The following is a 134,889-nucleotide window of genomic DNA, read 5'->3' on the forward strand; positions in this document are numbered from 1 at the left end:
CCTTATTAATAAGCCTCGCCGCTACATATCCCCCCTTTTTGAAGGTCATGAGGTCCTGAGGCGTTGTTGCCTTCAAAACAAAACAGAGTTAAGTGATGTCCCTTGCCATTAGAACATTAATCTTAAATGTCCACATTACTCCTCGAGAATTCATACCGGAACCAGCGTTGGATACAAACAGGATGAATAACATCTGGAGTATGTATAAACACGGTAGGAGACATTATCTAAGTCTAGGAATTACACATCAGGAAGTTCACTGTCAATATCTGATACCTCTGTAGTACATATTTGGGGAGAAATCACTTCCTTTCTTTTGACATGCTACCTTTGACTCATTCATGCTACCCAGATTACATTTTGATGCAAGAGTACAGCATTCAGAGTACACTGTCAGTCATGATCCAGCTTCCCAGCAGCAGTGTTACAATAACAACAGTTCCTGTTCCCAGCCCCGCGATAAACCACAACACCTGTGTTGGGTATCTGCTTGGGTGGTTTGGAGGTTTGTTCCATTAAAGCAAACTAACTACCTGTACCTCTTCAGGGCTTACTGTTTCTTGGATTTCTATCCAATTCAATAGTGTGGCACCTGAAGGCATCCATGACCTCAAGTTTGGTCTTATGTTGTCTGGTTCCAGACCGTACAGTGTTAAGTTACCATGCTGTACTATGGCCTCCTCGGGAACTTGCAGGAAAACTGTTTGATTAGGTAGCTGCATTGTGGTAGCTGTATCATGCCTGTCACAAGTCATAGTGTCAGTTAAATGTGGTGTGCTGACCAGCCATTTACTTCCTACCTGCTCTTCATGGGGTTCATTAACCTCCCTCTGCTCGTTAGTAGCTTTACACCCTTCATTGGTGAATCGTTTAGACACAGCCAATGGATAGCTTTGGTGGCCATACCCATCTCAAGATTTGGAACCAAATTCAATCTTGGATTGCCTTCTGGGTGAGCTATGAGCGATGGGGTTAATGTCACATACTCCTCTACTGAGAAGAGTGGAATCAAGTGGGTTGGGAATCGTGCCGTGGTTAGACTAGCTACAGTGGCACTAAGCTCCCTTAATAGGTCTTGTGTCAACATTCTGGCCTGTTGCACACAAGCATAAACCCACTGTATAACACCAACAATCATGTCCACTGGTTGGGGAATAAGGTTTAACCCTGTTGCATAGGAAATTGCCTGTAGGGTTTTCCCTAAGCTTTCCAACTTTTGCTGCTGTCGATACAGTCTGTCACTACCCTCCGGCATCTCTGACCCCTGCCTTCTTGGGGCAGTCAGGGTGAGAGTGCCAGTAGCACACAAACCTACCAGAAAAAAGCAAACGTGCAACAGTGGCGGCAGCAATCAGTCCTCCCAAAAGTCTTTTCGGGTGGCTGATCCCAGTCATCTCCTTCTGAGTGACTGTCGCCTTTCTAAGCTGGCGCAGCGTGTACATGGTGTCTTTCTCAGTATGCCCTGTGGCATCTTGGGCACCAACATCCTGGAAATATGGGGAGATCTGACGCAGCTGCTGATGCTGCTCCTCCTTTTCCAGGGCATCTGCTTTTTCGATTTGTTCATGCCTGTGCTCTAGGAACCCTGCAGGGGGTGGTGCAGCGGTAGAGCATGCCTGACCCTCGGCTGAGTGGTCATCTGGAGCACCTGAGTGATCTGGGATTGTTACCCCATTCTCACTGTTCAGGTCCACCCTGCACACTTCCTGATTGAGGAATCCCTCTATCGGCATGTTTACAATCGTTCGCTGGGCGTGGGTGTAGGACACCTGCTCGCTCCCCCCTTCCCTTGCTAGGGGTTCAGGGAGCTGCCCCAGCACTGGGATAGCTAGTTCACTGTCTTTGAACTTACTATCACTCACCAGGCCCATGTCAGTGCAGGCGGGGATTCTGACACCCCTCTTTGCGATGTCCTGCACTGGCAGGCGGGTGACTTGACCATCCAGCTCCAGTCTGGCTGAACCACTGTTGGTCAGACTCAGACTGACAGACTGAGCTGGTGGCTGTAAGAAAACCGGCTCGGCTTTCATTCCCTGTCCCTTCTGGGGGACTGGGTGTGTTGGCAACCCTGCCGTTGAGGCAGGAACAATCAGGTCAGTCTCACTCACTACCTGGTAGTTGTGAGAAATAATGTTACCTGACTGCAGGTTCCCTGGGTCACAGCAGAGGGAATCGGCATCTGGGATCAGGTGTGTCCACAGCGCAGTAGTCTCAGCGTCCAGCTGGACCTCCTGTCTAACCTGTGAATGTTGCACCAGGGGCACCTGGCGGTGGCCCTGTGACAGCTGCTCAAGCAGATCCTTACTAATAGAGGACCTCTCAGGGCTAAGGGTGAGGGCTACATCACCAACCTGCTCTCCTGCCATCTGGATCCCTTCCACCACTGCAGGGTGGTGTTCCTGACCCCTCTTGGGTGCCAGGGTGCACAGGGAAAGCTCCTTTTCATCGCCAGGTGGGGAGATCTGCTCCTCTTTAGGGATGTAAAAGGTGTGTGCTTTACCTGGTGGATCAGGCGGCTGCTTGGAGCACCGCTCCTGTGGCATGGAGGCTGTTGGGACCTTGGCCGGGACACGACTTCCCTGTACAGTGCCTTGCGAAAGTATTCGGCCCCCTTGAACTTTTCAACCTTTTGCCACATTTCAGGCTTCAAACATAAAGATATAAATTTTTTATTTTATGTGAAGAATCACCAACAAGTGGGACACAATTGTGAAGTGGAACGAAATCTATTGGATTTTTGAAACTTTTTTAACTAATAAAAAAATGAAAAGTGGGGCGTGCAAAATTATTCGGCCCCCTTGCGTTAATACTTTGTAGAGCCACCTTTTGCTGCGATTACAGCTGCAAGTCGCTTGGGGTATGTCTCTATCAGTTTTGCACATCGAGAGACTGAAATTCTTGCCCATTCTTCCTTGCAAAACAGCTCGAGCTCAGTGAGGTTGGATGGAGAGCGTTTGTGAACAGCAGTTTTCAGCTCTTTCCACAGATTCTCGATTGGATTCAGGTCTGGACTTTGACTTGGCCATTCAAACACCTGGATACGTTTATTTGTGAACCATTCCTTTGTAGATTTTGCTGTATGTTTGGGATCATTGTCTTGTTGGAAGATAAATCTCCGTCCCAGTTTCAGGTCTTTTGCAGACTCCAACAGGTTTTCATCCAGAATGGTCCTGTATTTGGCTGCATCCATCTTCCCCTCAATTTTAACCATCTTCCCTGTCCCTGCTGAAGAAAAGCAGGCCCAAACCATGATGCTGCCACCACCATGTTTGACAGTGGGGATGGTGTGTTGAGGGTGATGAGCTGTGTTGCTTTTACGCCAAACATATCGTTTTGCATTGTGGGCAAAAAGTTCGATTTTGGTTTCATCTGACCAGAGCACCTTCTTCCACATGTTTGGGGTGTCTCCCAGGTGGCTTGTGGCAAACTTTAGACGAGACTTTTTATGGATATCTTTGAGAAATGGCTTTCTTCTTGCCACTCTTCCATAAAGGCCAGATTTGTGCAGTGTAAGACTGATTGTTGTCCTATGGACAGACTCTCCCACCTCAGCTGTAGTTCTCTGCAGTTCATCCAGAGTGATCATGGGCCTCTTGGCTGCATCTCTGATCAGTCTTCTCCTTGTCTGAGCTGAAAGTTTAGAGGGACGGCCAGGTCTTGGTAGATTTGCAGTGGTCTGATACTCCTTCCATTTCAAGATGATCGCTTGCACAGTGCTCCTTGGGATGTTTGAAGCTTGGGAAATCTTTTTGTATCCAAATCCGGCTTTAAACTTCTCCACAACAGTATTACGGACCTGCCTGGTGTGTTCCTTGGTCTTCATGATGCTCTCTGCGCTTTCAACAGAACCTTGAGACTATCACAGAGCAGGTGCATTTATACAGAGACTTGATTACACACAGGTGGATTCTATTTATCACCATCAGTCATTTAGGACAACATTGGATCATTCAGAGATCCTCGCTGAACTTCTGGAGTGAGTTTGCTGCACTGAAAGTAAAGGGGCCGAATAATTTTGCACGCCCCACTTTTCATTTTTTTATTAGTTAAAAAAGTTTCAAAAATCCAATAGATTTTGTTCCACTTCACAATTGTGTCCCACTTGTTGGTGATTCTTCACATAAAATAAAAAAATTATATCTTTATGTTTGAAGCCTGAAATGTGGCAAAAGGTTGAAAAGTTCAAGGGGGCCGAATACCTTCGCAAGGCACTGTATATCCGGGGAACAAGGAAATATTTTTATTTCTTGTCCAGAGGGAACAGAAGGAATCTCCACATAGGCTTCTGTGTTCGGTGGGCACTGTGTGAGCACAGTCTGCCTCTTGGCCCCCCTTTCCTTCTGTACAGAAGGCTTAGGAGCCTTGACCTGTTTCCACACTTTGCCTTTCTGGTGATCCACCAAAGGTTCCTCTCTGAGTCGCATGCCCTTTTCTTTTTCAACCCGTTTGAGCTTGCCGTGTGACATCAAACACCTTTCAACCTCAGTGTCAATCAGTGTCTCACAGTGTAAGACATCTCCCATGGCAGCCTTGAGGTAAAAGCTTCTTGCTTTTCCTCTGTGTTTTACTGCCTGCTCTGTGACTTCAGGGGTGGAGTCAGCACTCACTTGGGAGTGGCTGAATTCATCCAGGCAGGAACCCTTCTGCTCAATCAGATAGACTGAGGGAGGGAGAGGGGGCGGGTCTCCGCCTCCTCATGGAGAGTATCAGCTCATTCACGCTTCCGGCAGCCTTGGGGAGCGGTTGTCCCTGTCCTAATAAAGCTTGTTCAAGCCTGGCCAGGCGGGTGGCTACTGAATCCTTTTGTTCAGCTTTATCTAGCCCTTTCCCTCCCCCGGTGTTCTCATGGCACTTAGGACGCTGGGTGTGGTCCTGTGTGCATGCTTTGGAACGGGGCTTAGCCAGCTCAGGAGCCTGTGCTCCTTCGAGCAGGGGGGAATTAACCCTGCTGGCTCTGACGGCAAACACAGTCACTTTAACAGCTTTTTGCTCAGAGCGACTTTGGACATCATACTCCCAGGCTTTCTGCACGAATCTCTTAATATCAGTCATTTTCATGGTCTGTGCATCTGTATGCATTAAGATCATCTTTCTGACTGACGGGTGGAGATTCGCAATGAATAAACCCTTGAAATGTGTGTTCTCTTCGCAACCCTCATCATTTCGCCCTGCAAAATAAGTTCGTCTAAGTCTCTCGTAATATTCGCGAGGGGACTCTGCTCTCTTGTGCTTAATGTTAAGAGCGGCGGCTATCGCAGCAGTCGGGTCAATAAACGCACTGTTTTCTTCGATAAGTGCTTGACAAAGCTGCTCAAAATCATTACAGACTTCTTTCATCTGCCTAGCCATCCACTCATGTACAGCTCTGCTGGTAGTTTTCCTGACCAGAAACACTTTCTCCTGTTCTGTGGCGTTTGGCAGATACTGCAGGGTATACCTGAGGTCCTGAATATAACTCTCGATATTATTCTTTGACACTGCGGGGTCAAATCTCTCTATGTCCTTCGCTAGCTCTCTCAGAGAATGGAGATTTATCCTTCTAGCTTCTCCGCTGACGGAGATATGGAAGAGATCGTGGTCAGACCTGTCGCTGCTAGAGAGAGTGCTTAATAGCGACTCGAATTCAGACCTTTTAGCAACCATCGTTAAACTTAAAGAGTATTACTTTTAAGTACGAAATCACAGTTTTACCACAGAAAACCACAAGATCAAGTATGCAATCAACCCGGTAGATCGCAAAAGATCACAAAACAATCAAGCACTGCTTAAAGAGCAAGGGGAACTTTTTTTTCTTTCGGCTTTCAGCACACCGTATTGTTGTGTATGAAACCCGCGGCGTTTTATATTGAATTATTCCGCTTGGTTGACTCATTTCAGTCTTGCCACGCCCACCCAGGGACGCCAAATAATGTAAGAAAACCGGTTCAGGGACGCCAAATATGTAATGTTGCCATAGCAAAATTAAATGTAGGGGGTCTCTGAAGGCACCAGTTCTGTAGGGTTTGGGCATTTACTGAGACAATTATTAATTGTAGCAGTAAATCACAAAGTTGATTCTTTTGATAGCTTTAGAATCCAACCATGTGACATAACTCAAACAACGCGCACACACAGGTACTAATACACGAGGATACATTTATTAATACATAAAATATGCATGTAAACCTAACAGATCTTATCAAGAGGGTTATCAGAATACAAAAGATATATATTCAGTCAGTTACGAAGTGTTACACATATCAAGAGGACATACGTTCAGTATATCATTCATTAAGACCGTTTCGTTAATGAACTTGGTTATAACTTCTACATTAGATACTCAAACAAGTACATAACTCTTAGGAATTAAATTGATATCAACTGGTTGGGATAACAATTGAATTCTCGAGCTGTAATGCATTGAAGTTGAATACTCATCCAATCTTTGGGGATTCAGATCTTCCTGCGGGTACAAAGAAACAGTTGCAGGCTGTTGCTGTCCAATCCGCGCTCTCTGGCTCCGTGCCAGGCTGTGCTGTGCGGCTTGCGACGCTGCACTGCTGATGCTCACTGTGGGCTTTAACTAGCAAAGTTTGTGCACAGGAGAAAAGATGACTGTGGGTCCCAGCAAGTCAGGAAGAGGACCGGTTCGTTTCTGATGAAGAGCTAGTTCTGAATAGTGATTCAGCTGTCCACAGTTCCGACCTGTTCACAAGGCCTGCTGCTGGTGCTAACCTCGGGTGGATCCTCTGGTTATTCTCTGGCAACCTCCGCTCTAGACTCTTAGAACAAAGGAAAGTTCTGGCACTCGTACACACTGGCCGTTCCGTGGTTGTCCGGGCTGAGTCTCAGGATGGTCAGGAGGCGCGCTGCGAGAATGTCCTGCCCTTGGGAGCCTTCTGCTCCTGGGCCGTCCTGCCCTGGAATTCTCCTTTGAATTCCCTTTAGAATTGTCCACAGAATCCTCTGAATCCTCCCTTCTGAATCTTACTGAATCTCACAGGCTCTCTGTGTTGCCTGTTTTTACCTGGAGGAACTTCAGCTCATTGATTGGCTGAAAGTTCCATGGGCATCAGAGTCCCACGTGGGTTACTCGGCCCTACCAGTCCCTGATTGATTGATCAAGGTGAGATATGAGTCACTTAGTCCTGACACTTAGTAATGCAGTCCAGATGTCCAACTGGCACTCCCTAGACAGATAGGCGCCAATGGATGACCATTGATCATGATAGCCAGGCTTAGCTAAGTGCATCCCCCTTTGGGAGCTGTCCTAGGACCTTAAATCACCCTGCAGAACAGTTTCTCTGTGGCTGCACCACAGAGATGAACAGAGAAATGGGGCCTCATTTGGGAAGGCTCAGAACACTTAATTCTGCCTTATTAATAAGCCTCGCCGCTACACACATATATTAATGTAATAAATGATTGCTTATGCTTTATAAATAAATCTAATTAAAATAAAAGCTTAAGTTTTGTATTTATCTTGTACCGTAGAACATGATTTTCTTTGTATTTCAAGCCCACAAAGTGTCCAAATGTTCTATGATCATTTCTTTCATCATTAGGGACTAAATATACCAAACGTATGATGCTAAAATCCTGAAAAAAGGATAGGCTCCATTTCGTCAGTAGATTGGAGTCCAAAACTGATTTGGGTCAATATACATTACCTTTGAAGATAAGGTACAGTCTACTGTAGGGAACCATCAACTTAGAAAGCATTGGCCTTCCCTGGGGGTCAGGTAGGTGCAAAAGATAAACCTTTATCCTATCTTTATCTTAAGATAAGTGTCCAAGCAGTATTTTTCCAAGTTTCACCAAGCTCATCATGTTGCCATAGTAGACAAAGTTCTATAAAATGTTAAATAACTTTAGAAAAAAGCATCTTGGTCTTTCAGTACTGTACAAGGTGAATTAAACTGTCCCTGGTAATAAAAAGTAATTAGAAGCATCCCAGAAACATCCCAGCATCCCAGAAACATTCTAGAAACATTCTATCTCTAGAAACATTAGCTGTTTTATATCATGTAATTTAGTGTGATGTTGTCAGAATTCAAGGACATTATCACACACAGAAATTGGTTCAGTTAAATCTAAAAAACACAGCTAAACATGGGTTTAAATGTAAAATAGAAGTCTTACCTCTTGTCAAAAGATTTAATTCAAGAAGCGATGTAATAAATGATTGCTTATGCTTTATAAACAAATCTAATTAAAATAAAAGATTAAGTTTTGTATTTATCTTGTACCATATAACATGGTTTTCTTTGTATTTCAATCCCACAAAGTGTCCAAATGACGCACTACATGATATAAGGAAGATTATCACATGCATATCGGTATTATCTTTCTTATGAAAATGCATTCCTTTCATTACATTTTACTTTTTAAAATGAACTCAAATTGTGTATAATGTAATAATGTAAGTAGAATAGATTCTAATAATATAATGATCCAGTGTGTTGCACTACTTCACTGCTTCACCGCTCTATGCCGTCTGGAAATAAATCCTCAGACTGCTCACTGCCCTGGGCTTGTACCAATAAATTACAGGAGCACATCTATATATCACTGCGTTGAAGCAGGAGACACACAATCACTTCAAACACATCCTAAATACAGTGTTCCAGCACCTTTGACCTCATCCAGAGCGTATCATTTCTTGAAAGGGATTCCTGTCCGAATGCACATCTGAATCCCAAACAGAATCTCTAGTAAAATACGATCATTTGTGAAACAGGCAAATGACTGTCTCAGGGGCCCATTCCTCATTGTCAGACACATGTATGCAATGCTTTCACCGTGCATTGAGCAATAGGGATTAAAAACACCGCAGGTAAAGTTAGATGTCATGTTCTATGATCATTTCTTTCAGCATTAGGGACTAAATATACTAAACGTATGATGCTAAAATGTTATTTTCACATATATTAATGTAATAAATGATTGCTTATGCTTTATAAACAAATCTAATTAAAATAAAAGCTTAAGTTTTGTATTTATCTTGTACCATAGAACATGATTTTCTTTGTATTTCAAGCCCACAAAGTGTCCAAATGTTCTATGATCATTTCTTTCCAGCATTAGGGACTAAATATACCAAACGTATGATGCTAAAATCCTGAAAAAAGGATGTGCTCCATCTCGTCAGTAGACTGGATTCCAAAACTGATTTGGGTCAATATACATTACCTTTGAAATTAAAGTACAGTCTACTGTAGGGAACCATCAACTTAGAAAGCATTGGCCTTCCCTGGGGGTCAGGTAGGTGCAAAAGATAAACCTTTATCCTATCTTTATCTTAAGATAAGTGGCCAAGCAGTATTTTTCCAAGTTTCACCAAGCTCATCATGTTGCCATAGTAGACAAAGTTCTATAAAATGTTAAATAACTTTAAAAAAAAGCATCTTGGTCTTACAGTACTGTACAAGGTGAATTAAACTGTCCCTGGTAATAAAAAGTAATTAGAAGCATCTCAGAAACTTTATCTCTAGAAACATTAGTTGTTTTATATCATGTAATTTAGTGTGATGTTGTCAGAATTCAAGGACATTATCACACACAGAAATTGGTTCAGTTAAATCTAAAAAACACAGCTAAACATGGGTTTAAATGTAACAGAAGTCTTACCTCTTGTCAAAAGATTTAATTCAAGAAGCGATGTAATAAATGATTGCTTATGCTTTATAAAGAAATCGAATTAAAATAAAAGCTTAAGTTTTGTATTTATCTTGTACCATAGAACATGATTTTCTTTGTATTTCAAGCCCACAAAGTGTCCAAATGTTCTATGATCATTTCTTTCATCATTAGGGACTAAATATACCAAACGTATGATGCTAAAATCCTGAAAAAAGGATAGGCTCCATTTCGTCAGTAGATTGGAGTCCAAAACTGATTTGGGTCAATATACATTACCTTTGAAATTAAAGTACAGTCTACTGTAGGGAACCATCAACTTAGAAAGCATTGGCCTTCCCTGGGGGTCAGGTAGGTGCAAAAGATAAACCTTTATCCTATCTTTATCTTAAGATAAGTGGCCAAGCAGTATTTTTCCAAGTTTCACCAAGCTCATCATGTTGCCATAGTAGACAAAGTTCTATAAAATGTTAAATAACTTTAAAAAAAAGCATCTTGGTCTTACAGTACTGTACAAGGTGAATTAAACTGTCCCTGGTAATAAAAAGTAATTAGAAGCATCTCAGAAACTTTATCTCTAGAAACATTAGTTGTTTTATATCATGTAATTTAGTGTGATGTTGTCAGAATTCAAGGACATTATCACACACAGAAATTGGTTCAGTTAAATCTAAAAAACACAGCTAAACATGGGTTTAAATGTAACAGAAGTCTTACCTCTTGTCAAAAGATTTAATTCAAGAAGCGATGTAATAAATGATTGCTTATGCTTTATAAAGAAATCGAATTAAAATAAAAGCTTAAGTTTTGTATTTATCTTGTACCATAGAACATGATTTTCTTTGTATTTCAAGCCCACAAAGTGTCCAAATGTTCTATGATCATTTCTTTCATCATTAGGGACTAAATATACCAAACGTATGATGCTAAAATCCTGAAAAAAGGATAGGCTCCATTTCGTCAGTAGATTGGAGTCCAAAACTGATTTGGGTCAATATACATTACCTTTGAAATTAAAGTACAGTCTACTGTAGGGAACCATCAACTTAGAAAGCATTGGCCTTCCCTGGGGGTCAGGTAGGTGCAAAAGATAAACCTTTATCCTATCTTTATCTTAAGATAAGTGTCCAAGCAGTATTTTTCCAAGTTTCACCAAGCTCATCATGTTGCCATAGTAGACAAAGTTCTATAAAATGTTAAATAACTTTAGAAAAAAGCATCTTGGTCTTTCAGTACTGTACAAGGTGAATTAAACTGTCCCTGGTAATAAAAAGTAATTAGAAGCATCCCAGAAACATCCCAGCATCCCAGAAACATTCTAGAAACATTCTATCTCTAGAAACATTAGCTGTTTTATATCATGTAATTTAGTGTGATGTTGTCAGAATTCAAGGACATTATCACACACAGAAATTGGTTCAGTTAAATCTAAAAAACACAGCTAAACATGGGTTTAAATGTAAAATAGAAGTCTTACCTCTTGTCAAAAGATTTAATTCAAGAAGCGATGTAATAAATGATTGCTTATGCTTTATAAACAAATCTAATTAAAATAAAAGCTTAAGTTTTGTATTTATCTTGTACCATATAACATGGTTTTCTTTGTATTTCAATCCCACAAAGTGTCCAAATGACACACTACATGATATAAGGAAGATTATCACATGCATATCGGTATTATCTTTCTTATGAAAATGCATTCCTTTCATTACATTTTACTTTTTAAAATGAACTCAAATTGTGTATAATGTAATAATGTAAGTAGAATAGATTCTAACAATATAATGATCCAGTGTGTTGCACTACTTCACTGCTTCACTGCTCTATGCCGTCTGGAAATAAATCCTCAGACTGCTCACTGCCCTGGGCTTGTACCAATAAATTACAGGAGCACGTCTATATATCACTGCGTTGAAGCAGAAGACACACAATCACTGCAAACACATCCTAAATACAGTGTTCCAACACCTTTGACCTCATCCAGAACGTATCATTTATTGAAAGGGATTGCTGTCAGAATGCACATCTGAATCCCAAACAGAATCTCTAGTAAAATACGATCATTTGTGAAACAGGCAAATGACTGTCTCAGGGGCCCATTCCTCATTGTCAGACATATGTATGCAATGCTTTCACCGTGCATTGAGCAATAGGGATTAAAAACACCGCAGGTAAGGTTAGATGTCATGTTCTATGATCATTTCTTTCAGCATTAGGAACTAAATATACTAAATGTATGATACTAAAATGTTATTTTCACATATATTAATGTAATAAATGATTGCTTATGCTTTATAAATAAATCTAATTAAAATAAAAGCTTAAGTTTTGTATTTATCTTGTACCATAGAACAAGATTTTCTTTGTATTTCAAGCCCACAAAGTGTCCTTTGATCTCTTATCTGTGGTAATCCACAATGACCCCGTTCTTCAGGTGATTCATCATGTCCTCCCTCGTCTGTTGAGAGGCCATCCCGATCTCTTCTGCCGTGGCATGCTTCATACACGCTCTCTTGAAGTGAGCAGGAAGCTGATCAAAAGTATTCAGGCACATCTTGCACACCAGGGGAATCCTCGCGGGTTTCCTTTGAAAATAAATAATACCATCTGTGTATAGAAACAAGCTAAGACTGATTTCTTAAATTATCCTTAAAATTCTCTCTCATAGTTTGAGCATAATGATTTTATTGCATTTATATAAGAATTGCTCATTGCTCCAAAATAAATAATGGTTTCATAAAAAAGTGAACACTTACTTGGTCTCAGTCACAGACTTTCCAATAGAAGCCATTGTGGAGTTCAGCAACTGCAGGTCCTAGAAGTGGGGAAGGAATTTTAAAAGAGAAATTGAATTACAATACAGAAGGAATGGCTGAGGGTTCACTGAAATATATAAATATACAAATTCCAAAGACTGAGTCCATATAGAAACAACTACTTTTCATTTTCAGTATAAGAAAAAAAAAACATTATCTTCCAAAGCATCATAAAATTGTCCCTTCTTCCAGACTCTACTTCTCTCTTGTAGTAGTACAGCAGACCTTTCCAGGTGAGCAGATCACAGAGTCCGAAATAAGCTTCCTCCATCAAACAAAGTACCTGAACATGACTCTGTCTTCATAAAAGCGCCCCTGTAATAAAGAGATTAAATCCAAAATCAAGAGGGCAGTTGCCTACTGAAATACAAGAAGTCATCAATTTTAACCTAGCAACACATTAAAGGCTGCATCTATACAAGTGCGATTCTAGAAATGCTCACCAGATTACGTTTTAAGAAGGAACTGCACCTCAGGTTCCGCTGAGATCTTAACTCGGATGGCAGGATTCAGAGTCCGGAGTGCGGACTGATGGCGAACGGAGGGTCCACATACTGTGGATCCCTCAGTGATCTTCCGCGTATTCAAACCGCCAGCGTGTGACTCCCCTGTCCCTGTGACCTCATTGGTCTGCTCTCTCCTCTGTGCAGCCGAGCCCGACTCACGGTAAAGTGAAAAAAAAGATGCCCTCAACGTGAGATTTACTCTGGAGCGAGGATAGATGTTACCTTTTTATCATTGAACAGGATGTATGTGATGTGGCGACTAGGTTCAATTTTGTATCCTCTTTAAAAGATTAAGGACTGGGGTGAGTGTGATTTACCACCCTTTCAGCTAAGAACCCGACTTGCGCATCGTTTAAGCTGCATTGACTCGGTCATTTAACTCTTCTCCATTAGCAGGGTTAAGGTTAAAGAAAAAAACATTGCTGACTTCTTTTTTTTTTGCCAGCCGCTAGCGCTGATTAGCAAGGCTTGTATTTCATGTTTTGCAAGTTGCATCCATTTTAAGAAAAACAAGTCGCGTTAAAGACAGGAAATGAATACTTGCATTTAATTAAGTCTAGCCGTAGGCGGTTGTCTGTAATGACCAGTTCTGTTCGAGAAGACACAACAAAGAAGGCACCGGTGGGATTCGAACCCAGGATATTCTGTTTACTAGGCAGGCGCTTTAACCAACTAAGCCACGGCGCCCCAGGAGTGCTGTTCTTTTGCAGCCACTTGGACACACCACTCAGACACATCTGCATTCGGTGTGTGCTCCGCCTGCTTGCTGAGCAAGTTGCCACCTTTACATACAATAGCAACATCGACACCAAGAGAAAGGATGACAAATGGCTCTTATCTGGAACTTTTCATGTCCAAGGAGCTCAATATGCTTTCTGTGTACAACAGGGCCACTGAACTCCACACTGGCCACTGAACCACAGCAGTGGCTTGCTGGCTTGACATCTCCCAAGGAAAATGTTGAAATCACATGTGGAACAGGAAAATGACCCTCGAGTACGAGGGAAAAAAAAGAAAAAGATCATCTGGAGCGCGCCAACCCATGTCCGGACAGCCCAGTTTCGTCGACAAGGTGGCTGAGTGGTTAAGGTGATGGACTGCTAATTCATTGTGCTCTGCAGTCATGGGTTCAAATCTCATTCTCGTCGCTCTCCATGTCTGACACATGTGCCTGTTTGACGTCGGCCCTCCTGTTGCTTGCTCCGGTGCTAGAGCCGTACATTTTCTAGCGGTGGCTGAACATGGTATAGTAGGCCAACGTCGGTATCGAGCAGTGACAGTAACAGTACTTACTGCGCCCCATAAGAAATCGTTTGTCCCTGTTCAAAAGAGATTGTGCGATGTCCTGCGGCGTTCGTAAAGCAAACCTTTGACAGTTTGAAAAGAGGAATTTATTCTGCTTCCTGTGCGTGCAGTAGTTACAAAGTTGAACGTCTTTACACGATCTGCTGCAGTTTTCAGTGGGCGGGCTTTGTCAGATGGCTTGAAAAAACGCACTGTGTTTCGGCTGAACTCCACACGCATGAGCAGTGTCCTGCATGTTTTCTGTGTATAGCTGTCTTTTAACGCATACAGAATTCATTTGAAATCATTGATTTCTCCAATTAACAAGGGTCCCTTTTTGAACCTGCGAGAAGCATTCTTTCAATGTAACAGATTTACTCCGGGGAAAGCCAGCATGACATTGAGAGTAGCTCAAGCTTTCAGCACCCATATTGGACTGCGTGTATGCAGACACCACTCAGAATCCCCTGTAAGATTCTCCCTCAATTCCGTTTTTCAGTGCTTTAGCTCTTTCAAAAGGCTTCGCTTTGCTAGTCACAATCCAAGGCTCATGATAGCATTTGAAAACATTCACCACTGCGTTGGCCGGGAATCGAACCCGGGTCAACTGCTTGGAAGGCAGCTATGCTCACCACTATACCACCAACGCATGCCCACAGGAAGTCTGCAGGACACCACCAGAGAATGCTTTTTTTAAAAAATTTTTTATTAAACATAGAATTTACAAATACAAATACAACAAGAGGATCAGAGTCATGTACAAGAGAAAAAAAATGCAGCAGAAAAAAGCATTTAACTACCAGAGGTAATTAAGTAATTATGTGATCAAATTGTATATTTTACATGTATCATATTTTCCTTGCTTTAATATTTCTCAATTATTTATAAACTTTAGTTTCAACATGCATGCGTTTCCTGTAAAAAATAAAACTCAGCACACAGTTTTTCTTTTAACAACATTTCGAGTACCTCTGGCATTCATGAAAAAGACATACACAAAAGCAAATAACTAACTCTAAGACTGTCTAAACTATTGAGTTTTTCAAAGAACCAGAACTATAACAGTCCTTAACACTTAACTACACCATTCCAAACTAACACTAAAGAAACACTAGTATATACTGGTATAACAAATAAAACCAAACATAATCATTAACTGAGCAGTCACTGGGAGCAAATCTCCTTCCCGTCCACAAAGGCCCTCGCTCCCACAAAGTAGGCTCTCCTCCCCTCTCTTCTGGCAGCTTCAACCTGGGGCCACAGCTGGTTCCTGGTACTCCTGTCCGCAGCAGACAGGTCCTCTGCAAACCTCAGTTTGTTCCCATTCAAATACTCATTCCCCCTCGCCGCTTGCCACAGCATGTCCCTCGCCGTCCTCTTGGTGAACTGTATTATAATCGATCTGGGGAGCACTTGCCCAGACATGTTCGCTCTCCCGAGCTTGTGAACAAAGTCAATGGCCGATATTACGTCCTCCTGGTCCGGCAGGGTCCTTTTACAGATACCCTTCACTGTTGCAACAAGGTCCTTATCACGTTCCTCTTTAACTCCAAATAATTTTAAATTCCATCATCGACGGTATCTATCTACATCGTTCACTTTCAATTCAAGTTCTTTAATATGCTTTTCTTGTTTGGTATTTACTTGTTTAAGAACTTTTACTTCACTCTTTAAGTCTTCAACCTCTTTAAACACACAGTCCATGGACTTTTTAAGACTTTCGATTGCGACTGTATTAGATCAAGTCATTTCCTTCAGCTCACCCATGCTCTGTGCCATCATGTTGAAGATGTTGGTCTGGAGCTCCTCCAGCGTCAGGTTGCCCCTTCCTCTCTTGGCTGCCGGGGTTTTCACAGGTGTGCTGGGCAGGGACTCCGGCTCTTCCTCTGGCAGCTGAGTCTCACTTGGGCTGCGAGCGCTCGCGTACGAGCGCATCTCCAGCACTCTTTCCACGTCCCCTCCAGCTGCTTCACTTTTCCCTTTAGTTGCCATCAATTTTCTTGTAGTGCTATACATATACGATTGAGGTATCTTAGAGTTCTCCTTCGAAGACCCAGCACTCTCTTTTCTTTTCCCAGTGTTACTCATATCGAAATTCTTAAACCTAAAAAAAATAGTTTTTTTTTCTTTCAATTATAACTGAAGTTTAAACAAGTAGTGTTAAGTCCTTATTTTTCTGTAGTCAAAAAAAGCAAAAATTAACATTCAGGTCATGAAAAACTCAAAAAAAATCCTCAACCACTAAACTTTACCTCCCACCTGAGCGCCATCTTGAATGCCCCTACCACCAGAGAATGCTCAAGATTTCGGAAGCTGTCTCCGGGACGTGCTGATTCCACACATCCTGAATAAATCATGATATTGTTAGTTGCTGTAGCTAGACGTTCAAATGAGTTTCATGGCCAGATGGACTGTTTCCTCCAGCGGTATAGTATTGCAGTGAGACAGCACGATGCCTGCAAGACTATGTCACGCTAAACGCCACAGATTGTGTTTGTCCGTTCGTGTCAGTCATCCTGCAGCCACGGGAAGTGGGACACAAACATGCCTCAATGCTTTCAAGACGTTAGGATTTGTTTGTGCAACATCCGAGAAGAGTACTTGTGGCTTGAATGTGAACTGTACGTGCCCACCCCCTTTCCTCTGTAGTGCATGAGTTCCTCCCGGCATGCCCTTCGTCATTGTTCTGTCATCTTGTATTTAAAGGGTTGTATTTCTGCTGCTGAAAAGAATCAACGGGTTTCTTTGTTCCCAACGGAGCCCTTGTCTGTCATGAAATTCTTCAAAACCTCAAGCTAGAAGAAGACGACAAATATGAAGCGTTACAGCAACGACATGCCATGAGACGATTGATAACGATTTCCATAGGATCCCCGCGGTTGCCTGGCAACCGTCAGCTTTGCGCAGTGGCAGTATCGTAGCCTGTGAGGTTTAGCCGAGGCGGGATTATTGCTAGTTGAAAACTTTTCCCAATACCCCGCTTCCGCCGGTTTGCAATACAATCAGCGAAAGCTATTTTTGACAGTCTCGTTAGAGACTGAGCAAGGTGTTTAAAGACAGATTTGGTCATGGTGACATCATGGTAGAAAGAAGCGAGCTTGTTCCCAGTGGGCATTGATTCGTCGAATATACGTATATTTACGGCGAAATTACGGCTATACGTATATATACGTCGCCTCGACGTATAATCAACGTCGAATTGCAACCGTAAAATTGACGACATTAACAAACGCATATATAACGTCGAAAACACATCTAACACAGTGCATGAGGCTTTTTACTGTATGTATCGTGTGTGCCGCAACTAGGAGTATACGGCACTCTGCACAGTGTACGAAGTAAATTATTTTCGCAGCAATTAATTTACATGTGTATAATAAATATAGTAAATATAATAAATTAATTACTGCGAAAATAATTTACTTCGTACACTGTGCAGAGTGCCGTATACTCCTAGTTGCGGCACACACGATACATACAGTAAAAAGCCTCAGGCACTGTGTTAGATGTGTTTTCGACGTTATATATGCGTTTATTCATGTCGTCGATTTTACGGTTGCAATTCGACGTTGATTATACGTCGAGGCGACGTATATATACGTATAGCCGTAATTTCGCCGTAAATATACGTATATTCGACGAATCAATGCCCACAGCTTAGCATACAAGGGTTTTGCTGAGGGGTCTTGCCACCTGCCTGAAAAAAAACAGTAAAATGTTTGAGTGCCTATAGAGTTTCTATTTTTATTTTCTTGACAAAAGTTGATACCATTTCCTGGACACCCCGTCCCCCATCAGTGTGCGGTGCCCGAGGAAAAATCTGTAGGGGGGCGTCTGAAATTCTGAGGGGGGAGTGATATTTCGGTTGAAACGGAGCTGTTCGGTGCAGCTACCCAAATGAAATCTCGCAGCTATGCCATTGATTAGTGCTTCATGATAGAAGATAACGACTAGCAATCTGGTATTTGCGATGAAGTTCAGTTTCACATTTTTCGTCACTCTCACGGTTTGTATTGCCTGGAGCAAAAAGTACCATAAGCGTTCATTTTTGCAGCTACATGGACGTTCTGAATCGTTAAGAAAAAAATGTTGTAAAACCAACAGAAAGCACAGACTGCTATAACTAGTCCTAGTTATATAACAATTTTAAGTATTAAATCGTTACTGCAAGGAACTACTGCAAGGAATCGGTCCACCTGAGCAAACAGGATCGTAATGTTGACACTCAATAATATGTGCAGTTCCTGGACGGATAGCCCTCCTGCCCATCAAACAGACTGAGTGACTGTTCGTGTCATTTAGTGTTGTCTGACCATTGACAAAGTACAACTATTTTTTTAGGGCGCAAATTAAGTTAGGTAAAACTTTTTGCCCAAAACTGAAGGGGCGACATTCCCCCCTCCCCCCGTGATGCCAGGCCTGTCCCCATCCTATTCCATAATGTAATTATATATAATACCATACAACAGTGACCGATCCTTACTAACTGCATGCGTTAAAATTGCACATCAGCTCATAGCAGGGGGCACATAGCCGCGATGTATTATCAATGTTAAATTTCAACCATAATATCGACAACATTAATAAACGCATACGTTGAGAAAATATCGAACCCAGCATATTTTCCGGTTATATACCACAATGCATTGCTAGTATTCGTTGGTCACCATTTTGGACACGTTTTTCAAACGTAGAAGTATATCCGCAAATATCTCAGCAATCCTCTTTTGACGAGTAAGTATGAACAATAATAATACTATCTGAATACATACAGATCTTTCTTAATATTATTTTGATTAAAATAGTATGTGAATAAGCAAAAAAATGGCACATAAAATAGTGTGAATGGGGAAGATGACACAAAATCGTTTTGCCATTTCTCTTATTCTTATTCTATGTTGTACTTTCAAACTTTGGGTACTCTTTAATTAGGATAGACTTTATTGCTCAACTGCTATGATGCAAGCCAAATTTTATACATTGATTTCAGCTTTGAGCTTAGTAAACCGTTCATTTTTTAGATTATACTAAAGAAGATATTAATCATCATTTATTTGGGAAGTAATATTATATAATTTTCTCCTAGCTGCGGTGCTGAAGTCCCACCCTACATCAACAGAAAAAGAAATAAAGGAGCACACAATGTGTTACTTGAAGAATGCATATGCAAGGCAGGGGGCCAGGAGATCTGGACTCTGAAAATAATAGGTTTTTGGTTCTAACAGGACAATTAGACAGGGTTTGCAAATAGTGGACAAAAATCGTCTTAACTTCCATTGTAATATTTTTTTTTCTTGGAAATATAGAAGTTGTACATTTTAAAATGTATATTTGAATCAAAATGTGGTTTTGAGTTAGTGTGTTAATGTAATTAGTTTTGTGTTTGTCATTACTATACTGTATATTGCCATGTTACCAGAATTTGTAGGTGAAGTTTAAGACTAGTTGTGTTTTTTATGATTATTGCCCATATGTTGATTGTTGATTGATTGTATACAATGTATAATTTGAAATACATATGTTTCAGGTGTGAATGTGTATTTTCAGAATAAATTTCTAAACCTAATCATTGGCTTGGTTTACTTGTTTCTACACCTATAAAATCTATCTTTGATGTATAATAGACCTCTACCCATATACGTATAATAGACCTCTAAAATTATCCGTATAAAAGACCTCTAACCATATACGTATAATAGACCTCTAAAGTTATGCGTATAATAGACCTCTAACCATATACGTATAATAGACCTCTAAAGTTATCCGTATAATAGACCTCTAACCATATACGTATAATAGACCTCTAAAGTTATACGTATAATAGACCTCTAACCATATACGTATAATAGACCTCTAAAGTTATACGTATAATAGACCTCTAACCATATACGTATAATAGTCCTCTAAAGTTATCCGTATAATAGACCTCTAAAGTTATCCGGAACTCCAACCATATATGTATAATAGTCCTCTAAATTTATCCGTATAATAGAACTCCAACCATTTATGTATAATGAACGTCTAAACATAGACGTATAACTTTAGACGTACATTAGAATTTCATTCTAGACGAATTGTAGACCACATTTAGACGTCTAAGGTATGCGTTTAATAGACGTATATTATACGTCTTTTGCCCACTGGGTTACGTCTCAACAGAAACGCTCTTTAGCTCTTTCAGCGTTATGCAGAGAACAGCGTCTGTCGAGATCACTTTTGAGTCAGCGCGAAACGTCGTGTGCTGTCAGTTTGATTTCATATTGCTCGTAGCGGCGCCCGGCTTTTGTCTGTCAAACGTTAGGTTGCGCTTCTTCATGCTGCATCGTCGGCATGAGTGGAGCTTTATAAACGTCTGTACTTACTGCGCCCCATAAGAAATCGTTTGTCCCCGTTCAAAAGAGATTGTGCGATGTCCTGCAGCAAACCTTTGACAGTTTGAAAAGAGGAATTGATTCTGCTTCCTGTGCGTGCAGTAGTTACAAAGTTGAACGCCTTTACACGATCTGCTGCAGTTTTCAGTGGGCGGGCTTTGTCAAATGGCTTGGAAAAACGCACTGTGTTTCGGCTCGGGAAACATCATGAGCAGTGTCCTGCATGTTTTCTGTGTATAGCTGTCTTTTAACGCATACAGAATTCATTCGAAATCATTGATTTCTCCAATTAACAAGGGTCCCTTAAAGGATGAGTCAAAGTAACGTCTAATCGGATTAGTTTCCTTAGAGCTGGTTCAGAGTTTGCGCAAGAGTTTACCTTTCACAGATGCGCAAAGAAGAACGTTGGGGGTGCACGCTTCAAGGCGCCTTACAGCTGTAGGGAGTGATTCGAGGCGATTCATGGCGTGTGCTCGTTCCCTTATACCGTACGCCCCGGGGTGCAGTGCTACGATGACGTACAATACCGCTTGGGCACGTAACGGCGTTATATGCGAGTGCGGGACGTGAGGGTTTTCGTTTGTTCGTTTTGTTTTGCTCTGCTTTGCTTTGTTTTGCTTTCCATCGCGTTGGTAAGAGCGTAAATAAAAAGGCGATTCCTGCATCTACCACTAATGTAAGAGCTATTTCCAGTGCGACGTGGTGCGGCTTTCAAATGCTTGTGGGCATTTCTCTGTTGTTGATTCTTTTTTTGTGTGTAACAAAGTGGCATTTTCATGTCCGGACGGGGAGACTTTATCATTCCGACATGAAGCCACCCTTAAGTCCTCTGAGGCGTGTCTGTCTGCAAGGCTTGTATTGTGGAAATGTTTTTTTGAAACGGAGAACGACTTTGAAATAGGCTTCCGCCGGCGCCTCGCGATCCAGGTAAGATTGTAGCAAGAACGCAGCGGCAGCGGGGCTTGCTGTAGTCGTGGCCGAGTGGTTAAGGCGATGGACTAGAAATCCGTTGGGGTCTCCCCGCGCAAGCTCGAATCCTGCCGACTACGTTGTCCGCCTCCAGTTGGTGTGTTCCGGCGCAAGCAAAGAAGCGCGCCTCTTTGCTGTTTCTGGTGGTTTTAAAACACCCAATCGCTTGTACCCGCTGCCTTGGAAATAAATTCTTCAGCGTCCGTGAATGGCATTTTGCAGCTGGAAGCAGATGTCGACGCGTTTTGCACAGAGCACCAAAAAAGCGTCTTTTTTGAAGTCCCAGGCACTAAGCATTGGTGGTTCAGTGGTAGAATTCTCGCCTGCCATGCGGGAGGCTCGGGTTCGATTCCCGGCCAATGCAGTGGCTTTTGCAGCAAGCGGCTCCATCACTTGCATCCCCTTGCAACTCGCAACTCAAAAAACCCACTGAAGCTAAGCAGGTGTGAGCCAGGTCAGTACCCGGATGAGGGTGAGCTACAGGAAAAAACAAAGCTTTCAGCTGGAAGCGGTGTTAATGGTGCCGGCGGGGGGGGGCGCTCACCCTGAGGTCTGTGCGGGTCCCAATGCCCCAGTATAGTGACGGAGATGCTGTGTTGTAAGAGGGCGCTGTCTTTTGGATGAGATGTAAAACCGAGATCACAGCGCTCTGTGGTCATTAAAAATGACCACCAAAACCTTTGACAAAAGCTTTTGGTAATTGATGGTCTTCAATAATGCTTCTCCTTTAGGTACATTTTAAATCAGCTGAAAAATGCTGTGAAATGGGGGGGCAATTCAGGCCAGTGTAGGATTTGGGTTACAAGAACCATGAAAATGCACGAGAAAGCCCGTACACTGAATTACACGGCTTTCTATTCAAAGGAGGGCAAAAGAAATTCCCTGAGATCGATTTTTTGCAGCACAGAGAGGATTACTGTCGTGAGGCCGGTTAGCTCAGCTGGTTAGAGCGTGGTGCTAATAACGCCAAGGTCACGGGTTCGAGCCCCGTACGGGCCAGGTCCTTTTCTCCTCTCTTACCAAAGCTGTTAGGTTCCTTTCCGTGGTGAGATGGGTTGTCATGCAACGCTGCCACATAGTGCCGACAGACAAGAGTGTTGCGGGAGAAGAGAAAAGTGTTTGAAGATTTAAGAGTGTCTTAGGTGGAGCCAAAATCAAGTGTCACAAATGCAAGTGGTTGGATTTCCAATGTTTAATATGGTAAAAATAAGCAGAAGTTATCTGCCGGTCATGGCACAATCTGCCATGCTTTTGTCAGATACTGTAAAGTGGTGTCGAACTGGAGCCTCACCATTTGCATATGTGAGGCTCCAGTTATACATCGAGTGTCACATTAAATGACAAAAATGAAGAGAGTTAAAGCAGCTAGAGAGGTTTTCTTACAAATTTTGAGTTGACACAGTTTTGGAAAATGTTTCCTTCACGCTGCACTGTACAACATAGGCAGCCAAGAGTCTCCAAAACAAAACAGAATTGACAGATAGGAGAAAATTCCCACTCGTCCTGAAGTTCCCAAAATCCAGCAGGTGGATTTTGGGAATGGCATACAGACCCCTGGCACAAGTGGTCTGTGCCAGGGGTCTGTATGCCGTTAACCATGCCGCTTAACCCAGTAGCACCACCACAGTCTTAAAGGAAACCGGTGTAACAACATGTCCGGGTAACTTTTTCCATTCACCCGCAGCCCTTTGTGTAAGGATGTGCCACATATGTGGCGTTTTTATCATAGTTATCATAGTTTTCTGATTTTGACCATTTAGATTTAATTGATTGTTGTGTTGAAAAGTCTTTTATTTTTATCACAGTGTAGTTTTCTGATTTTGAGATATGGAGCATTGGCGTTATTCACACAGCAGCTGTATCGACGAGCGGTGAAAAAAGTGTGGTGGAAACGTCGGACCCTAAGGTGGTGACTGCATCGGAGACGGCTGTTAAGACGCTGATCAAAACCAAACGTGTCAAGCCTTCGGAGAGAAATAATAACACGCCTAAAGACTTGGTGTTTGGTGATGTGGGAGACTCAGTGCGGTATATTGCACAGTTAGTATCAAAGGTGGGCACTAATGAGGTGGATAAAAAGCGGGGTTTAGAGAATCTAAGAGCCGCTTTAGCAAGTGTACATTCAGTGTTTCCAAAACTGATCCAGGTTTACGCCGCTAGACTCTTAGACGTTTTTTTCTAAAGAAGATGCTGATCTAACCTCTGGATTTCGTTACCTGATAATGCTATTTCATGGTGCACTGGCGAAGACCCACCGGGATAAATGACTAAACATGTGCATGGTGCAGTCCAGAGAATATTGGATGAACTTTCTCCAAACATCGGGGCGAATGATTTTGTACAGCTGCGTTTGACTGCGGGTGGTTTTAACAAACCCTTGTTCTCACGCAGGAGACAACCCGGAGAATTAAATGCTGCTGATTTTTTAAGCCACATCTCAGACCTCTTACAGAGCCACACAGAAATTCTCACCGATGACAGCCTCCGATTAGTGGTGACGATAGTTAGGAATATGCAGGGGGGTGCCCGTCGAAGATTTAAATCCGTTCTGGGTAATTGCTCAGAAAAAAGCGCACCTTATCGACTTACATTACACGGGCGGTAATCTGTGTTTCACTGGGAGTGTGTACGGTTTGTTGAATGAAGGTTGTACCAATGGGGAAATGTTACAGGGCGCTAAACGAATGCACAAAGAGTTGGGTTTTTCAGAGAATCAGAAAATTAGTTTGTCAGACATTACTGCTTTTGAAAAACATTTAAAGGTGGTCATTAAAATTTTGTACCATGACCAGGGTGATTGGAAATATTTTACAACGGGGCCCACACCACCTAATTCTAAAATACTTTTTGTTCTACTGCATGAAGAGCATTTTTATGGGGTTTTAAATTTTAAAGCTTTTGTGGGGGCGGCATATTTTTGCACTAACTACCATGCGGCGTATAGCCACAAGAACGCACACGCCTGTGTTAAAACTTGTAAAACCTGTTTAGATCCCCAGTGTTGCGAAATTGATGCAGAAATTCAGAATTGTCCGGCCTGTAAGGTCTTTTGTCGTAGCTCTCAATGTTTGGCGAGACACTTTCGGAATGCAGCGACGGGTGTTAGTAAGTGTGAGCGCAGGGTCTTTTGTGAGAAATGTGAGGTTTATAACCTCTCTAGTCACAAATGTAAAGAGAAACTGTGCTCGCATTGTAACAACGTGATCGACACCCCTGACACACATTTGTGCTACATACTGCCTTTGGACAACCCCAAAATTTCAAACAAGTACATTTTTTTCGACTTTGAATGCATGCAAGAAACGGGGACACACATACCAAATTACATCCATGCCCTTCATATTAACAATAAACGAAGCTGGGAATTTTATGGTGAAACTTGTCTAAAGGATTTTGTGTGTAAATTTATCGATAGACGTTTCAAAAACCATACATTCATATCGCACAATGGCAAGGGATATGACAATTACCTAGTAATCAGACAGTTGTAAGATGAAAAGATGGACGTTGAACTAATTAATCAGGGTGGTAAGATAATGTGTATGACCGTAAAAGCTCTGAACATCAGATTTATCGATTCTTTAAACTTTCTACCTATGAAATTAAGCAAACTGTCGGCCGCCATGGGGTTCCCCGGGGGTAAGGGTCATTTTCCACACTTGATGAACACTTCAGAAAACCAAAATTATGTCAGCCCGATGCCGCCGCCAGAACTTTACGGCGTTAACTACATGCTGCAGAGGGAGAAAGCCGAGTTTTTGGTTTGGTATGAAGAATGCAAGGGAAGTGTGTTTAACTTACAGAGAGAGTTGAAACGTTACTGCCAGTTGGATGTGGCAATTCTAAGAGAAGGCTGTGTCAGGTTTTGGGACAAGGTCATGAATATGACCAGACAGACACGCGTGACTGAGTCAGGGGCCGCCTGCGTTGTGTGCATCGACCCCTTTCAGTTTGTGACCATCGCTAGTGTCTGCATGGCCATGTTCAGACTTATGTTTTTACAGGAAGAGACGATAGCGTTGCTACCCCATGACAATTACCACCACCAGCAAAAACGATTTTCTACACCCAGCATTCAGTGGCTTATGTACATCGAACACACAGAGCCCGTTAAAATCCAACACGTGTTAACCACGGCCGGTGAGTTCAAGGTTGGACAAAGCTGAAAGCTCAAAGCTGAAATAAATGTATAAAATTTGGCTTGCATCATAGCAGTTGAGCAATAAAGTCTGTCCTAATTAAAGAGTACCTAAAGTTTGAAAGTACAACATAGAATAAGAATAGAGAAATGGCAAAACGATTTTGTGCCATCTTCCCCATTCACACTATTTTTATGTACCATTTTTTGCTTATTCACGTACTATTTTAATCAAAATAATATTAAGAAAGATCTGTGTGTATTCAGATAGTATTATTATTGTTCATACTTACTCGTCAAAAGAGGATTGCTGAGATATTTGCGGATATACTTCTACGTTTGAAAAACGTGTCCAAAATGGTGACCAACGAATACTAGCAATGCATTGTGGTATATAACCGGAAAATATGCTGGGTTCGATATTTTCTCAACGTATGCGTTTATTAATGTTGTCGATATTATGGTTGAAATTTAACATTGATAATACATCGCGGCTATGTGCCCCCTGCTATGTGCTGATGTGCAATTTTAACGCATGCAGTTAGTAAGGATCGTACTGTTGTATGGTATTATATATAATGACATTATGGAATAGGATAAACGAAGTAATACTAAGACATGTTCTTATGGATTTGTCTTACCTTGAGATATGTTATTGGATTTCAGGATTAACTTCCTCATTCAATGTAGTGGTGATTCTTTGCCTGGTCAGTACCTGGGTGGGAGACCTCCAGCGAACAATTAAGCTTGCTGCTGGAAGTGGTGTTAAGAGACTCTTAGGATCTTCCAGAGGTCTCTATCCAATAGCACTAGTTGCCTTAGAGCTGGCTCAAACATTGCTCAAGAGTCTACCTTTCACAGATGCGCAAAGATGAATGATGGGGGTGCACGCTTCAAGGAGCCTTCCAACTGTAGGGACCGATTAGAGACGATCCGTAGCATGTGTTCGTTTCCATATACGCCCCGTGTCTCAACGGTAGGACAGAGTCAAATACTGCCTCGACACGTAACAGCGTTATATTAAACCGCAGGACTTGAGGGCTGTTTTGTTTGAATGTTCAAGGCATTGGTAAGAGCGTAGGTCAAGGGCCATTGGTGCATCTCCTGTAACTGGAGCAAAAATGCTATTCAAAGTGCAGTGACTAAAATCGTCGTCCACATGTCTCCGTTGTTGATTGCTTTCTGTCTAAGAACGTTCTGTTTTCATGTCCGAACGGGGAGACTTTATCATTCCAACTTGAAGCCACCCTTAAGTCCTCTGAGGTGTGTGTGTGTGTGCTTGCACGTATGGCGTAAAAGGTTTCTTAAACGGAGAGCGAACTTGAAAAAAGTTGCCTCCGCTGCCGCCGCCGCCTCGCACTCCCTGTTCGATTGTAGCAAGAAGGCAGCGGCCACGGCGCTCGCTGTAGTCGTGGCCGAGTGGTTAAGGTGACGGACTTGAAATCTGTTGGGGTCTCCCCGCGCAGGTTCAAATCCTGCCGACTACAGCGTCCTTTGCATTTGGTTGCGTGCGTGCGTGTAAAAGGACCAGCGCCGTTTCGTTTTCGCTGGGACCTTTAACACTCTAAATCGCCTGGACCCGCAGCCTGTGAAATCGATTCTTCAGCACCCACGAAGGACGCTTTGCCGCTGGACACAGATACCGATGCTTTTCTGCAACGAGCTTTCCAGCTGAATTTTCTCGGCAGCTCCGTACTGAACCTGTTCTCCATTGCAACATAGCGGAGGCTCGTCACGTCTATAGCAAGGCTGTGTAGGACCGCATACGCCACAGTGACTTGTACACAGACCACATGAAAGGCAAGCAAAATACACTTTTAAAATTCCAAAGACTCACAAGGTCAGAGGAACAGCGATGACCTGAACAGATCTGTTACAGAAGTCTAGGTTGACCTTTTTAGAGCTGTAATTGCATTTTTGTTTAATAGAAGATCAAATCTACTCGCATGTACCAGCACCTTACAGTTTATTGATGTTAATTCTGTTTAAGTAATAAGATTGCTAACGATGTTGGACTTTAGCCGGTGTTTTTTAGAACAAATTGCTTACACTTCTGTAAGGAATACGCAGTACGTGCCTTTGTCAGTCATTGCTCACCATACCTGTAACTTTCTTATCTAACTCACTTCCTCAAATAGTGAAGGTCCACAAACATAAATGAAAAAAAACCCTTGTTGTAGATGAGGTGCACAAAAAAGCAGCCCCTGATAGTGTATAACACATTTGTACTATTGCAGAGACACATGTAACATATATATATACTGTATATATTTATATATGAAACAGAAATAGAAACAGAAACAGGAATCGCGTACTCACCTGGAGAATCTCTGTAGGAATATCTAGCATTTATCAATGGAAATAAAAGCTGCTTTAATACAGTGCATGTTCAAACTCAAACCCTCAGCTGCTGTTCTTGTTTGTTTTGGGACAAATTGCAACTGAGCATCGCATGAGCCGTTACGTACCCTTATCTGTTAGGGAATTTCAAGGGAGGAGTTAGGTCAGAATGGGTAGGCTGCAAAACAACAAGTAAAGATTTATTCCAAGATGAAACGTTGTGGCGGTTTTCTTATCTTTTTAGCATGGACTAAACTTTTACGTGTTCCTTATATGCTATATATGTATATATTAGCACCAATGTCGTTCTTAAAAACTAACATGAAATTGTCAGGGACATTCAGCTATATACAAAGACGAGACAGACAAAGTAATAATTCTGTATTAACGTGCCCTACATATTGACGCAATGATCGAACTAACTGACATGTTCTGATTCAGATCCCCTGCAGTTCATGCCAATTAGAACAATAGCAATGCTGAGTCCTCCCCACCCTACCGAGCACAAATTCAGCTGCTCTGCATGTTTTTTCATTGCAATTGAGCTCGGAGCTGGAGATGATCTCCATACAGTTCTGTGTTCACTAGCCCGCACTTGCGTGCTAATTTACGGGTTGTGGCAAATGCTTTTCTATAGTTCATATACATGACGGCAACCTGTTACCGAGGAACCTGAGAGGTTTAAAAGCCTCACGAGCCAAGCAGGACTCGAACCTACAATCTTCTGATCCGAAGTCAGACGCGTTATCCATTACGCCACTGGCCCATAGAACATGCGCTTGCACTCCACCACAGAGAGCTCTACACTGCTACTAGTAGTACACTTCCCCATCTAAATTTTCACAGCAAGAAACTTGTGTTTCCTACTATTTTTATCAGGTTTAAAATATCATCTCCTTAAAACAGAAAAAGTGTTGATGTGTCGTGCTGAAATTCCGATTGATTTTGAATTCAAAGAAAAAAGGTTTTCTTCCAAAACACCATGAAATTGTCACATCTTGCAGACAATAGGTGTATTCCATGTTGAAAAGAGAAGAAAGAAAACCATGGAGCCTTTTACAGGTGTGAGAAGACCTCACAGTCGAAACGCTGTTTCCGTTCTTCTCTTTTCAGCATGCAATAAACCCATTGCTTGTTCCTTTGCAGCCGAGGCATGCTGACGTAGCTACCCAGCTGAACATCTTGCAGACTCTACAGTACTTCTCTCCTGTAGAAGTAAAGCAGGGCTTGCTGGGTGAGCTTTTGCTCCGGTAAATTAGGTCACGTGTCATGTTAAATCACTTCTTCTAAACACAACATTTGCTGGTGCTAGCTTTCCCCATTAAAAAAAAGAGACATTTCCCTTACAGTACATGACATATCGTTTTTATTCTATCAATAAGTATAGAAATTAAACAAAAGAAAAAATGGTGTTGCCAAAGAATGCACAGCTTGGACATGAAAAGTGCCCGATAAATGCCATTTCTCATCATTTCTCTTGGCGTCAGTTCTGCTATTAAATGGGACGGAGGCAACGGGCTCAGAGAGCATGTTAAGTGCACACCGAACGCAGATGTGTCCAAGTGTCTGTAAAAGTGCGGTGCTCCCTAGTGGCTTAAAGTGCCCGCCTAGTAAGCAGGCGATCGTGGGTCTGAATACCAGTGGTGCCTCTCTCCGTGTCTTGTTGTGCCGAATGTCTCATTTCAGACAAACATGTACAGCTTGGTTCAGTTTAATGCAAGAATTCATTTCCTTTCTGGAATAACTTGTTTTTGAAGAAATCCATACAGCTTGTGAAAGATGAAATCCATTTCTTGGTTGTCAGTGGAAAAAGATTGCCGGCTGCAAGAAGCGCAAGTGATTGTTTTCTTTGACCATAAACCTGCAAATGTAGGGAGCACAAACGGCCGTCAGTCTCTGTGGCGCAATCGGTTAGCGCGTTCGGCTGTTAACCGAAAGGTTGGTGGTTCAAGCCCACCCAGAGACGCATGTCTCAGTTTTTCCAATGTAAACATCATCACCGCTAAAGAAGATGGCGCAGAAGGCTCCACAGTCGAAACGTTGTGCTTCTTTTCTTCTCTTTTCAGCATGGAGTAAACCTTTGTTTGATCCTTTGCAGCCTAAGCATGCTGACGCAGCTACCTTTCTCTTAACGCGCCTCAATCATTATTCACCAAAACGATCAGCAGAATAAGTCACTTTGTGGTGATGTCACTCCTCTGCTTCACAAATGTCCTTAGTGACGGGCCATTTCTTTCTGCCATTTTTCCGGAGCGGTTATGGATTGCTCCATCATTTCCCTCTTACTTTCCATCACTAGATTGAAAAAAAAAACAGAAACAGGCTGACAGGACGACAATCAAATTGCAAAAACTCATCAAAGCACTCGATAAAGTATTTGAATCCACAAGTAGCTACAGATGTAGCCATTCAAAATGGGTGAGGTATTTCACGGCATACCGCGACACGCCCACCGGGGTATCACGCGGTATCACGTGTGTCACGTGACTAGCTATCCGGCGTCGCCTTGTAAAACCGCCAGGGGGAGCTTAACCTCTCATGTACAGCATTCGAGCCTTTAATTTTGAACTGTGTATCACAGCATGTTAATCATCAGTCATTCAAATGTTGGTATATTTTATGAAAGCAAGATTGCTCAGTTGGACAAAAGTACACAACCTACCTTTATCAGAAATATTTATGCATCAAAGCCTTTACTGAAGATATTACTAATAGTATTAATAATGGATGACTTTGGACAAGCTGTATACTCAAAGTATAATTTCTTTAGCACATTTGTACAAGCACTTGGAATCTGTCCAAGCCATACTTTGTCAGGCATTTTATTTTACTTCAACGGGGCATAAAAACTTCCTTGCTTTTAACAGGGCGTTTCATAATTTCTACTACGAGAATGATTTAAAATGCGACACCTATCATTCAACTAGAGCTTAAAATATCACAAGGAAAAATACACACCGGTATTCCATTTCTCCCTAAACATTGTAAGCTTCGAAGTCTTTAACTAACGTGATACCGGATACGTCAACAAGCATACTTTTAGAATTTGATTAAAAGGGAATATAATATGGAATCGCGTATCTCAAGAATTTAATAACGGTATGATTATATCCGTGTACTGCGGCAGAACTGTGTAGGGCTGTTTCGCCTGCCTGATCATGCGAGCTGTCTTGTAGCCTCCTGGTCTGGGTGCGTGACTACCAACTGGCAGGTTGTGTGTTCAAATCCAGCTGCTGCTGGACCTTCCAGTTTTATTTATTTATTTTTTAATCGCGTAACATAAACATATTACCGTATGCAAACTGTACTGTATACAATATGTATATGTATATTTAATGTCTTAACTGTGCCCGTTTAAGTATTGAATATTCATATCTAATTTTACCACTGAAGGGAAATCTTAACATAAACATACAGTATATGGCTGGTCTCGGTACTTTAAAGAAAAAAATACACACCAGTATTCCATTTCTCCCTAAACATTGTAAGCTTCGAATGAAACCACTAAATAAAGACATAAATATAGAAATCTTAAGATTTGTTTTATTTAATGTTGGTAGCAGGATGAACTGTCAGAGTGTATATTTTGTCGCAAAGTTGCTACAAGATGTTAACAGTGAAAAAGGTATTTAGAAATGAGTTATTTCAAGATGAAAAAGAAAACATACACGAAACATGGTTTCATTACGACCAGAATCGGTCTTGAGATATTTTTAACTTGATTTACAGTATTTGAGAGGTATGTCTTAACACCGATACTACAGTGCTTAAGTACTGCTCACGTATATGTTTCTAGGTTTATATTATGCATTTCATACGGTCAAATTACTTTTGAGCAACTAATAAGAAGCGCGAAACGGTATGCGTTTTAGTTTCGTTTTGTGCTGGAACCCGTGGATTGATTAGAGATATCAAGTACATACAAGTCATTTTTTAAATGTTGTAGTTCGTCTTGAAAAAATGTTATGAGTACATCATCTATCAACAATTACACAGGTTCTGTTTCCATATTGCGGATTTTGGTTAGGTACAGTATTATCAAATCCAGTGGCGCTGTGTGTTACTTTACTGAGTCCCAATCTGTGATTGAAACCTGTAAAACCGGTTTAATTCGTCACAGCCAGCACTCTTCAGGTGTGAGGGTCTTCTGCTCAGAATGAAACGCTAAAATGTTTGTGTATATTCTAATGGTAGTGGGGGCAGGGTGTGTGGGAACAGGTTTGTTCTTCACACCTGAAACATTTTCTCTGAAAGGATTTTCTTCGAAGTTTAACCGATCTTGTTACAGCATGTTACAGTTTACTATTATTAACCATATTAATTTTAAGTGCTTAATGTAAAATCTTGTAAAAATATATTTTCATTGTTCAAATATACATTAATATACATTAAGTCTGACTATCATATAATAAGTTAAATACAAAACTAAAGAAAAAATAGGGTTAAATATAATTCAAAATATTTTGCTAACAATGTTAACTGTTTATGAATAATAAAATGTATTAACTAAGGAGTAGGATGGCACAGTTGTTAGTATGTTTTTTGTTTTGTTTCTTTTTCATAAATACAACAGTAGTACCTGATGTCTCAGTGGCTTTCAAAATTAAATTATGCATGCAAACCTGTGAACTAGAAAGATAACTAAGATTTTAATACTAATTAAATGACCGCGGGCACTTCCCACCCCCTCTACATTCTCAGAGTAGAACAGACTAACCTTCTAATGAAAGACGGTCCACCCCCCACGGACAGGAAAAGTGCCCACAGGCACTTAAACTTAATATGGTCAGTAACGGTAAACAGTAACATGGTAAGAAGGAGCACGTACAAACGTTTTCGAAATAACCACATGTAAGACTCTGATCCTAAAAATGTTTAGGGAGAAAGTGGAATACTGGTGTGCTTCCAGAAGAATCAGTATGGCTCAGAGATTAAATAAAACTTCACAGACATTAACGAAGAGCATAACGCGTGTACTGTATACACTGCAAGTACTGTACAACCCAACTCTCTGCAGGAGTGCTGGCTGTGACGAATTGAACCGGTTTCACGGGTATTTTCAAAGTAAGAGGCGAGATTTCCAGCGAAAGACACCCCCTCAAAAACCCAGTAAATACAGTACTTACTAGTTAAAGGCTAGGCTCCCGACTACGGCGAAAGGAACCCTTCTTTCATTAGAAGACAATGAACATATTTTAGCCCTGAATGAATTAATAGCAAACATGGTTTACATAAAAGACATTTTTCCAAGAAAGTTTAGCCTTTGTCACTAATGAAACCACTAAATAAAGACATAAATAGAAAAATCTTAAGATTTTTAAAATACATGACTTTGCTAAAATTTATTTGAAAATAAAAACAATTACAACCGCCAGGGGAAAGAGAGAACAGGGGAGGGATGTTGGTTTTGCATAAGGGGCGGGGCTATGGAAAGTAGGTATGTTTGGGAATGTGTAGTTACATGTTCTGGCTGTTTGTGAATTATCGTTGTTGAGTATGGAGTGTTGAGGTATTGATTTTGTGTAATGTTTTATGTTGAAAATTGAGGTGGATTTTGTTTATGATAAACAGGATAAACTGGGATGGGAGGAAGGTTTGGTTTTGCATAAGGGGCGGGATTATGATAATTGGAGGACTTTGCGAGTGTAAAATGGTTTGATTATTTGATTTTGTATTGTGGTTGTTATCTATGTTTTTGGTTGGTATTATGTTTATATGGTTGTTTTTGTTGGTTGGTTGTTATTATGGTTATTAATAATACGATCTATAGTTGAAATCTGAGCCTAAATAAAAAGAAAAAGCAAGTGATTAGGTTTATGAGCAATCTAATTACTTATTCGTTTAAAAAGCTATATAAAATAAAGTTTATTATTAATTTGCTGGACAGAGCGGTGAACATTATTATGCATAAGACAAAGATAACGATCCTGATCAGTTTAGAAATCTGTGTACGCTGTAAGGTTTTTACTTCTTAAACTTTTAAAATACACGTTTTGAATAGAAAGAAATCCTCTTCCTGGTATAGCACACCAGCACGTCTTTTTTCTCCAATCAGAGGGGTCAGCCAATCACCATTCTGCGTTGGGTAGCAACGGGTGACTGTTCTCAGGCGGAAGATGTAAACAGCTTAATGTTCGTGTTAAATATATTTTTTTAATTCAATTAAACGGGCACAGTTAAGACATTAAATATACATATACATACTGTATACAGTACAGTTTGCATACGGTAATATGTTTATGTTACGCGATTAAAAAATAAATAAATAAAAATGAAAAGTCCAGCAGCAGCTGGATTCGAACACACAACCTGCCAGTTGGTAGTCACGCACCTAGACCAGTAGGCTACAAGACAGCTCGCATGATCAGGCAGGCGAAACAGCCCTACATAGCTCTGCCGCAGTACACGGATATAATCATACCGTTATTAAATTCTTTAGATACGCGATTCCATATTATATTCCCTTTTAATCAAATTCTAAAAGTATGCTTGTTGACTCCGGTATCACGTTAGTTAAAGACATCGAAGCTTACAATGTTTAGGGAGAAATGGAATACTGGTGTGTATTTTTTTCTTTAAAGTACCAAGACCAGCTATATACTGTATGTTTACGTTCCAAAATTAATATCGTTTATGGCCTTCACACGCGTTACAGTATGCTCCTATTCTTTTTATGCTCAGCTACTAAGATTTCCCTTCAGTGGTAAAATTCAATATCTACAACGGGAACAGTAAAGACGTTTACAGTAAGTCTTTCTACGACAGACCAACGGACCACGAGTGCCCCTGTCGGTCAACCAATCACGCACCCCGGTATCGCGTGTCATCTTACCTGCGGTACGTGTCTGTACCGCTTACTTTGAATGGCTGCATCTGTACGAGCAACTTTGTCCTGGCTTGCATGAAAGTTGGAAAATGTCAAAAAGAAAAAGATGGTGGCTTTTTCATATTCGTTCTTTTATTTTTAGTTCGTTGGCTCTTCTGTCCACTGTCCTCCTGCCTGGCTCTTGACCTGTGACTGTCTGAACGCACACAGTAAAATTTCATGTGGGGGATTTGTCCTGAGCCTCTGTGAAAGACCCACCCACCCCTATAAATAACTGCTCTAGAAACACATGAATGCAAAACTAAACCACAGCTTAAAGAGGAGCTTGTCATGACCGCCAGGCAGTTAAGACCAACTCATAAGCGATCTAATCAGCACCAGCAGTGGGTGATTATTAACAAACGCCGCCGCACGAGTTAACCCACCTGCACACACTCCACCGTGCGGTACGCAGTGCTATTTTTACCATCTTTACCTGCTTCCCGCTGCTCGGTATTGAGTCTACTCCTTGAGAGCTCTACCTGGCGTTTTTCCATTACCTCGTTTATTCTGGATATTGGACTCCCCTTCTGCCTTTTCGACTTTGGACCTCGCCTCTCACCTCGGACTGTTTGCCACCAGTGTTCTCCCTGGATTACGACTTACCTTACGCCTCTTGACCACGAAACAAAGCAAAGCAGAGCAAAACAAAACGAACAAACGAAAACCCTCACGTCCCGCACTTGCATATAACGCCGTTACGTGCCCAAGCGGTATTGTATGTCATCCTAGCACTGCACCCCGGGGCGTACGGTATATGGGAACGAGCACACGCCATGAATCGTCTCGAATCACTCCCTACAGCTGTAAGGCGCTTTGAAGCGTGCACCCCCAACATTCTTCTTTGCGCATCTGTGAAAGGTAAACTCTTGAGCAAACTCTGAACCAGCTCTAAGGAAACTAATCCGATTAGACGTTACTTTGACTCATCCTTTAAGGGACCCTTGTTAATTGGAGAAATCAATGATTTCGAATGAATTCTGTATGCGTTAAAAGACAGCTATACACAGAAAACATGCAGGACACTGCTCATGATGTTTCCCGAGCCGAAACACAGTGCGTTTTTCCAAGCCATTTGACAAAGCCCGCCCACTGAAAACTGCAGCAGATCGTGTAAAGGCGTTCAACTTTGTAACTACTGCACGCACAGGAAGCAGAATAAATTCCTCTTTTCAAACTGTCAAAGGTATGCTGCAGGACATCGCACAATCTCTTTTGAACGGGGACAAACGATTTCTTATGGGGCGCAGTAAGTACAGACGTTTATAAAGCTCCACTCATGCCGACGATGCAGCATGAAGAAGCGCAACCTAACGTTTGACAGACAAAAGCCGGGGGCCGCTACGAGCAATATGAAATCAAACTGACAGCACACGGCGTTTCGCGCTGACTCAAAAGTGATCTCGACAGATGCTGTTCTCTGCATAACGCTGAAAGAGCTAAAGAGCGTTTCTGTTGAAACGTAACAAGCTCGTTTCTTTCTATCATGATGTCACCATGACAAAATCTGTCTTTAAACACCTTGCTCAGTCTCTGACGAGACTGTCAAAAATTGCTTTCGCCGATTGTATTGCAAACCGGCGGAAGGGGGGTATTGGGAAAAGTTTTCAACTAGTAATAATCGCGCCTCGGCTAAACCTCACAGGCTACGATACTGCCACTGCGCAAAGCTGACGGTTGCCAGGAAACCGCGGGGATCCTACGGAAATCGTTATCAATCGTCTCATGGCATGTCGTTGCTGTAACGCTTCATATTTGTCGTCTTCTTCTTCTAGCTTGAGGTTTTGAAGAATTTCATGACAGACAAGGGCAACGTCGGAAACAAAGGCCGTTGTGAGAAAACCGTTGCTTATTTTCAGCAGCAGGAATACAACCCTTTAAATACAAGATGACAGAACAATGACGAAGGGCATGCCGGGAGGAACTCATGCACTACAGAGGAAAGGGGGCGGGCACGTACAGTTCACATTCAAGCCACAAGTACTCTTCTCGGATGTTGCATAAACAAATCCTAACGTCCTGAAAGCATTGCAGCATGTTTGTGTCCCACTTCCCGTGGTTGCACGACGACTGACACGAACGGACAAACACAATCTGTGGCGTTTAGAGTGACATAGTCTTGCAGGCATCGTGCTGTCTCACTGCAATACTATACCGCTGGAGGAAACAGCCCGGGTTCGATGAGCCTTGGAATGTGACTTGGAAAGTGAAGCCTTTTGAAAGAGGTAAAACACTGCTCAAAGGAACTGAGGGAGAATCTTACAGGGGATTCTGAGCAGTGTCTAAATAAATAAATTCTTCAGCGTCCGCGGATGGCATTTTGCAGCTGGAAACAGATGTCGACGCTTTTTGAACAGAGCACCAAAAAAGCGTCTTTTTTGAAGGTACAGGTATTGAGCATTGGTGGTTCAGTGGAAGAATTCTTGCCTGCCAAGTAAGAGGCTCGGGTTCGATTCCTGGCCAATGCAGTGGCTTTTGCATGCTCACCACTATACCACCAACACACGCCCACAGGATCCCAGCAGGACACCACCAGAGAATGATCACGATTTCGGAAGCTGTCTCCGGGACGTTCTGATTCCACACATCCTGAATAAATCATGATATTGTTAGTTGCTGTAGCTAGACGTTCAAATGAGTTTCATGGCCAGATGGACTGTTTCCTCCAGTGGTATAGTATTGCAGTGAGACAGCACGATGCCTGCAAGACTATGTCACGCTAAACGCCACAGATTGTGTTTGTCCGAATTTGAACTTTCACAAAATCATGCTAGCAGACAAATGCGCCTCAGAGGACTTAAGGCTGGCTTCAAGTTGGAATGATAAAGTCTCCCCGTCCGGTTAGGAAAAGGGAACTTTGTTAGACAGAAAGAAGGAAGTAACAATAACGGAGAATTGTGTGCAAGGATTTTAGAAGCTGCGCAGCCCTGCAGTTTCAATAGCCCTTTTATTCGTGTTAGATGCTGGAATTGCCTATTTTTGACGCTCTTACGAATGCGATGTCAACGAAAACAGAACAAAGCACAAAAAAACCCTCAAGCCCTGCAGTTGGATAGAATGCCGTTACACGTCCAAGCCGTATTTGACTTCATCCTACCATTGCAACACGGGGCGTATATGGAAACGAACACACGCTACGAATTGTCTCTAATCAGTCCCTACAGTTGTAAGGCGCCTGGAAGCATGCACCCCCATCATTAATCTTTGCGCATCTGTGCAAGGTAAACTCTGGAGCAGTCTTTGAAACGGCTCAAAGGAAACACGTGATTGATTCCATGTGCATCTGGTGTTCATTTCTTATTTACATTTAATTCAAGGGAAAGGCTTGGGTCAGTTTCAGACGGCCTCCAACAGCGAGATTCAAGCGCCCCACCTTCAGCCCAATCTGCGCCACCAGAACGCCAACGGCTCCTCTGCTCTCCGGGGTGCGGTTGTGACCCCGTAACCGAAAGTGTTGGTGGCAGACAAATGGAGACTAACAGGTGACGTCCTAGGACATGACTACATTGTGACACTCGGTGGGGATGGTGACCATTGCTTGGAAAAGAGTGCGAGGCCCCTTTAGAAAAACATTTTGTTAACAGGCATTCTGCCTCAGCCTAAACACCTATAGCTTGAAAAGCGCATGCTATTAGACAGGCACCTCTGCAAGACCTTAAGAGTCTCTTAAACTAGTGATAGTAAGGTGTTCCCAATGGGCGATGTTCGGCTTTCAAATCATCTCTCCTTGGAAGCGCCGAGATGCAGCTGTTTAAGGCTTAGAAGCAGCTGACTGTTTCACTACCTAGCTGATCACTGTCAGTCAGGGAGCTCAGAGGTGAAAAGCCTGTCTGAGAGACAATTCGCCGTCGATCAGTTCAATATGTTCCGTACCAGCTCGGCGCACCTGAGATCATCTTGGTAGCCGTGTAGCTCAGATGAGCGAGAGCGTGTGTGTGTGTACCACCGTGATTGGATGCCGGTCCTTCTCAGGTCACAGTAAACCTTCTGCTGCCTAACTTCCCTTATTTTTGGGGATCCCTTTGAAAAAGCAAAGGAAAAAAAAACTGGCTCTTCATCAGCGTGATCAACCTCACCCAGTGTGGCGCAGTGGCCTAATGGCTAAGGCACTGGCACTCTAAGCCAGGGATTGTGGGTTCGAGTCCCATCTGGGTTGCTCCTGTCCCCTTTTGAGAGTACAAATGTCCTTGCAATTTGCGAAGCTGCAACCCCACCTTACTCAGTGAGCGTCTCTGCTTTTCTCTCACATACAGTTGGGAGAAAAACTTTTGTAAACAGCCCTTCGGAATGATGTGGATTTCTGCATGAATGGCTCCTAACATGTGATCTTATCTTTATCTTAGTCATAATAATCAATAAAGAGAGTCTGATTTAACAAACAACACACGCCCAACATTTGACATTGCTGTTTTAACAAATGTTTTAAACAATCAAGGTCATTGATGGAAAAAGTACGTGAACCCTTATATTAAGGAGCTAGTGGAACCTCCTTTATTGACAAAAACCTCAACCCCCACTTTCTGTAGCGGCTGGTCAGACCTGAGCAGCGGTTAGGAGGTATTTTGGCCTATTCCTCTATGCAAAACTTTCAGTTCATGTATATTTTTGGGATGTCTTGCGCTGAACGGCCTGCTTCAGATCATGCCACAGCACTTCAATGGGATTGGGGTCAGGACTCTTACTTGGCCATCCCAAAATACGGAATTTCTTCTGTTTCAGCCACTCTGTTGTTGATGTACTCCTTTGTTTTTGTCATGCTGCATGACCCAGCGTCTTTCGAGTTTTAGATCACAGGCAGACACCCTGAAATTCTGCTGTAGAATTTCCTGATACATCTTGGAATTCATCGGTCCCTCGATGATTGCAAGCCCTACAGCCTCCGCCATGCTTCCCAGGTGGGATGAGGTTTTGGAGTTGGTATGCAGTGTTTTGTTATCTCCAAACATAACGCTGTGCACATTTACCAACAAGTTCAACTTTTGTCACGTCTGTCCACAGAACATTGTTCCAGGAGTTGCTGTGGAACATCCATGTGGTCTTTAGCAAACTTGAGAGGGGCAGTGGTGGTTTTTTTGTTGGGGAGATCAGTGGTTTCCTCCGTGGTGACCTCGGATGATCACCACTCCTGTTCAGATTTCTTCTTATGGTGGACTCATGAACACAGACGTAAGACAAAGTCAACCACCTGTTCGCTAGATCCCATCCCCACTCAGCTAGTCAAAGATTCCCTCGAAGGACTGGCAGGACCTATAATTAGTATGATGAATGCATCGCTTGCGTCAGGCGTTGTACCTGATCAATTTAAGGTAGCAGTTGTTAGACCGCTCCTTAAGAAGTCAAATTTGGATCCACAAGTTCTTAACAACTACAGGCCTGTCTCAAAGGTCCCATTTCAATCTAAAAGTCTTGAGAGAATAGTTGTTGCCCAACGTCAATCGTATCTGGATTCAAATAATATAATTGAGAAATTTCAGTCTGGTTTCTGAAACTGCATTAACGAGAGTCGTAAATGATATTCTCTTAGCTACTGATGCAGGGAATGCAACAGTGCTTGTGCTTCTAGATCTTAGAGCTGCCTTTGACACGGTTGACCTCTCTGTTTTGTTACACAGGCTTGAGTTTGAGGTTGGCTTATCTGGAACCGTCCTTCAGTGGTTTACTTCACATTTTACTCATCGTTTTCATTATGTTCAAATATCTAATAATTGTACTGCTTCATCAACGTCACCAGTTCAATTTGGGGTACCAGACGGATCAGTGCCGGGACCAATATTGCTCTCTCTCTCTACATGCTGCTGCTAGGTAGGATAATACGAAAAAATAATATGAACTTCCATTCATATGCTGATGACACTCAAATAAACATTTTGTTTACACCAAACGACAACTCTTCTATTATCACTTTAGTTAAATGCATTAATGAAGGAAAGACTTGGATGTGTGAAAACTTTTTGTTACTCAACTCTGAGAAAACTGAGGATCTGTTGATCGGAGGCAACAATACTGATAGGACTACTATAACTTCAGCACTTAACTCAGAGGATTTAAACATTTGCCTCAAAGAGACAGCACGTAACCTAGGCGGCATATTAGACACAAGGCTCTTAACAACTTGCATTGTTAAGTGCCTTGGGACAACCTTGTTGTGAAAGGCGCTATATAGAAATACATTGATTTGAACTGAATTGACAATGTAAAATGTTGTGTGTTGTTTGTTAAACAAGACTGTCTTTATTTATTATTATGCGTCAGATGAAGATCAGATCACATTTTAAGAGCCATTCATTTAGAAATCCAGATCATTCGTGTTTTAAAAGTCGCGGGAAAAGCGAAACGGGTGCTTTTCCTTTGTTGCGCAGACACACGACGACACCGTAGGCGGCAGGACTTGAAGCTTCGCGGGGAGACCCCGACGGCTTTCTAATCCATCGCCCTAACCACTCGGCCACGGCTGCAGCACGCGCTGCCTTCTTGATACAGTCTAACATAGAGTGCCGGGCGGCGGCGGAACCCTTTTTCAAAGTCGCTTTCGGTTTAACAACAACAAAAAAAAATTTCACAAAATGCATGCTAGCAGACAAATGCGCCTCGGAGAACTTAAGGCTGGCTTCAAGTTGGAATGATAGTCTCCCCGTCCGGTCAGGAAAAGGGAACTTTGTTAGACAGAAAGAAGGAAGTAACAATAACGGAGAATTGTGTGCAAGGATTTTAGAAGCTGCGCAGCCCTGCAGTTTCAATAGCCCTTTTATTCGTGTTAGATGCTGGAATTGCCTTTTTTTGACGCTCTTACGAATGCGATGTCAACGAAAACAGAACAAAGCACAAAAAACCCTCAAGTCCTGCAGTTGGATAGTTGGATAGAATGCCGTTACGCCTCCAAGCCGTATTTTCAAGACGTGATTCCCTGAGTCAAAAAAATTTGTAAGTTCTTTGGATGATCTGTGGACCGATCTTTCACGATGAAGAATTCCTTAAGAAGAATAGATCTCGGCCCACCATCCCAATGCCTCCATCTCAAAACAGCAACCTCCCACTGCCCTTAGTCTGCAAGGCAGTCCTTTCAAGTGCGATGATGACGCCGGGACCTTCGTTGCCTATTGTACGAGCTGAACTTTTGTGCTCATCAATTCAACGCTCTTTCCATCAACTCATCTTGTCTTTTGACGTTTCGTGTTTTGTGCTCCTTTGACTATCGGCATATCGGGTGACTGCAAACACTGAAGTTCTTGCTTACGGAGTGTGGAACAGTGTTTTCAAGTGATCGCTGTTCTGTCATGTTGACGCCGAGTGAATCTTTCTTTGGCAACATGGGCAGGCTGACAGCAAAAGTAATGGCAAATTTCTTGACTTATTTCTGAATGTGAATGTTCTTTAGAAAAGGGATGCGGCGTTGCTTCTCCCCCGTGTAAAGGTCACGCATTCCAGACGTGGTTATGAGCGAACAGTTGCCGCAAGTGTTTGAAAAGAGGAAGAGAGGAAGCAGCCCTGCCCCGTGTGAGGATCAAACTCAGGACCTTCAGATGAAGAGACTGACACGCTACCAACTACGCCAACGAGGCCAGCTGCAGTGCACAGCCGGAAAGTTTGCCTCATATGGATTTCAGTCGCCCGTTCCCTAATCTTTAGACGCCCTCTGCTGGATGTTGCATTTGCCTTTTGATCTCACCGATACTTTTTTGGTCTGTTTCTGTTGCGAGTCCGTTTTTCAGATCTCACCTAGCACAAGTCTCTCTGGCTGAAGTGGCCTCTCTGCTTCAGCATCGTGCCCTCACTCAGCCATTAAAAACGTCACTCGGACTTCTGACATGCTGACATGAAATGTCAAGAGAGAGTGGCGGAGACGCTTAAGGCAGAGAGAAGATGAAGAGGGGGCGTGGCTGCGAAATGATTGACAGCTGCATGACGCTCTCCATGCAAGGTGTGACCACAGGCTAAAGGACACCTTTCGGCACATCAAGCTCTAAGCACACACCTGGAGGACGTGGGAAACGATCCCGCTACCTCTCGCATGCAAAGCGAGCGCTGTACCATGCAAGCTAACCCCCCTTGCTGGGGCTCATGCCTCAGTGTCGCCTAGTGCCGCTTGTTCCCCTCTTACCGGGTGCAGTTCACTGCCCTTCGTCTGCAAGGCAGTCGTGTAATTGCGGCTTTCTTGACTTATTGATGAAGGTCTGACTGGACGAGCGAATGACGCCTCTCCCCCATCCTCAAGCTCGCTGACAGGATAAAATAGAAAGTGCTGCTGTGGCTCATTGGTTTAGGGGTATGATTCTCGCTTAGGGTGTGGGAGGTCCCGGGTTCAACTCCCGGCTGAGCCCTTGTGTGCTCTTTCTGTCCTCGTCCACAAGACTGGGAACTGATATCCACATCACCTTGCAGCATCTGCTTATGGCAAACAATGGAATGTGACTAATGACTGAACGAGCCTGGTGAATACTCATCACGTGGCACAATGAGAGCGTGCAGTCAGCTGTCCAAGGCAGCAACCTCATTGCTCGTTCAAAAGAACACGTACTGAAAACTCATCACCACTATGTCGTAAATGAGCACCGCGATCGCTTGTTGTCATGCGTCCTTACTTGGGAAATGCAGAAGCAAAAACTGCCCTCTCTCAGCCACCGAAACGTGTGCGGCTCGCCTTGCACTCTCTGCGCCTCGCATATTTATGGAGCTGTCTGCTCTTCTTTCTGTTGAAGTACGCAAGTTACGGGGCGTACTGCAGACTATGATGTGCTCAATGACAGCTTTCAAGATTTGAAAACTATGAGCTTGATGGCTCAAGTCGAACGAATGTGGTTGTTACGCAATTGATGATCAAACGCACATATTCTAACGATTCGTGAGAGTATGTTCTAAAGGTCCTTGGCTCGATCCCGGGTTTCGGCATTTTGTTTCATCGCTCCCTTTGTTCCTCTCTCCAGCGCCCCCTGCCTAAAATGACGCGTCCCTTTCTCAGCCCGAAACGCAAGCGATACACCAGCAACAAACCCTACAGGTTTCCGTAGTGTAGTGGTTATCACGTTTGCCTAACATGTGAAAGGTCCCAGGTTCGAGACCGGGTGCAAACAGCCTCTTCTTGCACGCTCCTGCACTTCACAGAGGTCTTGAACCACCAGTCATTTGTTCCCAATGTATTTCCGGTGCCTTCATGCACTCTTGTACCAAACGCACGTTTTTTCTGTACCTGGAGCCGATCATTTGCAATTGGGCTGTCCCGACAGACCAAGACGAGCTCTGTCGGCTCAAAAGCAGCGCAACACCTGCGAGAACAACAGAAAGATTAGTACCCAGCAACAGGGCTGGGCGCATTGTTCCATACTCCGACCACTCTTGGTGTAAACAGGTCCCTCCTGGTCTCTGCATGAAATGCACTTTCCTGCGTTTGCTATGGTGTAACTGGCTTCCCCTGCATGGGCGAATGTGAAGAAGATCCTTAGTAAGTCATTGAAGAAACCCCGAGAAGAGGTCGGAGTGGCCTCTGTCGTTCATCAACGATCCAGTCAGGCAGTACTCCTCTGTAAAGCGCCGTTCGTTCACATCGATTGGCTTTTTTTTGCCTTCATTCATGCAAGTAGTAAAAGCAAACACCCCTATTCTGCCGTGACCCAGATTTGAACCAGGGTTGTTGCGGCCACAACGCAAAGTACTGACCACTATACGATCACGTCGAGTTACCGATACACACGTGGCAGGGCGGAAAAGGCTGTGCTCTCTTCGTGTGACATAAACGGAAAAGTCCTGACGTTGCATTTCAACTGAGTCCCAGTATACATCGACCCTTCGACACTCTGAGTGACAACTCTCTTGCGTGTTTTCTCATATTTATGTAGTTTGCTTGCATGATGCCGGGAACAGCAGGGTTGTTCGCTGCCATATGGTCTAGTGGTTAGGATTCCTGGTTTTCACCCAGGCGGCCCTGGTTCGACTCCTGGTATGGGAACGTGTCAGTTTTGCCTCCTGCTTTCCAAAAGATCAGCACCGTGTACGAAGGAGCCGCATTAAAACTACTCGAACGTGCAAAACGTGCGAGAAGAGGGGGCGCTTGTTTCCAGCCGAAACTTCTCGCGTGTGAGACCAGCTGACCATCGCTGCAGGAGGTGGGAGGGTTACTCTGGTAGACAGGGCTGACCTTCGGCAATAGGATTTATACTCTCCAAGATGATATTTGCACTTTCTGGAGAGGCGATTTTCTCCACGTCAGTAGCCCGATTTCGTCGATTGCGTGGAGAGGGCTGTAGAATGTGACACCGCCTTTCCTGCTCCGTCCATGAGAGGCGTGCTGGTCTCTGGAGAGAGAGCACGGTCCATCAGCGCACTCCAATAAAGGCACTGGAAGCAGCTGAATCGCATTGGCGAAGCTCAGCACTGGGCCGCTGGGCATGTCTTACCACAGTTTCCGTAGTGTAGTGGTTATCACGTTCGCCTCACACGCGAAAGGTCCCCAGTTCGAAACCGGGCGAAAAACAAACAGATTTCTTTTGTCGCCACGCACAAAAGGGGATTGGGGATTCGCCTAGCGCTGTGATCGAACAGACCCACTCACCTCTTAGTGTGGCAGGATCTGCACAGTGCATGTCGCAGCGCATCCTGCTTTCACTTCAATGCGCGTCCTGATGTACCCCTTGCTCCCGCGTGACAGGTGGGGACAGGTGACAGGTCCTATACTAACGAGGAAGACATCGCTCTCTCCGACCCCCCGGCATCGTGTCCTGACCCACCGTGCTGGAAGCCGACGCGTGCTGTGATTCCTTTACGGAGCAGAAATGACAACCGAGGAGCCGAGAGATCATTTCAGCATTTCGCGTCTGAACGGAAAACACAAACGACCAACTCAGAATGACTTGCCTTTGACGCTTTTCAAAGCGTTCTTTGTGCACGACGACTGCGCCGCCTAGCAGATACAAATGGGTTGTACAACTTTGAAGTAGCAAATGGAAGAGGGCTAAGCCCCCTCTCTTTTAGCCCAGGTTCGATCTGTCTCCCAGAATCACCAGGGCGCACACACACACACCCGTGCCGTTGAAGTGCTTTGCTTCATTTCTAAGGGCAACTCAACATTCACTCCTACCCCGAGTGCAGAAAAGACAGCGTCCGCAGCAACAACAGCTCAGGTCTCTGCACAGGAGCTAAGCTGCCCCCATCTCCTCTGCTCTGCGGCTCCTGCAGAGCGGAGTCCTGCCTGGAGCCGTGTTTGCAGGCGGCAGCTCCCCACGCTCTGTCTGTGCGTCGTGAAATTAATTAATAACGTTAATAAATTTATAAAGTTAATAAAGTTATAAATTTGAAATTAATAACGATATAATTATATTCATGTACCACAACACAAGAATAGTACACGCTGTACATTGTCTGTCGATAATGTTTCTGTAGTGCTTTAGTGGGTTAGGTTCCTGACTTCCATGTCACACGGTCTATGATTGAATCCCATGGAACTATGACTTTATTTTTTAACAAACATTTCTTTGAAAAAATGAAACGTTTCCCTTGGTCAGAGATTAAATAAAACCTCACTTTTTTAGGTTTTACTGTGCAGAGTGAGGTTTTACCTCACTTTTTTTGAGCAGAAGGTTTACTGTGACCTGAGAAGGGCCGGCATCCAATCACGGTGGTAAATACACACAAGCTCTCACTCATCTGAGCTACACGGCTACCAAGATGATCTCGGGTGCGCCGAGCTGGTACGGAACATATTGAACTGATCGACGGCGAATTGTCTCTCAGACAGGCTTTTCACCTCTAAGCTCCCTGACTGACAGTGATCAGCTAGGTAGTGAAACAGTCAGCTGCTTCTAAGCCTTAAACAGCTGCATCTCGGCGCTTCCACGGAGAGATGATTTGAAAGCCGAACATCACCCATTGGGAACACCTTACTATCACTAGTTTAAGAGACTCTTAAGGTCTTGCAGAGGTGCCTGTCTAATAGCATGCGCTTTGCAAGCTATAGGTGTTTAGGCTGAGGCAGAATGCCTGTTAACAAAATGTTTTTCTAAAGGTGTGTCCAAGTGGCTGCAAAAGGACAACACTCCTGGGGTGCTGTGGCTTAGTTGGTTAAAGTGCCTGTCTAGTAAACAGGAGATCCTGGGTTCGAATCCCAGCGGTGCCTTCCTTGTTCTGTCTTCTTGAACAGTACTGGTCATTATGGACAACCGCCTACAGCTAGACTTAATTAAATGCAAGTATTCATTTCCTGTCTTTAACGCGACTTGTTTTTCTTAAAATGGATGCAACTTGCAAAACATGAAATACAAACCTTGCTAATCAGCGCTAGCGGCTGGCAAAAAAAAAAATAAGTCAGCAATGTTTTTTTCTTTAACCTTAACCCTACTAATGGAGAAGAGTTAAACGACCGAGTCTATGCAGCTTAAACGGTGCGCACGTCGGGTTCTTAGCTGGTAAATCACGCTCACCCCAGTCCTTAATCTTTTAAAGAGGATACAAAATTGAACCTAATCGCCACATCACATACATCCTGTTCAATGATAAAAAGGTAACATCTATCCTCGCTCCAGACTAAATCTCACGTTGAGGGCATATTTTTTTTCACTTTACCATGAGCCGGGCTCGGCTGCACAGAGGAGAGAGCAGAGCAATGAGGTCACGGGGACAGGGGAGTCACACGCTGGCGGTTTGAATACGCGGAAGATCACTGAGGGATCCACAGTATATGGACCCTCCGTGCGCCATCAGTCCGCACTCCGGACTCTGAATCCTGCCATCCGAGTTAAGATCTCGGCGGAACCTGAGGCACAGTTCCTTCTTAAAACGTAATCTGGTGAGCATTTCTAGAATCGTACTTGTATAGATGCAGCCTTTAATGTGTTGCTAGGTTAAAATTGATGACTTCTTGTATTTCAGTAGGCAACTGCCCTCTTGATTTCGGATTTAATTTCTTTATTACAGGGGCGCTTTTATGATGACAGAGTCATGTTCAGGTACTTTGCTTGATGGAGGAAGCTCATTTCGGACTCTGTGATCTGCTCACCTGGAAAGGTCTGCTGTACTACTACAAGAGAGAAGTAGAGTCTGGAAGAAGGGACAATTTTATGATGCTTTGGAAGGTAATGTTTTTTTTTTCTTTGAAATCGAAATGAATCAGAATAGCAGTGCAAAAGACAAACTCTTGGTTTGGTTTAAAGAGATATGGTTTTAAAACAGACAACATGTAGAAAACAGGTGTTTCTCACTTTTGGAAAAGAATGGACCGGGGGTAATATTTTACTAGTTGCAGGGCTGAGCTCACTGGGTTACAGTCCTGCAGTGTCACACCAGGTCCAGTGGTGCAATGGATAACGCGTCTGATTACGAATCAGGAGATTGTAGGTTCGACTCCTGTCTGGCTCAGGTCATTTTTAAACGCACCGGGCTGCTCCCTAAGTAGTCTGTGCTACTTACTGCATTGTAATTGCACCCAGTAAGAGATTTCCTTCATGTAAATGAACTGCACCTGACAGCTTTAGAAAAACACCTGGGCTCAGTACGGTGCTGAGAACTCAGCGTTGCTGTTCTAATTAGCACGCACTGCATCGGCTATGAACCCGAACTTTTCAATTATTCCGACCAGTAAGTCAACACGTAGTCCACATGAAAGGAAGAAATATTCTCTTGTCTGTCTCTTGTTTTTATAGAACTGAATGTCCCTGACAATGTACTGTTAGTTTTAATTGAAGAACGGCATTTGTTTTCAAATATACCAGACAAGTTTACGTAACTGCTCGTGCGACACTCAGTTGTAATTAGTCAAGAAATAAAGTCAAACAACAGCTGCGGGTTTGATTCTGAACGTACAGATGCAGCCATTCAAAATGGGTGAGGTATTTCGCGGCATACCGCGACACGCCCACCGGGGTATCACGCGGTTCACGTGTGTCACGTGACTAACTATCCGGCGTCGCCTTGTAAAACCGCCAGGGGGAGCTTAACCTCTCATGTACAGCATTTGAGCCTTTAATTTTGAACTGTGTATTACAGCATGTTAATCATCAGTCATTAAAATGTTGGTATATTTTATGAAAGCAAGATTGCTCAGTTGGACAAAACCAACTGAGCTGTGCATCACACAGCTGCCAGCGCACCTCACCGTACCAGGCCACCACTGCGTCATATAGCTGCAAGCGCACCTCACCGTGCCAGGCCACCACTGCATCATACAGCTGCCAGGGCACCTCACCGTGCCAGGCCACCACTGCGTCACAACACACAGCTGCCAGTGCACCTCTACATACCCGACCACCACTGCATCACACAGCTGCCAGCGCACCTCACCGTGCCAGGCCACCACTGTGTCACAACACACAGCTGCCAGTGCACCTCTACATACCCGACCACCACTGCATCACACAGCTGCCAGCGCACCTCACCGTGCCAGGCCACCACTGCGTCACAACACACAGCTGCCAGTGCACCTCTACATACCCGACCACCACTGCATCACACAGCTGCCAGCGCACCTCACCGTGCCAGGCCACCACTGTGTCACAACACACAGCTGCCAGTGCACCTCTACATACCCGACCACCACTGCATCACACAGCTGCCAGCGCACCTCACCGTGCCAGGCCACCACTGCGTCACAACACACAGCTGCCAGTGCACCTCTACATACCCGACCACCACTGCATCACACAGCTGCCAGCGCACCTCACCGTGCCAGGCCACCACTGCGTCACAACACACAGCTGCCAGTGCACCTCTACATACCCGACCACCACTGCATCACACAGCTCCAGCGCACCTCACCGTGCCAGGCCACCACTGCGTCACAACACACAGCTGCCAGTGCACCTCTACATACCCGACCACCACTGCATCACACAGCTCCAGCGCACCTCACCGTGCCAGGCCACCACTGCGTCACAACACACAGCTGCCAGTGCACCTCTACATACCCGACCACCACTGCATCACACAGCTCCAGCGCACCTCACCGTGCCAGGCCACCACTGCGTCACAACACACAGCTGCCAGTGCACCTCTACATACCCGACCACCACTGCATCACACAGCTCCAGCGCACCTCACCGTGCCAGGCCACCACTGCGTCACAACACACAGCTGCCAGTGCACCTCTACATACCCGACCACCACTGCATCACACAGCTCCAGCGCACCTCACCGTGCCAGGCCACCACTGCGTCACAACACACAGCTGCCAGTGCACCTCTACATACCCGACCACCACTGCATCACACAGCTGCCAGCGCACCTCACCGTGCCAGGCCACCACTGCGTCACAACACACAGCTGCCAGTGCACCTCTACATACCCGACCACCACTGCATCACACAGCTGCCAGCGCACCTCACCGTGCCAGGCCACCACTGCGTCACAACACACAGCTGCCAGTGCACCTCTACATACCCGACCACCACTGCATCACACAGCTGCCAGGGCACCTCACCGTGTCAGGCCACCACTGCGTCACACATATTTCAGCGCCATATATTTCATGGATATTATGGAATATAATGGATGGATATCTTAGTTATCTTTCAAGTTCACAGGTTTGCATGCATAATTTAATTTTGAAAGCCACTGAGACATCAGGTACTACTGTTGTATTTATGAAAAAGAAACAAAACAAAAAACATACTAACAACTGTGCCATCCTACTCCTTAGTTAATACATTTTATTATTCATAAACAGTTAACATTGTTAGCAAAATATTTTGAATTATATTTAACCCTATTTTATCTTTAGTTTTGTATTTAACTTATTATATGATAGTCAGACTTAATGTATATTTGAACAATGAAAATATATTTTTACAAGATTTTACATTCACTTTAATGCACTTAAAATTAATATGGTTAATAATAGTAAACTGTAACATGCTGTAACAAGATCGGTTAAACTGCGAAGAAAATGCTTTCAGAGAAAATGTTTCAGGTGTGAAGAACATAGATGTCCAATGCAATTTCAACCAAACCTGTTCCCACACACCCTGCCCCCACTACCATTAGAATAAACACAAACATTTTAGCGTTTCATTCTGAGCAGAAGACCCTCACACCTGAAGAGTGCTGGCTGTGACGAATTAAACCGGTTTTACAGGTTTCAATCACAGACCATGTGACATGGGACTCAGTAAACTAACACACAGCGCCACTGGATTTGATAATACCTAACCAAAATCCGCAATATGGAAACAGAACCTGTGTAATTGTTGATAGATGATGTACTCGTAACATTTTTTCAAGACGAACTACAACATTTAAAAAATGACTTGTATGTACTTGATATCTCTAATCAATCCACGGGTCCCAGCACAAAACGAAACTAAAACGCATACCGTTTCGCGCTTCTTATTAGTTGCTCAAAAGTAATTTGACCGTATGAAATGCATAATATAAACCTAGAAACATATACGTGAGCAGTACTTAAGCACTGTAGTATCGGTGTTAAGACATACCTCTCAAATACTGTAAATCAAGTTAAAAATATCTCAAGACCGATTCTGGTCGTTATGAAACCATGTTTCGTGTATGTTTTCTTTTTCATCTTGAAATAACTCATTTCTAAATACCTTTTTCACTGTTAACATCTTGCAGCAACTTTGTGACAAAATATACACTCTGACAGTTCATCCTGCTACCAACATTAAATAAAACAAATCTTAAGATTTCTATATTTATGTCTTTATTTAGTGGTTTCATTAGTGACAAAGGCTAAACTTTCTTGGAAAAATGTATTTTATTTGTTGCGGAAAAAACTGACTTGCTTTAACAAAATATGTTTACAAATCCTTTCACCTGGCATTTTCGTAGTTAGAAATTATGGAACGCTCTGTTAAAAGCAAGGGAGTTTTTATGTCCGTTGCAGTTCTTTTGCAACATGAATATAATTATATCGTTATTAATTTCTTGAGATACGTGATTCCATATTATATTCCCTTTTAATCAAATTCTAAAAGTATGCTTGTTGACTCCGGTATCACGTTAGTTAAAGACTTCGAAGCTTACAATGGTTAGGGAGAAATGGAATACTGGTGTGTATTTTTTTCTTTAAAGTACCAAGACCAGCTATATACTGTATGTTTACGTTCCAAAATTAATATCGTTTATGGCCTTCACACGCGTTACAGTATGCTCCTATTCTTTTTATGCTCAGGTACTAAGATTTCCCTTCAGTGGCAAAATTCAATATCTACAACGGGCACAGTAAAGACGTTTACAGTAAGTCTTTCTACGACAGACCAATGGACCACGAGTGCCCCTGTCAGTCAACCAATCACGCACCGCCTACCGGTCAAAGGCCTTTTCTAGGTCTACACTTAAAATGCACAGAGGGAGGGAGCGATCCTCTGAGTACAGACAGACATCCCTCAACAAGGCCAGGTTGTCGCTCATCAGGCGTCCTGCTATCCCACAAGTCTGTTCTTTCCCTACCAGTGAGGCCACTACATTTTGTAGGCGCAGGAAAAGGGCTTTGGAGAGGATCTTAGTGTCCACGCCTAACAGGCTGAGGGGTCTCCAGTTCTTTATGTTATTCTTTGCTCCTTTCTTAAACAAGAGAGAGATAGTGCCTTCTCTTAAGGAGTCAGGCAGCAATTCTGTCTTATAGCTTTCCACGAATAGGAGCAGTAGCGGATCCTGAAGCAGATCCCAAAAGGTGCAATAAAATTCTTTAGGGAGCCCGTCAGCACCCGGAGTTTTCCCCTGCTGTAAGCTCTCCATAGCCTGTCTCAGCTCTTCTACTGTCAAATCCCTCTCAAGTACTTCCCTATCTTCTTCACTCAAAACGTTTTCTAGCTTTGAGGTAAAAAAATGAATTTCTTCATCCTTTACCTCTGTAGAGCTGTACAGTCTTGAGTAGAAGGCCTCGGTGCAGGAGAGAATAGCACTCGGCTCTGTTCTCTCTCGTCCCTCCTCATCAACTACACTTTCCATGACAGACTTGGAGCCTACCACTTTCCTGAAAAAGAAGCGAGTACACTTCTCATTTTCTTCCAAGAACTGCACTCTGCTTCTTAACAGCACTCCTCGACTACTTTCTTCGGCTATGCTCCGGATGTCCTTTTTTAAAAGGGCGATATCCTCGAGCACATCGAAGCCACTGTGCAGCATCGTGTAGAGACGCTGCAGCTGCCTCTGTTTCCTGACTAGCACTCCTCTCCGTCTGGCAGCAGCCTTCCTTCCCTCAGCCATGAAAAAGGCCTTTGTCCTCACCTTCACCTCCTCCCACCACTCTCCTACTGACCCGTACAGACACTGCAAGGACAGCCACTGTGATAGTTTCTCCTTGTAGCGGGATACTACCCCCTCGTTCTCTAGCAGCTTTGTGTTGAGTTTCCAGAGGCCTGGGCCAAAAACAGTCCCGCCCTGGAGTTCCACTCTACACCCTAAAGCCTGATGATCTGAGAAGAAGACAGGCTGAAGAGTGACCCCAACAACTTTCACTCTCTCTGAGACAAAGCAATAGTCAATTCTGGAGCTGCTATTCCTCCCTGACCATGTATATCCTGCTGTTGTGGGATATATACATCTATATGTGTCTGAGAGTTTAAAGTCTTTTCTGTCTCACCTGTTACCTTCTTCTTTTTCTTTTTCTTCTTACCAATTTCCTGCCAGCCATCCTCTGAATGAGCCTTCATCAGGGTGGCAGCAGTAAAAGCATTCACGGAGTCCATTTCAAGGAAGGGGGTAGAGGGAGGGGTGGAGGGGTTCCAGCTGTCCCCATCGCCATGCTCTCCTTCCTCCTCGCTCGGGGAGAAAACAGAGTCATTTTTCCTTTTCCTCAAGTCCAGCTCCTGGGAGCACTGAGGGGAAAGGGGTGCAGCCAATGCACCAGTCTCCTCTTCCCCCTCACCCACCAGCTGCTGCAGATCCTCCGTGATGGACTGGATGGAGGAGAGGAGGGCATCTGTAGCACTTGCAGAGTCTGAGAAAAGCAGCTCCGCTGAATCCTGGGTCTCCTCGCTGGACCCGCTCCACCGGGGGGCCCCACACTGGCCCTCGTTCTGAGGAGCAGGAATGGGGGAGGGGTCCTCGCTGTTCTCGGGGGTTTTCAAACCCTCGTGCTTGTCTGGTGCAGTCTGCGGTTGTGGGGGCGTAGTGGATTTCTCTTCCACCGGCCCCAGCGCCACAGCAGGACTGATCCTGGCTGGAGCCTGAGACTCTTTGTCCAACAAGGGTTCTTTGTTTGACTTGTTGTTTGCTTTGGCTTTTCGGGCCGGTTTGGCTGAAACAAGCACTGCCTCATCCTTTCTCATTTTGAGTTTATTGGCGTAGGCGTGAGGGCAGTTCTTAAAAACGTGTCCTTCCGAGCCACATAAATTGCACTTTGGCAGCATTGAACAGTCAGAGGCTAAATGTCCCTGTTTGCCACAGGTCTTGCAGCATTTCACAGTGCAGGACGATGCCAGGTGTCCCACAGCACCACAGCGCCAACACACCTTTGGTTGTCCCACATAAAAAACATAGCCATTGCAGGCGCCCAGCCGGATTGTAGAGGGCAGGTGCCTTAAGCCTCCATTTACATTGTCCGGTAGCAAGCAAACCTCGAATTTCCTTGCTCCTGTTTTTATACCGTCAACATCTCTAACCTCAGTTCCATGGTGGACGATGCAGTACTGGTTAAGCCAGGTGTGAATGTCCTCCGTCTTTGCCAGTTCCGAGAACACAACAACATGCACCGTTTTCCTCTCTCTCCGTGTCAGAGGCTGCAAGATGATCTTCTCAAGGGCAGGAACTTTCCCTCTTTTTGCCTCAAACACATCCACACATTGTTCAAACAGAGAATAGGTAGCAAAAACAACCTCAGATGCTTTCTGACCTGGGAGAGCGAAGATGAAATCCAAGTGCCGAGGTTCAAAGCCAAGTTCCTTCTGTAACACTTTTCTGCTGAACTGCATACGATCCAATTACTGCATACGCCAGTAATTCAAGATGGCGCCATGTTAGTGGCAGCCTGCTACAGCAGCTCCGTGTCTTTTTGTTGTCTTTTTGTTTCTTTCAGTTAGTAAATGCTAGTGTGTTAGTGTTTTTTCTTCATACCTTTGCCGGCAACTAGATTTGCGATCACAACATGATGGATACTAGGAAGCTGAGAAACTTTTTCTTGTTTTTTCTGATACTCGGACCTCTGTGGCTATCGAGTTGCAATGCCGATAGCCACAGAGGCATTGTCTACACGCGGGACCAGCTGATCGCGCTAGCGCGTCCGCCTCTACTCACTGGAGAGAAGCCATCGGTGCCGGAGGAGCTGAGGAGGAGAAGCCGAGGCTGTAGGGCTGGTGCGACGCGAAAGGCGAAGAGAAGGAGATTTAAACCCTACCTTCCTTCGATCATCATGGGAAATGTGCGGTCCTTAGCGAACAAGATGGACGAACTGGGAGCATTGGTGAGAAGCCAGAGGGAGTATCGTGAATGCAGTATCATGTGTTTCACCGAGACGTGGCTGCAGGAACTTATTCCGGACTCGAACGTTACCATCGGCGGCTTTCAGACGGTGCGGGCGGACAGAAATACCGAAAGCGGTAAGAGGAAAGGAGGGGGGCTCGCGGTGCTTGTAAACAACAGATGGTGTAATCCTGGACATATTCATGTTAAGGAGCGCGTCTGTAACCCGGACATTGAACTGGTAGCCGTAGGACTGCGTCCGTACTATCTGCCGCGGGAGTTTACATGCGCCATCTTTGTTGTTGTTTACATTCCACCTACGGCAAATGCAGAGGTAGCGTGTGACGTCATAAACACAGTCACAGCCAGGCTACAAACAAAGCACCCAAGCGCTTTTATAGCTATTTCAGGAGACTTTAACCACGTATCTATTTCCACCACTCTGCCTACTTTCCACCAGTTTGTTAAGTGCCCGACCAGGGAAAACAAAACACTGGACTTATTATATGCCAATGCTAAGGATGCATATAGTTCCACAGCCCTTCCCCCCCTTGGCAGATCAGATCACAACCTTGTCTTGCTTACACCACTATACAAGCCTATTGTCCAGCGCCAACCTGTGACCATGAGGACCGTGAGGAGATGGTCTCAGGAGGCTATGGAGGATCTACGTGGTGCTTTGGAGGCCACCAACTGGGATGTGCTGTGCGAACCACATGGGGAGGACATAGACAGCATGGTGGACTGTGTCACTGACTATATTAACTTCTGCGTAGACAACACCATCCCCACCAAAGACGTACACTGCTTTTCAAATAACAAACCCTGGATCACCAGCGACCTGAAGGCTCTTCTGAATGACAAGAAGAGAGCCTTTAGGAGGGGAGATAAGGAAGAGGTCAAGCGTGTACAGAGGGAGCTAAAGCAGAAGTTAAGAGAGAGCAAGGATGCCTACAGGAGGAAGGTAGAGGACAAGCTGCAAAGGAATAGGGTGAGAGATGTATGGAGCAGCATGAGAGAGATCACTGGCTTCAAACAGGCTGGGGTTGCAACAGAAGGGAACCTGGAGATGGCCAACAAGTTGAACCAGTTCTTTAACAGGTTTGATTCTGGGTCCTCTGTGGCGCAACACCCATCCCCCCACAGCCACACGCTCCCTAACCCTTCACAGCTGCAACTGCCCAACACCTCCTCCATCCCCCCACAAACATGGCCGCCTACAGCTACAACCCCCGACGGCTGCTCACCCACCCATCCCCCACAGCTGCCACTCTCCAACACCTCTGCCATTAACACCTCCGGCACTGAAAGCACTATGAGCATCATCCCCCGGGCCAGGCTGACCATCACAGCTGACCAGGTGAAGAAGGAGCTGAAGAGGCTGCACGGGGGTAAGGCCACAGGACCAGATAACATCTGTCCCAGAGTTCTGAGGGCCTGTGCTGATCAGCTGAGCGGAGTGCTCCAGCGACTGTTCAACCTGAGCCTGCGCTTGGAGAGAGTCCCGGTGCTCTGGAAGACATCATGCCTGGTCCCGGTACCAAAGAAAGGGCGCCCCTCTGTCCTCAACGACTACAGACCAGTTGCACTGACTTCTCACATCATGAAGACACTGGAGAGACTGGTCTTATCCCACCTGAGACCCATGGTCAGCTCATCACTGGACACCCTACAGTTTGCCTACCAGCCCAGTGTTGGTGTGGAGGATGCGATCATCTACATGCTGCAAAGGGCCTACTCACACCTGGACAGGGCTGGCAACACTGTAAGGATCATGTTTTTCGACTTCTCCAGTGCCTTCAATACCATCCAGCCCTTACTTCTAAGGAGGAAGCTGGAGGAGATGCAAGTCGATGCCTCCATGACCTCGTGGATCACTGACTACCTGACGGGCAGACCACAGTCTGTGAGACTTCAGAACTGCGTGTCTGAACTGGTAGTGAGTAACACAGGGGCACCTCAAGGGACAGTTCTTTCTCCATTCCTCTTCACCCTCTATACTTCGGACTTTAAGTACAACTCAAAGTCATGCCACCTGCAAAAGTTCTCAGATGACTCTGCGATTGTGGGGTGTATCAAGGGTGAGCAGGAGGAGGAGTACAGAGGACTGGTCAGCAGCTTTGTGGAGTGGTGTGGGGTGAACCACTTGGAACTGAATGTTACAAAGACAAAGGAACTGGTGGTAGATTTCAGGAGGAAAAAGGTCAAACCTACTCCTGTCTACATCCATGGGAGTGGCGTGGAGATGGTGGACTCGTACAAGTACCTGGGAGTGCACATCGACGATAGACTGGAATGGTCTAAGAACATCGAGGCCATCTATAAGAACGGACAGAGCCGACTTTACTTCTTGAGGAGGCTCAGGTCCTTCAATGTGTGTAGTAAGATGCTACACATGTTTTATCAGTCGGTGGTAGCGAGTGCCATTTTCTACGCAGTGGTGTGCTGGGGCTCTGGGATTAGAGCAGTAGATTCCAAAAGGCTGAACAAGCTCATCAGGAGAGCGAGCTCTGTCATTGGGTCTGACCTGGACCCCTTGGAGGTAGTGGCTGAGAGGAGAATGATGTCCAAACTGGAGGCCATCATGGACAACTTCTCCCATCCCCTCTATGACAGGCTTGCAGGAATGAAGAGCATGTTCAGCAATAGACTGATTCACCCACGGTGCGACAGGGAGCGCTACAGGAGGTCATTCTTGCCGTCTGCCATAAGACTGTACAACGCATCCACCTTGCGTCTTGGCAGAGGCAACAGCGACAGTGACCTGTTTCTGGACTAAACGCATATACACATATACTGCTACATCTGTTCTCTTTCTTTTTCTTTTTCTTTTTCCCGTTTACAACCACTTTTGTGCAATATATGCCAGGGACCTGTGCAATACATTTATATTTATATTTATATCTATGGTTACATCTATATTTATATTCATACGTGTGATACGATTTTCTGTGTACTGTTCTGTTCTAGTTTCCTCTTGTGTGTCCGGACTGTGAGTAACTCTTGTATTGTATTGTATGTATTGTACTATTAGTATATAATTCGTTACACTGTGGCTGTGTTGTGTGTGTTAAGCTGCTGTTGCACTGCAATTTCCCTCACGGGATCAATAAAGTATCTATCTATCTATCTATGAAGAGGTCACCCAAAAGCTCAAAACGTACAGCATTCTTGCGGGATCCAAAGGTTGCCATCTCAAACTGCAAAACAAACACTGCTTCCACAAAACAAGAAAACAATCCAACTACTCCAACTACAGGCTGATCAAGGTATCTCCCCTGCCAGGTAAGCCGAGAGCCACAGGCGATGAGCCCGGAGCTGAACGGGCCCCACTGGCTCGTTTGTAAGGCCAGGTGCATTACCAACCACGACCGGCAGGGCAGAGGCCTTGAAGGCGGCCTGGGCTCCTGCAGCTGTCCAGCCACGCACTCTGGTTTCTCTTCATCTCGTACAAATCTTTTGCCTTTTACTAAAGATTTCCATGGAGAGGAGCATGAATGAGTTCCATACAATTTTTGTGCTTCCCTGCCTTCGGGTGGGGCGCAGCTGGGCTGGTCAAAGAGAGAAAACAAAACCGCTCACAATCGCTCTTATTACGGCGACTGTGGCCGTCTGCTCTGCGAGTCCTCGGTCTCCGCCTGTCTGATTGGCGCTCTTTTCTTTGGGAGGCGGGAAGTGTCCGGCCGCAAATATGAAGCGTTACAGCAACGACATGCCATGAGACGATTGACAACGATTTCCATAGGATCCCCGCGGTTGCCTGGCAACCGTCAGCTTTGCGCAGTGGCAGTATCGTAGCCTGTGAGGTTTAGCCGAGGCGCGATTATTGCTAGTTGAAAACTTTTCCCAATACCCCGCTTCCGCCGGTTTGCAATACAATCGGCGAAAGCAATTTTTGACAGTCTCGTCAGAGACTGAGCAAGGTGTTTAAAGACAGATTTTGTCATGGTAACATCATGGTAGAAAGAAACAAGCTTGTTACGTCTCAACAGAAACGCTCTTTAGCTCTTTCAGCGTTATGCAGAGAACAGCGTCTGTCGAGATCACTTTTGAGTCAGCGCGAAACGCCGTGTGCTGTCAGTTTGATTTCATATTGCTCATAGCGGCGCCCGGCCTTTGTCTGTCAAACGTTAGGTTGCGCTTCTTCATGCTGCATCGTCGGCATGAGTGGAGCTTTTTAAACGTCTGTACTTACTGCGCCCCATAAGAAATTGTTTGTCCCCGTTCAAAAGAGATTGTGCGATGTCCTGCAGCGTTCGCAAAGCAAACCTTTGACAGTTTGAAAAGAGGAATTTATTCTGCTTCCTGTGCGTGCAGTAGTTACAAAGTTGAACGTCTTTACACGATCTGCTGCAGTTTTCAGTGGGCGGGCTTTGTCAGATGGCTTGGAAAAACGCACTGTGTTTCGGCTCGGGAAACATCATGAGCAGTGTCCTGCATGTTTTCTGTGTATAGCTGTCTTTTAACGCATACAGAATTCATTCGAAATCATTGATTTCTCCAATTAACAAAGGTCCCTTTTTGAACCTGCCAGAAGCATTCTTTCAATGTAACAGATTTACTCCGAGGAAAGGCAGCATGACATTGAGAGTAGCTCAAGCTTTCAGCACCCGTATCGGACTGCGTGTATGCAGACACCGCTCAGAATCCCCTGTAAGATTCTCCCTCAGTTCCGTTGTGCAGTGCTTTACCTCTTTCAAAAGGCTTCACTTTCCTAGTCACATTCCAATGCTCATCGAACCCGGGCTGTTTCCTCCAGCGGTATAGTATTGCAGTGAGACAGCACGATGCCTGCAAGACTATGTCACGCTAAACGCCACAGATTGTGTTTGTCCCTTCGTGTCAGTCGTCCTGCAGCCACGGGAAGTGGGACACAAACATGCTGCAATGCTTTCAGGACGTTAGGATTTGTTTGTGCAACATCCGAGAAGAGTACTTGTGGCTTGAATGTGAACTGTACGTGCCCGCCCCCTTTCCTCTGTAGTGCATGAGTTCCTCCCGGCATGCCCTTCGTCATTGTTCTGTCATCTTGTATTTAAAGGGTTGTATTTCTGCTGCTGAAAATAAGCAACGGTTTTCTCACAACGCCCTTTGTTCCCGACGGAGCCCTTGTCTGTCATGACATTCTTCAAAACCTCAAGCTAGAAGAAGACGACAAATATGAAGCGTTACAGCAACGACATGCCATGAGACGATTGATGACGATTTCCATAGGATCCCCGCGGTTGCCTGGCAACCGTCAGCTTTGCGCATTGGCAGTATCGTAGCCTGTGAGGTTTAGCCGAGGCGCGATTATTGCTAGTTGAAAACTTTTCCCAATACCCCGCTTCCGCCGGTTTGCAATACAATCGGCGAAAGCAATTTTTGACAGTCTCGTCAGAGCGTGACATAGTCTTGCAGGCATCGTGCTGTCTAACTGCAATACTATACCGCTGGAGGAAACAGCCCGGGTTCAATGAGCCTTGTAATGTGACTAGGAAAGTGAAGCCTTTTGAAAGAGGTAATGTCGACGCTTTTTTAACAGAGCACCAAAAAAGCGTCTTTTTTGAAGGCCTGGGTACTGAGCATTGGTGGTTCAGTGGTAGAATTCTCGCTTACCATGTGGGAGGCTCTGGTTCGATTCCCAGCCAAAGCAGTAGCTTTTGCAGCGAGCGGCTCCATCACTTGCATCCCCTTGCAACTCGCAACTGAAAACCCACTGAAGCAAAGCATTTGTTAGCCAGGTCAGTACCCGGATGAGGGTGAGCTACAGGGAAAAACAAAGTTTCCAGCTGGAAGCGGTGTTAATGGTGCCGGTGGGGGGGCGCTCACCCTGCATCACGCTTTCATGTATGCTATTGCAGACACCAACGTTGCCTAGATAGAAAACCGAAATAGCCGTGGGTTTGCTTGCTGGTCTGAAGGATCTCTCTTCGAATATCTATCATTTGTCAATGGAAGTAAAAAGCGCTGCAATCTCATACGTTCACAATCAAACTCGCAGCTGTTGTTCGACTTTATTTCTTGACTAATTACAACTGAGTGTCGCATGAGCAGTTACATAAACTTGTCTGGTATATTTGAACACAAATGCCGTTCTTCAATTAAAACTAACAGTACATTGTCAGGGACATTCAGTTCTATACAAACAAGAGACAGACAAGAGAATATTTCTACCGTTCATGTGGACTACGTGTTGACTTACTGATCGGAATAATTGAAAAGTTCGGGCTCATAGTCGATGCAGTGCGTGCTAATTAGAACAGCAACGCTGAGCTCTCAGCACCGTACTGAGCCCAGGTGTTTTTCTAAAGCTGTCAGGTGCAGTTCATTTACATGAAGGAAATCTCTTACTGGGTTCGATTACAATGCAGTAAGTAGCACAGACTACTTAGGGAGTAGCCCGATGCGTTTAAAAACGACCCGAGCCAGGCAGGAGTCGAACCTGCAATCTCCTGAGCCGTAGTCAGACGCGTTATCCATTGCGCCACTGGCCCTGGTGTGACACTGCAGGACTGTAACCCAGTGAGATCAGCACTGCAACTAGTAAAATATTACCCCCGGTCCATTCTTTTCCAAAAGTGAGAAACACCTGTTTTCTACATTTTGTCTGTTTTAAAACCATTTCTCTTTAAACCAAACCAAGAGTTTGTCTTTTGCACTGATATTCTGATTCATTTCGATTTCAAAGAAAAAAAAAACATTATCTTCCAAAGCATCATAAAATTGTCCATTCTTCCAGACTCTACTTCTCTCTTGTAGTAGTACAGCAGACCTTTCCAGGTGAGCAGATCACAGAGTCCGAAATATGCTTCCTCCATCAAGCAAAGTACCTGAACATGACTCTGTCTTCATAAAAGCGCCCCTGTAATAAAGAAATTAAATCCGAAATCAAGAGGGCAGTTGCCTACTGAAGTTCAAGAAGTCATCAATTTTAACCTAGCAACACATTAAGGGCTGCATCTATACAAGTACGATTCTAGAAATGCTCACCAGATTACGTTTTAAGAAGGAACTGCGCCTCAGGTTCCGCCGAGATCTTAACTTGGATGGCAGGATTCAGAGTCCGGAGTGCGGACTGATGGCGCACGGAGGGTCCACATACTGTGGATCCCTCAGTTTTCTTCCGCGTGTTTAAACCGCCAGCGTGTGACTCCCCTGTCCCCGTGACCTCATTGCTCTGCTCTCGCCTCTGTGCAGCTGAGCCTGACTCATGGTAAAGTGGAAAAAAATATGCCCTCAACGTGAGATTTACTCTGGATCGAGGATAGATGTCACCTTTTTATCGTTGAACAGGATGTATGTGATGTGGCGACTAGGTTCAATTTTGTATCCTTTTAAAAGATTAAGGACTGCGGTGAGCGTGATTTACCACCGTTTCAGCTAAGAACCCGACGTGAGCACCGTTTAAGCTGCATAGACTCGGTCGTTTAACTCTTCTCCATTAGCAGGGTTAAGGTTAAAGAAAAAAAACATTGCTGACTTCTTTTTTTTTGCCAGCCGCTAGCGCTGATTAGCAATGTTTGTATTTCATGTTTTGCAAGTTCCATCCATTTTAAGAAAAACAAGTCGCGTTAAAGACAGGAAATGAATACTTGCATCTAATTAAGTCTAGCCATAGGCGGTTGTCTGTAAGGACCAGTTCTGTTCGAGAAGACAGAACAAAGAAGGCACCACTGGGATTCGGACCCAGGATCTCCTGTTTAAGAGACAAGCGCTTTAACCAACTAAGCCACGGTGCCCCGGGAGTCTTGTCCTTTTGCAGCCACTTGGACACACCACTCAGACACATCTGCATTCGGTGTGTGCTCCGCCTGCTCGCTGAGCAAGTTGCCACCTTTACATACAATAGCAACATCGACACCAAGAGAAAGGATGACAAATGGCTTTTATCTGGAACTTTTCATGTCCAAGGAGCTCAATGTGCTTTCTGTGTACAACAGGGCCACTGAACTCCACACTGGCCACTGAACCACAGCAGTGGCTTGCTGGCTTGACATCTCCCAAGGAAAATGTTGAAATCGCATGTGGAACAGGAAAAGGACCCTCGAGTACGAGGGAAAAAAAAGAAAAAGATCATCTGGAGCGCGCCAACCCATGTCTGGACAGCTCAGTTTTGTCGACGAGGTGGCTGAGTGGTTAAGGCGATGGACTGCTAATCCATTGTGCTCTGCACGCATGGGTTTGAGTCCCATCTTCGTTGCTCTCTACGTGTGCCCGTTCGACGTTGGCCCTCCCTTTGTTTGCTCCAGTACTAGAGCCTTACATTTTCTAGCGGTGGCTGAACATGGTATAGTAAGCTAACGTCGGTATCAAGCAGTGGCAGTAACAGTATTTACGTGCCGCTGCTGCCAAGTGGCTCTGGGTTGAGACCGCGTTTTCACTTACTTGCAGCACAAACGGAGAAAGCGATTTTTGACAGTCTCTCGAGAGACTGCGCTAGGTGTTTAGGGATAGACTTTGTCAGTTCCCCCTGGGATGATGGCCTCTCAAATAGTTTGTGATTCCTCTAGACGTTTATACAGTAGAAGCCTGCTTCGTGGCTTAAATCCAAGCTAAGGAAACGAGTTAGAGGTCTGATGCAGAACTGCGAATTCAATGAAGGGGAACACTACAGTACATTGCGCTGTATGTTGAGGAAAGCTGCCCCCTTCTGTTCCTTGTCGACCGAACAGAGGACTGTAAAGGATACCGCAAGAAACTTTAGGATGTTGGTTGGAATCCAGCTCCAAAGAAGCCCCTTTGGGTGTTATGTCATCAAAAAGTAAGAACAGAGAATCTCCCTTTGATCAAAAGCGCAACAGAACTGTTTTCCGTGGAGCAGGTTTCAGATCCGTAGACCTGTTTTATTTGTAGGGCAGGGCGCATTCCCTGCACTGCACTTTCAAAAGCATTTACATTCGTGTTAGACGCAAGAATTGCCTTTGATTTGCGTGCTTACGAACGCCATGGAAAACGAAACAAAACAAAAGCCCTCAGCTCCTGCACTTGATTATAATGCTTTTTTTTTATTTTTATTAAACATGTAGAATTTACAAATACAAATACAACAAGAGGATCAGAGTCATGTACAAGAGAAAAAAAACGCAGCAGAAAAAAAAAACATTTAACTACCAGAGGTAATTAAGTAATTATGTGATCAAATTGTATATTTTACATGTATCATATTTTCCTTGCTTTAATATTTCTCAATTATAAACTTTAGTTTCAACATGCATGCGTTTCCTGTAAAAAAATAAAACTCAGCACAGTTTTTTACAAAACAAAAAAAACGTTTTTCTTTTAACAACATTTCGAGTACCTCTGGCATTCATGAAAAAGACATACACAAAAGCAAATAACTAACTCTAAGACTGTCTAAACTATTGAGTTTTTCAAAGAACCAGAACTATAACAGTCCTTAACACTTAACTACAGCATTCCAAACTAACACTAAAGAAACACTAGTATATACTGGTATAACAAATAAAACCAAACATAATCATTAACTGAGCAGTCACTGAGAGCAAATCTCCTTCCCGTCCACAAAGGCCCTCGCTCCCACAAAGTAGGCTCTCCTCCCCTCTCTTCTGGCAGCTTCAACCTGGGGCCACAGCTGGTTCCTGGTGCTCCTGCCCGCGGCAGACAGTTCCTCTGCAAACCTCAGTTTGTTCCCATTCAAATACTCATTCCCCCTCGCCGCTCGCCACAGCATGTCCCTCGCCGTCCTCTTGGTGAACTGTATTATAATCGATCTGGGGCGCACTTGCCCAGACATGTTCGCTCTCCCGAGCCTGTGAACAAAGTCAATGGCCGATATTACGTCCTCCTGGTCCGGCAGGGTCCTTTTACAGATACCCTTCACTGTTGCAACAAGGTCCTTATCACGTTCCTCTTTAACTCCAAATAATTTTAAATTCCATCGTCGACAGTATCTATCTACATCGTTCACTTTCAATTCAAGTTCTTTAATATGCTTTTCTTGTTCGGTATTTACTTGTTTAAGAACTTTTACTTCACTCTTTAAGTCTTCAACCTCTTTAAACACACAGTCCATGGACTTTTTAAGACTTTCGATTGCGACTGTATTAAATCGAATCATTTCCTTCAGCTCACCCATCATGTTAAAGATGTTGGTTTGGAGCTCCTCCAGCGTCAGGTCACCCCTTCCTCTCTTGGCCGCCGGGGTTTTCACAGGGGTGCTGGGCAGGGACTCCGGCTCTACCGTACGAGCGCATCTCCAGCACTCTTTCCACGTCCCCTCCAGCTGCTTCACTTTTCCCTGTAGTTCCATCGATTTTCTTGTAGTGCTATACATATACGATTGAGGTATCTTAGATTTCTCCTTCGAGGACCCAGCACTCTCTTTTCTTTTCCCAGTGTTACTCATATCGAAATTCTTAAACCTAAAAAAAATCTTTTTTTTTTCTTTCAATTATAACTGAAGTTTAAACAAGTAGTGTTAAGTCTTTATTTTTCTGTAGTCAAAAAAAGCAAAAATTAACATTCAGGTCATGAAAAACTCAAAAAAACTCCTCAACCACTAAACTTTACCTCCCACCTGAGCGCCATCTTGAACGCCCCTACCACCAGAGAATGCTCACGATTTCGGAAGCTGTCTCCGGGACGTGCTGATTCCACACATCCTGAATAAATCATGATATAGTTAGTTGCTGTAGCTAGACGTTTAAATGAGTTTCATGGCCAGATGGACTGTTTCCTCCAGCGGTATAGTATTGCAGTGAGACAGCACGATGCCTGCAAGACTATGTCACGCTAAACGCCACAGATTGTGTTTGTCCGTTCGTGTCAGTCGTCCTGCAGCCACGGAAAGTGGGACACAAACATGCTGCAATGCTTTCAAGACGTTAGGATTTGTTTGTGCAACATCCGAGAAGAGTACTTGTGGCTTGAATGTGAACTGTACGTGCCCGCCCCCTTTCCTCTGTAGTGCATGAGTTCCTCCCGGCATGCCCTTCGTCATTGTTCTGTCATCTTGTATTTAAAGGGTTGTATTTCTGCTGCTGAAAATAAGCAACGGTTTTCTCACAACGCCCTTTGTTCCCGACGGAGCCCTTGTCTGTCATGAAATTCTTCAAAACCTCAAGCTAGATGAAGAAGAGGACAAATATGAAGCGTTACAGCAACGACATGCCATGAGACGATCGATAACGATTTCCATAGGATCCCCGCGGTTGCCTGGCAACCATCAGCTTTGCGCAGTGGCAGTATCGTAGCCTGTGAGGTTTAGCCGAGGCGCGATTATTGCTAGTTGAAAACTTTTCCCAATACCCCGCTTCCGCCGGTTTGCAATACAATCGGCGAAAGCAATTTTTGACAGTCTCGTCAGAGACTGAGCAAGGTGTTTAAAGACAGATTTTGTCATGGTGACATCATGGTAAAAAGAAACGAGCTTGTTACGTCTCAACAGAAACGCTCTTTAGCTCTTTCAGCGTTATGCAGAGAACAGCGTCTGTCGAGATCACTTTTGAGTAAGCGCGAAACGCTGTGTGCTGTCAGTTTGATTTCATATTGCTCGTAGCGGCGCCCGGCCTTTGTCTGTCAAACGTTAGGTTGCGCTTCTTCATGCTGCATCGTCGGCATGAGTGGAGCTTTTTAATCTTCTGTACTTACTGCGCCCCATAAGAAATCGTTTGTCCCCGTTCAAAAGAGATTGTGCGATGTCCTGCAGCGTTCGCAAAGCAAACCTTTGACAGTTTGAAAAGAGGAATTTATTCTGCTTCCTGTGCGTGCAGTAATTACAAAGTTGAACGTCTTTACACGATCTGCTGCAGTTTTCAGTGGGCGGGCTTTGTCAAATGGCTTGGAAAAACGCACTGTGTTTCGGCTCGGGAAACATCATGAGCAGTGTCAGCACAGAGAGGACCATTGTCGTGAGGCTGGTTAGCTCAGTTGGTTAGAGTGTGGTGCTAATAACGCCAAGGTCGTGGGTTCGAGCCCCGTACGGGCCAGGTCCTTTTCTCCCCTCTTACCAAAGCTGTTAGGTTCCTTTCCGTGGTGAGATGGGTTGTCATGCAACGCTGCCACATAGTGCCGACAGACAAGAGTGTTGCGGGAGAAGAGAAAAGTGTTTGATGATTTAAGAGTGTCTTAGGTGGAGCCAAAATCAAGTGTCACAAATGCAAGTGGGAGGATTTCCAATGTTTAATATGGTAAAAATAAGCAGAAGTTATCTGCCGGTCCGGCACAGTCTGCTATGCTTTTGTCATATACTGTAAAGTGGTGTGGAACTGGGTGTCGAACTGGAGCCTCACCATTTGCATATGTGAGGCTCCAGTTATACATCGAGTGTCACGTTAAATGACAAAAATCAAGAGAGTTAAAGCAGCTGGAGAGGTTTTCTTACAACTTTTGAGCTGACACAGTTTTGGAAAATGTTTCCTTCACGCTGCACTGTACAACATAGGCAGCCAAGAGTCTCCAAAACAAAACAGAATTGACAGATAGGAGAAAATTCCCACTCGTCCTGAAGTTCCCAAAATCAAGCACTGAGCATAAACAAAGTGTCTAAGTAGCGTGGGAATGCTAACCCTAACCCTAGCTGGAGTTTGAGCAATCCAGCACTGAGCGTAAAAAGATGAGTCAAAGTAATGTCTAATCTGATTATTTTCCTTAGAGCTGGTTCAGAGTTTGCTCAAGAATTTCCCTTTCACAGATGCGCAAAGAAGAATGTTGGGGGTGCACGCTTCAAGGTGCCTTACAGCTGTAGGGAGTGATTCGAGACGATTCGTGGCGTGTGCTCGTTCCCATATACCGTACACCGGGGGTGCAGTGCTAGGATGACGTACAATACCGCTTGGGCACGTAATGGCGTTATTTGCAAGTGCGGGACGTGAGGGTTTTTGTTTGTTCGTTGTTTTGCTCTGCTTTGCTTTGTTTTGCTTTCCATCGCGTTGGTAAGAGCGTAAATAAAAAGGCGATTCCTGCGTCTACCACTAATGTAAGAGCTATTTCAAGTGCGGCGTGTTGCGGCTTTTCAAATGCTCAACAGGATGACTTCGCATGCACGCGTGCTTTCATGAAGTCGTGTGTGCAACCATGTCTGCTTACGTGCAAACGGGCGTGGTTTCATGTATGCAAAAAACTTTCCTGGGCTCTTCTGAAGCACATAAAATTATTTGGAGATATAAATTAGGCTCTAGAATTGATAACTTTTTTTTCATTTTTGGCATTTTTCATCATTTTTCAGAAAGTGGTTGCAAGCCCGATATCATGCGAAGAAACTTCAGGATTCGGGGATCAGTCAATGGATTTTAAAACACATCCTAAATACAGTGTTCCTGCACCTTTGACCTCATCCAGAATGTATCGTTTTTTGAAAGGGATTGCTGTCAGAATGCACAACTGAATCCCAAACAGAATCTCTAGTCAAATATGATCATTTGTGAAACAGGCAAATGAGTCTCTCAGGTGCCCATTGCTCATTTTCAGACACATTTATGCAATACTTTCACCATGCGTTGAGCAATAGGGATTAAAGATACCAGAGGTAAGGTTTAAAAGTGATTCTGAGGTGGAATAGATCAGCGATACAGCTAGGCATCTGAAATGCGGGGTTTGAGAGCCCTTCAGGGAACACCGTACCCTAAAGGTACCAGAAGTCCACTAGTATAAGCATTAAGTCACTGTCACCCCTGTTACAATGTGATTGCTACATATCTTCATTTCTTTGGTTTTTAAGGAGTAAGAGTGCAGGGGGTCTAAATCTGCGATCCAGTGTGTTGAAGTATTTCACAACACTACCTGTAGCCCGTCTGGAAATAAATCCTCATTCTGATTATTGACCTGGGCATGTACCAAAAAATCAGTGAGCATATATATATATATCACTGTGTTGAAGCTAAAGACCTGTATGTAATAATATGATGCTAAAATGTTATTTTCACATATATTAATGTAATAAATGATTGCTTATGCTTTATAAACAAATCTTATTAAAATAAAAGCTTAAGTTTTGTATTTATCTTGTACCATAGAACATGATTTTCTTTGTATTTCATGCCCACAAAGTGTCAAAATGACGCACTACATGATATAAGGAAGATTATCACATGCATATCGGTATTATCTTTCTCATTAATATGCATTCCTTTCATTACCTTTTAATTTTTAAAATGAACTCAAATTGTGTATAATGTTATAATTTAAGTAGAATAGGTTCTAATAATATAATGATAAAGTGTGTTGCACTACTTCACTACTTCACTGCTCTATGCCGTCTGGAAATAAATCCTCAGACTGCTTACTGCCCAGGGCATGTACCAATAAATTACAGGAGCACATCTATATATCACTGCGTTGAAGCAGGAGACACAATCACTGCAAACATCCTAAATACAGCGTTTCAGCACCTTTGACCTCATCCAGAACGTATCATTTCTTGAAAGGGATTGCTGTCCGAATGCACAGCTGAATCCCAAACAGAATCTCTAGTAAAATACGATCATTTGTGAAACAGGCAAATGACTGTCATTCCTCATTGTCAGACACGTATGCAATGCTTTCACCGTGCATTGAGCAATAGGGATTAAAGACGCCACAGGTAAGGTTAGAAGTCATTCTGACTATATTCTAAAATATTGGACTCATATTCTTATGATGGCAGACATGATGCTGCTTTTAAAACCGGGGTTAATGGACATTATATGACTGTCAATTCTGTTTTGTTTTGGAGACTCTTGGCTGCCTATGTGGTACAGTGCAGCGTGAAGGAAACATTTTCCAAAACTGTGTCAGCTCAAAAGTTGTAAGAAAACCTCTCCAGCTGCTTTAACTCTCTTCATTTTTGTCATTTAATGTAACACTACCAGTTCGACACCACTTTACAGTATATGACAAAAGCATGGCAGACTGTGCCGGACCGGTAGATAACTTCAGCTTATTTTTACCATATTAAACAATGGAAATCCAACCACTTGCATTTGTGACACTTTATTTCTGCTGCACCTAAGACACTCTTAAATCTTCAAACACATTTCTCTTCTCCCGCAACACTCTTGTCTGTCACTATGCTGTGGCATTGGGACCAACACAGACCTCAGGGTGAGCGTTAAGGGTGACGTCAGGGTGAGCGCACCATTAACACCGCTTCCAGCTGGAAGCTTTGTTTTTCCCTGTAGCTCACCCTCATCCGGGTACTGACCTGGCTCACACCTGCTTAGCTTCAGTAGGTTTTCAGTTGCGAGTTGCAAGTGATGGAGCCGCTCGCCGCAAAAGCCACTACATTGGCCGGGAATCGAACCCGAGCCTCCCGCGTGGTAGGCGAGAATTCTACCACTGAACCACCAATGCTCAGTGCCTGGGCCTTCAAAAAAGACGCTTTTTTGGTGCTCTGTGCAAAACGCGTCGACATCTGCTTCCAGCTGCAAAATGCCATTCGCGGACGCTGAAGAACTTATTTCCAAGGCAGCGGGTACAAGCGATTGGGCGTTTTAAAACCACCAGGAACAGCAAAGAGGCGCGCTTCTTTGCTTGCGCCGAAACACACCGACTGGAGGCGGATAACGTAGTCGGCAGGATTCGAACCTGCGCGGGGAGACCCCAATGGATTTCTAGTCCATCGCCTTAACCACTCGGCCACGACTACAGCAAGCCCCACTGCCGCTGCGTTCTTGCTACAATCTTACCTGGAATGCGAGGCGCCGGCGGAAGCCTATTTCAAAGTCGTTCTCTGTTTCAAAAAAACATTTCCAAAATACAAGCCTTGCAGACAGACACGCCTCAGAGGACTTAAGGGTGGCTTCATGTCGGAATGATAAAGTCTCCCCGTCCGGACATGAAAATGCCACTTTGTTACACACAAAAAAAGAATCAACAACAGAGAAATGCCCACAAGCATTTGAAAAGCCGCACCACGTCGCACTTGAAATAGCTCTTACATTAGTGGTAGACGCAGGAATCGCCTTTTTATTTACGCTCTTACCAACGCGATGGAAAGCAAAACAAAGCAAAGCAGAGCAAAACAAAACGAACAAACGAAAACCTTGCGTATAACGCCGTTACGTGCCCAAGCGGTATTGTACATCATCCTAGCACTGCACCCCGGGGCGTACGGTATATGGGAACGAGCACACGCCACGAATCGTCTCGAATCACTCCCTACAGCTGTAAGGCGCCTTGAAGCGTGCACCCCCAACATTCTTCTTTGCGCATGTGTGAAAGGTAAACTCTTGAGCAGACTCTGAACCAGCTCTAAGGAAACTAATCCGATTAGACGTTACTTTGACTCATCTTTTTACGCTCAGTGCTGGATTGCTCAAACTCCAGCTAGGGTTAGGGTTAGCATTCCCACGCTACTTAGACACTTTGTTTACGCTCAGTGCTGGATTTTGGGAACTTCAGGATGAGTGGGAATTTTCTCCTATCTGTCAATTCTGTTTTGTTTTGGAGACTCTTGGCTGCCTATGTTGTACAGTGCAGCGTGAAGGAAACATTTTCCAAAACTGTGTCAGCTCAAAAGTTGTAAGAAAACCTCTCCAGCTGCTTTAACTCTCTTCATTTTTGTCATTTAATGTGACACTCGATGTATAACTGGAGCCTCACATATGCAAATGGTGAGGCTCCAGTTCGACACCCAGTTCGACACCACTTTACAGTATATGACAAAAGCATGGCAGACTGTGCCGGACCGGCAGATAACTTACGCTTATTTTTACCATATTAAACATTGGAAATCCTCCCACTTGTATTTGTGACACTTGATTTTGGCTCCACCTAAGACACTCTTAAATCTTCAAACACTTTTCTCCCGCAACACTCTTGTCTGTCGGCACTATGTGGCAGCGTTGCATGACAACCCCTCTCACCACGGAAAGGAACCTAACAGCTTTGGTAAGAGAGGAGAAAAGGAACTGGCCAGTACGGGGCTCGAACCCATGACCTTGGCGTTATTAGCACCACGCTCAAACCAACTGAGCTAACCGGCCTCACAACAGTGCTCCTCTCTGTGCTGCAAAAAATCGAACTCAGGGAATTTCTTTTGTCCTCCTTTGAATAGAAAGCCGTGTAATTCAGTGTACGGGCTTTCTCGTGCAGTTTCATGGTTCTTGTAACCCAAATCCTACACTGGCCTGAAGTGCCCCCCCATTTCACAGCATTTTTCAGCTGATTTAAAATGTACCTAAAGGAGAAGCATTATTGAAGACCATCAATTACCAAGAGCTTTTGTCAAAGGTTTTGGTGGTCATTTTGAATGACCACAGAGCGCTGTGACCTCGGTTTTACATCTCATCCAAAAGACAGCGCCCTTTTACAACACAGCATCTCCGTCACTATACTGGGGCATTGGGACCCGCACAGACCTCAGGGCGAGCGCCCCACCGCCGGCACCATTAACACCGCTTCCAGCTGGAAGCTTTGTTTTTCCCTGTAGCTCACCCTCATCCGGGTACTGACCTGGCTCACACCTGCTTAGCTTCAGTGGGTTTTTTGAGTTGCGAGTTGCAAGGGGATGCAAGTGATGGAGCCGCTCGCTGCAAAAGCCACTGCATTGGCCGGGAATCGAACCCGAGCCTCCCGCGTGGCAGGCGAGAATTCTACCACTGAACCACCAATGCTCAGTGCCTGGGCTGTCAAAAAAGACGCTTTTTTGGTGCTCTGTGCAAAACGCGTCGACATCTGCTTCCAGCTGCAAAATGCCATTCGCGGACGCTGAAGAACTTATTTCCAAGGCAGCGGGTACAAGCGATTGGGCGTTTTAAAACCACCAGGAACAGCAAAGAGGCGCGCTTCTTTGCTTGCGCCGAAACACACCGACTAGAGGCGGATAACGTAGTCGGCAGGATTCGAACCTGCGCAGGGAGACCCCAATGGATTTCTAGTCCATCGCCTTAACCACTCGGCCACGACTACAGCAAGCCCCACTGCCGCTGCGTTCTTGCTACAATCTTACCTGGAACGCGAGGCGCCGGCGGAAGCCTATTTCAAAGTCGTTCTCCGTTTCAAAAAAACATTTCCAAAATACAAGCCTTGCAGACAGACACGCCTCAGAGGACTTAAGGGTGGCTTCATGTCGGAATGATAAAGTCTCCCCGTCCGGACATGAAAATGCCACTTTGTTACACACAAAAAAAGAATCAACAACAGAGAAATGCCCACAAGCATTTGAAAAGCCGCACCACGTCGCACTTGAAATAGCTCTTACATTAGTGGTAGACGCAGGAATCGCCTTTTTATTTACGCTCTTACCAACGCGATGGAAAGCAAAACAAAGCAAAGCAGAGCAAAACAAAACGAACAAACGAAAACCTTGCGTATAACGCCGTTACGTGCCCAAGCGGTATTGTACATCATCCTAGCACTGCACCCCGGGGCGTACGGTATATGGGAACGAGCACACGCCACGAATCGTCTCGAATCACTCCCTACAGCTGTAAGGCGCCTTGAAGCGTGCACCCCCAACATTCTTCTTTGCGCATCTGTGAAAGGTAAACTCTTGAGCAAACTCTGAACCAGCTCTAAGGAAACTAATCCGATTAGACGTTTCTTTGACTCATCCTTTAACAGTTTTCAGTCTCTGTCTTTAAACACCTTGCTCAGTCACATTCAAGCCACAAGTACTCTTCTCGGATGTTGCACAAACAAATCCTAACGTCTTGAAAGCATTGCAGCATGTTTGTGTCCCACTTCCCGTGGCTGCAGGACGACTGACACGAACGGACAAACACAATCTGTGGTGTTTAGCGTGACATAGTCTTGCAGGCATCGTGCTGTCTTACTGCAATACTATACCACTTGAGGAAACAGTCCATCTGGCCATGAAACTCATTTGAACGTCTAGCTACAGCAACTAACAATAACATGATTTATTCAGGATGTGTGGAATCAGCACGTCCCGGAGACAGCTTCTGAAATCGTGAGCATTCTCTGGTGGTGTCCTGGAGGGCTCCGGCGGGTGTGTGTTGGTGGTATAGTGGTGAGCATAGCTACCTTCCAAGCAGTTGACCCAGGTTCGATCCCTGGCCAACGCAGTGGCGAGTGTTTTCAGATGCTGTCACGAGCCTTGGATTGTGACTAGCAAAGCGAAGCCTTTTGAAAGAGCTAAAGCACTGCAAAACGGAATTGAAGGAGAATCTTACAGGGGATTCTGAGCGGTGTCTAAATAAATAAATTCACAGCGTCTGCGGATGGCATTTTGCAGCTGGAAGCAGATGTCGACGCTTTTTGCACAGAGCACCAAAAAAGCGTCTTTTTTGAAGGTACAGGCACTGAGCATTGGTGGTTCATTGTTAGAACTCTCGCCTGCCACGCAGGAGGCTTGGTTTTGATTCCTGGCCAATGCAGTGGCTTTTGCAGCGAACGGCTCCATCACTTGCATCCCAACTTTTGCAACTCGCAACTGAAAACCCACTGAAGCTAAGCAGGTGTGAGCCAGGTCAGTACCTGGATGAGGGTGAGCTACAGGGAAAAACAAAGCTTCCGAGAAGCTGTGTTGTAAAAGGGCGCTGTCTTTTGGATGAGATGTAAAACCGAGGTCATAGTGCTCTGTGGTCATTAAAAATGACCACCAAAACCTTTGACAAAAGCTCTTGGTAATTGATGGTCTTCAATAATGCTTCTCCTTTAGGTACATTTTAAATCAGCTGAAAAATGCTGTGAAATGGGGGGGCACTTCAGGCCAGTGTAGGATTTGGGTTACAAGAACCATGAAACTGCACGAGAAAGCCCGTACACTGAATTACACGGCTTTCTATTCAAAGGAGGACAAAAGAAATTCCCTGAGTTTGATTTTTTGCAGCACAGAGAGGAGCACTGTTGCGAGGCCGGTTAGCTCAGTTGGTTCGAGCGTGGTACTAATAATGCCAAGGTCGCGGGTTCGATCCCCGTACGGGCCAGGTCCTTTTCTCCTCTCTTACCAAAGCTGTTAGGTTCCTTTCCGTGGTGAAATGGGTTGTCATGCAATGCTGCCACACAGTGCCGACAGACAAGAGTGTTGCGGGAGAAGAGAAAAGTGTTTGAAGATTTAAGAGTGTCTTAGGTGGAGCCAAAATCAAGTGTCACAAATGCAAGTGGGAGGATTTCCAATGTTTAATATGGTAAAAATAAGCGGACGTTATCTGCCGGTCCGGCACAGTCTGCCATGCTTTTGTCATATACTGTAAAGTGGTGTCGAACTGGAGCCTCACCATTTGCATATGTGAGGCTCCTGTTATACATCGATTGTCACATTAAATGACAAAAATGAAGAGAGTTAAAGCAGCTGGAGAGGTTTTCTTACAACTTTTGAGCTGACACAGTTTTGGAAAATGTTTCATTCACGCTGCACTGTACAACATAGGCAGCCAAGAGTCTCCAAAACAAAACAGAATTGACAGATAGGAGAAAATTCCCACTCGTCCTGAAGTTCCAAAAATCCAGCACTGAGCGTAAACAAAGTGTCTAAATAGTGTGGGAATGTTAAACCTAACCCTAGCTGGAGTTTGAGCAATCCAGCACTGAGAGTAAAAAGATGAGTCAAAGTAACATCTAATCAGATTAGTTTCCTTAGAGCTGGTTCAGAGTTTGCTCAAGAGTTTACCTTTCACAGATGCGCAAAGAAGAATGTTGGGGGTGCACGCTTCAAGGCGCCTTACAGCTGTAGTGAGTGATTCGAGACGATTCGTGGCGTGTGCTCGTTCCCATATACCTTACGCCCCAGGGTGCAGTGCTAGGATGACGTACAATACCGCTTGGGCACGTAACAGCGTTATATGCAAGTGCGGGACGTGAGGGTTTTCGTTTGTTCGTTTTGTTTTGCTCTGCTTTGCTTTGTTTTGCTTTCCATCGCGTTGGTAAGAGCGTAAATAAAACGGCGATTCCTGCGTCTACCACTAATGTAAGAGCTATTTCAAGTGCGGCGTGGTGCGGCTTTTCAAATGCTCAACAGGATGACTTCACATGCACGTGTGCTTTCATGCAGTCGTGTGTGCAACCATGTCTGCTTATGTGCAAACGGGCGTGGTTTCATGTATGCAAAAAACTTTCCTGGGCTCTTCTGAAGCACATAAAATTATTTGGAGATATACATTTGTCTTGTTTTCCTCTTAGGCTCTAGAATTGATAACTTTTTTTTAGGATTCTAGCTTTCTCCCCTTGCAGGCATCGGGCACAGAGGACCTCATGGTTTTCCTAAAAATCTTTTTTTTTGTGTTCCTTGTTGTTCCAAACTTAATTTTAATCACTTTTAATTAGATATTTTATTAAAAATAGTGCAAAAAATGACTAATTTCACTAAAAATAATGTAATATAAAACTGATGTTTTTAACTTTATTGTAGTGTTTTAGAAACTACTATGTCTTCAAAAATTGTTATTTTTCATTCCTAGGAATGAAAGCAGTTGTTATATGATGTTTATTTTCAAATTTTGAAAAAATCAAAGGATTCTAGCTTTCTCCCCTTGCAGGCATCGGACACAGAGAACCTCATGGTTTTCCTAAAAATCATTCGTTATGTTCCCTGGTGTTCCAAACTTAGTTTTAATCAATTTTAATTTGTTATTATGTTAAAAACAGGGTAATAAGTTTCTAATTGGACTATAAATAATGTCATATTGTCTGCTATAAAACTGATGTTTTCAACTCCATTGTAGAGATTCTATAATCAACTAATAGAGAATTTAAATAAAAAAGGGCATAAGAAGACATTACCAACAACGACCACAAGATGGAGATATTGTCCAAAGAGGCAAGAAGGGCAAAGCCGCGATAAGGTAAAATCATTTTTTGAAAGAGATTGCTGTCAGAATGCACACCGTCTTACCACTGCAACATGGGGAATAGAGGGAAATGAACACACGCTACGAATCGTCTCAATCACTCCCTAGAGTCGTAAGGCACATTGAAGGGTGCACCCCCATCATTAATCGTTGGGCCTCTGTAAAAGGAAAGCTGTTGAGCAGTCTTTGAAACAGCTCGGATGAAACACTTGATTGCTTCCATGTGCATCTGGAGCCCACTTCTTATTTTCACTTCACGCCGCCCAAAGCATTTCTAAAACAGGAGATTCGCGTTTGGGAATGCGCCCTGCCCTACAAATAAAACAGGTCTACGGGTCTGAAACCTGCTCCACGGAAAACAGTTCTGTTGCGCTTTTGATCAAATGGAGATTCGCTGTTCTTACTTTTTGATGACATAACACCCAAAGGGGCTACTTTGGAGCTGGATTCCAACCAGCATCCTAAAGTTTCTTAGCGGTATCCTTTACAGTCCTCTGTTCGGTCGACAAGGAACAGTAGGGGGCAGCTTTCCTCACACATACAGTGCAATGTACTGTAGTGTTCCCCTTCATTGAATTCGCAGTTCTGCATCAGACCTCTAACTCGTTTCCTTAGCTTGGATTTAAGCCACGAAGCAGGCTTCTACTGTATAAACGTCTAGAGGAATCACAAACTATTTGAGAGGCCACCATCCCAGGGGGAACTGACAAAGTCTATCCCTAAACACCTAGCGCAGTCTCTCGAGAGACTGTCAAAAATCGCTTTCTCTGTTTGCGTTGCAAGTAAGTGAAAACGCGGTCTCAAACCAGAGCTACTTGGCAGCAGCGGCACGTAAATACCATTACTGTTACTGCTCGATACCGACGTTAGCCTACTATACCATGTTCAGCCACCGCTAGAAAATGCACAGCTCTAGAACCGGAGCAAACGACAGGATGGCCAATGCCAAACGGGCACACGTGTCAGACATGGAGAGCGACGAGGATGGGATTTGAACCCATGTGTGCAGAGCACAATGGATTAGCAGTCCATCGCCTTAACCACTCAGCCACCTCGTCGACAGAAGTGGGCTGTCCGGACATGGGTTGGCGCGCTCCAGATGATCTTTTTCTTTTTTTTCCCTCGTACTCGAGGGTCATTTTCCTGTTCCACATGCGATTTCAACATTTTCCTTGGGAGATGTCAAGCCAGCAAGCCACTGCTGTGGTTCAATGGCCAGTGTGGAGATCAGTGGCCCTGTTGTACACAGAAAGCACATCGAGCTCCTTGGACATGAAAAGTTCCAGATAAAAGCCATTTGTCACCCTTTCTCTTGGTGTTGATGTTGCTATTGTATGTAAAGGTGGCAACTTGCTCAGCGAGCAGGCGGAGCACACACCGAATGCAGATGTGTCTGAGTGGTGTGTCCAAGTGGCTGCAAAAGGACAGTGCTCCTGGGGCGCCGTGGCTTAGTTGCTTAAAGCGCCTGCCTAGTGAACAGGAGACCCTGGCTCTGAATCCCAGCGGTGCCTTTTTTGTTCTGTCTTCTCAAACAGAACTGGTCATTATGGACAACCGCCTACGGCTAGACTTAATTAAATGCAAGCATTCATTTCCTGTCTTGAACGACTTGTTTTTCTTAAAATGGATGCAACTTGCAAAACATGAAATACAAACCTTGCTAATCAGCGCTCGCGGCTGGCAAAAAAAAAAGAGGTCAGCAATGTTTTTTTCTTTAACCTTAACCCTGCTAATGGAGAAGAGTTAAACGACCGAGTCTATGCAGCTTAAACGGTCCGCACGTCGGGTTCTTAGCTGAAAGGGTGGTAAATCACACTCACCCCAATCCTTAATCTTTTAAAGAGGATACAAAATTGAACCTAGTCGCCACATCACATACATCCTGTTCAACGATAAATAGGTAACATCTGTAGTGTGCTCTCTGAAGGCACTAGTTCTGTAGGATTTGGGATTTACTGAGACAATTATTCATTATAGCAGTAAATCACAAAGTTGATTCTTTTGATGGCTTTAGAATCCAACCATGCGACATAACTCAAACAACGCACACACACAGGTACTAATACACGAGGATACATTTATTAATACATAGAATATGCATGTAAACCTAACAGATCTTATCGAGAGGGTTATCAGAATACAAAAGGTATATATTCAGTCAGTTACAAAGAGTTACATATATCAAGAGGACATACGTTCAGTATATCATTCATTTAGACCGTTTCGTAAATGAACTTGGTTATAACTTCTACACTAGATACTCAAAACAAGTACATAACTCTTAGGAATTAAATTGATATCAACTGGTTGGGATAACAATTGAATTCTCGAGCTGTCATGCAGTGAAGTTGAATACTCATCCAATCTCTGGGGATTCAGATCTCCTGCGGGCACAAAGCAGTTGCAGGCTTGTTGCTGTCTAATCCGCGCTCTCTGGCTCTATGCCAGGCTTTGCTGTTCAGCTTGCGACGGTGCTCTGGTGATGTTGACCTTGGGGTTGTAGACCACTTGGATGAGGCTCTCTCTTGGAATCTTGCAGACCTTTAGGCGCCAATGGATGACCATTGATCATGATAGCCAGGCTTAGCTAAGTGCATCCCCATTTGGGAGCTGTACCTTATCAAAAGAAAACATCTTTAAATCAGTCTGCATGAATAGCTTCTCTGTTACTGCACCACAGAGATGAAGAGGGAGATGGGGCCTCATTTGGGAAAGCACAGCAACACTTAATTCTGTCTTATTAATAAGCCTCGCCGCTACAGTACGTACAGTTATAATTCAATCTGAATTAAAAACTACATGTCCCAGTTACCATGGTGGTGCTTGTGATCATTGCGTTTAACCAACGAAACAGGGCGAAAAATCAGTCACATGACTTTGTGGCTGAGTTTAGAAAGCTTAACGTATCAGCAAGACAGCAAAGACATTTTTCCAAGAAAGTTTAGCCTTTGTCACTAATGAAACCGCTAAATAAAGACATAAATATGGAAATTGACAGTTAATTGACTTTTATATTTCTAAATATCACAACATGTTCGAATCCAAGTCATTTTTAATAACAATGGGTAAACTGGGTAAACTATCACAAAGCTTTAAAAAACTTAACATTTTTATTATCAACAAATTGTAAATACGATGTTTACATTGGCATTATTAATTTTTCACTTGAGTATATGGAGGATTGTGAGAGCAGACCCCCCCTCTTAGGCTACATTTTTAATAAGAAATGGAGGCTGTATGCGTTACAATATAAACATTTACTGTCAAACTTTAAATCAACAGTTGATTTAAAGACAATCTGTCAAAGTGCAATGAAACACAATATTGTTGTTGTTGTTGTTGTTATTGTTGTTTTTATCCTGTAAAGCGTTTTGAGAAGCCACCTTTAAAGGCGCTATATAAAGGCGCTGATTCTTATGGAATGTGTTTTCTTTCTTCTTTTTTTTCAGCATAGAATAAACCTGTTACAGTACTTGATTCTTATGGATGCCCGGTTCCGCCGGGGATTCAAAATAAAACATGGAATCACGTGTCTAAGGAAATAGCATTATAACTATATCCATGCACAAACAGTAGCATGTTACATTATTAATTTGGGTGTCTCCTCTTGCCAGAAAGCGCTAAATTGCATTTTGAGTGCGGTTTTTGACTTTTTTTAAATTACAACCCATACATAAGCTGATACTGTTTAGACTTTTAATTATTTTAAACTGTATTACAGCAGCACAATGTGCTTTTTCACGAAACCTAGAGTACTGAAATGTCTTGCGTTGTACAGCTTTTCAGCTAAATATATTTATCGCTTACACCTGACACTTGATGTGCCCGACAAAAACCAGTTGAACAGCTCTGTTGGAGGTTTGCAGATCAGATCAGATTCCCTTCCCCCCACAGAAAGACAGACTTATTAGTCGCTATTCACTGCGACAGCAGCTCCAATTTCAGGCGTAAGCGATAGATCCCAGTTTAGCCGATCTTGTTACAGCATGTTCCAGTTTACTCTTATTAACCATATTAATTTTAAGTGCTTAATGCCATTTTTTGACCACGCACGAATATTCTTATGTCCATACCTTTGCAAGGGAATCAGTGTGAATTGTAATACTAATTAAATAACCGCGGGCACTTTCCACCCCCTCTGACAGCAGGAACATAACCCATTCTCAGCTCAGCAGCTCATTACAATATAGGGTGTTCAAATCTTTTGCTGCCTCAAAAAGCTTTAGAGAACTTAACATTTCTATTATCAACAAATTGTAAATACGACGTTTACATTGGCATTACTAATTTTTCACTTGAGTGTATGGAGGATTGTCAGCTGTCACTGAGAGCAGTTAATTAAATGTATTTTTTGATTCACAATCAGACAAATGCAACATAAATTGTTATCTTTGTCTTCTAAGTATATTAATAAACTTTCAGCATAGCTTTCTCCTAGTTTAGATTAATTTTTCTTGGGATTTTGGGATCAAACGTGGAAAGATTAGATTAGTAATCGTTTTTATTTTTTAAATACATTTTAGAAAAGTGTAATCTATACTTAAAAGCTGTATAAAAGCTGTATAAAAGACACTCGATATTAATGGAGTTTAGTTGATACTTTTTAAACTTTTAATTATTTTAAATTGTATTACAGCATTGTACACATGCTTAAAAGAGAAGAAAACGCAAGCCTTCTTCAGGTGTGAGGGCATTCTGCTCAGAATGAAACACTAAAATGTAATGTAGGCTCTGAATGGGTTCAATTATGATTTGGGCTTGATTAAGGTCGCTGCCTTTCATCCAAAATCTTGCTTGAATCCTTCTAAACTAAAAATTAGACATGAGCAGGGGCTCTGGTGAAATTTCTCTTTTTTTAATTTCTCTTTTTTTCTTGGAAAAATATCTTACCCGCTGCAATCTGGGCACAGAAGGATTAAAAGAAGCCAGACAGGCAGGGGGAAGAGTGAGTTCTAGATAAAGAGGTATCCAGGTAACAGTGAAGGTAACAGCCGCAGACGTGGCCTACTTAGCCCGCCAGGGTTACCCTACTCTCCCGGAGGAGGCCCACCGGGAAATAGCGCTCCAGGCGTTCCTGGCCCCGGCGCCGACTGAGGTGCAGTGCCACGTGATGCTGGCCGCACTGGTCCCCTTGGAGCAGGCCCTGGCTCTGGCTGAGCAGACTGATGCCGTATTCGAGGAAACCGGTGGGCGCCAACGGAGGGGCGCACGGGGAATCAGATGGGGAGGAGGAGACGCCCAGCGCGACGATGCTGGGGGAGCGATGACGGCTGGTCATCTGCCACTGCTGTGGGGAGAGGGGACACATCGCAGGCAACATGAAATTGTCAGGGACATTCAGCTATATACAAAGAAGAGACAGACAAAGTAATAATTCTATATTAACGTGGCCTACATATTGACGCAATGATCAAACTAACTGACATGTTCTGATTCAGATCCCCTGCAGTTCATAATAATTAGAACAATAGCAATGCTGAGTCCTCCCCACCCTACTGAGCACAAATTCAGCTGCTCTCCAGTTCTGTTCTGCATGTTTTTTCATTGCAATTGAGCTCGGAGCTGGAGATGATCTCCATACAGTTCTGTGTTAACTAGCCCGCACTTGCGTGCTAATTTACGGGTTGTGGCAAATGCTTTTTTATAGTTCATATACATGACGGCAACCTGTTACCGAGGAACCTGAGAGGTTTAAAAGCCTCACGAGCCAGGCAGGACTCCAACCTACAATCTTCTGATTCGAAGTCAAACGCGTTATCCATTACAACACTGGCCCATGGAACATGCGCTTGCACTCTACCACAGAGAACAGAAAAAGTGTTGATGTGTCGTGCTGAAATTCCGATTGATTTTGAATTCAAAGAAAAAAGGTTTTCTTCCAAAACACCATGAAATTGTCACATCTTGCAGACAATAGGTGTATTCCATGTTGAAAAGAGAAGAAAGAAAACCATGGAGCCTTTTACAGGTGTGAGGCTTCTTCAGGTGTGAGAAGACCTCACAGTCGAAATGCTGTGTTTCCGTTCTTCTCTTTTCAGCATGCAATAAACCTATTACTTGATCCTTTGCAGCCGAGGCATGCTGAAGTAGCTACCCAGCTGAACATCTAGCAGACTCTACAGTACTTCTCTCCTGTAGAAGTAAAGCAGGGCTTGCTGGGTGAGCTTTTGCTCCGGTAAATTAGGTCACGTGTCATGTTAAATCACTTCTTCTAAACACAACATTTGCTGGTGCTAGCTTTCCCCATGAAAAGAGACATTTCCCTTACAGTACATGACATATCGTTTTTATTCTATCAATAAGTATAGAAATTAAACAAAAGAAAAAATGGTGTCGCCAAAGAATGCACAGCTCTGTCGCCTTGGGGAGGTGTCAAGGGCATTGAGCTCCTTGGACATGAAAAGTGCCCGATAAATGCCATTTCTCATCATTTCTCTTGGCGTCAGTTCTGCTATTAAATGGGACGGAGGCAACGGGCTCAGAGAGCAGGTTAAGTGCACACCGAATGCAGATGTGTCTAAGTGTCTGTAAAAGCGCGGTGCTCCGCTGGTGCTGTTCCCTAGTGGCTTAAAGTGCCCGCCTAGTAAGCAGGCGATCCTGGGTCTGAATACCAGCGGTGCCTCTCTCCGTGTCTTGTTGTGCCGAATGTCTCATTTCAGACAAACATGTACAGCTTGGTTCAGTTTAATGCAAGAATTCATTTCCTTTCTGGAATAACTTGTTTTTGAAGAAATCCATACAGCTTGTGAAAGATGAAATCCATTTCTTGGTTGTCAGTGGAAAAAGATTGCCGGCTGCAAGAAGCGCAAGTGATTGTTTTCTTTGACCATAAACCTGCAAATGTAGAGAGCACAAGCGGCCGTCAGTCTCTGTGGCGCAATCGGTTAGCGCATTCGGCTGTTAACCGAAAGGTTGGTGGTTCAAGGCCACCCAGGGACGCATGTCTCAGTTTTTCCAATGTAAACATCATCACCGCTAAAGAAGATGGTGCAGAAGGCTCCACAGTCGAAACATTGTGCTTCTTTTCTTCTCTTTTCAGCATGGAGTAAACCTTTGCTTGATCCTTTGCAGCCTACGCATGCTGACACAGCTACCTTTCTCTTAACGCGCCTCAATCATTATTCACCAAAACCATCAGCAGAATGTGTCGCCTTTGTGGTGATGTCACTCCTCTGCTTCACAAATGTCCTTAGTGACGGACCATTCCTTTCTGCCATTTTTCCGGAGCGGTTATTGATTGCTCCATCATTTCCCTCATACTTTCCATCCCTAGATTGAAAAAAAAAACAGAAACAGGCTGACAGGACGACAATCAAATTGCAAAAACTCATCAAAGCACTCGATAGAGTATTTGAATCCACAAGTAGCTACGAGCAACTTTGTCCTGGCTTGCATGAAAGTCGGAAAATGTCAAAAAGAAAAAGATGGTGGCTTCTTCATATTCGTTCTTTTATTTTTAGTTCGTTGGCTCTTCTGTCCATTGTCCTCCTGCCTGGCTCTTGACCTGTGACTGTCTGAACGCACACAGTAAAATTTCATGTGGGGGATTTGTCCTGAGCCTCTGTGAAAGACCCACCCACCCCCATAAATAACTGCTCTAGAAACACGATTGCAAAACTAAACCACAGCTTAAAGAGGAGCTTGTCATGACCGCCAGGCAGTTAAGACCAACTCTTAAGCGATCTAATCAGCACCAGCAGTGGGTGATTATTAACAAACGCTGCCGCACGAGTTAACCCACCTGCACACACTCCACCGTGCGGTACACAGTGCTATTTTTACCATCTTTACCTGCTTCCCGCTGCTCAGTATTGAGTCTATTCCTTGAGAGCTCTACCTGGCATTTTTTCCATTACCTCGTTTATTCTGGATATTGGACTCCCCTTCTGCCTTTTTGACTTTGGACCTCGCCTCTCACCTCGGACTGTTTGCCACCAGTGTTCTCCCTGGATTACGACTTACCTTACGCCTCTTGACCACGAAACAAAGCAAAGCAGAGCAAAACAAAACGAACAAACGAAAACCCTCACGTCCCGCACTTGCATATAACGCCGTTACGTGCCCAAGCGGTATTGTACGTCATCCTAGCACTGCACCCCGGGGCGTACGGTATATGGGAACGAGCACACGCCACGAATCGTCTTGAATCACTCCCTACAGCTGTAAGGTGCCTTGAAGCGTGCACCCCCAACTTTCTTCTTTGCCCATCTGTGAAAGGTAAACTGTTGAACAAACTCTGAACCAGCTCTAAGGAAACTAATCCGATTAGACGTTACTTTGACTCATCTTTTTACGCTCAGTGCTGGATTGCTCAAACTCCAGCTAGGGTTAGGGTTAGCATTCCCACGCTACTTAGACACTTTGTTTACGCTCAGTGCTGGATTTTGGGAACTTCAGGATGAGTGGGAATTTTCTCCTATCTGTCAATTCTGTTTTGTTTTGGAGACTCTTGGCTGCCTATGTTGTACAGTGCAGCGTGAAGGAAACATTTTCCAAAACTGTGTCAGCTCAAAAGTTGTAAGAAAACCTCTCCAGCTGCTTTAACTCTCTTCATTTTTGTCATTTAATGTGACACTCGATGTATAACTGGAGCCTCACATATGCAAATGGTGAGGCTCCAGTTCGACACCCAGTTCGACACCACTTTACAGTATATGACAAAAGCATGGCAGACTGTGCCGGACCGGCAGATAACTTCCGCTTATTTTTACCATATTAAACATTGGAAATCCTCCCACTTGTATTTGTGACACTTGATTTTGGCTCCACCTAAGACACTCTTAAATCTTCAAACACTTTTCTCTTCTCCCGCAACACTCTTGTCTGTCGGCACTATGTGGCAGCGTTGCATGACAACCCCTCTCACCACGGAAAGGAACCTAACAGCTTTGGTAAGAGAGGAGAAAAGGACCTGGCCAGTACGGGGCTCGAACCCGTGACCTTGGCGTTATTAGCACCACGCTCAAACCAACTGAGCTAACCGGCCTCACAACAGTGCTCCTCTCTGTGCTGCAAAAAATCGAACTCAGGGAATTTCTTTTGTCCTCCTTTGAATAGAAAGCCGTGTAATTCAGTGTACGGGCTTTCTCGTGCAGTTTCATGGTTCTTGTAACCCAAATCCTACACTGGCCTGAAGTGCCCCCCCATTTCACAGCATTTTTCAGCTGATTTAAAATGTACCTAAAGGAGAAGCATTATTGAAGACCATCAATTACCAAGAGCTTTTGTCAAAGGTTTTGGTGGTCATTTTGAATGACCACAGAGCGCTGTGACCTCGGTTTTACATCTCATCCAAAAGACAGCGCCCTTTTACAACACAGCATCTCCGTCACTATACTGGGGCATTGGGACCCGCACAGACCTCAGGGCGAGCGCCCCACCGCCGGCACCATTAACACCGCTTCCAGCTGGAAGCTTTGTTTTTCCCTGTAGCTCACCCTCATCCGGGTACTGACCTGGCTCACACCTGCTTAGCTTCAGTGGGTTTTTTGAGTTGCGAGTTGCAAGGGGATGCAAGTGATGGAGCCGCTCGCTGCAAAAGCCACTGCATTGGCCGGGAATCGAACCCGAGCCTCCCGCGTGGCAGGCGAGAATTCTACCACTGAACCACCAATGCTCAGTGCCTGGGCTGTCAAAAAAGACGCTTTTTTGGTGCTCTGTGCAAAACGCGTCGACATCTGCTTCCAGCTGCAAAATGCCATTCGCGGACGCTGAAGAACTTATTTCCAAGGCAGCGGGTACAAGCGATTGGGCGTTTTAAAACCACCAGGAACAGCAAAGAGGCGCGCTTCTTTGCTTGCGCCGAAACACACCGACTGGAGGCGGATAACGTAGTCGGCAGGATTCGAACCTGCGCAGGGAGACCCCAATGGATTTCTAGTCCATCGCCTTAACCACTCGGCCACGACTACAGCAAGCCCCACTGCCGCTGCGTTCTTGCTACAATCTTACCTGGAACGCGAGGCGCCGGCGGAAGCCTATTTCAAAGTCGTTCTCCGTTTCAAAAAAACATTTCCAAAATACAAGCCTTGCAGACAGACACGCCTCAGAGGACTTAAGGGTGGCTTCATGTCGGAATGATAAAGTCTCCCCGTCCGGACATGAAAATGCCACTTTGTTACACACAAAAAAAGAATCAACAACAGAGAAATGCCCACAAGCATTTGAAAAGCCGCACCACGTCGCACTTGAAATAGCTCTTACATTAGTGGTAGACGCAGGAATCGCCTTTTTATTTACGCTCTTACCAACGCGATGGAAAGCAAAACAAAGCAAAGCAGAGCAAAACAAAACGAACAAACGAAAACCTTGCGTATAACGCCGTTACGTGCCCAAGCGGTATTGTACATCATCCTAGCACTGCACCCCGGGGCGTACGGTATATGGGAACGAGCACACGCCACGAATCGTCTCGAATCACTCCCTACAGCTGTAAGGCGCCTTGAAGCGTGCACCCCCAACATTCTTCTTTGCGCATCTGTGAAAGGTAAACTCTTGAGCAAACTCTGAACCAGCTCTAAGGAAACTAATCCGATTAGACGTTTCTTTGACTCATCCTTTAACAGTTTTCAGTCTCTGTCTTTAAACACCTTGCTCAGTCACATTCAAGCCACAAGTACTCTTCTCGGATGTTGCACAAACAAATCCTAACGTCTTGAAAGCATTGCAGCATGTTTGTGTCCCACTTCCCGTGGCTGCAGGACGACTGACACGAACGGACAAACACAATCTGTGGTGTTTAGCGTGACATAGTCTTGCAGGCATCGTGCTGTCTTACTGCAATACTATACCACTTGAGGAAACAGTCCATCTGGCCATGAAACTCATTTGAACGTCTAGCTACAGCAACTAACAATAACATGATTTATTCAGGATGTGTGGAATCAGCACGTCCCGGAGACAGCTTCTGAAATCGTGAGCATTCTCTGGTGGTGTCCTGGAGGGCTCCGGCGGGTGTGTGTTGGTGGTATAGTGGTGAGCATAGCTACCTTCCAAGCAGTTGACCCAGGTTCGATCCCTGGCCAACGCAGTGGCGAGTGTTTTCAGATGCTGTCACGAGCCTTGGATTGTGACTAGCAAAGCGAAGCCTTTTGAAAGAGCTAAAGCACTGCAAAACGGAATTGAAGGAGAATCTTACAGGGGATTCTGAGCGGTGTCTAAATAAATAAATTCACAGCGTCTGCGGATGGCATTTTGCAGCTGGAAGCAGATGTCGACGCTTTTTGCACAGAGCACCAAAAAAGCGTCTTTTTTGAAGGTACAGGCACTGAGCATTGGTGGTTCATTGTTAGAACTCTCGCCTGCCACGCAGGAGGCTTGGTTTTGATTCCTGGCCAATGCAGTGGCTTTTGCAGCGAACGGCTCCATCACTTGCATCCCAACTTTTGCAACTCGCAACTGAAAACCCACTGAAGCTAAGCAGGTGTGAGCCAGGTCAGTACCTGGATGAGGGTGAGCTACAGGGAAAAACAAAGCTTCCGAGAAGCTGTGTTGTAAAAGGGCGCTGTCTTTTGGATGAGATGTAAAACCGAGGTCATAGTGCTCTGTGGTCATTAAAAATGACCACCAAAACCTTTGACAAAAGCTCTTGGTAATTGATGGTCTTCAATAATGCTTCTCCTTTAGGTACATTTTAAATCAGCTGAAAAATGCTGTGAAATGGGGGGGCACTTCAGGCCAGTGTAGGATTTGGGTTACAAGAACCATGAAACTGCACGAGAAAGCCCGTACACTGAATTACACGGCTTTCTATTCAAAGGAGGACAAAAGAAATTCCCTGAGTTTGATTTTTTGCAGCACAGAGAGGAGCACTGTTGCGAGGCCGGTTAGCTCAGTTGGTTCGAGCGTGGTACTAATAATGCCAAGGTCGCGGGTTCGATCCCCGTACGGGCCAGGTCCTTTTCTCCTCTCTTACCAAAGCTGTTAGGTTCCTTTCCGTGGTGAAATGGGTTGTCATGCAATGCTGCCACACAGTGCCGACAGACAAGAGTGTTGCGGGAGAAGAGAAAAGTGTTTGAAGATTTAAGAGTGTCTTAGGTGGAGCCAAAATCAAGTGTCACAAATGCAAGTGGGAGGATTTCCAATGTTTAATATGGTAAAAATAAGCGGACGTTATCTGCCGGTCCGGCACAGTCTGCCATGCTTTTGTCATATACTGTAAAGTGGTGTCGAACTGGAGCCTCACCATTTGCATATGTGAGGCTCCTGTTATACATCGATTGTCACATTAAATGACAAAAATGAAGAGAGTTAAAGCAGCTGGAGAGGTTTTCTTACAACTTTTGAGCTGACACAGTTTTGGAAAATGTTTCATTCACGCTGCACTGTACAACATAGGCAGCCAAGAGTCTCCAAAACAAAACAGAATTGACAGATAGGAGAAAATTCCCACTCGTCCTGAAGTTCCAAAAATCCAGCACTGAGCGTAAACAAAGTGTCTAAATAGTGTGGGAATGTTAAACCTAACCCTAGCTGGAGTTTGAGCAATCCAGCACTGAGAGTAAAAAGATGAGTCAAAGTAACATCTAATCAGATTAGTTTCCTTAGAGCTGGTTCAGAGTTTGCTCAAGAGTTTACCTTTCACAGATGCGCAAAGAAGAATGTTGGGGGTGCACGCTTCAAGGCGCCTTACAGCTGTAGTGAGTGATTCGAGACGATTCGTGGCGTGTGCTCGTTCCCATATACCTTACGCCCCAGGGTGCAGTGCTAGGATGACGTACAATACCGCTTGGGCACGTAACAGCGTTATATGCAAGTGCGGGACGTGAGGGTTTTCGTTTGTTCGTTTTGTTTTGCTCTGCTTTGCTTTGTTTTGCTTTCCATCGCGTTGGTAAGAGCGTAAATAAAACGGCGATTCCTGCGTCTACCACTAATGTAAGAGCTATTTCAAGTGCGGCGTGGTGCGGCTTTTCAAATGCTCAACAGGATGACTTCACATGCACGTGTGCTTTCATGCAGTCGTGTGTGCAACCATGTCTGCTTATGTGCAAACGGGCGTGGTTTCATGTATGCAAAAAACTTTCCTGGGCTCTTCTGAAGCACATAAAATTATTTGGAGATATACATTTGTCTTGTTTTCCTCTTAGGCTCTAGAATTGATAACTTTTTTTTAGGATTCTAGCTTTCTCCCCTTGCAGGCATCGGGCACAGAGGACCTCATGGTTTTCCTAAAAATCTTTTTTTTTGTGTTCCTTGTTGTTCCAAACTTAATTTTAATCACTTTTAATTAGATATTTTATTAAAAATAGTGCAAAAAATGACTAATTTCACTAAAAATAATGTAATATAAAACTGATGTTTTTAACTTTATTGTAGTGTTTTAGAAACTACTATGTCTTCAAAAATTGTTATTTTTCATTCCTAGGAATGAAAGCAGTTGTTATATGATGTTTATTTTCAAATTTTGAAAAAATCAAAGGATTCTAGCTTTCTCCCCTTGCAGGCATCGGACACAGAGAACCTCATGGTTTTCCTAAAAATCATTCGTTATGTTCCCTGGTGTTCCAAACTTAGTTTTAATCAATTTTAATTTGTTATTATGTTAAAAACAGGGTAATAAGTTTCTAATTGGACTATAAATAATGTCATATTGTCTGCTATAAAACTGATGTTTTCAACTCCATTGTAGAGATTCTATAATCAACTAATAGAGAATTTAAATAAAAAAGGGCATAAGAAGACATTACCAACAACGACCACAAGATGGAGATATTGTCCAAAGAGGCAAGAAGGGCAAAGCCGCGATAAGGTAAAATCATTTTTTGAAAGAGATTGCTGTCAGAATGCACACCGTCTTACCACTGCAACATGGGGAATAGAGGGAAATGAACACACGCTACGAATCGTCTCAATCACTCCCTAGAGTCGTAAGGCACATTGAAGGGTGCACCCCCATCATTAATCGTTGGGCCTCTGTAAAAGGAAAGCTGTTGAGCAGTCTTTGAAACAGCTCGGATGAAACACTTGATTGCTTCCATGTGCATCTGGAGCCCACTTCTTATTTTCACTTCACGCCGCCCAAAGCATTTCTAAAACAGGAGATTCGCGTTTGGGAATGCGCCCTGCCCTACAAATAAAACAGGTCTACGGGTCTGAAACCTGCTCCACGGAAAACAGTTCTGTTGCGCTTTTGATCAAATGGAGATTCGCTGTTCTTACTTTTTGATGACATAACACCCAAAGGGGCTACTTTGGAGCTGGATTCCAACCAGCATCCCAAAGTTTCTTAGCGGTATCCTTTACAGTCCTCTGTTCGGTCGACAAGGAACAGTAGGGGGCAGCTTTCCTCACACATACAGTGCAATGTACTGTAGTGTTCCCCTTCATTGAATTCGCAGTTCTGCATCAGACCTCTAACTCGTTTCCTTAGCTTGGATTTAAGCCACGAAGCAGGCTTCTACTGTATAAACGTCTAGAGGAATCACAAACTATTTGAGAGGCCACCATCCCAGGGGGAACTGACAAAGTCTATCCCTAAACACCTAGCGCAGTCTCTCGAGAGACTGTCAAAAATCGCTTTCTCTGTTTGCGTTGCAAGTAAGTGAAAACGCGGTCTCAAACCAGAGCTACTTGGCAGCAGCGGCACGTAAATACCATTACTGTTACTGCTCGATACCGACGTTAGCCTACTATACCATGTTCAGCCACCGCTAGAAAATGCACAGCTCTAGAACCGGAGCAAACGACAGGATGGCCAATGCCAAACGGGCACACGTGTCAGACATGGAGAGCGACGAGGATGGGATTTGAACCCATGTGTGCAGAGCACAATGGATTAGCAGTCCATCGCCTTAACCACTCAGCCACCTCGTCGACAGAAGTGGGCTGTCCGGACATGGGTTGGCGCGCTCCAGATGATCTTTTTCTTTTTTTTCCCTCGTACTCGAGGGTCATTTTCCTGTTCCACATGCGATTTCAACATTTTCCTTGGGAGATGTCAAGCCAGCAAGCCACTGCTGTGGTTCAATGGCCAGTGTGGAGATCAGTGGCCCTGTTGTACACAGAAAGCACATCGAGCTCCTTGGACATGAAAAGTTCCAGATAAAAGCCATTTGTCACCCTTTCTCTTGGTGTTGATGTTGCTATTGTATGTAAAGGTGGCAACTTGCTCAGCGAGCAGGCGGAGCACACACCGAATGCAGATGTGTCTGAGTGGTGTGTCCAAGTGGCTGCAAAAGGACAGTGCTCCTGGGGCGCCGTGGCTTAGTTGCTTAAAGCGCCTGCCTAGTGAACAGGAGACCCTGGCTCTGAATCCCAGCGGTGCCTTTTTTGTTCTGTCTTCTCAAACAGAACTGGTCATTATGGACAACCGCCTACGGCTAGACTTAATTAAATGCAAGCATTCATTTCCTGTCTTGAACGACTTGTTTTTCTTAAAATGGATGCAACTTGCAAAACATGAAATACAAACCTTGCTAATCAGCGCTCGCGGCTGGCAAAAAAAAAAGAGGTCAGCAATGTTTTTTTCTTTAACCTTAACCCTGCTAATGGAGAAGAGTTAAACGACCGAGTCTATGCAGCTTAAACGGTCCGCACGTCGGGTTCTTAGCTGAAAGGGTGGTAAATCACACTCACCCCAATCCTTAATCTTTTAAAGAGGATACAAAATTGAACCTAGTCGCCACATCACATACATCCTGTTCAACGATAAATAGGTAACATCTGTAGTGTGCTCTCTGAAGGCACTAGTTCTGTAGGATTTGGGATTTACTGAGACAATTATTCATTATAGCAGTAAATCACAAAGTTGATTCTTTTGATGGCTTTAGAATCCAACCATGCGACATAACTCAAACAACGCACACACACAGGTACTAATACACGAGGATACATTTATTAATACATAGAATATGCATGTAAACCTAACAGATCTTATCGAGAGGGTTATCAGAATACAAAAGGTATATATTCAGTCAGTTACAAAGAGTTACATATATCAAGAGGACATACGTTCAGTATATCATTCATTTAGACCGTTTCGTAAATGAACTTGGTTATAACTTCTACACTAGATACTCAAAACAAGTACATAACTCTTAGGAATTAAATTGATATCAACTGGTTGGGATAACAATTGAATTCTCGAGCTGTCATGCAGTGAAGTTGAATACTCATCCAATCTCTGGGGATTCAGATCTCCTGCGGGCACAAAGCAGTTGCAGGCTTGTTGCTGTCTAATCCGCGCTCTCTGGCTCTATGCCAGGCTTTGCTGTTCAGCTTGCGACGGTGCTCTGGTGATGTTGACCTTGGGGTTGTAGACCACTTGGATGAGGCTCTCTCTTGGAATCTTGCAGACCTTTAGGCGCCAATGGATGACCATTGATCATGATAGCCAGGCTTAGCTAAGTGCATCCCCATTTGGGAGCTGTACCTTATCAAAAGAAAACATCTTTAAATCAGTCTGTATGAATAGCTTCTCTGTTACTGCACCACAGAGATGAAGAGGGAGATGGGGCCTCATTTGGGAAAGCACAGCAACACTTAATTCTGTCTTATTAATAAGCCTCGCCGCTACAGTACGTACAGTTATAATTCAATCTGAATTAAAAACTACATGTCCCAGTTACCATGGTGGTGCTTGTGATCATTGCGTTTAACCAACGAAACAGGGCGAAAAATCAGTCACATGACTTTGTGGCTGAGTTTAGAAAGCTTAACGTATCAGCAAGACAGCAAAGACATTTTTCCAAGAAAGTTTAGCCTTTGTCACTAATGAAACCGCTAAATAAAGACATAAATATGGAAATTGACAGTTAATTGACTTTTATATTTCTAAATATCACAACATGTTCGAATCCAAGTCATTTTTAATAACAATGGGTAAACTGGGTAAACTATCACAAAGCTTTAAAAAACTTAACATTTTTATTATCAACAAATTGTAAATACGATGTTTACATTGGCATTATTAATTTTTCACTTGAGTATATGGAGGATTGTGAGAGCAGACCCCCCCTCTTAGGCTACATTTTTAATAAGAAATGGAGGCTGTATGCGTTACAATATAAACATTTACTGTCAAACTTTAAATCAACAGTTGATTTAAAGACAATCTGTCAAAGTGCAATGAAACACAATATTGTTGTTGTTGTTGTTGTTATTGTTGTTTTTATCCTGTAAAGCGTTTTGAGAAGCCACCTTTAAAGGCGCTATATAAAGGCGCTGATTCTTATGGAATGTGTTTTCTTTCTTCTTTTTTTTCAGCATAGAATAAACCTGTTACAGTACTTGATTCTTATGGATGCCCGGTTCCGCCGGGGATTCAAAATAAAACATGGAATCACGTGTCTAAGGAAATAGCATTATAACTATATCCATGCACAAACAGTAGCATGTTACATTATTAATTTGGGTGTCTCCTCTTGCCAGAAAGCGCTAAATTGCATTTTGAGTGCGGTTTTTGACTTTTTTTAAATTACAACCCATACATAAGCTGATACTGTTTAGACTTTTAATTATTTTAAACTGTATTACAGCAGCACAATGTGCTTTTTCACGAAACCTAGAGTACTGAAATGTCTTGCGTTGTACAGCTTTTCAGCTAAATATATTTATCGCTTACACCTGACACTTGATGTGCCCGACAAAAACCAGTTGAACAGCTCTGTTGGAGGTTTGCAGATCAGATCAGATTCCCTTCCCCCCACAGAAAGACAGACTTATTAGTCGCTATTCACTGCGACAGCAGCTCCAATTTCAGGCGTAAGCGATAGATCCCAGTTTAGCCGATCTTGTTACAGCATGTTCCAGTTTACTCTTATTAACCATATTAATTTTAAGTGCTTAATGCCATTTTTTGACCACGCACGAATATTCTTATGTCCATACCTTTGCAAGGGAATCAGTGTGAATTGTAATACTAATTAAATAACCGCGGGCACTTTCCACCCCCTCTGACAGCAGGAACATAACCCATTCTCAGCTCAGCAGCTCATTACAATATAGGGTGTTCAAATCTTTTGCTGCCTCAAAAAGCTTTAGAGAACTTAACATTTCTATTATCAACAAATTGTAAATACGACGTTTACATTGGCATTACTAATTTTTCACTTGAGTGTATGGAGGATTGTCAGCTGTCACTGAGAGCAGTTAATTAAATGTATTTTTTGATTCACAATCAGACAAATGCAACATAAATTATCTTTGTCTTCTAAGTATATTAATAAACTTTCAGCATAGCTTTCTCCTAGTTTAGATTAATTTTTCTTGGGATTTTGGGATCAAACGTGGAAAGATTAGATTAGTAATCGTTTTTATTTTTTAAATACATTTTAGAAAAGTGTAATCTATACTTAAAAGCTGTATAAAAGCTGTATAAAAGACACTCGATATTAATGGAGTTTAGTTGATACTTTTTAAACTTTTAATTATTTTAAATTGTATTACAGCATTGTACACATGCTTAAAAGAGAAGAAAACGCAAGCCTTCTTCAGGTGTGAGGGCATTCTGCTCAGAATGAAACACTAAAATGTAATGTAGGCTCTGAATGGGTTCAATTATGATTTGGGCTTGATTAAGGTCGCTGCCTTTCATCCAAAATCTTGCTTGAATCCTTCTAAACTAAAAATTAGACATGAGCAGGGGCTCTGGTGAAATTTCTCTTTTTTTAATTTCTCTTTTTTTCTTGGAAAAATATCTTACCCGCTGCAATCCGGGCACAGAAGGATTAAAAGAAGCCAGACAGGCAGGGGGAAGAGTGAGTTCTAGATAAAGAGGTATCCAGGTAACAGTGAAGGTAACAGCCGCAGACGTGGCCTACTTAGCCCGCCAGGGTTACCCTACTCTCCCGGAGGAGGCCCACCGGGAAATAGCGCTCCAGGCGTTCCTGGCCCCGGCGCCGACTGAGGTGCAGTGCCACGTGATGCTGGCCGCACTGGTCCCCTCGGAGCAGGCCCTGGCTCTGGCTGAGCAGACTGATGCCGTATTCGAGGAAACCGGTGGGCGCCAACGGAGGGGCGCACGGGGAATCAGATGGGGAGGAGGAGACGCCCAGCGCGACGATGCTGGGGGAGCGATGACGGCTGGTCATCTGCCACTGCTGTGGGGAGAGGGGACACATCGCAGGCAACATGAAATTGTCAGGGACATTCAGCTATATACAAAGAAGAGACAGACAAAGTAATAATTCTATATTAACGTGGCCTACATATTGACGCAATGATCAAACTAACTGACATGTTCTGATTCAGATCCCCTGCAGTTCATAATAATTAGAACAATAGCAATGCTGAGTCCTCCCCACCCTACTGAGCACAAATTCAGCTGCTCTCCAGTTCTGTTCTGCATGTTTTTTCATTGCAATTGAGCTCGGAGCTGGAGATGATCTCCATACAGTTCTGTGTTACCTAGCCCGCACTTGCGTGCTAATTTACGGGTTGTGGCAAATGCTTTTTTATAGTTCATATACATGACGGCAACCTGTTACCGAGGAACCTGAGAGGTTTAAAAGCCTCACGAGCCAGGCAGGACTCCAACCTACAATCTTCTGATTCGAAGTCAAACGCGTTATCCATTACGACACTGGCCCATGGAACATGCGCTTGCACTCTACCACAGAGAACAGAAATAGTGTTGATGTGTCGTGCTGAAATTCCGATTGATTTTGAATTCAAAGAAAAAAGGTTTTCTTCCAAAACACCATGAAATTGTCACATCTTGCAGACAATAGGTGTATTCCATGTTGAAAAGAGAAGAAAGAAAACCATGGAGCCTTTTACAGGTGTGAGGCTTCTTCAGGTGTGAGAAGACCTCACAGTCGAAATGCTGTGTTTCCGTTCTTCTCTTTTCAGCATGCAATAAACCTATTACTTGATCCTTTGCAGCCGAGGCATGCTGAAGTAGCTACCCAGCTGAACATCTAGCAGACTCTACAGTACTTCTCTCCTGTAGAAGTAAAGCAGGGCTTGCTGGGTGAGCTTTTGCTCCGGTAAATTAGGTCACGTGTCATGTTAAATCACTTCTTCTAAACACAACATTTGCTGGTGCTAGCTTTCCCCATGAAAACAGACATTTCCCTTACAGTACATGACATATCGTTTTTATTCTATCAATAAGTATAGAAATTAAACAAAAGAAAAAATGGTGTCGCCAAAGAATGCACAGCTCTGTCGCCTTGGGGAGGTGTCAAGGGCATTGAGCTCCTTGGACATGAAAAGTGCCCGATAAATGCCATTTCTCATCATTTCTCTTGGCGTCAGTTCTGCTATTAAATGGGACGGAGGCAACGGGCTCAGAGAGCAGGTTAAGTGCACACCGAATGCAGATGTGTCTAAGTGTCTGTAAAAGCGCGGTGCTCCGCTGGTGCTGTTCCCTAGTGGCTTAAAGTGCCCGCCTAGTAAGCAGGCGATCCTGGGTCTGAATACCAGCGGTGCCTCTCTCCGTGTCTTGTTGTGCCGAATGTCTCATTTCAGACAAACATGTACAGCTTGGTTCAGTTTAATGCAAGAATTCATTTCCTTTCTGGAATAACTTGTTTTTGAAGAAATCCATACAGCTTGTGAAAGATGAAATCCATTTCTTGGTTGTCAGTGGAAAAAGATTGCCGGCTGCAAGAAGCGCAAGTGATTGTTTTCTTTGACCATAAACCTGCAAATGTAGAGAGCACAAGCGGCCGTCAGTCTCTGTGGCGCAATCGGTTAGCGCATTCGGCTGTTAACCGAAAGGTTGGTGGTTCAAGGCCACCCAGGGACGCATGTCTCATTTTTTCCAATGTAAACATCATCACCGCTAAAGAAGATGGTGCAGAAAGCTCCACAGTCGAAACATTGTGCTTCTTTTCTCTTCTTTTCAGCATGGAGTAAACCTTTGCTTGATCCTTTGCAGCCTACGCATGCTGACACAGCTACCTTTCTCTTAACGCGCCTCAATCATTATTCACCAAAACCATCAGCAGAATGTGTCGCCTTTGTGGTGATGTCACTCCTCTGCTTCACAAATGTCCTTAGTGACGGACCATTCCTTTCTGCCATTTTTCCGGAGCGGTTATTGATTGCTCCATCATTTCCCTCATACTTTCCATCCCTAGATTGAAAAAAAAAACAGAAACAGGCTGACAGGACGACAAACAAATTGCAAAAACTCATCAAAGCACTCGATAGAGTATTTGAATCCACAAGTAGCTACGAGCAACTTTGTCCTGGCTTGCATGAAAGTCGGAAAATGTCAAAAAGAAAAAGATGGTGGCTTTTTCATATTCGTTCTTTTATTTTTAGTTCGTTGGCTCTTCTGTCCATTGTCCTCCTGCCTGGCTCTTGACCTGTGACTGTCTGAACGCACACAGTAAAATTTCATGTGGGGGATTTGTCCTGAGCCTCTGTGAAAGACCCACCCACCCCCATAAATAACTGCTCTAGAAATACGATTGCAAAACTAAACCACAGCTTAAAGAGGAGCTTGTCATGACCGCCAGGCAGTTAAGACCAACTCTTAAGCGATCTAATCAGCACCAGCAGTGGGTGATTATTAACAAACGCTGCCGCACGAGTTAACCCACCTGCACACACTCCACCGTGCGGTACACAGTGCTATTTTTACCATCTTTACCTGCTTCCCGCTGCTCAGTATTGAGTCTATTCCTTGAGAGCTCTACCTGGCATTTTTTCCATTACCTCGTTTATTCTGGATTTGGACTCCCCTTCTGCCTTTTTGACTTTGGACCTCGCCTCTCACCTCGGACTGTTTGCCACCAGTGTTCTCCCTGGATTACGACTTACCTTACGCCTCTTGACCACGAAACAAAGCAAAGCAGAGCAAAACAAAACGAACAAACGAAAACCCTCACGTCCCGCACTTGCATATAACGCCGTTACGTGCCCAAGCGGTATTGTACGTCATCCTAGCACTGCACCCCGGGGCGTACGGTATATGGGAACGAGCACACGCCACGAATCGTCTTGAATCACTCCCTACAGCTGTAAGGTGCCTTGAAGCGTGCACCCCCAACTTTCTTCTTTGCCCATCTGTGAAAGGTAAACTGTTGAACAAACTCTGAACAAGCTCTAAGGAAACTAATCCGATTAGACGTTACTTTGACTCATCTTTTTACGCTCAGTGCTGGATTGCTCAAACTCCAGCTAGGGTTAGGGTTAGCATTCCCACGCTACTTAGACACTTTGTTTACGCTCAGTGCTGGATTTTGGGAACTTCAGGATGAGTGGGAATTTTCTCCTATCTGTCAATTCTGTTTTGTTTTGGAGACTCTTGGCTGCCTATGTTGTACAGTGCAGCGTGAAGGAAACATTTTCCAAAACTGTGTCAGCTCAAAAGTTGTAAGAAAACCTCTCCAGCTGCTTTAACTCTCTTCATTTTTGTCATTTAATGTGACACTCGATGTATAACTGGAGCCTCACATATGCAAATGGTGAGGCTCCAGTTCGACACCCAGTTCGACACCACTTTACAGTATATGACAAAAGCATGGCAGACTGTGCCGGACCGGCAGATAACTTCCGCTTATTTTTACCATATTAAACATTGGAAATCCTCCCACTTGTATTTGTGACACTTGATTTTGGCTCCACCTAAGACACTCTTAAATCTTCAAACACTTTTCTCTTCTCCCGCAACACTCTTGTCTGTCGGCACTATGTGGCAGCGTTGCATGACAACCCCTCTCACCACGGAAAGGAACCTAACAGCTTTGGTAAGAGAGGAGAAAAGGACCTGGCCAGTACGGGGCTCGAACCCGTGACCTTGGCGTCATTAGCACCACGCTCGAACCAACTGAGCTAACCAGCCTCACAACAGTGCTCCTCTCTGTGCTGCAAAAAATCGAACTCAGGGAATTTCTTTTGTCCTCCTTTGAATAGAAAGCCTTGTAATTCAGTGTAAGGGCTTTCTCGTGCAGTTTCATGGTTCTTGTAACCCAAATCCTACACTGGCCTGAAGTGCCCCCCCATTTCACAGCATTTTTCAGCTGATTTAAAATGTACCTAAAGGAGAAGCATTATTGAAGACCATCAATTACCAAGAGCTTTTGTCAAAGGTTTTGGTGGTCATTTTGAATGACCACAGAGCGCTGTGACCTCGGTTTTACATCTCATCCAAAAGACAGCGCCCTTTTACAACACAGCATCTCCGTCACTATACTGGGGCATTGGGACCCGCACAGACCTCAGGGCGAGCGCCCCACCGCCGGCACCATTAACACCGCTTCCAGCTGGAAGCTTTGTTTTTCCCTGTAGCTCACCCTCATCCGGGTACTGACCTGGCTCACACCTGCTTAGCTTCAGTGGGTTTTTTGAGTTGCGAGTTGCAAGGGGATGCAAGTGATGGAGCCGCTCGCTGCAAAAGCCACTGCATTGGCCGGGAATCGAACCCGAGCCTCCCGCGTGGCAGGCGAGAATTCTACCACTGAACCACCAATGCTCAGTGCCTGGGCCTTCAAAAAAGACGCTTTTTTGGTGCTCTGTGCAAAACGCGTCGACATCTGCTTCCAGCTGCAAAATGCCATTCGCGGACGCTGAAGAACTTATTTCCAAGGCAGCGGGTACAAGCGATTGGGCGTTTTAAAACCACCAGGAACAGCAAAGAGGCGTGCTTCTTTGCTTGCGCCGAAACACACCGACTGGAGGCGGATAACGTAGTCGGCAGGATTCGAACCTGCGCGGGGAGACCCCAATGGCTTTCTAGTCCATCGCCTTAACCACTCTGCCACGACTACAGCAAGCCCCACCACCGCTGCGTTCTTGCTACAATCTTACCTGGATCGCGAGGCGCCGGCGGAAGCCTATTTCAAAGTCGTTCTCCGTTTCAAAAAAACATTTCCAAAATACAAGCCTTGCAGACAGACACGCCTCAGAGGACTTAAGGGTGGCTTCATGTCGGAATGATAAAGTCTCCCCGTCCGGACATGAAAATGCCACTTTGTTACACACAAAAAAAGAATCAACAACAGAGAAATGCCCACAAGCATTTGAAAAGCCGCACCACGTCGCACTTGAAATAGCTCTTACATTAGTGGTAGACGCAGGAATCGCCTTTTTATTTACGCTCTTACCCACGCGATGGAAAGCAAAACAAAGCAAAGCAGAGCAAAACAAAACGAACAAACGAAAACCCTCACGTCCCGCACTTGCATATAACACCGTTACGTGCCCAAGCGGTATTGTACGTCATCCTAGCACTGCACGCCGGGGCGTATGGTATATGGGAACGAGCACACGCCACGAATCGTCTCGAATCACTCCCTACAGCTGTAAGGCGCCTTGAAGCGTGCACCCCCAACATTCTTCTTTGCGCATCTGTGATAGGTAAACTCTTGAGCAAACTCTGAACCAGCTCTAAGGAAACTAATCCGATTAGATGTTACTTTGACTCATCATTTAAGGGACCCTTGTTAATTGGAGAAATCAATGATTTCGAATGAATTCTGTATGCGTTAAAAGACAGCTATACACAGAAAACATGCAGGACACTGCTCATGATGTTTCCCGAGCCGAAACACAGTGCGTTTTTCCAAGCCATCTGACAAAGCCCGCCCACTGAAAACTGCAGGAGATCGTGTAAAGACGTTCAAGTTTGTAACTACTGCACGCACAGGAAGCAGAATAAATTCCTCTATTCAAACTGTCAAAGGTTTGCTTTGCGAACGCTGCAGGACATCGCACAATCTCTTTTGAACAGGGACAAACGATTTCTTATGGGGCGCAGTAAGTACAGACGTTTAAAAAGCTCCACTCATGCCAATGATGCAGCATGAAGAAGCGCAACCTAAAGTTTGCATTCCTAGCACTGTTGCATTCCCCGCATCAGTAGCTAAGAGAATATAATTTACGACTCTTGTTAATGCAGTTTCAGAAACCAGACTGAAATTTCTCAAGTATATTATTTGAATCCAGATACGATTGACGTTGGGCAACAACTATTCTCTCAAAACTTTTAGATTGAAATGGGACCTTTGAGACAGGCCTGTAGTTGTTAAGAACTTGTGGATCCAAATTTGACTTCTTAAGGAGCGGTCTAAGAACCACTACCTTAAATTGATCATGTACGTTGCCTGACGCAAGCGATGCATTCATCATACTAATTATAGGTCCTGCCAGTCCTTCGAGGGAATCTTTGACTTGCTGAGTGGGGATGGGATCTAGCAAACAGGTGGTTTACTTTGTCTTACGTCTGTGTCCATGAGTCCACCATAAGAAGAAATCTGAACAGGAGTGGTGATCATGCGAGGTCACCACGGAGGAAACCACTGCTCTCCCCCCCAAAAAAACCACCACTGCCCCTCTCAAGTTTGCTAAAGACCACATGGATGTTCCACAACTCCTGGAACAATGTTCTGTGGACAGACGTGACAAAAGTTGAACTTGTTGGTAAATGTGCACAGCGTTATGTTTGGAGATAACAAAACACCGCATACCAACTCCAAAACCTCATCCCACCTGGGAAGCATGGCGGAGGCTGTACGGCTTGCAATCATCGAGGGACCGATGAATTCCGAGATGTATCAGGAAATTCTACAGCAGAATGTCAGGGTGTCTGCCTGTGATCTAAAACTCAAAAGACGCTGGGTCTTGCAACATGACAAAAACAAAGGAGTACATCAACAACAGAGTGGCTGAAACAGAAGAAATTCTGTATGTTGGGATGGCCAAGTAAGAGTCCTGACCCCAATCCCATTGAAGTGCTGTGGCGTGATCTGAAGCAGGCCATTCAGCGCAAGACATCCCAAAAATATACATGAACTGAAACAGTTTTGCATAGAGGAATAGGCCAAAATACCTCCTAACCGCTGCTCAGGTCTGACAAGCCGCTACAGAAAGTGGGGGTTGAGGTTTTTGTCATAAAGGAGGTTCCACTAGCTCCTTAATATAAGGGTTCACGTACTTTTTCCATCAATGACCTTGATTGTTTAAACCATTTGGTCAATAAAGAAACAGCAATGTCAAATGTTGGGTGTGTGTTCTTTGTTAAATCAGAATCTCTTTATTAATTATTATGACTTAGATAAAGATAAGATCACATGTTAGGAGCCATTCATGCAGAAATCCACATCATTCCGAAGGGCTGTTTACAAAAGTTTTTCTCCCAACTGTATGTGAGAGAAAAGCAGAGACGCTCACTGAGTAAGGTGGAGTTGTAGCTTTGCAAACCACAAAGACATTTGTATGCTCAAAATGGGACAGGAGCACCCCAGATGGGACTCGAACCCACAATCCCTGGCTTAGGAGGCCAGTGCCTTATCCATTAGGCCACTGGGGCACACTGGGTTGGGTCGATCACGCTGATGAAGAGCCAGTTTTTTTTTCCTTTGCTTTTTCAAAGGGATCCCCAAAATTAGGAAAGTTAGGCAGCAGAAGGTTTACTGTGACCTGAGAAGGACCGGCATCCAATCACGGTGGTACACACACACGCTCTCACTCATCTGAGCTACACGGCTACCAAGATGATCTCAGGTGCGCCGAGCTGGTACGGAACATATTGAACTGATCGACGGCGAATTGTCTCTCAGACAGGCTTTTCACCTCTGAGCTCCCTGACTGACAGTGATCAGTTAGGCAGTAAAACAGTCAGCTGCTTCTAAGCCTTAAACAGCTGCATCTCGGCGCTTCCACGGAGAGATGATTTGAAAGCCGAACATCACCCATTGGGAACACCTTACTATCACTAGTTTAAGAGACTTTTAAGGTCTTGCAGAGGTGCCTGTCTAATAGCATGCGCTTTGCAAGCTATAGGTGTTTAGGCTGAGGCAGAATGCCTGTTAACAAAATGTTTTTCTAAAGGGGCCTCGCACTCTTTTCCAAGCAATGGTCACCATCCCCACAATGTAGTCATGTCCTAGGACGTCACCTGTTAGTCTCCATTTGTCTGCCACCAACATTTTAGGTTACGGGGTCACAACCGCACCCCGGAGAGCATAGGAGCCGTTGGCGTTCTGGCTGTGCAGATTGGGCTGAAGGTGGGGCGCTTGAATCTCGCTGTTGGAGGCCGTCTGAAACTGACCCAAGCCTTTCCCTTGAATTAAATGTAAATAAGAAATGAACCCCAGATGCACATGGAATCAATCACGTGTTTCCTTTGAGCCGTTTCAAAGACTGCTCCAGAGTTTACCTTGCACAGATGCGCAAAGATTAATGATGGGGGTGCACGCTTCCAGGCGCCTTACAACTGTAGGGACTGATTAGAGACAATTCGTAGCGTGTACTCATTTCTCTCTATTCCCCGTGTTGCAGTGGTAGGATGACATAAATTCCTGCTTCGACACGTAACGGCATTATAATCAAGTGCAGGAGCTGAGGGCTTTTGTTTTGTTTCGTTTTCCATGGCGTTCGTAAGCGCGCAAATCAAAGGCAATTCCTGCGTCTAACACGAATGTAAATGCTTTTGAAAGTGCAGTGTGGTGCAGCTTGTAAAAACCATTTGTGGTTTGTTGATGTTTTTTCTGTCTGCCAAAGTTGCATTTTGACATCCGGACTGGGGGACTTTATCATTTGAACGTGAAGCCAGCCTTAAACCCTCTGAGGCGTGTCTGTCTGCCGGCACGAATCTTGTGAAAGGTATTTTTTTTTAACGGAGAGCGACTTTAAAAAGGTTTCCGCAGCCACCTCGCACTCCGTGTTAGATTATAGGAGGAATGCGGCGACAGCGAGCTCGCTTTTGTCGTGGCCGAGTGGTTAAGTGCGTTGGGGATTCCCCGCGCAGGTTCGGAACTTGCCGACTCCGGCGTCTGCCGCACGTCGCCTTGTGCCTGCGCGGCAAAGGCGAAGTGCCGTTTCTCCTTTCCTGGTACTATAAAAACGCTAAATCGCTTGGACCCGCTGCCATTGAAAGCAATTCTTCAGATAACCACACATTTTGCGTTCGCACCTCTGGTGCTCTACTTATGCCTTTGCAAACCTAATGAATAAAGCTGAAAGAACCGACACGATATGTAGGTGCTCGTAAACCACGCAGTAAAGAACTGTTAACAGCAAGGGTTTCAGTGGGTTAACTGAGGAGAAGGCGTGATCGCTAATTGTTGACTTTTTATTTGGTGTTAGAAACACTCTTACTGTGCATGACGTGCAACAAATGTAGCCACAGAAATTGCATCACGCTTTCATGTATGCTATTGCAGACACCAACGTTGCCTAGATAGAAAACCGAAATAGCCGTGGGTTTGCTTGCTGGTCTGAAGGATCTCTCTTCGAATCTCTATCATTTGTCAATGAAAGTAAAAGGCGCTGCAATCTCATACGTTCAGAATCAAACCCGCAGCTGTTGTTCGACTTTATTTCTTGACTAATTACAACTGAGTGTCGCATGAGCAGTTACGTAAACTTGTCTGGTATATTTGAACACAAATGCCGTTCTTCAATTAAAACTAACAGTACATTGTCAGGGACATTCAGTTCTATACAAACAAGAGACAGACAAGAGAATATTTCTACCGTTCATGTGGACTACGTGTTGACTTACTGATCGGAATAATTGAAAGGTTCGGGCTCATAGCCGATGCAGTGCGTGCTAATTAGAACAGCAACGCTGAGCTCTCAGCACCGTACTGAGCCCAGGTGTTTTTCTAAAGCTGTCAGGTGCAGTTCATTTACATGAAGGAAATCTCTTACTGGGTACGATTACAATGCAGTAAGTAGCACAGACTGCTTAGGGAGTAGCCCGATGCGTTTAAAAACAACCCGAGCCAGATAGGAGTCGAACCTGCAATCTCCTGATCCGTAGTCAGACGCGTTATCCATTGCGCCACTGGCCCTGGTGTGACACTGCAGGACTGTAACCCAGTGAGATCAGCACTGCAACTAGTAAAATATTACCCCCGGTCCATTCTTTTCCAAAAGTGAGAAACACCTGTTTTCTACATTTTGTCTGTTTTAAAACCATATCTCTTTAAACCAAACCAAGAGTTTGTCTTTTGCACTGATATTCTGATTCATTTCGATTTCAAAGAAAAAAAAAAACATTATCTTCCAAAGCATCATAAAATTGTCCCTTCTTCCAGACTCTACTTCTCTCTTGTAGTAGTACAGCAGACCTTTCCAAGTGAGCAGATCACAGAGTCCGAAATGAGCTTCCTCCATCAAGCAAAGTACCTGAACATGACTCTGTCTTCATAAAAGCGCCCCTGTAATAAAGAAATTAAATCCGAAATCAAGAGGGCAGTTTCCTACTGAAGTTCAAGAAATCATCAATTTTAACCTAGCAACACATTAAAGGCTGCATCTATACAAGTACGATTCTAGAAATGCTCACCAGATTACGTTTTAAGAAAGAACTGCGCCTCAGGTTCCGCCGAGATCTTAACTCGGATGGCAGGATTCAGAGTCCGGAGTGTGGACTGATGGCGCACGGAGGGTCCATATACTGTGGATCCCTCAGTGATCTTCCGCGTATTCAAACCGCCAGCGTGTGACTCCCCTGTCACCGTCCTCTCTCCTCTGTGCAGCCGGGCCCGATTCACGGTAAAGTGAAAAAAAATATGCCCTCAACGTGAGATTTACTCTGGAGTGAGGATAGATGTTACCTTTTTATCATTGAACAGGATGTATGTGATGTGGCGACTAGGTTCAATTTTGTATCCTGTTTAAAAGATTAAGGACTGGGGTGAGCGTGATTTACCACCCTTTCAGCTAAGAACCCGACGTGCGCACCGTTTAAGCTGCATAGACTCGGTCGTTTAACTCTTCTCCATTAGCAGGGTTAAGGTTAAAGAAAAAAAACATTGCTGACTTCTTTTTTTTTTGCCAGCTGCTAGCGCTGATTAGCAAGGTTTGTATTTCATGTTTTGCAAGTTGCATCCATTTTAAGAAAAACAAGTCATGTTAAAGACAGGAAATGAATACTTGTGTTTAATTAAGTCTAGCGGTTGTCCGCTGGGATTCAGACCCAGGGTCTCCTGTTCACTAGACAGGCGCTTTAACCAACTAAGCCACGGCGCCCCGGGAGTGCTGTCCTTTTGCAGCCACTTGGACACACCACTCAGACACATCTGCATTCGGTGTGTGCTCCGCCTGCTCGCTGAGCAAGTTGCCACCTTTACATACAATAGCAACATCGACACCAAGAGAAAGGATGACAAATGGCTTTTATCTGGAACTTTTCATGTCCAAGGAGCTCAATGTGCTTTCTGTGTACAACAGGGCCACTGAACTCCACACTGGCCACTGAACCACAGCAGTGGCTTGCTGGCTTGACATCTCCCAAGGAAAATGTTGAAATCGCATGTGGAACAGGAAAATGACCCTCGAGTACGAGGGAAAAAAAAGAAAAAGATCATCTGGAGCGCGCCAACTCAGTTGGGACAGTCCAGTTCTGTTGACGAGGTGGCTGAGTGGTTAAGGCGATGGCTTGTTAATCCATTGTGCTCTGCATGTATGGGTTCGAATCCCACTCTCGTCGGTTTCCATGTCTGACATGTGTGCCCGTTCGACGTTGGCCCTCCTGTCGTTTGCTCCAGAACTAGAGCCATGCAGTTTCTAGCGGTGGCTGAACATGGTATAGTAGGCTAACATCGGTATCGAGCAGTGACAGTAACAGTATTTACGTGCCGCTGCTGCCAAGTGGCTCTGGGTTGAGACCGCGTTTTCACTTACTTGCAATGCAAACGGAGAAAGCGATTTTTGACAGTCTCTTGAGAGACTGCGCTAGGTGTTTAGGGATAGACTTTGTCAGTTCCCCCTGGGATGATGGCCTCTCAAATAGTTTGTGATTCCTCTAGACGTTTATACAGTAGAAGCCTGCTTCGTGGCTTAAATCCAAGCTAAGGAAACGAGTTAGAGGTCTGATGCAGAACTGCGAATTCAATGAACGGGAACACTACAGTACATTGCACTGTATGTGTGAGGAAAACTGCCCCCTTCTGTCCCTTGTCGACCGAACAGAGGACTGTAAAGGATACCGCCAAGAAACTTTAGGATGCTGGTTGGAATACAGCTCCAAAGAAGCCCCTTTGGGTGTTATGTCATCAAAAAGTAAGAACAGCGAATCTCCCTTTGATCAAAAGCGCAACAGAACTGTTTTCCGTGGAGCAGCTTTCAGACCCGTAGACCTGTTTTATTTGTAGGGCAGGGCGCATTCCCAAACGCGAATCTCCTGTTTTAGAAATGCTTTGGGCGGCGTGAAGTGAAAATAAGAAATGGGCTCCAGATGCACATGGAAGCAATCAAGTGTTTCATCCGAGCTGTTTCAACGACTGCTCAAGAGCTTTCCTTTCACAGAGGCGCAACGATTAATGATGGGGGTGCACCCTTCAATGCGCCTTCCCAGTGGGCATTGATTCGTCGAATATACGTATATTTATGGCGAAAATACGGCTATACGTATATATACGTCGCCTCAACGTATAATCAACGTCGAATTGCAACCGTAAAATCGACGACATGAATAAACGCATATATAACATCGAAAACACATCTAACACAGTGCCTGAGGCTTTTTACTGTATGTATCGTGTGTGCCGCAACTAGGAGTATACGGCACTCTGCACAGTGTACGAAGTAAATTATTTTCGCAGTAATTAATTTATTATATTTACTATATTTATTATACACGTGTAAATTAATTACTGCGAAAATAATTTACTTCGTACACTGTGCAGAGATTCTAGACGAATTGCAGACCACATTTAGACGTCTAAGGTATGCGTTTAATAGATGCAGCCATTCAAAATGCGCGGTAAAAACCCGCGGTACAGTAACCTACCCACAAGCCACCGCGGGGCACCGGAGGGTACCGCAGGACAAGTGATTGGCTGGCCAAAATGACCGACAGGGGCACTCGTGGTGCATTGGTTGGTAGTGCAAAGATTTAATCATTTAATGTCTTTGCTGTCCACATTTTAATCCGCTTAGTTTTGAATATTTATATGGATTTTACCACTAAAGGGAAATTTTAGTAGCTGAGCATAAAAAGAAGAGGAGCATAACGCATCTGAAGGTCATAAACGATATTAATTTAGGAACATAAACATTACTGTATGTATGTAAACTGTACTGTGTATGGCTGGTCTTGGTAGTTTAAAGAAAAAATACACACCAGTCTTCCATTTCTCCCTAAACATTTTAAGCATGAAAGTTTTATGAAACGGTACCCAAATATGCGATTGCTGTATAGAATGAATTTTAATTAAAAAAAATTATTTAACACGAACATTAAGCTGTTTACATCTTCCGCCTGAGAACAGTCACCCGTTGCTACCCAACGCAGAATGGTGATTGGCTGACACCATCTGACACCCCTCTGATTGGAGAAAAAAGACGTGCTGGTGTGCTATACCAGGAAGAGGATTTCTTTCAATTCTAAACGTGTATTTTAAAAGTTTAAGAAGTAAAAACCTTACAGCGTACACAGATTTCTAAACTGATCAGGATCGTTATCTTTGTCTCATGCATAATAATGTTCACCGCTCTGTCCAGCAAATTAATAATAAACTTTATTTTATATAGCTTTTTAAACGAATAAGTAATTAGATTGCTCATAAACCTAATCACTTGCTTTTTCTTTTTATTTAGGCGCAGATTTCAACTATAGATCGTATTATTAATAACCATAATAACAACCAACCAACAAAAACATCCATATAAACATAATACCAACCAAAAACATAGATAACAACCACAATACAAAATCAAATAATCAAACCATTTTACTCTCGCAAAGTCCTCCAATTATCATAATCCCGCCCCTTATGCAAAACCAAACCTTCCTCCCATCCCAGTTTATCCTGTTTATCATAAACAAAATCAACCTCAATTTTCAACATAAAGCATTACACAAAATCAATACCTCAACACTCCATACTCAACAACGATAATTCACAAACAGCCAGAAAATGTAACTACACATTCCCAAACAGACCTAATTTCCATAGCCCCGCCCCTTATGCAAAACCAACATCCCTCCCCTGTTCTCTCTCTCCCCTGGCGGTTGTAATTGTTTTTATTTTCAAATAAATTTTAGCAAAGTCATGTATTTTAAAAATCTTAAGATTTTTATATTTATGTCTTTATTTAGTGGTTTCATTAGTGACAAAGGCTAAACTTTCTTGGAAAAATGTCTTTTATGTAAACCATGTTTGCTATTAATTCATTCAGGGCTAAAATATGTTCATTGTCTTCTAATGAAAGAAGGGTTCCTTTCGCCGTAGTCGGGAGCCTAGCCTTTAACTAGTAAGTACTGTATTTACTGGGTTTTTGAGGGGGGGTGTCTTTCGCTGGAAATCTCGCCTCCTACTTTGAAAATACCCGTGAAACCGTTTCAATTCGTCACAGCCAGCACTCCTGCAGAGAGGGGGGTTGTACTTGCAGTGTATACAGTACACGCGTTATGCTCTTCGTTAATGTAAATAATTACTGCGAAAATAATTTACTTCGTACACAGTGCAGAGATTCTAGACGAATTGCAGACCACATTTAGACGTCTAAGGTATGCGTTTAATAGACGAATATTATACGTCTTTTGCCCACTGTGCTGCCCTCTTGATTTCGGATTTAATTTCTTTATTACAGGGGCGCTTTTATGAAGACAGCGTCATGTTCAGGTACTTTGCTTGATGGAGGAAGCTCATTTCGGACTCTGTGATCTGCTCACCTGGAAAGGTCTGCTGTACTACTACAAGAGAGAAGTAGAGTCTGGAAGAAGGGACAATTTTATGATGCTTTGGAAGATAATGTTTTAAAACAGACAAAATGTAGAAAACAGGTGTTTCTCACTTTTGGAAAAGAATGGACCGGGGGTAATATTTTACTAGTTGCAGTGCTGATCTCACTGGGTTACAGTCCTGCAGTATCACACTGGATAACGCGTCTGACTAGGGATCAGGAGATTGTAGGTTCGACTCCTGCCTGGCTCGGGTTGTTTTTAAATGCATCGGGCTACTCCCTAAGTAGTCTGTGCTACTTACTGCATTGTAATAGTACCCAGTAAGAGATTTCCTTCATGTAAATGAACTGCACCTGACAGCTTTAGAAAAACACCTGGGCTCAGTACGGTGCTGAGAGCTCAGCTTTGCTGTTCTAATTAGCATGCACTGCATCGGCTATGAACCCGAACTTTTCAATTATTCCGATCAGTAAGTCAACACGTAGTCCACATGAAAGGTAGAAATATTATCTTGTCTGTCTCTTGTTTGTATAGAACTGAATGTCCCTGACAATGTACTGTTAGTTTTAATTGAAGAACGGCATTTTTGTTCAAATATACCAGACAAGTTTACGTAACTGCTCATGCGACACTCAGTTGTAATTAGTCAAGAAATAAAGTCGAACAACAGCTGCGGGTTTCATTCTGAACGTATGAAATTGCAGCGCCTTTTACTTCCATTGACAAATGATAGAGATTCGAAGAGAGATCCTTCAGACCAGCAAGCAAACCCACGGCTATTTCGGTTTTCTATCTAGGCAACGTTGGTGTCTGCGATAGCATACATGAAAGCGTGATGCAATTTCTGTGGCTACATTTGTTGCACGTCATGCACAGTAAGAGTGTTTCTAACACCAAATACAAAGTCAACAATTAGCGATCACGCCTTCTCCTCAGTTAACCCACTGAAACCTTTGCTGTTAACAGTTCTTTACTGCGTGCTTTACGAGCACCTACATATTGTGTCGGTTCTTTCAGCTTTATTCATTAGGTTTTCAAAGGCATAAGTAGAGCACCAGAGGTGCGAACGCAAAATGTGTGGTTATCTGAAGAATTTATTTCCACGACAGCAGAGCCAAGCGATTTAGCGTTCTTTTAGTACCAGGAAAGGAGAAGCAGCACTTCGTCTTTGCCGCGCAGGCACAAGGCGACATACGGCAGACGCCGTAGTCGGCAGGATTCAAATCTGCGCAGGGAGTCCCCAATTGATTTTGAATCCATCGCCTTAATCACTCGGCCACGACTACAGCGAGCTCGCCGCCGCCGCATTCCTCCTATAATCTAACACGGAGTGCGAGGTGGCTACGGAAACTTTTTCAAAGTCGCTCTCAGTTAAAAAAAAAAACCTTTCACAAAATACGTGCCGGCAGACAGACACGCCTCAGAGGGTTTAAGGCTGGCTTCACGTTCAAATGATAAAGTCTCCCCGTCTGGATGTCAAAATGCAACTTTGGCAGACAGAAAAACATCAACAAACCACAAATGTGGACAAGGATTTTACAAGCTGCACCACACTGCACTTTCAAAAGCATTTACATTCGTGTTAGACGCAGGAATTGCCTTTGATTTGCGTGCTTACGAACGCCATGGAAAACGAAACAAAACAAAAGCCCTCAGCTCCTGCACTTGATTATAATGCCATTACGTGTCGAAGCAGTAATTTACGTAATTTACTGCCTGAAAAAAAAACAGTAAAATGTTTGAGTGCCTATAGAGTTTCTATTTTTATTTTCTTGAGAAAAGTTGATACCATTTCCTGGACACCCTGTCCCCCATCAGTGCGCGGTGCCCGGGGAAAAATCTGTAGGGGGGCGTCTGAAATTCTGAGGGGGGGGGGTGATATTTCGGTTGAAACGGAGCTGTAGGGTGCAGCTACCCAAATGAAATCTCGCAGCTATGCCATTAATTAGTGCTTCATGATAGAAGATAACGACTAGCAATCTGGTATTTGCGATGAAGTTCAGTTTCACATTTTTCGTCACTCTCACGGTTTGTATTGCCTGGAGCGAAAAGTACCATAAGCGTTCATTTTTGCAGCTACATGGACGTTCTGAATCGTTAAGAAAAAAATGTTGTAAAACCAACAGAAAGCACAGACTGCTATAACTAGTCCTAGTTATATAAAGATTTTAAGTATAATGATAAACTACTGCAAGGAATCGGTCCACCTGAGCAAACAGGATCGTAATGTTGACACTCAATAACGACACTGATATGTGCAGTTCCTGGACGGATAGCCCTCCTGCCCATCAAACAGACTGAGTGACTGTTCGTGTCATTTAGTGTTGTCTGACCATTGACCAAGTACAACTATTTTTTTAGGGCGCAAATTAAGTTAGGTAAATCTTTTTGCCCAAAACTGAAGGGGCAACACTCCTCCCTCCCCCCGTGATGCCAGGCCTGTCCCCATCCTATTCCATAATGTCATTATATATAATACCATACAACAGTACGATCCTTACTAACTGCATGCGTTAAAATTGCACATCAGCACATAGCAGGGGGCACATAGCCGTGATGTATTATCAATGTTAAATTTCAACCATAATATCGACAACATTAATAAACGCATACGTTGAGAAAATATCGAACCCAGCATATTTTCCGGTTATATACCACAATGCATTGCTAGTATTCGTTGGTCACCATTTTGGACACGTTTTTCAAACGTAGAAGTATATCCGCAAATATCTCAGCAATCCTCTTTTGACGAGTAAGTATGAACAATAATAATACTATCTGAATACACACAGATCTTTCTTAATATTATTTTGATTAAAATAGTACGTGAATAAGCAAAAAATGGCACATAAAAATAGTGTGAATGGGGAAGATGGCACAAAATCGTTTTGCCATTTCTCTATTCTTATTCTATGTTGTACTTTCAAACTTTAGGTACTCTTTAATTAGGACAGACTTTATTGCTCAACTGCTATGATGCAAGCCAAATTTTATACATTTATTTCAGCTTTGAGCTTTCAGCTTTGACCAACCTTGAACTCACCGGCCGTGGTTAACGCGTGTTGGATTTTAACGGGCTCTGTGTGTTCGATGTACATAAGCCACTGAATGCTGGGTGTAGAAAATCGTTTTTGCTGGTGGTGGTAATTGTCATGGGGTAGCAACGCTATCGTCTCTTCCTGTAAAAACATAAGTCTGAACATGGCCATGCAGACACTAGCGATGGTCACAAACTGAAAGGGGTCGATGCACACAACGCAGGCGGCCCCTGACTCAGTCACGCGTGTCTGTCTGGTCATATTCATGACCTCGTCCCAAAACCTGACACAGCCTTCTCTTAGAATTGCCACATCCAACTGGCAGTAACGTTTCAACTCTCTCTGTAAGTTAAACACACTTCCCTTGCATTCTTCATACCAAACCAAAAACTCGGCTTTCTCCCTCGGCAGCATGTAGTTAACGCCGTAAAGTTCTGGCGGCGGCATCGGGCTGACATAATTTTGGTTTTCTGAAGTGTTCATCAAGTGTGGAAAATGACCCTTACCCCCGGGGAACCCCATGGCGGCCGACAGTTTGCTTAATTTCATAGGTAGAAAGTTTAAAGAATCGATAAATCTGATGTTCAGAGCTTTTACGGTCATACACATTATCTTACCACCCTGATTAATTAGTTCAACGTCCATCTTTTCATCTTACAACTGTCTGATTACTAGGTAATTGTCATATCCCTTGCCATTGTGCGATATGAATGTATGGTTTTTGAAACGTCTATCGATAAATTTACACACAAAATCCTTTAGACAAGTTTCACCATAAAATTCCCAGCTTCGTTTATTGTTAATATGAAGGGCATGGATGTAATTTGGTATGTGTGTCCCCGTTTCTTGCATGCATTCAAAGTAAAAAAAAATGTACTTGTTTGAAATTTTGGGGTTGTCCAAAGGCAGTATGTACAGTAGCACAAATGTGTGTCAGGGGTGTCGATCACGTTGTTACAATGCGAGCACAGTTTCTCTTTACATTTGTGACTAGAGAGGTTATAAACCTCACATTTCTCACAAAAGACCCTGCGCTCACACTTACTAACACCCGTCGCTGCATTCCGAAAGTGTCTCGCCAAACATTGAGAGCTACGACAAAAGACCTTACAGGCCGGGCAATTCTGAATTTCTGCATCAGTTTCGCAACACTGGGGATCTAAACAGGTTTTACAAGCTTTAACACAGGCGTGTGCGTTCTTGTGGCTATACGCCGCATGGTAGTTAGTGCAAAAATATGCCGCCCCCACAAAAGCTTTAATATTTAAAACCCCATAAAAATGCTCTTCATGCAGTAGAACAAAAAGTATTTTAGAATTAGGTGGTGTGGGCCCCGTTGTAAAATATTTTCAATCACCCTGGTCGTGGTACAAAATTTTAATGACCACCTTTAAATGTTTTTCAAAAGCGGTAATGTCTGACAAACTCATTTTCTGATTCTCTGAAAAACCCAACTCTTTGTGCATTCGTTTAGCGCCCTGTAACATTTCCCCATTGGTACAACCTTCATTCAACAAACCGTACACACTCCTGGTGAAACACAGATTACCGCCCGTGTAATGTAAGTCGATAAGGTGCGCTTTTTTCTGAGCAATTACCCAGAACGGATTTAAATCTTCGACGGGCACCCCCCTGCATATTCCTAACTATCGTCACCACTAATCGGAGGCTGTCATCGGTGAGAATTTCTGTGTGGCTCTGTAAGAGGTCTGAGATGTGGCTTAAAAAATCAGCAGCATTTAATTCTCCGGGTTGTCTCCTGCGTGAGAACAAGGGTTTGTTAAAACCACCCGCAGTCAAACGCAGCTGTACAAAATCATTCGCCCCGATGTTTGGAGAAAGTTCATCCAATATTCTCTGGACTGCACCATGCACATGTTTAGTCATTTATCCCGGTGGGTCTTCGCCAGTGCACCATGAAATAGCATTATCAGGTAACGAAATCCAGAGGTTAGATCAGCATCTTCTTTAGAAAAAACGTCTAAGAGTCTAGCGGCGTAAACCTGGATCGGTTTTGGAAACACTGAATGTACACTTGCTAAAGCGGCTCTTAGATTCTCTAAACCCCGCTTTTTATCCACCTCATTAGTGCCCACCTTTGATACTAACTGTGCAATATACCGCACTGAGTCTCCCACATCACCAAACACCAAGTCTTTAGGCGTGTTATTATTTCTCTCCGAAGGCTTGACACGTTTGGTTTTGGTCAGTGTCTTAACAGCCGTCTCCGATGCAGTCACCACCTTAGGGTCCGACGTTTCCACCACACTTTTTTCACCGCTCGTCGATACAGCTGCTGTGTGAAAAACGCCACATATGTGGCACATCCTTACACAAAGAGCTGCGGGTGAATGGAACAAGTTACCCGGACATGTTGTTACACCGGTTTCCTTTAAGACTGTGGTGGTGCTACTGGTATGGCGGCATGGTTAACGGCATACAGACCCCTGGCACAGACCACTTGTGTCAGGGGTCTGTATGCCGTTCCCAAAATCCACCTGCTGGATTTTGGCAACTTCAGGACGAGTGGGAATTTTCTCCTATCTGTCAATTCTGTTTTGTTTTGGAGACTCTTGGCTGCCTATGTTGAACAGTGCAGCGTGAAGGAAACATTTTCCAAAACTGTGTCAACTCAAAAGTTGTAAGAAAACCTCTCCAGCTGCTTTAACTCTCTTCATTTTTGTCATTTAATGTGACACTCGATGTATAACTGGAGCCTCACATATGCAAATGGTGAGGCTCCAGATCGACACCCAGTTCGACACCACTTTACAGTATATGACAAAAGCATGGCAGACTGTGCCGGACCGGCAGATAACTTCTGCTTATTTTTACCATATTAAACATTGGAAATCCAACCACTTGCATTTGTGACACTTGATTTTGGCTCCACCTAAGACACTCTTAAATCTTCAAACACTTTTCTCTTCTCCCGCAACACTCTTGTCTGTCGGCACTATGTGGCTGCGTTGCATGACAACCCATCTCACCACGGAAAGGAACCTAACAGCTTTGGTAAGAGAGGAGAAAAGGACCTGGCCTGTACGGGGCTCAAACCCGTGACCTTGGCGTTATTAGCACCACGCTCTAACCAGCTGAGCTAACCGGCCTCATGACATCAATCCTCTCTGTGCTGCAAAAAATCGATCTCAGGGAATTTCTTTTGCCCTCCTTTGAATAGAAAGCCGTGTAATTCAGTGTATGGGCTTTCTCGTGCAGTTTCATGGTTCTTGTAACCCAAATCCTACACTGGCCTGAAGTGCCCCCCCATTTCACAGCATTTTTCAGCTGATTTAAAATGTACCTAAAGGAGAAGCATTATTGAAGACCATCAATTACCAAGAGCTTTTGTCAAAGGTTTTGGTGGTCATTTTTAATGACCACAGAGCGCTGTGACCTCGGTTTTACATCTCATCCAAAAGACAGCGCCCTTTTACAACACAGCATCTCCGTCACTATACTGGGGCATTAGGACCCGCACAGACCTCAGGGTGAGTGCCCCCCCGCCGACACCATTAACACCGCTTCCAGCTGGAAGCTTTGTTTTTCCCTGTAGCTCACCCTCATTCGGGTACTGACCTGGCTCGCACCTACTTAGCTTCAGTGGGTTTGCAGTTGCGAGTTGCAAGGGGATGCAAGTGATGGAGCTGCTCGCTGCAAAAGCCACTGCATTGACCGGGAATCGAACCCGAGCCTCCCACGTGGCAGGCATGAAGTCTACCACTGAACCACCAATGCTCAGTGCCTGAGCCTTCAAAAAAGACGGTTTTTTGGTGCTCTGTGCAAAACGCGTCGACATCTGCTTCCAGCTGCAAAATGTCATTCGCGGACGCTGAAGAACTTATTTCCAAGGCAGCGGGTTTAAGCGATTGGGCGTTTTAAAACCACCAGGAACAGCAAGGAGGCGCGCTTCTTTGCTTGCGCCGGAACACACCGACTGGAGGCGGACAACGTAGTCGGCAGGATTCGAACCTGCGCGGGGAGACCCCAATGGATTTCTAGTCCATCGCCTTAACCACTCGGCCACGACTACAGCAAGCCCCACCGCCGCTGCGTTCTTGCTACAATCTTACCTGGATCGCGAGCCGCCGGCGGAAGCCTATTTCAAAGTCGTTCTCCGTTTCAAAAAAACATTTCCAAAATACAAGCCTTGCAGACAGACACGCCTCAGAGGACTTAAGGGTGGCTTCATGTCGGAATGATAAAGTCTCCCCGTCCGGACATGAAAATGCCACTTTGTTACACACAAAAAAAGAATCAACAACAGAGAAATGCCCGCAAGCATTTGAAAAGCCGCACCACTCCGCACTTGAAATAGCTCTTACATTAGTGGTAGACGCAGGAATCGCCTTTTTATTTACGCTCTTACCAACGCGATGGAAAGCAAAACAAAGCAAAGCAGAGCAAAACAAAACGAACAAACGAAAACCCTCACGTCCCGAACTTGCATATAACGCCGTTACGTGCCCAAGCGGTATTGTACGTCATCCTAGCACTGCACCCCGGGTCGAACGGTATAAGGGAACGAGCACACGCCACGAATCGTCTCGAATCACTCCCTACAGCTGTAAGGCGCCTTGAAGCGTGCACCCCCAACATTCTTCTTTGCGCATCTGTGAAAGGTAAACTCTTGAGCAAACTCTGAACCAGCTCTAAGGAAACTAATCCGATTAGACGTTACTTTGACTCATCCTTTAAGGGACCCTTGTTAATTGGAGAAATCAATGATTTCGAATGAATTCTGTATGCGTTAAAAGACAGCTATACACAGAAAACATGCAGGACACTGCTCATGATGTTTCCCGAGCCGAAACACAGTGCGTTTTTCCAAGCCATTTGACAAAGCCCGCCCACTGAAAACTGCAGCAGATCGTGTAAAGGCGTTCAACTTTGTAACTACTGCACGCACAGGAAGCAGAATAAATTCCTCTTTTCAAACTGTCAAAGGTTTGCTGCAGGACATCGCACAATCTCTTTTGAATGGGGACAAACGATTTCTTATGGGGCGCAGTAAGTACAGACGTTTATAAAGCTCCACTCATGCCGACGATGCAGCATGAAGAAGTGCAACCTAACGTTTGACAGACAAAAGCCGGGCGCCGCCACGAGCAATACGAAATCAAACTGACAGCACACGGCGTTTCGCGCTGACTCAAAAGTGATCTCGACAGACGATGTTCTCTGCATAAAGCTGAAAGAGCTAAAGAGCGTTTCTGTTGAGACGTAACCCAGTGGGCAAAAGACGTATAATATACGTCTAATAAACGCATATCTTAGACGTCTAAATGTGGTCTACAATTCGTCTAGAATGAAATTCTAATATACGTCTAAAGTTAAACGTCAATTATACGTCTATATTTAGACGTTCATTATACATAAATGGTTGGAGTTCTATTATACGGATAAATTTAGAGGACTATTATACATATATGGTTGGAGTTCCGGATTACTTTAGAGGTCTATTATACGTATATGGTTAGAGGTCTATTATACGTATAACTTTAGAGGTCTATTATACGTATATGGTTAGAGGTCTATTATACGGATAACATTAGAGGTCTATTATACGTATATGGGTAGAGGTCTATTATACATCAAAGATAGATTTTATAGGTGTAGAAACAAGTAAAACAAGCCAATGATTAGGTTTAGAAATGTATTCTGAAAATACACATTCACACCTGAAACATATGTATTTCAAATTATACATTGTATACAATCAATCAACAATCAACATATGGGCAATAATCATAAAAACACAACTAGTCTTAAACTTCAGCTACAAATTCTGGTAACATGGCAATATACAGTATAGTAATGACAAACACAAAACTAATTACATTAACACACTAACTCAAAACCACATTTTGATTCAAATATACATTTTAAAATGTACAACTTCTATATTTCCAAGAAAAAAAAATATTACAATGGAAGTTAAGACGATTTTTGTCCACTGTTTGCAAACCCTGTCTAATTGTCCTAACAGTTAGAACCAAAAACCTATTATTTTCAGAGTCCAGATCTCCTGGCCCCCTGCCTTGCATATGCATTCTTCAAGTAACACATTGCGTGCTCCTTTATTTCTTTTTCTGTTGATGTAGGGTGGGACTTCAGCACCGCAGCTAGGAGAAAATTATATAATATTACTTCCCAAATAAATGATGATTAATATCTTCTTTAGTATAATCTAAAAAATGAACGGTTTACTAAGCTCAAAGCTGAAATAAATGTATAAAATTTGGCTTGCATCATAGCAGTTGAGCAATAAAGTCTGTCCTAATTAAAGAGTACCCAAAGTTTGAAAGTACAACATAGAATAAGAATAAGAGAAACGGCAAAACGATTTTGTGTCATCTTCCCCATTCACACTATTTTATGTGCCATTTTTTTGCTTATTCACATACTATTTTAATCAAAATAATATTAAGAAAGATCTGTATGTATTCAGATAGTATTATTATTGTTCATACTTACTCGTCAAAAGAGGATATCTGAGATATTTGCGGATATACTTCTACGTTTGAAAAACGTGTCCAAAATGGTGACCAACGAATACTAGCAATGCATTGTGGTATATAACCGGAAAATATGCTGGGTTCGTATAATCAACGTCGAATTGCAACCGTAAAATCGACGACATGAATAAACGCATATATAACGTCGAAAACACATCTAACACAGTGCCTGAGGCTTTTTACTGTATGTATCGTGTGTGCCGCAACTAGGAGTATACGGCACTCTGCACAGTGTACGAAGTAAATTATTTTCGCAGTAATTAATTTATTATATTTACTATATTTATTATACACGTGTAAATTAATTGCTGCGAAAATAATTTACTTCGTACACTGTGCAGAGTGCCGTATACTCCTAGTTGCGGCACACACGATACATACAGTAAAAAGCCTCAGGCACTGTGTTAGATGTGTTTTCGACGTTATATATGCGTTTGTTAATGTCGTCAATTTTACGGTTGCAATTCGACGTTGAGGCGACGTATATATACGTATAGCCGTACGTTCGCCGTAAATATACGTATATTCGACGAATCAATGCCCACTGGGAACAAGCTCGCTTCTTTCTACCATGATGTCACCATGACCAAATCTGTCTTTAAACACCTTGCTCAGTCTCTAACGAGACTGTCAAAAATTGCTTTCGCCGATTGTATTGCAAACCGGCGGAAGCGGGGTATTGGGAAAAGTTTTCAACTAGCAATAATCACGCCTCGGCTAACCCTCACAGGCTACGATACTGCCACTGCGCAAAGCTGACGGTTGCCAGGCAACCGCGGGGATCCTATGGAAATCGTTATCAATCGTCTCATGGCATGTCGTTGCTGTAACGCTTCATATTTGTCGTCTTCTTCTAGCTTGAGGTTTTGAAGAATTTCATGACAGACAAGGGCTCCGTTGGGAACAAAGAAACCCGTTGATTCTTTTCAGCAGCAGAAATACAACCCTTTAAATACAAGATGACAGAACAATGACGAAGGGCATGCCGGGAGGAACTCATGCACTACAGAGGAAAGGGGGCGGGCACGTACAGTTCACATTCAAGCCACAAGTACTCTTCTCGGATGTTGCACAAACAAATCCTAACGTCTTGAAAGCATTGCGGGATGTTTGTGTCCCACTTCCCGTGGCTGCAGGATGACTGACACGAACGGACAAACACAATCTGTGGCGTTTAGCGTGACATAGTCTTGCAGGCATCGTGCTGTCTCACTGCAATACTATACCGCTGGAGGAAACAGTCCATCTGGCCATGAAACTCATTTGAACGTCTAGCTACAGCAACTAACAATATCATGATTTATTCAGGATGTGTGGAATCAGCACGTCCCGGAGACAGCTTCCGAAATCGTGAGCATTCTCTGGTGGTAGGGGCGTTCAAGATGGCGCTCAGGTGGGAGGTAAAGTTTAGTGGTTGAGGATTTTTTTTGAGTTTTTCATGACCTAAATGTTAATTTTTGCTTTTTTTGACTACAGAAAAATAAGGACTTAACACTACTTGTTTAAACTTCAGTTATAATTGAAAGAAAAAAAAACGATTTTTTTTAGGTTTAAGAATTTCGATATGAGTAACACTGGGAAAAGAAAAGAGAGTGCTGGGTCTTCGAAGGAGAAGTCTAAGAAACCTCAATCGTATATGTATAGCACTACAAGAAAATTGATGGCAACTAAAGGGAAAAGTGAAGCAGCTGGAGGGGACGTGGAAAGAGTGCTGGAGATGCGCTCGTACGCGAGCGCTCGCAGCCCAAGTGAGACTCAGCTGCCAGAGGAAGAGCCGGAGTCCCTGCCCAGCACACCTGTGAAAACCCCGGCAGCCAAGAGAGGAAGGGGCGACCTGACGCTGGAGGAGCTCCAGACCAACATCTTCAACATGATGGCACAGAGCATGGGTGAGCTGAAGGAAGTGATTTGATCTAATACAGTCGCAATCGAAAGTCTTAAAAAGTCCATGGACTGTGTGTTTAAAGAGGTTGAAGACTTAAAGTAGGCTGGGCAAACGATTTTTAAATTTTAAAAAAAATAAATAAATAATGAGATATAATGATGTTTTCCTGCTTAACTTAGACATTGCACGACTTTAAAACATATAAAAACAGGTTTTGAGAGTTAAAAACCACTTTTTATGCGCGAAAAATGGGTGATTTTTCTTCCTCGTGATCAGCTCAGAATCTTTGTGTACGCTGTAAGGTTTTTACTTCTTAATTAAACGTTTAAAATACACGAATTTCATAAAGACAACACACGTTTCGAAGAGAAAAAATCCCATTCTTTTCTCTTCCTGGTGTGTGAAACTGATCAGCAGGTCTTTTTTTCCCAATCAGAGGCTCTGAAAATAGCGTACCGCCCACTGCCCTCCGTCAGAGAGGGGCGCGGCACCGAGAGAGGGAGGAGGCGCGGAGCGCAGCAGTACAGAACGAACGTTCTACTGCCTGGAGCGCTTACGGCAGCGATCGCGTCTGCATTTATAACTTAGTTTTTAAAATTAATCAAGCAATATGAACCATCTCTTTTTACTTTTAAGTCACTTAATTATCATTAAACACAGCTTTCTCACCACCTAGACTACTTTTTGATACCATCCTTAGACAAAGCAGAAACGTCTTGTTCTGTCTAATGACATTACAAGTGGAAAGATTACAGATTTTAATCGTCTTTAATTTTGTTACGTTATACATTTTAGAAACGTTTCATCCATACAAACACCACAAAACTATTCTCGATTGTATTTCTGAATGGTATGTTACACTTAGTTCACTGTTTTAAATACATCTAATTAAGAAAGTTAGGTGTTAGCATAAACTATTAGCAATCAATATTAAATTTAGCACTGTAATAATTTGTTGCACTTTCCCCCGCATCTTGTAAAAATATATTTTCATTGTTCAAATATACATTAAATCTGACTATCATATAATAAGTTAAATACAAAACTAAAGAAAAAATAGGGTTAAATATAATTCAAAATATTTTGCTAACAATGTTAACTATTTATAAATAATAAATTGTATTAACTAAAGAGTAGGATGGCACAGTTGTTAGTATGCTTTTTGTTTTGTTTCTTTTTCATAAATACAACAGTAGTACCTGATGTCTCAGTGGCTTTCAAAATTAAATTTTGCATGCAAACCTGTGAACTAGAAAGATAACTAAGATATCCATCCATTTATAATGGTGGCAAAGTGGTTAGCATTGCTATCTTGGAGCACTGGGGTCCCAGGTCCCATCCTGTGTGTGTGGGGTTTGCATGTTCTCTCTGGGTTACATGGTTTTTCTCCATATGTGTGATATGACTCCCTCTTGCACTCCAAAACATACTGGTAAGTTAATTGGTTTATGGGAAAACTGGCCCTGGTGTGTGTGTGTTTGTGTCTGTCTGTCCTGTGATGGACTGGCGCTATGTCCAGGGTGTATTCTGCCTTGTGTCTGTTGCTTACTGGGATAGGCTCCAAATCCTCTGTACTGGATAAAGAGATTAGAAATGGATGGAAGTAAAGGCACTGTGTGGATTGAACTATACACAGTGTTAGAAACCCACTATGAAATGGCAGCATCTCACTGAGAATAAAATATTTTATAGTGCTGGCTTAAGTAAACAGCCTTTCCAACTCTCTTGCACATCAGTATCCATACCTAGTTATTTAAACAAATTGCCTCTAATTATAAACATCTTAATATGCTGGCTCTGTGGATCCGCATCAGCGATGTTTGCCCATTCCTTCAATTCATGTCCATCCAACACACAGTTCAATGCTAGCAACTACACAAAATCTAAAATACAATCCTCATTTCAGTATCTATGTAAACATACAGTCTGTTAACTTCATCATCTTCATCAAAAGTATGCCTAACCCCATTAGGAAGTGTTCTTGTTATCAGTGTATTCCTCAGCTATCCCAAAATTATCTTCTTACCAACATCTCTAGTTTTTTATCCTGCAATAACTCAGCCAACACTTAAATCTCGAAAAGCTGCTTGTGTTCATTTCTTTAAATCACAAATATCATGTGTAAATACTGTCCATATAATAATCTGCATTGTGGAATAATAGTTTATTTTAAAGGGAACTAGAGAAACTAAGAACTAGAGAAATCAAGAAAGGCTTTTTTTTCTAGAATTAATAAATGCACATCCTGTTCACTGGGGAAATTAAATCCACACTGAGCAATCTTCAATATGTTCAGAATATGACAGCGAGAATCCTATCAGGGATGCATTACACCTGTTTTCAAGTCCTTGCATTGGTTACCTATCAGGTTTTGAGTCAACTTCAAAATCCTCATCCTCATTCAGTACCTACAGTATATGGCTTATTATCTGTCTACTCCCCACCTTTGTCCGTCTGACTCTGGTCTTCTAGCTGTCCTCAAGAACATCTACATTCTGTGGGTGACAGGGTCTTCTCTAGCTGCACCCCAGAGCTCTCAATTTGTATTCCCAGTGATATCAGTCACGTACCCTGAGTGCATTTAAATCTAACCTCAGAACCTTTCTTTTCAGAAGACTTAGTGTCTGTATCTGCTTCATTTTCTAATTTTGGTAGCACCTCTAACTGCTTGTCTTTCTTATATGTATTTACTTTGTAATCTGTGGTCCTTTTATCTGTTTTTATATCTACTGTATTGCTTTGAGATGTCACTTTTAAAGGTGATATATAAAATAAAGTTTTTTATTATTGTTATAGAGAAACATGATCAGTTTTCCCTGGTCCAGATACTGTAAAAAGATCTAAAGCATACTAGTTTGTCACTCTTCTCATTCCCTTTGCTAAATAACTTTTCATATTAATCTGATCAATCTAACTGCCTGTTTTCTGTGCTTTCTCTATCCTGCTAGATTTGCAATTATTCTGAACATTTTCTTCTTGAAATAACTCATTTCTAAATACCTTTTTTCACTGTTAACATCTTGCAGCAAAGCTGCGACAAAATATACACTTAGCACAGTTCATCCTGCTACCAACATTGAATAACAAAATCTTAAGATTTCTATATTTATGTCTTTATTTAGTGGTTTCATTAGTGACAAAGGCTAAACTTTCTTGGAAAAATGTCTTTTATGTGTTGCAGAAAAAACTGACTTGCTTTAACAAAGTATGTTTACAAATCCTTTCACCTGGCAATCTACCTGAATGCCCAACTATCTGAGAAGCCCTCCATGAAACCATGGTTGCTATTAATTCATTTAGGGCTTATTGACAGAATTGCTGTTTTTTATGCATGCTAATTTTCTGATTCCTCACTCTGTTTCATGTTTATAGATAAGACTTTATTGATCGTGAAGGGAAATTGATGTACATGATGAACATGTTTGCATGTTCTTTTGTAACATACACCTTTTTGTGATTTTTTTTGTATATCTAAGCAAGTGTTCCTGCATCCCTCTTCTGCACTTTAGTCATGGCTTTTTTTCTGTTTGCTTATTTCAAAGCAACACCTGCTCCATTTCTAAAACTTTTTACTCATGTGCATTTTTGTATTTTTTACACCTCTAGCACTTTAACATCCTGAATTTTCATTTGCCTTAATTTGTAGAATGAACTTGAGTTTTAGCCTAAAGAAGTTTTCATTATCTTTTGTTTCTTGTCCTACAACTGTTATTATTGATCACCGAATTATTGTTCTTGACATGACTTCATTCAGCCTTTCCTGAACGTCTATGACAGGCAGAGAGAGTGCTGTTTCTGGTGCGATCTTTTGGAGCTGACATTTCACTGTTTTAAACGAACAAGAAATTAGATTGCTCATAGATCACTTATCCTATATAAACACAGCGTAATTGCCCTCCGAAAATCCTCTTTTTCTTGTTCGTTTTAGAGACCTTGATCGAAACTGATTTTAGATGTCAGAAAGGATTTCTTTTCTCTGTATTTCCTACATTGCTTTGTCGAGATTTTAACTTTATATTTAGGCTCAGATTTCAACTATAAATCGTACACTAATTAATAGCAGTAAATACTGATGTTTTGCTCCCTCTTACCACAAAAATATATATGTTTTGTAGCTGGGATGAACTTTATTTCGTACGCGTAGCTACTGCGATTTGGACACGAAGCGGTTAAAGATGGCGGCAAATCAGGCACCCAGAGAGGGGGGGGGGGGGCGTCGTCTCGCCTCCATAACTAAAATGCCAAATAGGAGTGGCTTAAGCGACATACACAGTCGTGTAACTGACAGTTTGAGGTAGCCTATCGTGTAAATTTCGCTTTGTTGCTGAGGTTAAGCTTTCGAAACTCTGCCCCAAAGTCATGTGACTGATTTTTCGCCCTGTTTCGTTGGTTAAACGCAATGATCACAAGCACCACCATGGTAACTGGGATGTGTAGTTTTTAATTCCGTTTGAATTATAACTGTACGTACTGTCTTCGTATTTGGCCAGGGCTTTAAAGAGAGGGCGCGCCAAAAATTTTCGGTGCCGTCGTCTCCGCTTTAAAGGTACCCCCGTCGCGGAAGAATTCGATCTCGGGACGTTTGCCCAGCGTACTTAAAGAGTGAAGTAAAAGTTCTTAAACAAGTAAATACCAAACAAGAAAAGCATATTAAAGAACTTGAATTGAAAGTGAACGATGTAGATAGATACCGTCGATGATGGAATTTAAAATTATTTGGAGTTAAAGAGGAACGTGATAAGGACCTTGTTGCAACAGTGAAGGGTATCTGTAAAAGGACCCTGCCGGACCAGGAGGACGTAATATCGGCCATTGACTTTGTTCACAGGCTCGGGAGAGCGAACATGTCTGGGCAAGTGCGCCCCAGATCGATTATAATACAGTTCACCAAGAGGACGGCGAGGGACATGCTGTGGCGAGCGGCGAGGGGGAATGAGTATTTGAATGGGAACAAACTGAGGTTTGCAGAGGACCTGTCTGCCGCGGACAGGAGTACCAGGAACCAGCTGTGGCCCCAGGTTGAAGCTGCCAGAAGAGAGGGGAGGAGAGCCTACTTTGTGGGAGCGAGGGCCTTTGTGGACGGGAAGGAGATTTGCTCCCAGTGACTGCTCAGTTAATGATTATGTTTGGTTATATTTGTTATACCAGTATATACTAGTGTTTCTTTAGTGTTAGTTTGGAATGGTGTAGTTAAGTGTTAAGGACTGTTATAGTTCTGGTTCTTTGAAAAACTCAATAGTTTAGACAGTCTTAGAGTTAGTTATTTGCTTTTGTGTATGTCTTTTTCATGAATGCCAGAGGTACTCGAAATGTTGTTAAAAGAAAAACTGTGTGCTGAGTTTTATTTTTTACAGGAAACGCATGCATGTTGAAACTAAAGTTTATAAATAATTGAGAAATATTAAAGCAAGGAAAATATGATACGTGTAAAATATACAATTTGATCACATAATTACTTAATTACCTCTGGTAGTTAAATGCTTTTTTCTGCTGCGTTTTTTTTCTCTTGTACATGACTCTGATCCTCTTGTTGTATTTGTATTTGTAAATTCTGTTTAATAAAAAAAAAATTAAAAAAAGCATTCTCTGGTGGTGTCCTGCAGGCTTCCTGTGGGTGTGCGTTGGTGGTATAGTGGTGAGCATAGCTGCCTTCCAAGCAGTTGACCCGGGTTCGATTCCCGGCCAACGCAGTGGCGAATGTTTTCAAATGCTGTCATGAGCCTTGGATTGTGACTAGCAAAGTGAAGCCTTTTGAAAGAGCTAAAGCACTGAAAAACGGAATTGAAGGAGAATCTTACAGGGGATTCTGAGCGGTGTCTGCAAACACGCAGTCCGATACAGGTGCTGAAAGCTTGAGCTACTCTCAATGTCATGCTGCTTTTCCCCGGAGTAAATCTGTTACATTGAAAGAATGCTTCTCGCAGGTTCAAAAAGGGACCCTTGTTAATTGGAGAAATCAATGATTTTGAATGAATTCTGTATGCGTTAAAAGACAGCTATACACAGAAAACATGCAGGACACAGCTCATGATGTTTCCCGAGCTGAAACACAGTGCGTTTTTTCAAGCTATCTGACAAAGCCCGCCCACTGAAAACTGCGGCAGATCGTGTAAAGACGTTCAACTTTGTAACTACTGCACGCACAGGAAGCAGAATAAATTCCTCTTTTCAAACTGTCAAAGGTTTGCTTTACGAACGCCGCAGGACATCGCACAATCTCTTTTGAACAGGGACAAACGATTTCTTATGGGGCGCAGTAAGTACTGTTACTGTCACTGCTCGATACCGACGTTGGCCTACTATACCATGTTCAGCCACTGCTAGAAAATGTACAGCTCTAGCACCGGAGCAAACAACAGGAGGGCCGACGTCGAACAGGCATACGTGTCAGTCATGGAGACCGATGAGAATGGGATTCGAACCCATGCCTGCAGAGCACAATGGATTAGCAGTCCATCACCTTAACCACTCAGCCACCTTGTCGACAAAACTGGGCTGTCCGGACATGGGTTGGCGCGCTCCAGATGATCTTTTTCTTTTTTTCCCCACGTACTCGAGGGTCATTTTCCTGTTCCACATGTGATTTCAACATTTTCCTTGGGAGATGTCAAGCCAGCAAGCCACTGCTGTGGTTCACTGGCCAGTGTGGAGTTCAGTGGCCCTGTTGTACACAGAAAGCACATTGAGCTCCTTGGACATCAAAAGTTCCAGATAAAAGCCATTTGTCATCCTTTCTCTTGGTGTTGATGTTGCTATTGTATGTAAAGGTGGCAACTTGCTCAGCGAGCAGGCGGAGCACACACCGAATGCAGATGTGTCTGAGTGGTGTGTCCAAGTGGCTGCAAAAGGACAGTGCTCCCGGGGCACCGTGGCTTAGTTGGTTAAAGCACCTGCCTAGTAAACAGGAGATCCTGGATTCAAATCCCAGCAGTGCCTTCTTTGTTCTGTCTTCTCAAACAGAACTGGTCCTTCCAGACAACCACCTACGGCTAGACTTGCAAATATTCATTTCCTGTCTTTAACGCGACTTGTTTTTCTTAAAATGGATGCAACTTGCAAAACATGAAATACAAACCTTGCTAATCAGCGCTAGCGGCTGGCAAAAAAAAAAGAAGTCAGCAATGTTTTTTTTCTTTAACCTTAACCCTGCTAATGGAGAAGAGTTAAATGACCGAGTCTATGCAGCTTAAACGGTGCGCAAGTCGGGTTCTTAGCTGAAAGGGTGGTAAATCACGCTCACCCCAGTCCTTAATCTTTTAAAGAGGATACAAAATTGAACCTAGTCGCCACATCACATACATCCTGTTCAATGATAAAAAGGTAACATCTATCCTCGCTCCAGAGTAAATCTCATGTTGAGGGCATCTTTTTTTTTCACTTTACCGTGAGTCGGGCTCGGCTGCACAGAGGAGAGAGCAGAGCAATGAGGTCACGGGGACAGGGGAGTCACACGCTGGCGGTTTGAATACGCGGAAGATCACTGAGGGATCCACAGTATGTGGACCCTCCGTGCGCCATCAGTCCGCACTCCGGACTCTGAATCCTGCCATCCGAGTTACGATCTCGGCGGAACCTGAGGCGCAGTTCCTTCTTAAAACGTAATCTGGTGAGCATTTCTAGAATCGCACTTGTATAGATACAACTATACAAGTACGATTAGTACGAAATCAGTAGGCAACTGCCCTCTTGATTTTGGATTTAATTTCTTTATTACAGGGGCGCTTTTATGAAGACAGAGTCATGTTCAGGTACTTTGCTTGATGGAGGAAGCTCATTTCGGACTCTGTGATCTGCTCACCTGGAAAGGTCTGCTGTACTACTACAAGAGAGAAGTAGAGTCTGGAAGAAGGGACAATTTTATGATGCTTTGGAAGATAATGTTTTTTTTTTCTTATACTGAAAATGAAAAGTAGTTGTTTCTATATGGACTCAGTCTTTGGAATTTGTATATTTATATATTTCAGTGAACCCTCAGCCATTCCTTCTGTATTGTAATTCAATTTCTCTTTTAAAATTCCTTCCCCACTTCTAGGACCTGCAGTTGCTGAACTCCACAATGGCTTCTATTGGAAAGTCTGTGACTGAGACCAAGTAAGTGTTCAATTTTTTATGAAACCATTATTTATTTTGGAGCAATGAGCAATTCTTATATAAATGCAATAAAATCATTATGCTCAAACTATGAGAGAGAATTTTAAGGATAATTTAATAAATCAGTCTTAGCTTGTTTCTATACACAGATGGTATTATTTATTTTCAAAGGAAACCCGCGAGGATTCCCCTGGTGTGCAAGATGTGCCTGAATACTTTTGATCAGCTTCCTGCTCATTTGAAGAGGGCGTTTATGAAGCACGCCACGGCAGAAGAGATCAGGATGGCCTCTCAACAGGCGAGGGAGGACATGATGAATCACCTGAAGAACGGGGTCATCGTGGATTACCACAGAATAGAGATCAAAGGACACTTTGTGGGCTTAAAATACAAAGAAAATCATGTTCTATGGTACAAGATAAATACAAAACTTAAGCTTTTATTTTAATTAGATTTGTTTATAAAGCATAAGCAATAATTTATTACATTAATATATGTGAAAATAACATTTTAGCATCATATTATTACATACAGGTCTCTAGCTTCAACACAGTGATATATATATATATATGCTCAGTGATTTATTGGTACATGCCCAGGTCAATAATCAGAATGAGGATTTATTTCCAGACGGGCTACAGGTAGTGTTGTGAAATACTTCAACACACTGGATCGCAGATTTAGACCCCCTGCACTCTTACTCCTTAAAAACCAAAGAAATGAAGATATGTAGCAATCACATTGTAACAGGGGTGACAGTGACTTAATGCTTATACTAGTGGACTTCTGGTACCTTTAGGGTAAGGTGTTCCCTGAAGGGCTCTCAAACCCTGCATTTCAGATGCCTAGCTGTATCGCTGATGTGTTGCACCTCAGAATCACTTTTAAACCTTACCTCTGGTATCTTTAATCCCTATTGCTCAACGCATGGTGAAAGTATTGCATAATTGTGTCTGAAAATGAGCAATGGGCACCTGAGAGACTCATTTGCCTGTTTCACAAATGATCACATTTGACTAGAGATTCTGTTTGGGATTCAGTTGTGCATTCCGACAGCAATCCCTTTCAAAAAACGATACATTCTGGATGAGGTCAAAGGTGCAGGAACACTGTATTTAGGATGTGTTTGCACTTATTCTGTGTCTCTAGCTTCAACACAGCGATATATGTATATGCTCACTGATTTTTTGGTACATGCCCAGGGCAATAATCATTATGAGGATTTATTTCCAGATGTGCTAGGGGTAGTGTTGTGAAATACTTCAACACACTGGATCGCAGGCTTAAACCCCCTGCACTCTTACTCCTTAAAAACTAACAAATGCAGATATCTAGCAATCATATTGTAGCAGACACTCATTTGCCTGTTTCACAAATGATCATATTTTACTAGAGATTATCTTTGGGATACGGATGTGCATTCTGACAGCAATCTCTTCCAAAAAATGATTTTACCTTATCGCGGCTTTGCCCTACTTGCCCCTTTGGACAATATCTCCATCTTGTGGTCGTTGTTGGTAATGTCTAGACAATACCTCCATCTTGTGGTCGTTGTTGGTAATGTCTTCTTATGCCATTTTTTTATTTCAATTCTCTATTAGTTGATTCTAGAATCTCTACAATGAAGTTGAAAACATCAGTTTTATAGCAGACAATATGACATTATTTATAGTCCAATTAGAAACTTATTACCCTGTTTTTAACATAATAACAAATTAAAATTGATTAAAACTAAGTTTGGAACACCAGGGAACATAACAAATGATTTTTAGGAAAACCATGAGGTTCTCTGTGCCCGATGCCTGCAAGGAGAGAAAGCTAGAATCCTTTGATTTTTTCAAAATTTGAAAATAAACATCATATAACAACAGCTTTCATTCCTAGGAGTAAAAAATAACCATTTCTGAAGACATAGTAGTTTCTAAAACACTACAATAAAGTTAAAAACATCAGTTTTATATTACATTATTTTTAGTGAAATCAGTCATTTATTACACTATTTTTAATATAATCTCTAAGTAAAAGTGATTAGAATTAAGTTTGGAACAACAAGGAACACAAAAAAAAAGATTTTAAGGAAAAAAATGATGTCTTCTGTGCCAGGTGCCTGCAAGGGGAGAAAGCTAGAATCCTACCCAGGCTCCTGGAGCTCTGTCCTGGCTAAAGGAGGGCGAATCCATCCCATTCAAAGCTCCATGAAAAAATGATATTTTTAAATCTGAAAAAAAACATTATAGAACAACATCTCTTGGTCCACAGAGTGCAAAAATCCAACTTTGAAGAAAATCCATTGACTGATCCCCGAATCCTGAAGTTTCTTCGCATGATATCGGGCTTGCAACCACTTTCTGGAAAATTATGAAAAATGCCAAAAATGAAATAAAAGTTATCAATTCTAGAGCCTAAGAGGAAAATAAGACAAATGTATATCTCCAAATAATTTTATGTGCTTCAGAAGAGCCCAGGAAAGTTTTTTGCATACATGAAACCACGCCCGTTTGCACGTAAGCAGACATGGTTGCACACACGACTGCATGAAAGCACGCGTGCATGCAAAATCATCCTGTTAAGCATTTGAAAAGCCGCACCACGGCGCACTTGAAATAGCTCTTACATTAGTGGTCGACGCAGGAATCGCCTTTTTATTTACGCTCTTACCAACGCGATGGAAAGCAAAACAAAGCAAAGCAGAGCAAAACAAAACGAACAATAAGATCTGTTAGGTTTACATGCATATTTTATGTATTAATAAATGTATCCTCGTGTATTAGTACCTGTGTGTGCGCGTTGTTTGAGTTATGTCACATGGTTGGATTCTAAAGCCATCAAAAGAATCAACTTTGTGATTTACTGCTACAATTAATAATTGTCTCAGTAAATGCCCAAACCCTACAGAACTGGTGCCTTCAGAGAGCCACTACATTTAATTTTGCTATGGCAACATTACATATTTGGCGTCCCTGAGCCGGTTTTCTTACATGTGAAAATAACATTTTAGCATCATATTATTACATACAGGTCTCTAGCTTCAACACAGTGATATATATATATACTCAGTGATTTATTGGTACATGCCCAGGTCAATAATCAGAATGAGGATTTATTTCCAGACGGGCTACAGGTAGTGTTGTGAAATACTTCAACACACTGGATCGCAGATTTAGACCCCCTGCACTCTTACTCCTTATAAACCAAAGAAATGAAGATATGTAGCAATCACATTGCAACAGGGCTGACAGTGACTTAATGCTTATACTAGTGGACTTCTGGTACCTTTAGGGTACGGTGTTCCCTGAAGGGCTCTCAAACCCCGCATTTCAGATGCCTAGCTGTTTCGCTGATGTGTTGCACCTCAGAATCACTTTTAAACCTTACCTCTGGTATCTTTAATCCCTATTGCTCAACGCATGGTGAAAGTATTGCATAAATGTGTCTGAAAATGAGCAATGGGCACCTGAGAGACTCATTTGCCTGTTTCACAAATGATCATATTTGACTAGAGATTCTGTTTGGGATCCGGATGTGCATTCTGACAGCAATCTCCTTATCGCGGCTTTGCCCTTCTTGCCTCTTTGGACAATATCTCCATCTTGTGGTCGTTGTTGGTAATGTCTAGACAATATCTCCATCTTGTGGTCGTTGTTGGTAATGTCTAGACAACATCTCCATCTTGTGGTCGTTATTGGTAATGTCTTCTTATGCCCTTTTTTATTTTAATTCTCTATTAGTTGATTCTAGAATCTCTACAATGGAGATGAAAACATCAGTTTTATAGCAGACAATATGACATTATTTATAGTCCAATTAGAAACTTATTACCCTGTTTTTAACATAATAACAAATTAAAATTGATTAAAACTAAGTTTGGAACACCAGGGAACATAACAAATGATTTTTAGGAAAACCATGAGGTTCTCTGTGTCCAATGCCTGCAAGGGGAGAAAGCTAGAATCCTTTGATTTTGAGTTGAACAAGTTCAACTTTTGTCACGTCTGTCCACAGAACATTGTTCCAGGAGTTGCTGTGGAACATCCATGTGGTCTTTAGCAAACTTGAGAGGGGCAGTGGTGGTTTTTTTTGGGGGGAGAGCAGTGGTTTCCTCCGTGGTGACCTCGCATGATCACCACTCCTGTTCAGATTTCTTCTTATGGTGGACTCATGGACACAGACGTAAGACAAAGTCAACCACCTGTTCGCTAGATCCCATACCCACTCAGCTAGTCAAAGATTCCCCCGAAGGACTGGCAGGACCTATAATTAGTATGATGAATGCATCGCTTGCGTCAGGCGTTGTACCTGATCAATTTAAGGTAGCGGTTGTTAGACCGCTCCTTAAGAAGTCAAATTTGGATCCACAAGTTCTTAACAACTACAGGCCTGTCTCAAAGGTCCCATTTCAATCTAAAAGTTTTGAGAGAATAGTTGTTGCCCAACGTCAATCGTATCTGGATTCAAATAATATACTTGAGAAATTTCAGTCTGGTTTCTGAAACAGCATTAACAAGAGCCTTAAATGATATTCTCTTAGCTACTGATGCGCGGAATGCAACAGTGCTAGGTTGCAACAGTGCTAGGAATGCAAACGTTAGGTTGCGCTTCTTCATGCTGCATGGTCGGCAAGAGTGGAGCTTTTTAAACGTCTGTACTTAGTGCGCCTCAAAAGAAATCGTTTGTCCCCGTTCAAAAGAGATTGTGCGATGTCCTGCAGCGTTCGCAAAGCAAACCTTTGACAGTTTGAAAAGAGGAATTTATTCTGCTTCCTGTGCGTGCAGTAGTTACAAAGTTGAACGTCTTTGCACGATCTGCTGCAGTTTTCAGTGGGCGGGCTTTGTCAGATGGCTTGGAAAAACGCACTGTGTTTCGGCTCGGGAAACATCATGAGCAGTTTCCTGCATGTTTTCTGTGTATAG

At 43.5% G+C, this 134,889-nt stretch overlaps 39 non-coding genes across 39 annotated transcripts; 19 read left to right on the forward strand and 20 right to left on the reverse strand.

Moving 5' to 3' along the window:
- Positions 1-14,801: 14,801 nt before the first annotated feature.
- On the reverse strand, positions 14,802-14,873 carry trnag-ucc (transfer RNA glycine (anticodon UCC)). Its single transcript has one exon. It is a non-coding gene; the product is annotated as a tRNA-Gly (tRNA).
- A 2,246-nt stretch (positions 14,874-17,119) lies between these two features.
- On the forward strand, positions 17,120-17,261 carry LOC138234869 (U4 spliceosomal RNA). Its single transcript, XR_011187944.1, has one exon. It is a non-coding gene; the product is annotated as a U4 spliceosomal RNA (small nuclear RNA).
- Positions 17,262-21,857: 4,596 nt separating this feature from the next.
- trnag-gcc (transfer RNA glycine (anticodon GCC)) lies at positions 21,858-21,928 on the forward strand. The gene has a single exon. It is a non-coding gene; the product is annotated as a tRNA-Gly (tRNA).
- Positions 21,929-22,489: 561 nt separating this feature from the next.
- trnai-aau (transfer RNA isoleucine (anticodon AAU)) lies at positions 22,490-22,563 on the forward strand. Its single transcript has one exon. It is a non-coding gene; the product is annotated as a tRNA-Ile (tRNA).
- Positions 22,564-27,107: 4,544 nt separating this feature from the next.
- On the forward strand, positions 27,108-27,189 carry trnas-uga (transfer RNA serine (anticodon UGA)). The gene has a single exon. It is a non-coding gene; the product is annotated as a tRNA-Ser (tRNA).
- Positions 27,190-28,735: 1,546 nt separating this feature from the next.
- trnar-ucg (transfer RNA arginine (anticodon UCG)) lies at positions 28,736-28,808 on the reverse strand. Its single transcript has one exon. It is a non-coding gene; the product is annotated as a tRNA-Arg (tRNA).
- Positions 28,809-29,934: 1,126 nt separating this feature from the next.
- On the forward strand, positions 29,935-30,008 carry trnan-guu (transfer RNA asparagine (anticodon GUU)). The gene has a single exon. It is a non-coding gene; the product is annotated as a tRNA-Asn (tRNA).
- A 6,429-nt stretch (positions 30,009-36,437) lies between these two features.
- Positions 36,438-36,579, reverse strand: LOC138234862 (U4 spliceosomal RNA). The gene has a single exon (XR_011187937.1). It is a non-coding gene; the product is annotated as a U4 spliceosomal RNA (small nuclear RNA).
- An 8,196-nt stretch (positions 36,580-44,775) lies between these two features.
- Positions 44,776-44,847, forward strand: trnae-uuc (transfer RNA glutamic acid (anticodon UUC)). Its single transcript has one exon. It is a non-coding gene; the product is annotated as a tRNA-Glu (tRNA).
- Positions 44,848-46,936: 2,089 nt separating this feature from the next.
- On the forward strand, positions 46,937-47,010 carry trnat-agu (transfer RNA threonine (anticodon AGU)). The gene has a single exon. It is a non-coding gene; the product is annotated as a tRNA-Thr (tRNA).
- An 11,659-nt stretch (positions 47,011-58,669) lies between these two features.
- LOC138234883 (U5 spliceosomal RNA) lies at positions 58,670-58,786 on the forward strand. Its single transcript, XR_011187958.1, has one exon. It is a non-coding gene; the product is annotated as a U5 spliceosomal RNA (small nuclear RNA).
- A 230-nt stretch (positions 58,787-59,016) lies between these two features.
- On the forward strand, positions 59,017-59,158 carry LOC138234927 (U4 spliceosomal RNA). The gene has a single exon (XR_011187998.1). It is a non-coding gene; the product is annotated as a U4 spliceosomal RNA (small nuclear RNA).
- Positions 59,159-60,485: 1,327 nt separating this feature from the next.
- On the forward strand, positions 60,486-60,627 carry LOC138234854 (U4 spliceosomal RNA). The gene has a single exon (XR_011187929.1). It is a non-coding gene; the product is annotated as a U4 spliceosomal RNA (small nuclear RNA).
- A 1,020-nt stretch (positions 60,628-61,647) lies between these two features.
- On the reverse strand, positions 61,648-61,720 carry trnar-acg (transfer RNA arginine (anticodon ACG)). Its single transcript has one exon. It is a non-coding gene; the product is annotated as a tRNA-Arg (tRNA).
- A 4,693-nt stretch (positions 61,721-66,413) lies between these two features.
- On the forward strand, positions 66,414-66,555 carry LOC138234928 (U4 spliceosomal RNA). The gene has a single exon (XR_011187999.1). It is a non-coding gene; the product is annotated as a U4 spliceosomal RNA (small nuclear RNA).
- Positions 66,556-67,100: 545 nt separating this feature from the next.
- trnai-aau (transfer RNA isoleucine (anticodon AAU)) lies at positions 67,101-67,174 on the forward strand. Its single transcript has one exon. It is a non-coding gene; the product is annotated as a tRNA-Ile (tRNA).
- A 3,269-nt stretch (positions 67,175-70,443) lies between these two features.
- trnag-acc (transfer RNA glycine (anticodon ACC)) lies at positions 70,444-70,514 on the reverse strand. The gene has a single exon. It is a non-coding gene; the product is annotated as a tRNA-Gly (tRNA).
- Positions 70,515-70,727: 213 nt separating this feature from the next.
- On the reverse strand, positions 70,728-70,809 carry trnas-aga (transfer RNA serine (anticodon AGA)). Its single transcript has one exon. It is a non-coding gene; the product is annotated as a tRNA-Ser (tRNA).
- Positions 70,810-72,074: 1,265 nt separating this feature from the next.
- trnai-aau (transfer RNA isoleucine (anticodon AAU)) lies at positions 72,075-72,148 on the reverse strand. The gene has a single exon. It is a non-coding gene; the product is annotated as a tRNA-Ile (tRNA).
- A 559-nt stretch (positions 72,149-72,707) lies between these two features.
- trnag-gcc (transfer RNA glycine (anticodon GCC)) lies at positions 72,708-72,778 on the reverse strand. The gene has a single exon. It is a non-coding gene; the product is annotated as a tRNA-Gly (tRNA).
- A 213-nt stretch (positions 72,779-72,991) lies between these two features.
- On the reverse strand, positions 72,992-73,073 carry trnas-aga (transfer RNA serine (anticodon AGA)). The gene has a single exon. It is a non-coding gene; the product is annotated as a tRNA-Ser (tRNA).
- A 1,046-nt stretch (positions 73,074-74,119) lies between these two features.
- On the forward strand, positions 74,120-74,191 carry trnag-ucc (transfer RNA glycine (anticodon UCC)). Its single transcript has one exon. It is a non-coding gene; the product is annotated as a tRNA-Gly (tRNA).
- A 790-nt stretch (positions 74,192-74,981) lies between these two features.
- trnai-aau (transfer RNA isoleucine (anticodon AAU)) lies at positions 74,982-75,055 on the forward strand. The gene has a single exon. It is a non-coding gene; the product is annotated as a tRNA-Ile (tRNA).
- A 2,836-nt stretch (positions 75,056-77,891) lies between these two features.
- Positions 77,892-77,973, reverse strand: trnas-gcu (transfer RNA serine (anticodon GCU)). Its single transcript has one exon. It is a non-coding gene; the product is annotated as a tRNA-Ser (tRNA).
- A 5,807-nt stretch (positions 77,974-83,780) lies between these two features.
- On the forward strand, positions 83,781-83,854 carry trnan-guu (transfer RNA asparagine (anticodon GUU)). The gene has a single exon. It is a non-coding gene; the product is annotated as a tRNA-Asn (tRNA).
- Positions 83,855-85,827: 1,973 nt separating this feature from the next.
- Positions 85,828-85,901, reverse strand: trnai-aau (transfer RNA isoleucine (anticodon AAU)). Its single transcript has one exon. It is a non-coding gene; the product is annotated as a tRNA-Ile (tRNA).
- Positions 85,902-86,460: 559 nt separating this feature from the next.
- trnag-gcc (transfer RNA glycine (anticodon GCC)) lies at positions 86,461-86,531 on the reverse strand. The gene has a single exon. It is a non-coding gene; the product is annotated as a tRNA-Gly (tRNA).
- Positions 86,532-86,744: 213 nt separating this feature from the next.
- trnas-aga (transfer RNA serine (anticodon AGA)) lies at positions 86,745-86,826 on the reverse strand. Its single transcript has one exon. It is a non-coding gene; the product is annotated as a tRNA-Ser (tRNA).
- A 1,046-nt stretch (positions 86,827-87,872) lies between these two features.
- Positions 87,873-87,944, forward strand: trnag-ucc (transfer RNA glycine (anticodon UCC)). Its single transcript has one exon. It is a non-coding gene; the product is annotated as a tRNA-Gly (tRNA).
- Positions 87,945-88,734: 790 nt separating this feature from the next.
- On the forward strand, positions 88,735-88,808 carry trnai-aau (transfer RNA isoleucine (anticodon AAU)). Its single transcript has one exon. It is a non-coding gene; the product is annotated as a tRNA-Ile (tRNA).
- A 2,836-nt stretch (positions 88,809-91,644) lies between these two features.
- trnas-gcu (transfer RNA serine (anticodon GCU)) lies at positions 91,645-91,726 on the reverse strand. The gene has a single exon. It is a non-coding gene; the product is annotated as a tRNA-Ser (tRNA).
- A 5,804-nt stretch (positions 91,727-97,530) lies between these two features.
- Positions 97,531-97,604, forward strand: trnan-guu (transfer RNA asparagine (anticodon GUU)). Its single transcript has one exon. It is a non-coding gene; the product is annotated as a tRNA-Asn (tRNA).
- A 1,972-nt stretch (positions 97,605-99,576) lies between these two features.
- On the reverse strand, positions 99,577-99,650 carry trnai-aau (transfer RNA isoleucine (anticodon AAU)). The gene has a single exon. It is a non-coding gene; the product is annotated as a tRNA-Ile (tRNA).
- A 559-nt stretch (positions 99,651-100,209) lies between these two features.
- Positions 100,210-100,280, reverse strand: trnag-gcc (transfer RNA glycine (anticodon GCC)). The gene has a single exon. It is a non-coding gene; the product is annotated as a tRNA-Gly (tRNA).
- Positions 100,281-103,042: 2,762 nt separating this feature from the next.
- On the reverse strand, positions 103,043-103,115 carry trnar-ccu (transfer RNA arginine (anticodon CCU)). Its single transcript has one exon. It is a non-coding gene; the product is annotated as a tRNA-Arg (tRNA).
- Positions 103,116-116,521: 13,406 nt separating this feature from the next.
- trnai-aau (transfer RNA isoleucine (anticodon AAU)) lies at positions 116,522-116,595 on the reverse strand. Its single transcript has one exon. It is a non-coding gene; the product is annotated as a tRNA-Ile (tRNA).
- An 841-nt stretch (positions 116,596-117,436) lies between these two features.
- On the reverse strand, positions 117,437-117,518 carry trnas-aga (transfer RNA serine (anticodon AGA)). The gene has a single exon. It is a non-coding gene; the product is annotated as a tRNA-Ser (tRNA).
- Positions 117,519-120,618: 3,100 nt separating this feature from the next.
- On the reverse strand, positions 120,619-120,760 carry LOC138234934 (U4 spliceosomal RNA). The gene has a single exon (XR_011188005.1). It is a non-coding gene; the product is annotated as a U4 spliceosomal RNA (small nuclear RNA).
- Positions 120,761-127,506: 6,746 nt separating this feature from the next.
- Positions 127,507-127,578, forward strand: trnag-ucc (transfer RNA glycine (anticodon UCC)). The gene has a single exon. It is a non-coding gene; the product is annotated as a tRNA-Gly (tRNA).
- The last annotated feature ends 7,311 nt before the right edge of the window (positions 127,579-134,889 follow it).

Source organism: Lepisosteus oculatus, unplaced genomic scaffold (genome assembly GCF_040954835.1).
Source record: "Lepisosteus oculatus isolate fLepOcu1 unplaced genomic scaffold, fLepOcu1.hap2 HAP2_SCAFFOLD_76, whole genome shotgun sequence".
NCBI classification, from domain to species: domain Eukaryota; kingdom Metazoa; phylum Chordata; class Actinopteri; order Semionotiformes; family Lepisosteidae; genus Lepisosteus; species Lepisosteus oculatus.